Source organism: Brachyhypopomus gauderio, chromosome 9 (assembly GCF_052324685.1).
Source record: "Brachyhypopomus gauderio isolate BG-103 chromosome 9, BGAUD_0.2, whole genome shotgun sequence".
NCBI lineage: Eukaryota > Metazoa > Chordata > Actinopteri > Gymnotiformes > Hypopomidae > Brachyhypopomus > Brachyhypopomus gauderio.
This window is the reverse complement of record NC_135219.1, coordinates 25,548,627-25,689,397: the sequence shown is the minus strand read 5'-3', so window position 1 is coordinate 25,689,397 and position 140,771 is coordinate 25,548,627. Positions and strand designations below refer to the sequence as shown.

Below are 140,771 nucleotides of genomic sequence, written 5' to 3'. Positions count from 1 at the left end.
TACTGATAAGGGGTCATATGTGTCAGCCATCACTGAAGATCATCAAATTGGTGGTCGTGATGTCACAGATGACATCAGCTACCGCATTAAAGAGCCAGTTACAACATAATGACAGGGTGGACACTGATTTGAGGCACATGTATTAAATACTTAATATTTATATTAAATATCTGTTGGAAACTACTAGAATTACCCATTTATGAAAGTTCTTGTCAATAATAATAAGACCACAAAAAAATAATTTTAATTTTGTTTAATTTAATGACTTATTATACTCATAGTTGCTCCCACTATTTGTCACGGAACAGCTCCGGACCCCTCCCTGTGGGCGTGTGTCTACGTCGTCTGCGTCTTGCCGTCTGCGTCTGTGGCTCCTCGTGGGTGTGGTTGTGTCTGCGTGTGTTCATTCGTCCCACCTGTGGCCCGTCTCGTAATCACTCGGGGCTCATGTAGTTTGTCTATTTAATGTGCGTTCGCGCAGTGTCGTGTGCTTGTCGTTGTCTTTAGTTTGCACGTTGCATGTGTGTGAGTTTTCAGTGTTTTCTGTGCGCGTATTGCGCAACCCAAACGTTAATAAAGCAGTGACGTTGGCTGCGTATGCAAGGATCCGTGTCTCGTCCTTCACACTGCACCCCAGCGTTACAGAACGACAAGCCTCGTTGAGACACCAGGACAATGCCCGGCTATAAGCCCAAGTCCAAGAAGGGGAAGAAGAAACCCAGCAAGCGGCATCACCGCACTTCGCCCTCGTCTTCACGAGGAAGCTCGCCCATACGGGTCGGCGTCCTCGAGTGGCACGAGTCGGGTACGCCACCAGAGGGTGACCGTGGAGTGGAGGAACACCAGCCCCCGCGGGACAAGAGCACGCCTACGCTGGCGCAGCTGGAGGGGGACCCGGTATGTGCGTCCCTGCTGCGTCATGCTCGGAAGCACCTGAACCCCGAGGCGGCGGAGGGGCTCCGCCAGGAGGCGGTGCGAATATGGAGGGTGTATCACCCCTCGTCCTCCAGGGAGCCCTCACCCCTGCGGGTCCACGCCGTTGAACTCTGCGGGTTGATGAGGGACCCCGAGAGCGAGCTGGAGGAGGGGGACTCCTCGGGCGGGGAGTCGGAGCCGGACTACGGTGGAGGGGACTACCCTCCGTCGTTGGACGGTGTCTCCACCGTGGACTACGGTGGAGGGGACTACCCTCCGTCATTAGACGACGTCTCCACCGTGGACTACGGTGGAGAGGACTACCCTCCGTCATTAGACGACGTCTCCACCGTGGACTACGGTGGAGAGGACTATCCTCCGTCATTGGACGACGCCTCCACCGTGGACTACGATGGAGACTACCCTCCGTCCGAGGGCTCCGGTAGCGTAGAGGACGAGGAGAGCCTCCCCCCCTCTGAACTTTCGGTCGAGACCACGAAGGGGAAGTGGACCCCCTCTTCCGATCGCTCCAGTTACAGCGAGATGGACTGTGCCCGGGGTGACAGCCCGGAGCGACCCATGGACTGGAGCCAAGGAGAAGAGGGGGAGGATATGGAGACCGAGGGGGACCGTCCGCACAGCCCGTTCGGCACGACCGCCAGCAGCGCTGCGTCCGACGCGTCCTTCAGCCGCGCAGCACCCGGCACGTCAGCCGACCGCGCAGCACCCGGCACGTCAGCCGACCGCGCAGCACCCGGCACGTCAGCCGGCCGCGCAGCACCCGGCACGTCAGCCGGCCGCGCAGCACCCGGCACGTCAGCCGGCCGCGCAGCACCCGGCACGTCAGCCGGCCGCGCAGCACCCAGTGGAGGAGCTGCAGCTACGGCTGGAGGCGGAAAGGTGCCCGCAGCTCCCGATCTCTCGCTCCTCTGGGCTCTCGTCTTGGCGCGTAGGTGGGCGCCTGTTTCATGTTTGTGTGTGCCTGTGTTCGTAAGTCTTCCCGTATGTGTGCCCAATCCGTTATTCCCTTTCGTGCCTCTGTGTGTCAGTGTGCCAGTCTGTGTGTTGGTGAACGTCCCGTTGAGTGTGTCTAACGTGTTTTCCCCCGTCTTCCCAGGGAGAGTGTTTTAGGGGGTTCGTGGCGGTCCTGCCGTCGGGGGTGACGGCTCTCGGAGGCTCGTAGACCAGCGGCTCCGGACCTGCCCGTCGGTGTAGGTTCGGGGCATTCCTGCTGCGCCGGACGCTCCGGGAGTAGCGAGCCCCTGGTGGCGGGTTCTGTCACGGAACAGCTCCGGACCCCTCCCTGTGGGCGTGTGTCTACGTCGTCTGCGTCTTGCCGTCTGCGTCTGTGGCTCCTCGTGGGTGTGGTTGTGTCTGCGTGTGTTCATTCGTCCCACCTGTGGCCCGTCTCGTAATCATTCGGGGCTCATGTAGTTTGTCTATTTAATGTGCGTTCGCGCAGTGTCGTGTGCTTGTCGTTGTCTTTAGTTTGCACATTGCATGTGTGTGAGTTTTCAGTGTTTTCTGTGCGCGTATTGCGCAACCCAAACGTTAATAAAGCAGTGACGTTGGCTGCGTATGCAAGGATCCGTGTCTCGTCCTTCACACTGCACCCCAGCGTTACACTATTGTGAGAGGGACATGGCAAAATCGCCTACACACACTTAAAGAAAATAGTACAAATTAATAAAAAATAACTCCAAGATGGTAAATATAGTATAGATATATGTGTTAATGATTATACATTCGTAATAAAAACTCAAAACATCATTATTTTACATTAAATTGAAAATAAATGTGTGATTCTGACTGGGACCTTGAAAGGCACTTTATAATGATAATGACCCGCTTGTGTTTTTCAGATTTCATATGAGAATCCAGTGCTTTACAGCCCATTGTACCAAGTTTGAATGTTTTTCGGCAAGTTCACATCGCGCCTCATACGAATCACTGGAAGGTTTCAGTCAGCCACAATATTTTTCATCCTCCAGCCACTTCACTGAATGGACATTTACCCATGTCTGTATCGGAACCTTGTATTGTTGTTCCCGCCGCAGCCCTCAAATAAGAAAAGCAGCTTGTGCAGCTAAAGCATCGTCTGCTGTTTCCACCTGTTAGATGACGTACTACTGCCATCTACCAGGCGGAGTATACGGCCGTGGCGGGAATGATAATTATTGTGGAATATACATCGGTAAAATAAAACAGAAAAACTGAGCAACACTTATTTAATGCCTCTCCTCCTAAAATTCCAGACATTTAAAGACATTTTTAGACCTTGAATATGTAAAACTAAATTTAAGACATTTTAATGGGTACCCTGACTAATGGTGCGCACGTACAAAAACATTGCGTACGCTATGTTTCACGTAAACGGTCAGATGTACTAAATGTGATTTGAACGTGAGAAAGTGCGTACACCCACGACACTTTCACTTCAGGCGTACGCATGTTTCTAAGGTGTTTTCGTCAATTAGCGACACTTAGAGGTGATGCATTGAAATTACAACTATTCAGATATCTTTTATGCACACATTGTAGTAAGCCCTTATTGTGTAAAATAAAGTTAAATAATCAGACAATTAAACAGTAAATTAATCAGACAATTTCGTTGCCTTACTGAAATAATAATTCAGCATTTAGCCTAGATTATATAAATATGATGCATTAAATGTTTCGCTGGAGTTCTTGGGAGATGGCAGCGTTGGCATTACTGGAAGATATCGCTAATGGCTGAATTCGCCGAGAGCGCATTTTCACTTTTCAAAGATCATTATGATTTTTTGGCCCATGATGATGACTGGCTTATAAGCCGTTTCAGATTTCTAAGAACTGTCCTCTTGTGCTGAGTTGGGTCCAGTTTTGGAGAGAGAAACGCGAGGAGTTGCGCATCACCAGTTCCTTTACAGCAGGGATGGGCAACTTCCATGATAAAGAGGGCCAAATTTTTTTCAGCACTATTATTGGAGGGCCACATGACCACACACTTCAAATAATTGGATATGAAAGACACTACAAATTATTCTCAATAAGAACATATTTTAAATGAATTCAGATCTGTATGCTTATTACACCAACATACATCTATTGTCTGCATATAAATGCATTAACATGTCCTTAATAAGCAACAAAGACAAAACATTTGCTTAATAAAAAAGTGCAAAAAGGAATTTGAACTCCTTCATATCAAAGAAGTGTAACGCGTAGCGCGCTGCGGAGCGATGAGGCGGACACAAACGCTGAGAAGAGCGAGATTTAATAAGGGGAATTCCATAGGCGAAGTCGTTAGTACAGGCACGGGTCAAAACGGGAGAGCCGTCCAAGTGGTCAACAGGACTGTCACGTCCAGCCCCTCCCTCCTCCCTGGTCCCGGCTAGCTCCCGCTCCCATTCGTCCCTCCGTCTGTCTGTCACGCCCTCGTCGTTAGTCTCGCACACCTGAGTCTTGTTTCACCGTCCCGTCTCTGAGTATATATTCCCCGTGGTGTTTCACTTCCGTGTCGGTCCTTGTGTGTGTGGTTGTTTCGTGAGTACTCGTTGCCATCTCTCTCCTTGCCTTCACCCTTCGTGTTTCTCTGTTCATGAACGTCCTAGTTGTTATTGTCTCTGCTTGTAGCCTCCTTGGTTTTTGCCCTCTAGTTCCGTCGTTTCCCTCGGTTTTGTTACCTTGTTCATTCTAGATTGTGTATGTCATGAGTAGTTGCTGTTGGTAGCCCTACGGTTTTGTTCTTGTGTTGCCGCTATTCCCGTTGTTACCCTGAGCCTTATGCTCATATAGTCCACCTTAGTTTCATGTCCTGTCTTACAGTATTTTGTGTATGCGTTCCCCACGTCATTGTTGCCATCCCGGTACTAGTTTAGCGTTTATGGTTTTCTCCCCAGTTCATGTTGGTTCCGTTTCCTTGTCATTCTGTCAGCCGTTTAGTTATCATGTTTCCCTTTCCTACTTACCGTTTCAATTGTCATCTCTCCTGCGTTTAGTGTTTTGGTTCCGTTTCTGTAATAAATCATTTGATATCTGCATTTGCATCACACCCGCCCCTCTATTCGTTACAAGGACAGGCAGGAGTCGTAACAGGAGAGCCATTCACAACGGAGAAACACAATGGAGACGGAAAATACCAGAACAGCGATGACAGAGATAATCCACAAAACCGAACAAACCACAAATAACCAACAACGGGCGAAACACAGAGATACAAGTACACAGGACTAAACTAGACACAACTGAACACAATGACGACACGTGCGTGGCAGACAGAAGGAAACCAGGACACGCAGACACGCAAAACAGACACGCAGGGCGGGATAACCGGGCAAGGAACAACACCGACACGGGAGAGGGGGGCGTAGCCCTACGTGACGAGAACAAAAAAGTTTTTTTTTCTTTTAATTATTACATTATTATTAATCTATTTGCGGGTCGCACTGAGTGAGGACGAGGGCCGTGTGCGGCCCGCGGGCCGCCAGTTGCCCATCCCTGCTTTACAAGTACTGACAACGCTCGGCTTCCTGGCAACTGGCTCATTTCAAAGAGAACTGGCAGCCCGGTTGGGGATATCCCAGTCATCTTTGAGCCGGGCCATGCCAGCTGTTTTGGATGGGGTCATCTGCATGTCAGCTAGGTATATAAAGTTCCCATATGAAGCGGTTGACCAGGCAAACATTAAAGCGCAATTTGCAGTGATAGTCGGTTTCTCTAATGTAATCAGAGATCGACTGCACACACATTTCTATAAAGGCACCATCTGAGTAGGAATTTGCTGATGTGAATATAAAGCACTTTCATTTCATAAACGTGCAAATAATCTGTGATGTAAAAATGTGCCTTACTAATGTAGTGGCACGTTGGCCTGGATCAACCCAATGATTCGTACATTCTTACAAACAGCATGGTTGGGATAAGATTACAAGCTAGCAGAGTGTGTGATGGGTGGCTTCTTGGTAAGCAACAATTTAAAGCATTTAAATAAAAGCATTTGACATTTCCAGCTTAAAATAATGGGTACATACACACACACACACACACACACACACACACACACTCAATAATCGTACAACATAACCATAACGTAATACAGGGGTGGGTTTCCCGATAACGAACGATCTTAGAAAGTTACAAACAACTTTAAGAACGATGTAACTTTAAGAACGCCAAATTTACGAGTGTTTCCCAAAAGCCTTCGTAGTCTCCAAATTTACGAACGAGTTCTAAGTAGTTCTTAGTTGACTCCGCCTCTGCAGCTGCACTGGAAAATCTCCGCTAGTCGAAAACCGAACCACCGATTTACATACATTTTTTCATAATTACGCCGCAAAAGCATCATTGGCAAAATGACAATCATAAAAACTAACAACTAATAAGTGTTGACATTTCAAGTATAAGGAAAAAATGAGTAGAACATATTATTGCCTTTGCAATTCTGACCAATCGTAGGCTTTTATCAAGGCTATAAATAGGGCACACAATTAACCTTTCACACGTTATTCAAAACCATGGCAAACAAGCAGAGAAAATGAAACTTTCTGTCGAGTGAACTGAGCCAAAAACAAAGGTATAGCCTACTGTTTTCAATAGCTCGAGGAAATTCATCAAATTCAGAAAAAAACAAAAAAAACTGTAGTCAAGTCAAAAATAAGGGGGCAGGACTCAGAAAGGAGAGGGCTAAGACTGGTGGAGGTCAAATGTCCACAAGTGCCTTCACTGTTGAGGAGGAGAAGGCACTGGGGATACCAGGGGATTTGATACAAGCTTCAGAGTGGATACCCACTGTCAGCTAGTGTGTATATATATATATATATATATATATATATATATATATATATATATATATATATATATATATATATAATCTTTTTGCTGAATGCACACATTTATGAAATGAAATGTGCCATATTTTGTCAATTGTGATTTTTACGCCCCAATCGAAATTTGTCCTCCGCTTTTAACCCATCTGTGCAGTCAGAACACACAAACACACACACTAGTGATTACTAGGGGGCTGTGGATCACACGTGCCCAGAGCGGTGGGCAGCCCTAGCCGGGGGAGCAGTTGGGGTTAGGTGCCTTGCTCAAGGGCACCTCAGTCATGGCCTGTCTGGGAATTGAACACACGACCCTCCGGTCACAAGACCAGTTCCCTAACCGCCAGGCCATGACTGCCCCTATGTCAGCTTTGCTTAGTCCGTGGGCATCATCAACAGTCTGCAGAACAGTCTGTGGCATAAAATCGGAGGGCGGTCAGTAACTGCGTCGTGGAGCTAAGGGCAAAATTCTGTATTCAGGCGAACTACATGGCTTCGTGGATTACGTCGTCTTCTTAAATTATGTCTTCTATTCAAAGCCAGTACTCTGAAGAGCTGCTATGTTCATCACACAAGCACAATTGCTAGCCTTAATCCAAGTTACTTATATGTGCTACCGATAAATCAATCCATTTTATTGGTTAAGTTAAAACAAGCTTAATAGGCCAACTTGTATCCATTTCTTTGCAAAGAATACATTAATTTTGAGTCTGAAACGCTGTTGACTGCACAATGACGAACGGAGAGATTTAATTAAATATTGGGAATATATAAACTAATGCTAAATAATTCAAAGTAGTACATTTGATTTCTGTTGACATATTGTGGTATGCGATGTAAATACTTCAAAAGAAAATAGGCTACTAGGCTAATTATACACATAAACGCAAATGTAGTAATGCCGTGATTAAAACCCGCGCGAGTGAAATTAGCGCCTCTATCATTTTTGAAGTAGAACTGCACGGGAGCTTCGAGTTAAGAAGTACTTAGTGAGTTACAAATGGGTCCGGAGATTCTTAACTTACGAACGACTATAAGAACGACGTAAGTTACGAAGAGTTTCGGGAAACACTCGTAAATTTAAGAATATTCGTAAGTACGAGGTTACGAAGTACTTAGAGTTACGAACGTTTCGGGAAACCCACCCCAGATCAATACCGGAGCCGCGGGGGCTCATGGGTAAGTAGTGCTGTCCCCCATTGGACCGACACTATGGCTGTGTTCGAAATAGTCTACTACATACTACTGGAGTACTGATTGAGCCCCAAATCAGTATGTCGTATGCAGTATGTGACCAAAATGAAAATTTCCAGTACGCGAAACATACCCGGATGACCTACTACTTCCGCAAAATATTCCAGTACGCGAACAGAGCTATCTTCGTTGTGTACTGCATCCCATCATGCAACGCTACGTTCACGTGACCCCGTAGTGTGCTTTGCTTTTGTCGCATACTGGAAACTGTACTGCATACTACTACGAGGACCAGTATGCAGTATCCAGTATATACTGAGTCCAGTATGCAGTATCCAGTATGTAGTAGTCTATTTCGAACACAGCCTATAATATAAACAACCACTGATGCCTATACTCACTGAATATTTCAACAAAATGTGGTCGAAAGTGAAGAGGTAATTTTTTCCATAATATAGATTTAGTTCACTAGATCAATCCAGTTATCAATTAAAGGAGGATTAGGGGTACACCAAAAAATTTTTTACACGCAGTTATCAGAACCCCAAACAAATATTTATCTGGCCCACATCCAATTCCCCAGATACAAAACCTCAAATTAAAAAAATATTTCCATACTGAATATTTCCACCAATGCCCTATGAACCGCTAGCCAGTAGCCTTGTATCATCGCTGCACATTCCCATAATATTGTTACGTCCAGCCCCTCCCTCGTCCCTGGTCCCGCATAGCTTCCCGCTCCCAATTTGTTCCTCCCCCTGTCTGTCACACCCTCGTCGTTTGTCACACACACCTGAGCCTCGTTTCACCGTCTTGTTTCCAGTGTATAAAAACCTCCTAGTGTTTTGCTCCCATGTCGGTCATTGTTTGTTCTGTTTCCCTTTCGCCCTACCCCGCGCTCTCCTTTATCTACTTGCTGTGTGGTTCTCGTTTGTAGTTTAAGTTACCCAGTGTTCTTAGCGTGTGTTGCTGTCCGGTCCAGGTTAGTCTTCGGCTCGTGTTCTACGTCTGTCTTTGTCACAAAAGTTCACTTTGTTCTCATCTGCTTTTACTCTCCGTTCTTCCCCTCCCTACGTGTTTAGTAGTGTGTGTCTAGATCGCTGTCTCTCTGTTTGGATTTCTTATAGTAGCGTTTGTGTTTAGTTCGCTGTCTCTCTGTTTAGATTATGGTTTACGCCTGTGCTGTTAGTGTCGCTGTTGGTTTTCCTGTTTTTGTATTCTTTGGTTGGTTGATGTTTCATTGCTTGTGTATGTGCGTGCTTCATTGACCCTCTTAATTATTGCTGGTAGTGTATACCCCATGTCATTGTTTGAGTCCTCCTTCCATTGTTCACTTCTCCTTATGCCTGGTTGTTCTGCTTCTGTTTGGTTTTGTTGCGTATCTTTTATTAAATATTCAAAACCCGCTATTGCGTCACCCCTTCCCTGTTAAATCGTTACAAATATATGCCAATGATGAGCCATCTGATTCACCCCCAGACATTCATGAAAGGATCGCCACTGTATCCCCACACAATGGCTTTGAATAAAGATCGATTTAGAAGATGTGAAAAGATCACATCTATGAATTAACGATGAGTTCATGCTAGTTGGTAAGCCAGGAGTGGCCAACCTGCAGCTCGCGAGCCGCATGTGGCTCTTTGCCTGGTTTTGTGCGGCTCCCCAGCCGGTCCGCACTCACCTGCACTAACGATCTGTGTCGTAGCCCGGTTACCTCATCAGCTCTGAGGGCGACACACTGCTACATCTTCGTGCTGCGCGGTTTGTTTACAAGCCTAGCGAGCCGCTAATACTTTTAAAACCAGTGTAGTGAGAAACACGCATTTGACTGTCTTCACACGCTCACGACTTACTAATTCACCAACTACTGGCGATCAATCGATCGCGATATAATACTTATTTTTTGTCGTCCCCCCGTCACGGCACGTTGATAGTCATGTTTTTGAAGCCAGAAATATATTTCTTATTCTTAATTAATATATATAATTTGTGAATGATGACAGCTAAACTATTGGCTTAAAGTTACGTATTAGGTAAAGAAATAAAAATGCATGTTTTCAAACTTAAACTTAAAACCCAATGATAAAAAAATACATGTTGATTATGTAAATGGAGAAAAAAGATTATCTAATTGTATTTCATTTCAATACGCCCCCTAAATTAAATTGCCATTACTAATATAACAACTCTATTTCTTGAAAGGCTTTAATACAAATTTAAGTCAAAGCTGACAAATGTATCTACACACAGACTAAGAATATTCAAATGTGGAAATAGGAATGAGTGAGAATATTATTATTATTGGGAAATTAAAATATAAAGAAAACAAAAGAATACAAATTCTGTAAAAAAAAGGGGGGGGGTTATTCGTCACATTTCTATTTTGAAAAAGAAAAAAATATGAAAGTACATAAAATAAGGAAAATGTTCCTATCTACTGCACTTTAATGGTAAAAAATCTGGTAAAGTATTGAAGTTTTTATTGATGTTATGAAACGTACTGGTACAATGCGGTATTTATGCACAGTATAACAATACTGGCTGTGATGGCGAGGAATCGTATAAACCAGGGGTCGGCAACCTATGGCACGCGTGCCACCGTTGGCACGTCGAGGCATAATCACTGGCACGTGACACGCATCAGCAAAAAAATTTAAATTAATATAAATTATTATATTAACGGATTATACTTTCGTCAGTGACCTTTTTACCCATCTGTGCAGTTAGAACACACACACACACACTAGGGGGCTGTGGTTCACACATGCCCAGAGCAGTGGGCAGCCCTAGCCCGGCACCCGGGGAGCAGTTGGGGTTAGGTGCCTTGCTCAAGGGCACCTCAGTCATGGCCTCAGGTCTGGGAATCAAACCCACGGCCTTCTGGTCACAAGACCGGTTCCCTAACCACCAGACCATAACTGCCCCATTTGATACAGGGGATTTGTCCAGAGCCCATTGATGAATTTGTGATATGGACTCCAAAAGCACCCTTACAAGGTTGCATTAAGTCTGACTTGTATCAAGTATACCCAGGTGAGTATTTTTGTGAGAAATAGTTAATAGTATGCTTTTCGACATGGAAACAACTCGGAGATAAACATTTGACTATTTTTGAACTATAGATCCATAGTGCTCACCAGTGAGTGCAGCAAAGTCCTAAACAGGGTGTGATTGCTGCAGACAACATTCTGCAACAATCACATCATCATGGCTACGTAGGAGAAGGATCCGGGTACTGAAATGGCCAGCCTGCAGTCCAGATCTTTCACCTATAGAGAATGATTTGGTGCATCATAAAGAGGAAGGTGCTACAAAGAAGGCCCAAGATGATTGAACAGTTAGAGGCCTGTATTAGACATGGACGGGAGAGCATTCCTATTTCTAAACTTGAGAAACTGGTCTCCTCTGTCCCCACATGTCTGTTGAGTGGTGTAAGAAGAAGAGGGGATGTCACACAGTGGTAAAAATGGCCATGTCCCAACTTTTTTGGGATTTGTTAACACTGTGAAATTTTGAATCACCATATTTTTCCTTTAAATATTACATTTATTCAGATTAAACTTTTGATGTGTCATCTATGTTCTATTACGAATGAAATATTGCCATTTTCCATCTCCACATCATTGCAGGGGCGGACTGCTACCGGATTTCCCCGGTGGGCCGATGGGTTAGTGGGCCGGTGGGCCGCTGGCCGCCGGTGGTTTAACTCAGCCCGTGGAGGAGCCACTGCCGCGCACTGCGGCCCCGGCCCGTAGTTACGCTGCTGTTTAACCCTCAATGGGTCCTTGGGGTGCAATCTGCACCCCACGGCAGTTTCTATGGCCACTACCATGTTGTTAATAAAACTGCAATATTGATCCTCTGTGACATTGTTAAGGAACCATTTTTAAATATTGTTGCATATAAAATATTTTAATAACTGTTGACATAAATTTTTACCGGCACATTTTCATCGGGGGTGCGATATGCACCCCCAAAAACGTTATTTACTACCTTGTTATTACATTGATATTAACATATATTAATTCTAATTATTAATATAAATTTTGATGTACATATATTTTGGCACATGTTGGGTTTTAGTTGGACCTTTTTAAAAGTCAATCATTTAGTTTTTTTTTTACCTTTCAACTGTTACATAATAAATAACAAAATGGCCAGTGATGCCGGTAACGCATTACTTAGTAACGCGTTACTGTAGTCGGACTACTTTTTTCAGTAACGAGTAGTCTAACGCAACTACTATTTAAAAACTAGTAGTCAGATTAAAGTTACTTATCTAAAACATCGTGCGTTACTATTTCTGCATTTCGGGGGAACGTAGGTTATATTTATTCATTCTTATTTTTTGGCTACACGTTTCTTACGCGGTTACGTCATCTCTGCTCTGCGGCGCCAAAGTCAGATGGAAGGAGAGGTTCGCCTTTAGCAGCTGGAAATACAGGCATTATTTTGATTTTATTTCGGCTAAGGAAGACAACATTAAGGTCCGTTGTACACTCTGTCCTGGCGACAGAGTGCTGTCTACTTTCAAAAACACAACGTCAAACCTGAAAAAATAACCGGGGCTTGGCGGCGAACGTAAATTGTTACCGGGCGGGGTGTAAAATGGACTAAATTCAGTATTATATCGCGATCGATCGATCACCGGTGGTTGGCGCCAGATCGAACTAGTAACTCACTGAATCATAGATGTGGATCAGAGGTAAATAAACTGGATTTTTTTTTCGGCGTGAGATATCGGAAGTGTGGCGTAAGCGTGTGAAGACAGTCAAATGCGTGTGTCTCAATGCGTGACAGTTGGCAACCCTGTAAGTGGGCGGAGTTGAACAGAAAGACTGTCTTATTTATTTATTTAAAAAACATGTAAGCCTATTTCAAGAAAAAGTTTACAAATGCCAGTGTCATTTTTGATGTTCCGGTTAAAATACATGTCAATAAAGTGAGTATTGGCAGAACTGGTAGTCATTTTCATGTTATAGGGGCGGGGGATCAGCCTCTGCTGAAAGTAACTAAAAGTAATCTAACTTAGTTACTTTTAAAAGCAAGTAGTCAGTAACTTAACTGAGTTACTTTTTAAAGAAGTAGTCAGTAGTCAGTAGTCGGATTACTGTTTCAAAGTAACTATGGCAACACTGAAAATGGCTATGTGTCCGACAGCTCAAGCTCTTAGACTGATTATGCAAGCAGATACACACAGTGATGAAGATAGTGTTATTGAAGAAGATGCCAATAGTGAAGATGGCGATTATTTGCCTGGAGCTGGTCCTGACTCAGATACAGAAGATCATGTGTCTGAGGAATCTGATGAGTCAGAAGATGCCACCTCGTCTGAGGAGCACCAGCTAAATGAACCTACTACTACACTGACTGAAAGAAGAAGAGGTATCTCAAGAGGAGTTAGAGGAGGTAGGACCAGATCACGCCGTGGTTTTTGCCCGGGATGGGGCACACACAATACACCTAATGCAGCACAACCCACGGCTGTAGAGCTACCCTTTGGTGATACCAGTACGCTTACTAGTACCAGTACACCTCAGAAGACCAATGATGGATCCAATCCAACTTCTAGAGCTGGAGAAACAGGAAGCAAGAGACCAGCTAAAGTGAAGAGGACACAAGAACGTTGTTACCTGTGCCTGCGCGAGTGTGACAGGAAGACACGCAAGTTCTGTGATAAGTGCTCTAGGCCTGCTTGTCCAGCACACTCAGTCAACACTTCAAATGTACTGTGTGAAAAATGCTTATAATTTGGATATGTAATTTGATTAATCATTGAACAACATGTGCATTTGATTCGTTTTGCAATTTAATTTCGATAATGGAATTAAAATTATACTTACTTGGACTTTGTGCAGGGCAGTGGGGATCTCTTCCCACAATCCTGACCCCTTTAAGTGCACTTTCTCAATGCATAGACTGTGCATGTTTCACACAGTTAGTTAATAAACATTGTTTTTCCTTCATTTTAATAAACTTTTGCTTGTTACCATTGATTTATATATGCCAACTAAAAGGGGTGCAATTTGCACCCCAAGGACCGGGAATGCAACTTTCTCACAAGGACCTGTTGAGGGTTAACGGTGTCTATTACCTCTTCCCCGCTCCAGTCAGACTAACCTGCTCAGCGCGGCCGCGGACTGAGCCTGTAAACACACGAACGAGTTGGACCGCGGCCGCGGACTGGCCTCGGACTGGGCCAGCTGATGCGGGCTGACGGTATGCAGCGGAGATCAGAAAAAAAAACAACTTGTCCCAGAAAATCCGGGCCGGACTACGAAAACATACAGCAGTTTAAATTGTAGATAACATGTTATTTTAAATGTACTGCTGTCGCCTCTGCAATGTCTAAGGCACCATGTACAAATTACCTTAACACGATTAACACGGATGCAAGTGGCGGTCTTAAAGGTTCCAGAGTACTGCGCACTGTTTTAAAGCTATTGAAATTCTTAGATTAAAACTAACCACCACAAATAGGTAATAGGAGAAATACCCACGTTAGAGTTGTAGGTTGTTCTTTAGGATGCACTTTGCGTAAAACAACTTGTTTGGTGGTCTTATGGTGGACTATTTAAAAGGCTTTGTAATCATATTATTGCTGGAATTAATATTGTCCATATGACAATAAACGCCGTCATATACACTACGTGCCATGTATATATTTATATACAGTACACACACTATATATATATATATAGTGGGCCAGTCTGTCAGGAACTCCCGGGCCACTTTTTCTCCCCAGTCCGCCCCTGCATCATTGCATTCAGTTTTTATTCACAATTTGTTTAGTGTCCCAACTTTTTTGGAATCCAGTTTGTACTTCATGTATGGAATCATTTCTATAATTTCCTATGATTGCTATCATAACCAAAGTGACCTGTTTGTCCTTTGTCCTTCATGCCTTCGGACTGTACAACTCCTCTTTGCAGGGGAGGAGGGGTCACAGGAAAATAGGCTGATCAAAACAATAACCAGACTATATACAATAACTTTAAAGGCTCATTAAAACATCATTGAAATATAACCAGTGCAATAATATTTTAAACAGTTCAATAATTCTTTTTTTTTTTTTTTTGGCCCACCTCCACCCCCCCATCTTTGGAGGACAACTTTGTTTTTATGTACAGATTTAAATGGCAATTATAACAATTCTGTATAATATATAGTATAGTGATAACAATATTGTCCCATTGCCCATTAGAGGTCCCGTGCCACTGGTGTGACGCTGGGCGGCGGTAGACGGACGAGACACAGAATCCGTACTTTAGTGGCAAACGTCACTTTAATCAACATATAATGTTGCGCAATAGCGCACGGAGAACAGAGATACACACACAACGTGTAGACTGTAGACAACGACGAGCACAGGACACTGCGCGAGCGCACATTAAATAGACAAACCACATTAACCCCAGGTGATTACGAGACGATTCACAGGTGAGACGGATTATCACATGACATAGCCATCACCACGAAATATCCACAGACGCAGACGATGCACGTAGACTACGTAAACACACGCCCAAAAGGGAGGGGCCGGGGTCCTCAACGTGACAGACGCCCCCTCCAAGGGCACTACCCGTCCCGGGGTGCCAACAGGACCGAGTGCCCCGAACCCACGACGATGGGCGGATCCGACGCGCTCAGTCCTGCGTCTGGGAGGTGACTGCCCTTGGTGAAGCGTCCGCCACGGACCGCCTAGAACACCCTCCCTGGGAAGACGGGGGAAAAGACGGAAGACACATTAAACGGAACGTTCACAAACACACAAACAGGCACGCTCACACACAGTGGCACAAGAGGGAAAAACGGGTTTGGTACACAAAGGGGAAGACTGACAAACACGGGAACACACACACACGACATGGGCGCCGGGCCTCGCGCCAGGAGGAGAGCGAGCAGGGGAGAGAGGTCCGGAGCTGCTGGTGCTGCAGGCGCTGCGGTAGGCGGTGCTCCTCCTGCCTTTGCTGCGGACTCTCCGCCAGGTGCAGCGCGGCGGGCGGACGTGCCAGGGGCAGCGCGGCGGGCTGACGTGCCAGGGGCAGCGCGGCGGGCTGACGTGCCAGGGGCAGCGCGGCGGGCTGACGTGCCAGGGGCAGCGCGGCGGGCTGACGTGCCAGGGGCAGCGCGGCGGGCGGACTGACCGAACGGGCCGTGTGAGTGGTCCCCTTCGGTCTCCATTTCTTCCTCCTCTCCCTGGCTCCACTCCATGGGCTGCTCCGGGCTGCCACCCCGGGAGCAGTCCATATCACTGTCTCTGGAGCGAGCGGAAGAGGGCGTCCGCTTCCCTCTTACGGTCTCCGCAGACCTCTCTGAGGGGGGAGGGCTCTCTTCTTCCTCCGTAGTGTAGGAGCCCTCCTCCTCCTCACCCTTCTCTGCGGTGCGAGAGGGGCACACGGGCGGAGGGAGGTAATCCTCGTCCTCCGATTCTTCCTCCGACTCCGCCTCCTCCCTACCGTAGTCCACGGTGGAGGCGGAGTCCTCCGACGGAGGGTATTCCTCTCCGTCCCCTCCACCGTAGTCCACGGTGGAGGCGGAGTCCTCTGACGGAGGGTATTCCTCTTCCTCCTCCTCTCCACCGTAGTCCACGGTGGAGGCGTTGCATATAGAGGGGGGGTAGTCCTCTCCTTCCTGCTCCTCCTCGGAGTCCTCCTCCCCGAACTCGCTCTCCGGGGTGGACTCGACCGCCCCGTAGACGCAGGAGTCCACCCTCAGGGGCGAGAGGGCGCGTGCTGGAGAAAGGCGTCGTTGGCGCTCACGCCAAATCCGCACCGCCCCCTCGCGGAGCTCCTTCGCCAACTCGGGGTACTGCGTCCCCCGTGCCGCGGCCAGCTGGAAAGCGCAGACAGGATCCTGCTCCAGCTGCTCCTGCGTAGGCACAGCCTCCTGGCGCGGAGAGGAGCCTTCCTCCTGACCGGGGGTGTCCTCCTCCAGCTCGAGCATGCCCACCCGCAGGGGCGACCGCTCCCGAGATGGAGAGGGAGAAGAGCGGTGATGCCGCTTGCTGGGTTTCTTTCCCTTTTTAGGCTTTGATTTATAGCCCGGCATCTTTCACTTGGTGTCTCAGACGGCTCGTCGTTCTGTGACGCTGGGCGGCGGTAGACGGACGAGACACAGAATCCGTACTTTAGTGGCAAACGTCACTTTAATCAACATATAATGTTGCGCAATAGCGCACGGAGAACAGAGATACACACACAACGTGTAGACTGTAGACAACGACGAGCACAGGACACTGCGCGAGCGCACATTAAATAGACAAACCACATTAACCCCAGGTGATTACGAGACGATTCACAGGTGAGACGGATTATCACATGACATAGCCATCACCACGAAATATCCACAGACGCAGACGATGCACGTAGACTACGTAAACACACGCCCAAAAGGGAGGGGCCGGGGTCCTCAACGTGACAACTGGATGTGGCACGGAGGGCATCTCAGGTGCGTATATGTTATATGTTGTGTTTGTGTTTTTTGTTTTGTTATTCCCCAGAGGGGCCCCCCCTAAATATGTTTTTGGGGGGGAGCTATGGGGTTCCTGAGCCACAGCATGTGGCTCAGAAGGCGCTGCTCCATTGGGAGACCTGTCCTGTTGGGAGGGACCCCTGAGCAGGTAGGAGCCCCTGTACCCCTTTAAGTAGGCAGAGGATGCCTGGGGTGTTAGTGGCAGGGAGTCTCCTCAGGCTAAGAAGGGGTCTCCTCCTCCCTGGGTAAAGGGGGTTTAACAGGCAGGGCAGTGCGTGTTATATGTTGTGTGTCGTCTGTGTGTGTGTGTGTGTGATGTGTTGCAGGTCGCTCCTGGTGGTGGACTGCGGCACTCCCGGACCTAGTGGGGTCTCCAGGCGGAGACCCTCCCCTTCAAGCTCGGGGTGACCAGCGTGTCCCTGATGCGGATTGCCAGGGCCCTGGTCTCTGGCGCTCCTGGGTTGGGTGGAGGAGTCCACCTTGAGATGAGGGGCCCCGGGAGGGGTTCACTCCCCAGGAGTCTGGGGTGACTCCTAGCGAAAAGGGCAGGGGTCAGCTCCGAGCGAGGAGATAGGTTCGGGAGGTAGTCAGTAGAAGCCGTGGCCGCACCCCAGTGTGGTGGCCTGCACACATCCACACCTGTGACGTTTGTTGGGCCATGTGCTCCCGGTCCGCACACAGCGGTGGGGCTTAAGCGGCCTAAATGGCCGGTTAGGGCGCGAGGGCCCTATGACCGACCGGGGCGTGGTTATCGTCTTGTTGATGGCCCAGTCGGTCCAGGGTCCCGCCCAGGAGGTGAGCTAACCTATGTGTTTTATGTTATCAGGACTGCAGGGAACGGGTCCCTGCCTGGTCTGCGTCCTGCGACGAGGAGCTTTTGTGTTTTAGCTCAGGACGGCAGGGAACGGGTCCCTGCCTGGTCTGTGTCCTGTGACGAGGAGCTTTTATGTGTTTTGTGTTTCAGCTCAGGACGGCAGGGAACGGGTCCCTGAATTGTCCCCGCCCTCCCGCCCCTTTGTTGTGTTTTGTGTGCTGCCGCTGTAAGCCGCACATCCGGAGGGGAGTGCGGCTTTGGTGGGGGGGGTCTGTCACGTTGTGGGGGGGCCCCCTACCGGTCGCCCCCGGTTACAGCGGCAGCGGTCCTGTTTTTTGTCACGTGATGTTCGTCCTTCAGGTGGGCGGGACCTGTGATCCATCTCACCTGAGGGTCGTTTGTTCGTCTATATATGTCTTGTCTTTGTACCAGTTGACTGCTGGTTATTATTTCCTTAATCTGGAACCATGCACGGGTTTTTGGTTTGCACACTTTCTATTAAACCATCCTATTTCCCTGAGACTTGGCGTGATCGCTTCCTTTTTAGTTGCTCACACCTGCCCGTCACAAATATATAGTGATAACAATCAGGCCCGTTGACAGTCTTGCTGGGGCCCAGGACAAGAAAGTTTCATGTGCCCCCTCCGCCCGCTTACGTCATTTGAATTTCCTCTGTAGCAGACAATCCTTGTGTTAGGTCATATATAGTATATAATATAGCCACACATCAAAGCTGTTTCTGACAGCTGACTGGTTTATACTTGACGCGGCGCGAGGGTCCGCGCGGCGAAAATGACGTAATCGCAGTGGCACCGCCCGTGCGTGAGGGCCTCACGCGCTGTCGATTCGCGAGGTCGTGCACCTCTCGAATTTTGTAACTTCGCGCGCGCCTCGCTTCAGCGCAATGAACAAAGTCATGTTTGCCGGTTCCATACACCTTTACAAGGTGGAATTAAAGCACTTGTACGTCACTTTAAAGGTCAATTTCAATATTTCCCAGAACGTTAAACCTAATTAAGTTAAATATTTATACATATACTCGAAATAATTCGCTTTTTAAATCACATTATTTAATGGCTGTTCATTTTCAAAACGCCCAAACGTCTTCACGTTCTCTCATGTTTCGTCCTGGAATTACAAGAGGCTCGTATAACGTAATACAGGAGATTTAGTTTTAAAATACAAGTACTTTAGCTTACTTTAGCACTTTTCAAACCTGGAACACAATGCAACATTAAAATTCGTCAGATAAATATTTTTCCTTTCTTTTCTGCGCTACAGATTTCTGTTTACTTTAACTATCCGCCACTGTATTTCCCGCTGTTGGGCGGGTACCAGCCGGCTACGATCGGTGCTGGATCAAACCATTTTTCAGTGGGAGGCGGGGGTGTATGCACTTAATGGAAAATATGCAGATAGGTAAAAAAAACATATATTTTTAGCCATTGAGCTTATTTTAAGTACATAATTTTATATTAATGAAAAATTTCAAGATTATTTAAAATTATAGACTTGAAATAAAAAATAAATTGCTGGGCTCTTTGATGGGCCCCCCTGGCCCTGGGGCCCGGGACAACAGACCCGGTTGTCCCCCCCTGTCGACGGGGCTGATAACAATATGCAAAGTGATAATTATTGGGGTTAGGTGGACCAAGAAAAGAGGGGGAGAGAAATAATAAAAAGGGAAAAGACAAAGAGGCAGGAAAAGAAAGAAGAAGAAAAAGAAAAGAAGAAGAAAAAATAAAAAATAAAATAATAATAATAATAATAATAAAATAAAACACGCAACCAGCTCAAATGACCACTGCAAAGAAGAACAGAAAGTAAACCAAATACATATAGTACAGATGAGTGCGATGTATGGGTGTGTGTGAGTGTGTGTTTATGTGCAACCTAAAAGTGCAACATAGGATAGATGTATGGAATGTACTTACCAGCAAGGGTGGGTAGCTGCGACAACATTCCCCCAGAGGCCAGAGGCGGGCAGAGAGAGACCTGGGAATCCCACCCGCCCACGGCCCCCCAAGGAGCGGTGGAGTACCAGAGCCGCACTTCCCAGAAACCCTCACATGCCCGCCCCCGCAGGCAGGAGAGAGAGACCCCGGACAGCGCCCCACCAGTCAAGGAGCGCAGGTCCAGGGGAACCAGAGGGAACAGAGCGCCCCCCCCACGCCACGGCGCCACGCGCCCGGAAAGCCACCCACCACCTGGCAGGGCCCACCTCCCACCGAGGAGCACCCGGCCGCCACAAACAACCATCACCCAGGGGAGCGGGCCAACCGCCCCTACGCCGGGGGGCCAAGCCGGACCCCGGAGCCCCAAGGCGCCCCCCCTCTGGAGTGGTGCAGTAATCTCAGGGGAGCGTCCGGGAGTGAACCGGGCACGACCATCCCCGACCCAGAACCAGCTGTCCTCACCCATACACTCAAATTCAGATTGCATTCGCCCCTATACACCCCTACCATGCACACACCCACCCCCATACACATATACATACACTCAAATTCACCCTCACACCTCCAAATTTACCCACACCTGGCCATATATCCCCTCCCTCCAACACGTACTCATTCATCCACCTATTCAGAAACAAGAAGAAAACAAGGACAAAGACACACACTTATCCAGACTAGCACACCCTCTGCGGCGGGGGCAAATGGCTGGACCAGCAAGGACCGGCAATGGTCCTAGGAAGCCACCAGCCTAGTCCCGTGCCAGCGACCCCCCCCCCCCCCCCCCGCCCCGGCAGGGAGCAGGAAGCGGGTGAAGGAAGGCCTTCCCACCCCTCCACTCCCAGTGCTGTGTTGTGTGTAGGTGTTGGTGTATATGCATGTGTGGTAGTGTGTGATACTATGGTGCAGTTAAAATTGAGGGGACAGGTGCTAGGACAAACGTGAGTGCATGTCCACACCGTCCCCTCAAAGGCCCTCAATGTCTAAAGTGCAGTAAAAACTGAGGGACAGACAGTGGTGAGGAGACGGGTGAACCATGGCAGCAGGCCCACCTCGTCAACCTCTGGGTACATGCCTGCCCCCAGAATCCTAAATGAACAAGGATGTGTGTGTGTGTGTGTGTGTGTGTGTGTATGTGTGTGTGTGGGTGGGAATGCTTAGGTCCAGAGGAAAGGGTCCTCTGGATGAGGAGAGCCAGCTTGCTAGCTGGCTCATTGAGCACCGAACTTCACTGCCCCCCCAGCTCAAGGCAGGGAGCGGTCGACCCGGGGAGACCAGGGCGGCAACCCTCCCCACCACCACATCCAAGCCCGGATCCACACCACCCCCACCACAGAGAGCAGCCGGTCCGCACATGCACATACACCTAGACACACATTTCCTTCATACACGTATGCACTCACACACATTTAACCCATAAATATATACATATATACACATATACATACATCCATATATATAAATATATACATACACATACATACATATATACATATATATCTACACATACATATACACCCACACACGCTTGTCCCATATACACCACACCCCTGTGTATGCACCCACAATCCTTACCAATCGCACAGTGATCAAACGATGACAGACATCAACAGTATTGAGGACATGCTGGTCGGAGTCCGGAACCCTACCTCCCGGCCCACCCCAGACATCCCCATCATCCACCACCCCACTCCCACCACCCAGGCACCTCGGAGCCCCAAGGCCCAGACCCAACGCGCCGACCCAGGCCGACCGACCCACCCCACCCAGCGGCGCAACCGCAGCGGCGCAGGTCCCCCCGCACGGGCAGGGCCCCAGCTCGGGGTCGGGGGGCCCCAGGCACCGGGCCCTGGGTCCCGCCACCTGGCCCCACAGGGGAGGCCAGCCACCCCGCCGAGGGCCAGCATCTGCTCCCCCCACACCCCGGCCCCACACCCCAGAGCCCAGAGGGAGCGCCACCCAAGCCCCCCCCCCCCACCACCGCCTGCCAGGGCAAGCACATGTCATCCCAGGTCGGCAGCCGCGGCCCCCCCGCCCAGAAAGTGGCCGGCACGAGCAGTCTCCCCGGGGTCGACCCCCAGCCACCAACCGGCCCTCCGGGAGCTGAAGCCCCCGCCAACCACCCCGACTAGCTAATGGAACTGATCAGTGGGAACCAAAGAGAATTAAATTCCTCCAACTGGTCTTTAGAGGAAGCAGACATTCTCTCCAGACAGATGTGATCAAGTAATAAATTTTTGTAATGAGTAATATGCAGGTCCTTTTTCGTTTTCCAATTGATAAGAATGGTTTTCTTGGCGATGCATAGGGCAGTGAGAACTATGTGTGATATGTTTGCCTCTGTATCTAATTCACTGACGTCTCCTAAGATGCACAGTCTGGGGGAAGTTGGGATGCAGCTTTTAAGCCCCGTGGACAATTCTACACATACCTTCTGCCAGAATTCCTTAACAGGCCTACAATCCCATATAGCATGCATATAGTTATCGGCTACATTGCCTGTACAGTGGGTGCATATGTTTGATTGTGCTAGGCCCATTTGGAACATCCTTTGTCCTGTATAGTGTGTTCTATGAAGGACTTTGTATTGTATAAGTTGTAAGTTGGGGCTTTTACTTATTTTGAAGATATTTGTACATATATCGGTCCAGAAATGTTGATCTGGATTAATAAATAGATTTCGTTCCCATTTGGCTATCGGAAGGGAGATTGAGTCATCAAATTTTAACAATAATTTATATAGTTTTGATAATAATTTAGGAGTATATAGATTTAAAAATTCAGTTATCCATGCTGATATTTCTAAATTCAGTAACAGTTCAATAATTCAATAATTATTGAACTGTTACTGAATTTAGAAATATCAGCATGGATAACTGATATTTCAATAATTCAATAATTATGTGCAATACTTCTTCTGCTGGACACGTTGGCTTGTATATTCTATTGTTTCTTATTATTTAGTATTATTAGTATTAACTTTTTAATCTCTTTAATCTGTATATATCCATTCTTTTTCTCCTACTGTAATTATGCTGCCCTGAGAGAAACCTCCCAAAGGGATCAATAAAGACCCATCCATCCATCCATCCATCCATCCACCCATCCATTCTGTTTTTTTATTAAGGCAAAAATGTTCAATGCTATTATATCAAACATAAACAGTCGATGATGAAAGTGAAAAATAATGTGGATGTTCATTCAATTTAAGGTTGTTGCAGAAGCCTGCACACACTGAGCCCTCACATTTGCTGACTGAACGTATGAAGTCGCTAAAAACAGGTCTGGTCTAATAAACCATATGCCAATTGAAACAGGTAGATAACAAAATATGGGGTTCCCAAAATAGAGGGATTGTGGCTCACTTTGCCCTATGTTATGGGTAAATTGAACCAACTGGTAGGATATTTTGAACCAATGTGACAACAGTTATTACTTTTGAATAGGCCTACAACAAATGTTAACCTATAATTACAAATATTGTTAACGAATAAATCCCCAAGGTACTTATAGTATAAAAACGAATGTCTCTACAGTTCTGAAAACATAATTGTTTTTGGGTACTTTGAAAGGCGCTATATAAGTGGAAATTATTATTATTATTATTATTATTATTAAAACTAATAATGGCCAAGAAAAAGACAAGGCCGTTTTAATGATTCGTCATAAGAATAAACCAAGAAAAGGTTACATAAGCTTTACAACCTTGCAGTATTAGCGTCTAACCTTTTGTTCAATTTCTTTAATTCATAAAAATATAATAAAAGCATGAACGAAATCGCGCGATGGGGGTAAACGGACGCCAATTCGCGTTTAAAATCAGACATAGCGACTGACGTCGTGCACTGCTTCATAGGACGCTAGTGTGCGGATTTGTGTTTCGGTGCATCAGGAATTCTGTATGTTGTATGTTGATAGTGGATATCTGTGAATGCGGTTTCCTATTTTTGACTGCCTCTCTATTGTTTCAAATTTTTAGTCTTATCAACCTGCACGAGGCGCACGAGGCGGCGCCGGTGCCTCCGCGGTGACACCAGTGCAGAAAGCAAATGCCATGATGACAGCATCTAAACACGCCACCTTGATGGTGAAGACTAGGACGGATATCTAGTGACCACGCCAGGTTTTGAAAGAGACGTCTGATATCACGTAATATCAGGAGATTCGAGACGGAGAGGTAAGCGAACATAAATGGTGTCATTACTTTCTGCTCGGCTAGGGCGTTTATGTAGGTTGGAGCATTTAACATCGCTGGATATATTGGATAATATATTATTCGCTTTAAACGTCATATTGTTATACATTATGCAGTATTAACTATTGTTATAGATAGTACTTCAAGTGCCGTATAAGCAATGTTCAAATTATGGTATTACTTTAAAAACTCTCCGTTAAAATCTTAAGCAACACTTCATTTTGTCGTACATTTTAACAATATAATTCAAACATGATGTCCTGTTTCCGAACGGACTAGTTGTGCTACATGATTGGACTCCATTAAATCACATCCGCTAAGAATCTCGCTGTAGTGAGAGCAACGCCTCGAGTATTAATAGGCCGCGATGAACGCTTTCATTTACGAGTTTGTAAATATTACTGTTAAGGTAGCCATCGACTATAATACGTGTTTCTGCTGCGCTTTGATATCTGCGTGCTGAATCACTGCACCACACTGCACCATAACAGAACTGCCTTTTACGTTAATTTTTCGCCTATAAATATTTGAATATTTATTTAGAAACCAATATATCCACTGTACCGTATGCAATCATTCATTTGGGTTAGCTACTTAAATCTAAGGATTTTAAAAGTATAAGCCGACTTAATTATCGTTGTAATTATGTTCCAATCATTATATAGGCATAGCTTGTTATATTTCCATTGTTAAAATGTAATTGTGTCTTTCGAAATGGCCCTTTACCGTTTGGTCGCCATTAAACAATGTGGTTTATATATTATAAATAATAAGCAATGAAATATTGCAAACCTACAGTAAGCAGTGATCCTGCTTCATATATTATTATGAAATCAATAAGGAGTATAGTCTATAACCTTGACCCTATATCCCTAACCCTAAGATAATTGTAGTGAAGAGTAGATTTGAAAATGACATATCAAGTTATTGGTCTACATAGCTGAAACCAAACATCCTTGTATAGACAATGAAGCATTATGTGCGGTGTTATTATTAATATTTAGTTTAGGGATTATATGCACTATATTGTCAAAAGTATTCATTCACTCATACAAATAATTGGAATCAGGTGTTCCAGTCACTTCCATGACCACAGATGGCCTTGCTTCCATTAAGCACCTGGGCATGCAAATGTCAAGTCAAGTCAAGAGGCTTTTTATTGTCATTACGTCTGTGTAATATAAACGACATAAAGTGCGGCAGGGTAACAGTACAATGTGAAAAATGTGCAGCATGAGACAATTTCACAACAAAACACTACAATAAATACAACAGATCAGAGACAATTGTCAGACATGACAGTGTAGTGCTGGTACAGTGCAATGTAGTGTGAGTGGTGTCAGAGATGAGTGACATACTGTGACATATCAGAGTTAGTAGATCCTGTGGAAGAGCAGCAAATATTTCTGGTGGGGATGGAGACATTTCAGTTACCACAGCCCTGGGGGGCACCGGTGCTTAGTGTGGTGGTGCTGGAGGTGTGGTTTCCAATCCTGACTGATTGTGATCTCTCAGTCAGGAAGTCCAGTACCCAGTTGCAGAGGGAGGAGTTCATGCCCAGCAGTCTCAGTTTTTTGATCAGATGCTGAGGGATGATGGTGTTGAATGCTGAACTGAAGTCGATGAACAGCATTTGTTGTCCAGGTGGGTGAGAGCCAGGTGTAGTGTGGTTGAGATGGCATCATTCGTTGATCGGTTTGGATGATACGCAAACTGCAGTAGGTCCAGTGAAGGAGGGAGCTGGTTTTTGATGTGCCTCATGACCAGCCTCTCAAGGCACTTCATGATAATGGGAGTAAGTGAAATGGGACAGTAGTCATTGAGGCAGGACACTTGGGACTTCTTCAGCACAGGAACGATGGTGGACGTCTTGAAGTACATAGACAGGACCGCAGTGCTCAGAGAGATGTTGAAAATGTCTGTGAGAACATCTGTGAGCTGTTCTGTACATCCTCTGAGCACTCTGCCAGGTATGCTGTCTGGTCCACCTCTGGAGTCATCCACGGGTTCTGGTTGGGGAGTGTTGTGATGGTTTTGGAGACAGTAACATCATCAATGCACTTGCTGATGTAGCCAGTCACTCTGTACTCCTCCAGGTTGATGGAGGCATCAGATGTAGCAGCTTCTCTGAACATGTCCCAGTCAGTGCGCTCAAAACAGTCCTGAAGAGCAGAGATGGCTCCTGGAGGCCAGGTTGTTACTTGCTTCTGTTCCGATTTGGCAGATCTGATGAGCTGTCTGTATGCTGGGATGAGCATAACAGAGATGTGGTCGGAGTAGCCGTAGTGGGGGCGGGACTCTGCTCTGTATGCTCCAGGGATGTTTGTGTAGACAAGATCCAGCATGTTAACCCCCCTGGATTGGAAAGTCCACATGCTGGTGGAAGTTGGGCAGCAGAGCCTTCAGGTTACTGTGGTTGAAGTCTCCAGCAACAATAAACAGTCCGTCATGGTGTGAGTTCTGGAGTGTGCTGATAGTGCTATACATCTCACTCAGAGCAGCATTGGCCTATGCGTTTGCACGAGGCGCTACATACACCGCTACGATGTAAACAGTGTTCAGTTCCCTCAGCAGATAAAACAGTCTGGCTCTAACAACAGCAAACTCCACCAGCGGAGAACAGTAGCTGGAAACCAGCGTAGCGTTTTTACACCATTCAGTATTGATGTAGACACACAGGCCCCTCCGCTGGTCTTACTGGACAGCTCCGCGCCGTGGTCGGCACGAAAGGAGTTCAAGCCATCCATCTGAATGGCGGAGTCCGGAATGGAGTTCGTTAGCCACGTCTCCGTGAAAACGAACACGCAGCAGTCTCTGAACTCACGCTGGGTGGTTCACAGAATCCGGAGATAGTCCAGTTTGTTTTCCAGGGAGCAGACGTTCGCGAGGAGAATATACGGCATGGCAGGACGGCTGGAGTTAGCCAATAGCTTAGCGTGGACTCCGGTTCTTTTTCCACGCTTCCAGCTCCTCGTGCACCACTTGCGAGGAGCTCTCTTCTGTAAAGCAGGCTTCGGAAACACCGTGGACCTTAGCAGGCCTGATGCTAACAGCCTCGCTCGCAGATCGACCAAACTTGCGTGTTTACTTAGTGTTTCCAGGTTTAGTAGGGTCTGTCAGTTGCAGAAGTGGGTACTGGTCATTTCTTGTAGCGAACTGATGCATGGTTGAGAGTTCAGCTCGGGTTTATGTCGACGACCAAACAAAAAAACACCGTGTTCTGTTTCCAGAGTGGCCGCTGCGACTGCTCACGCCATCATCTTACAGGATTGTTTGTAATGTTTGTTTTTACAAACATTAGTGAAAGAATGTGGGTCACTCTCAGGAGTAGGGCTGGGTATCGATTCAAATTCCAAGAATCGATCCGATTCCGATTCTGAAGATTAAGAATCGATTTATCTCGATTTAATACGATTTAATCAATTTGATCAAATTCGGGGTTTAGTGTTATTAAAAATGTATTTGAGCTGTTTCCTGACTATGTACAGAAGCAACATGTTAAAACTAGTATTATATCGATATTAATCAGCAAATAGTTACTGGTAGTTGGTAGTTACTGATGGCTAGAAGACTGGTGAAAAGGGTAATCATAAATCTACCTTCAAGAAAGGTAATCCAGGACAATAAACAGAGGACATCTCTGAGGTGTCTATGTCTGCAACAGTGGACTCCTACTGGGACACGAACCAGTGCATTATTATTATGATTGAAATAATTAAGAATTCACTCAAAAGCTGTTGCTACCAAATGCATTTTTATTTTAAAAGTGCTCACACTTAATAAACTGAAAGTATAAAATGTAAACGTGTATTTTTCTTTACAGTGAGAATATAAGAACAGAACTGTCACGTTACGGTCCCCGACCCCTCCCTGTTGGGCGTGTCTTTACGATGTCTGCGTCTGTGGATCTCCGTGGGTGCGGGTGCGTCTTGTGATAATCCGTCTCACCTGTGGCTCTCGTCATCACGTGGAGTTTATGTGGTTTGTCTACTTAATGTGCGTTCGCGCAGCGTCCTGTGCTCGTCGTTGTTTGAGTCACACATGTTCTATGTAAACGTGTTTTATGTGCGCTGTCTGCGCTTCGGTAAATGTAATGAACGTAACGATTTGGAAAGTGCAAAGGATTCTGTCTCGTCCATCGCCTTGCGCCCAACGTTTCAAGAACATTTTTAACTTTTTTAAACTGTAAAAACACTGGGTAAACTGTCAGTGACATGGACTAACTGTAAATAGTCACTGACACTGGATAAACTGTCCTTCTGTTTTTAGATTGCCAATTTGACTATCGTCGTTACCGGCACTGTCCGACGCCATGTTGTTTTACAGTTAGTTAGACCGAGCACGCCTGCGTGAATTCAGTGACGAGGCCGGGGTAAAAGTTCACAAAAAAATCGATCTTTGGACGTACGAATCGATTATCAGATCGTCATATGCGAATCGATTCTGAATCGGAAATCGATTTTTTCAACACAGGCCTACTCAGGAGCTCAGTGAGTTCCAGCATGGAACGGTGATAGGGTGCCACCTGTGCAACAAATCCAGTCGTTTCCTCAGTCCTAAATATTCCACAGTCAATAAGAAAATGTTTGGGAATGACAGCAACTCAGCCACGAAGTGGTAGGCCATGTAAACAGACGGAGCAGGGTCACTTTCACTACAGACATCCAAACTTCATGTGGCCTTCAGATTAGCTCAAGAACAGTGTGCAAAGAGCTTCATGGAATGGGTTTCCATGGTTAATCAGCTGCATCCATGCCATACATCACCAAGTGCAATGCAAAGCATCGGATGCAGTGGTGTAAAGCATGCCGTCATTGGACTCTAGAGCAGTGGAGATGCGTTTTCTGGAGTGACGAATCGCACTTCTCCATCTGGCAATCTGATGAGTCTGGGTTTGGTGGTTGTCAGTAGAACAGTACTTGTCTGACTGCATTGTGCCAAGTGTAAAGTTTGGTGGAGGGGGAATTATGGTGTGGGGTTGTTTTCAGGAGCTGGGCTTGGCCCCTTAGTAAAAGGAACTCTGAATGCTTCAGCATACCAAGACATTTTGGACAATTCTTAGTCATTAGTCAAATTTATTATTCCAAGCTCCCAACTTTGTGGAAACAGTTTGGAGCTGGTCCCTTCTTCTTCCAACATGACTGCACCAGTGCATAAAGCAAGGTCCATAAAGACATGGATGGCAGAGTCTGGTGTGGATGAACTTGACTGGCCTGCACAGAGTCCTGACCTCAACCCGATAGAATACCTTTGGGTTGAATTAGAGCAGAGACTGAGAGCCAGGCCTTCTCGTCCAACATCAGTATGTGACCTCACAAATACGCTTCTGGAAGAATGGTCAAAAATCCCCATAAACACACTCCTAAATCTTGTGGACAGTCTTCTCAGAAGAGTTGAAGATGTTCTAGCAGCACAGGTGTGGTGTTTTAATACTCCGGTGACTGAGACTGAGGGAGTGGTGTAGCGGGGGTGTGTCTGGGAGTGGGCATCTCCCCTGAGCCCAGGTCCTGGCCTACCGTGACCAGTGTTGGGAATAACACCGTTAAAAATAACGGCGTTAGGTAACTGAATTACGCGGTGCGTTACTATATATTGATATACTAACAGTAATCCGAGCAGACCCCTGCCCAGGCTAGTGAGGAGTAACAGATCTCGATAGGTCACAGTTCTCTGTGTAACACCTGTTTAACTTAACAAGTCAGTAAGCGATTGGCTAAGGCAGCATTATGGTAGCCAATCAGGTCCAGTGTTTTTACACGCGCGCCAAAGCACACCAGTGACACACGACACAAACGGAGAAGAGGCAGAAAAGCCGAAGAACAATTTGCATTTTCAAGGTGGCGATTATTTAAGAAAATAGTTGAAGTTCCTGAATGTCTAACAGACTGGGTATTTGATTTATTTAGTTAAGAATAGAGGTTTTATTGTTAAGTTTACTTCTGTTGCGAACAAACCAGTTGTCTTAGGTTGAGAGAATTTAATTAAATTTGATAGATGTAAATGCACATTATATAGTGTAACTGTTTACATTTGCTTTTTTTAAATTAATTTATTATTTTTTTACAAAGATTTGGGATTTTAAAGGATTTTATCCTGCACTGGTCTGTTGATTTGCAATAAATATCAAAAAACATCTATGATTCAATTAGTTACTAGTTCGCTCTGGCGATCGATAGATTTGTGTCCATTTTACGTTGCCACCCCCACCCCCTCAATAACTTGCGTTCAGCCCCCCCCCCCCCCTTGTGACTGTGAAAACTGCTTTTTCAAAAAATCCTTATTCATTGGCATATAACTTTTTCTTTACTGTAATGCAAATTGTTACTTTCCCTGGTAGAGTTACTTTTCTTACAGAGTAATTCAATTACTAACTCAGTTACTTTTTTGAACAAGTAGTAACTATAATGAATTACTTTTTAAAAGTAACGTTCCCAACACTGACCGTGACGGAGTTGAGACAGAGAACACATGGCATAGCTGTATGACCGCATCAACATTTCAGATTACTAGAAGACTCGATGACTGGGGGGGGGGGGGGGGGGGGGGGGGGTGCTGAGCTCCACACCTTTATATGAAATATATTAACTGAAGACTTGATTAAATAGCTGAGTCATAAGAAAGATTGGAACTGTGCCAGAATCTAGGATTGGAGCTGGAAGACTGTTCCATAGCTTAAAGGCTCTGCCTCTGGCTGTAGTCTAATTTTTGGAGAGAAATCTTGCATTTTGAGAGTGCAGCAAATATTTTACCTTGATTACAGTATTTTTAATTTCATACATTTCATCTTCTTAAATTACATTATGAAATATGACTAATTCAGATATTTAAAAGTTAGTATGTTAGTACCATTTTGAATCATCGTTCTTTCTAATATTAATAAGTTCTGAAAAGAGCCAATTAATAATTCAGTTAATCTTACAAACAAGCTCAATAGTTTGCTATGACCTTGCAATTTGCCATATTCATTTACATAGGGTAACTGTCCCAGCTGAACACAAGATATAACTTGCCTCCCTGGCCATTTCTCACCTTAGTAGCTAACTATTATGTTAACCCCCTTTAAAGCCTGTCAGCCTCTTCCAACATTTAAAAAAATGGAGATTCCTTTATCACCTTTATAGATTTTGAGGGTTTTGGGTGGCTTTGTCATCCTCTCCGAATTCTTCTTGGATTGGAAGGGAGTATCCACTACAGGTTCCTCACTGATAAAATACGACGTTGTCCAGATGTATTGGAAAAGTCCTTCTGGTTATGAAGTCCAAGAATGCAAGTCTCGTCCACCAGTGGTGGTTTTGGAAGTGTAACTGCATGAACTGGTATTGGATTAGGGTCAGATTGTTTGAGAGTTATGGGTCCACAACTTTATCCTTAATTTTTCAATTCTCCTGTTTCTCAGGATGCAAAGTGTCTTCTCAGAGGAGCAAACATGAGTGTGACATCATGGTTTCTGGTTAGCAGCTCTGGCACCCGCCACCGACTGCCACGAGAGATGATCTTTGTTGGGAGGGAAGATTGTGAGCTCATGCTACAGGTAGGCTGGTTTCTCTTATAAGTACTTATATTTATCAGGTTTGAGAAAGGCTTCATTCCAAGTGTTGTCAGAAGTGTTTGGTGTTAGGCCATCAGGAAGCTCCCATGCCTGCCACACCATGGCCCAGTGGTGAGGGGATGTTGTGAAGCCCAGCAGGACCTCCTGCTGATGGGTATGGGTGTAACTCTGAATGAAAAGTGTTTGTGTGATGGACACATGGAATGTGTGAAGTGCAAGGATACACTACTGAAAGGTATTGTGCTAAGATATTTTACAGAAACTCCAATTTGGTCTAAAAGAGAGATGGTTATGTTTTCTGGTGCCAGACTTTCCTCTGTGAGGTTTTATAGATTCCAGAGGGCACCTCCTATTGAGAAGCAGAGAGCAGATCTATAATTTACAGTTGTGTATGGGTCTATAGCTACCATAAGATATGGAAAGCACATTGATCTCTTTAAAAATGTCTTCTCCAAGTTTACATTGGGGAATGCAGGCAGTCAAGTGGAAGGGAGATGGAAGAAATGGAAGGGAACACGTATTTCAGTTCTGAATATTCTGAAATTAGTTCTGAAATGAATATACTTATTCAATGCCTAATGTATGATGATTTGCAGGCTGCAACCTTTCTCTTAGATGTGGGGGTAGGTATTGTGCCACTGATGGTCATCTTAGTCTCTCCATTTCTCTCTCCTTCTCTGGCACTAGTCTCGCAGTGTGGATAAACAACATGCAGTCATTAACTTCAACCCTGCCACAGATGAACACCTACTTAAAGACCTGGGCAGTCTGAATGGGGTAACGTCAAACTCATGCTCAGTTATCATGAAGTTTGTATACAATATAGAGAGAGTTAATTTACTTTTGCATCTTATTCCAAAAAACATAACCACTCATACATAACCCATAACATGACATATTGAAGTATATTACACATTATTTTGTTTTAGTAAATATATAAATATGGAAAATTTAACAGGCATTACCCAAAACTGCTGTTAGTGAAATACATTCAAGGGAATCTACACAGGGGATTACCAGCAAAAATGTTTTATTGGCTGTGTCTATCTGCCTGTGAGAGAACCTTGCACCGACACTGCGGCTCCAGTGTGACATAATTAGCAAAGACAAGGCTGCACACCCGTACGCCATGGCCGGTGATTTCAACCGCTGCAACCTATGGGCTGTGCACCAAAGTACCATCAGTGCATGAGCTTTCTGAAGAGGCAGAGCAACATCTTTGACCTTGTCTACAGCAACGTGAATGGTGCATATAGAGCAGTCCCCCGGCTACACATCAGACGGTCAGACAACATCTCCGTGTTCCTCTCCATCCCTCCATCCTATAGACAAGTCCTCAAACAAGATCCCCCAGCAAGTAAAATTCTTAAAGTTTGGAATGAAGTTGCTGATATGGTGCTTCAAGACTGCTTTGTAACTACAAACTCGGATGTGTTCAGAGTTGCCGCTATAAGAGAGGACTCCTCAGTTGATATAAAGGGGGATACTTCTGGAGAAACTGCCTACCTTAGTGGCTGCACCAGAACTATTCCAATAGGAAACCCTGGGAAAACTGTCAAGTTTGTTCCATACTGTGGACTCTCTCCACTGCCTTCGTCTTCTGGCAATGCTGAAGACTAAAAAAGGGACAGATATCACCTGCATAGATCTTAGAAGCCAAAAGACAAGACAGGCTAAAGCTAGATACCATACCTCCTGAGGGCTGTGGAAAGGACTGCAACACATCACTGAATACCAGCAGAGGAGCAGGCCATACTGCCTGATGAAGTCCTGAGCACACCTACTTTGAAGTCTTCAACACCAAAGAATAGAGAGTTGCTCAGGCCACAGTGTGTGCACAGGCTGCAACATACACTGTGTCATCAGCAGAAGTGCACAAGGCTTTGAGGAGAACACATGGAAGGAAGCAGGCCTAGACAACATCCATGGGTTCAATCTCTGGGTCTGCTCACTAGAGTTGGCCGCTATGTTTGCAGACATTTGCAGTCCATCATAGTTGCACTGCCATATCATATAGTGATGCAGATGGGTAGGAGAAGTTGTAGAAGTTGCTGAATATGTTGGGAGACATCCCAAATTTCCTCAGTCTCCTCCGGATGTACAGCTACTGTTGAGCCTTTGCTGGTTTGACCAGCTGCATGGTATTCAATGACCATGTAAAGTCCTCACTGATGTGAACACCCAAGTATTTAAAACTTCTTGCCTCCCTCCTGTAGGCCACTTCATCTCCGTCAGTGAGATAACCCAAGGAGGAAGTAGGAATTGCTCTACATAGATGAGACAAGTGGAGAGAGTGAAGACTTTCAAGTTCCTTGTAGTGCACATCAGGAATGATCTCGCCTGGTCCTACAACACGTAACAAACAGATCATCAAGAAGTCCCAGCAGAGACTGTACTTTCTGAGAAGGCTAAGGAAATTTGTCATGCCTGCCAAGATTCTCAGCAACTTCTACAGGTGTATGGTCGAGAGTGTCCTTACCAGCTCCATCACAATCTGGTACAGTATCTCCACTGTTCTGGACAGGAATGCCCTTCAGCGAGTGATCACAACTGCACGGTCCATCGTAGACTTCCCCTCACTACAGGACATTTACCACATCAGGACCATCAAGAGGGCACTCAACATCATACATCAATACACATCCCCAACACAGGCTTTTCACACTCCTGACATCAGGGAGACGTTATAGAAGTGTGAAGTCCAGGACGACCAGGCTCACAAACTTTTTACCCACAAGCCATCAGACTTGTGAACGACTCAATCACCACACTTCTGTCTCTCAATTCTCTCAACACTTCTCCCAACACTCTGGTTGGACCTTGGCCCACACACAGACACCACCACACTTTACTCAATATACATGCACTCATTTTTCTTCATTATTTAATTTATTGCTACTGTCATAATACTGTTTGAAACAATGCACAGTGCACATCTACAATGCCCATTTTCAATAAAACATTGGTGTCATTACAGCGGTAGCTTAATCTCTAGTTTTTCATTACACCTATAGTTTATTTTCATTACAGCTCTAGTTTAACCTCATTTATAGGTTTATAGTTGTTTGTTTGTATCTATGTAGTCTCTGCTTTAATAGTATGGACGTTTTTCTGTTTCAATTTTAGAATAAAAATGTAATATGCATTTGCATTTACATAATGCTATATACATATATTTATGTATTTACATAATGCTATATACATATATTTATGTATATGCTATTTACATAATGCTATATACATATACATAAAATGCTATATTAAGCGAATAGCATTTTAATTACAATTTTGACACAACCGTTGCATGATCACATGAACTTGATAATTCAAATCGGGAAATACATTTTCATTTCAATAAAGGCACAAATAAATCATCAAAATGTATGTGTAAATGAAATATGAATAGACGTCTACCACATTGCAAATGTATATGGGACTATTACATTTGAATTTGAATTTTGAGCTTGTATGAGTGGTATGATATGCAAATGCGTATTACATTTTCATTTTAATATTGAGACAGAAAAACTTCCATATGATAGCTTGTTTGTTAGAATTAAAAGACTTAAATAATCCATTTAGTATGGTGGCTCTGAAAGCTCATTACACTGCAAAGGAAAAGCGTGCTGCAAATATGCAAAGCAAATTAATCAAAATGACAGAACGGAAGAGTTTCTGGATTAATTATTTTATACAGGGACTATGTAGGTTTTTAGCCATAAACAACAGTTGTGTTATAGAGTTTCTCATTACGTTGAATGGGATTTCAGTGGTAAAGCTCTTTAAATGTAGCTAGCGACATTTTAAGAACTTTATTAATTAAATCCCCTAGCTAGCTATTTAGATTTAGAAAATAAGTTGTGTTAAATTGTATTTTTATCAGTGTTTTTAAGCCTTAGTTTAGCTACATTTAAAGAACATTTAGCTCTTTACCCATGATATAAGCGACCGGTGACCAATTTACAAGTAAGCAATTTACAAATATACAAAACATAACCTGGCAAGAGATGAAGGGAATAACATTAGAATAAGCTAGAAACAAGAGTTGTGTTAGACTGTATCTCATTACGTCAAACGGGACCGAATTACTGAAGCTCTTTAAATCAAATCAAATTTGATATCTATAGCATTTTTTACAACAGTTGTTGTCACAAAGCAGCTTTACAAGTGTCCCAGTCCTAGCCCCCAGTGAGCAAGCTAAGGGTGACAGTGGCAAGGAAAAACTCCCTAAGGGCATGAGGAAGAAACCTTGAGAGGAACCAAGACTCAGGGGGGGAAACCATCCTCCTCTGGCCAACGCCAGTCACCATGACAACAATTTAAAAAGAGAGAAAAAAGGAAAATATATGAGGGATAAATAAAGTCCATCTTGGTGTGTATTTATAAACATGAGTTCTTCTATGTAATAATAATAATAATAATAATCTTTATTTGTATAGCACCTTTCATACATACATGTACATACATACATACATGTAATTCCTGTTCAGTCCAAAACATCTTGATGGTTGGTAATGTTAGTCATAGCAGGGGAGAATTCAGGGCAGTGAGAGGGCCCAGGGTAGTGGGTTTATCCTTCATACACACTGGTTAGTCAGGGTAGTGGGTTGATCCTCCATCATATCTGGTTAGTCAGGGCAGTGGGTTGATCCTCCATCATATCTGGTTAGGCAGGAGGTGGCCGGCCCAGGATGGATCTCTGGAAAGGCTGTCTCTCCTCATCTCAGTGTTCCTTGAGTAGGCAGCAGCCATGTGGAGAAAATAAAACGGAAAATTAGCTCTGTATGAAGACATACGGGACAGATGAAATTATAAAAATTTCTGGCAGCAACTCTGGCATTAAATTAAATTATTACAGCCTAGCTAAAAAGGCAGAACCAGAAGGTAACATAGACTTGGGGGCATTCTGAGACATTGGCATCCATCCACTACACCGTCAACAAACTTGAGTGATCACGTGCATTGACAGGATGACAGCACCAGCGCTCCAGTCTACCATAAAACCCTTCGCCTATGAACCCCTGGATCTGTACCTTTATCTAAGGGGGTTTTGTGCCGTATTTTTTGTCAACTGTGATTTTTACACCGCAATCGAAATTTGTCCTCCGCTTTTAACCCATCTGTGCAGTTAGAACACACACACACACACACACACACACACACACACACACACACACACACACTAGTGATTACTAGGGGGCTGTGTATCACACGTGCCCAGAGCGGTGGGTAGCCCTAGCCCGGCGCCCGGGGAGCAGTTGGGTTTAGGTGCCTTGCTCAAGGGCACCTCAGTCATGGCCTCAGATCTGGGAATCGAACCCACGATCCTCCGGTCACAAGACCAGTTCCCTACCACCAGGCCATGACTGCCCCACTGGGTTTTCAACCTAGTCTTAAAGATTGAGACTGTCTGATTGTGTCAGAGTCCCGAATACATTCTGGAAGGTTATTCCAAAGCTGGGGGGTCTTATAAGAAAAGGCTCTTCCCCCTGCTGTTACCTTATTAATTGTTGGAACTAATAGGGAGGCCAGCACCCTGTGATCTTAGTGGACGTGGGGGTTCATAATAGGAAATAAGTTTCTGGAGGTAATCAGGTGCAAGCCCGTGCAGTGCTTTCTTTATAAGTCAATAGAAGAATTTTTTAATCAATAGGACTGGTTCTGATAGGACTGGTCTGATATGATCAAATTTTCTAGTTCTAGTCAGAACTCTGGCTGTGGCATTTTTAACTATTTGAAATTTATTTAGATTCCTATTTGAGCATCCTGACAGTCAGTGGTAATTTTGACAGCAATTTTTGATTTAGGGCGTACTCACACTAGGCTCTGTGATCCGGGCCCGGGCACGGTTGCCTGCCGAAGCACGGTTCGTTTGGCTAGTGTGAGCGCTCCAACCGTGCCCAGGCCCGGATCAGTTAACCGTGCTCGGGCCCGCTTGAAGAGGTGGGCCAGGGCACGATTCATGTGGACTCGGGCACGGTTCGCTTCTAGTGTGAGCGCTATCCGTGCCCGGGCCCGCTTGGTGCCTCATGTGATTGGTTCATTTCGCTGGAACTCGAACATGACGTCAGTGATGCGATGCTCACGTTAAACAGTCATAGCGGCAAAGCGTTTAGCAGACAATCGTTGTGTTAAATTATCGATAACTCTGTGCTTGCACCGTGTTTCTGCACTCCCAAAACGACTCCAAAAATACAATAAAAAGAGAATTGTGAACTCCATAGTTTTGTGCGAGCGCGCATTTTTCCAAATAAAGCGGCGTTGTGATGACGTAAGCGTGCTCGGGCCGGGTTGCTGAAGCCAGTGTGAGTGCAGGCCAGCGGGGGAGTGGGGAGGGGGGATAACCGGGCCCCAGCACGGAACCAGCAAACCGTGCCTAGTGTGAGTACACCCTTAGTTTTAGTCTTAGTCTTTTGATTAAATGTCATTTAGTTTTAGTCATAATTTAGTCATTGGAGTGGTTTTTAGTTTTAGTCTAGTTTTAGTTGACTAATTATCATTAGAATTTAGTTGACTAAAATATAAATGGTGTAATAATCATTATATGCACTTGCACAAAATGAAACATTTATTAACCAGTTACAGAATATTATTGTTTGTATGAGCAATATACACAAAAACAGATTTCCAAACAACTTTATTGACCAGGGGGGTGTTCCAAGAAGCGGGTTAAGCGAGAAAACCTTATAAAGAAAGTTTTCTTTATAGTGTAGGTGTAGGAGATGCTGAATCTGTCAGCAAAGCTACTGTATGTCAGTCTGTCCGAAAACTATGTCCGGCATTAAAATGACCCGGTTTTGTGGTGTTTCCTGGGCTTAAACCAGTTATGGACAACAAAGAGGAATTCCACAGCATCATTGGTTTGTCTTTAATTCACACAAACAATAAAGAAATTAAGCAAAGGAGAAGCAATATATAACGAACTACATTCCATTTACATTTTAAGGATTCCCTAGAGTGATTGGCTGCATTGATGTAACCTACATATGCTACCTATTACAGCACCATTAGAACATGAAAATTCATCCATAGCATTAATGTACAGGTACTAACCTTTATAATCCTTAATGAATAAAGTACTTATCTTTAATGGTAACAAAAAATAACGTAGCTATTGTAACTGACCGTTCTCCCCATTAAGATCATATGTGATGCTTCCCACCTCATCACAAATGTTGAAGCCAGATGGCCAGGATCCGTGTATGATTCCACACTGTACAACAAATCTGAACAGAGTAGGCCTGCGGTAGTTTTGCTAGTTGTTCACATGCAGTGTAATAGTTAAATCATTGCAAACCCTAGTGTGATTATAGGACACTATAACGGCCTCCTTCATGGAGACAGAGGGTATCCCTGCCTGTCCTATAGGCCTACCTTATGACTCCCTATTCAGATCCTGCACCTGGACCACAATCCCGCTACAATCAGGCCCACAGCAAAATCAGGGCAAGAATTTAAATGACCCTAGGAATCCTCCAGGCCAGGTTCCAGTGCCTGAAGGGGCTCAGAGTAACCCCTGATAGGGCGAGCCACATAATAATGGCATATGTGGTATTACCCAACATTGCAACCATCCAGGAAGAGCGACAGCCTACCATCTCTGACATGCCCACAGACGAGGAACCTTACATGCATGTGGGTGACAACAGAGATGGTGGAATTGTCAGAGACTTCATCTGCAATCACTGCTTTCCACATTAAATCATGCACCACCACCCACCCCACCCCACCATCCACCCTGTAACCTTTTAATATACATTACAGTCAAATTCACTGTTATGTTTCATTATTTCATTTTTCCTGTAAATAAATATATTTTATAATGTATTTTAAGAATAAGATATAGTTATGTACAGCCATACCACTTTGTACAATATTCTTATACTTCATTTTTATCTGATGCCATGTGTGTTTTACACCACTCGGATTAGACCTGGAATTAGTAAGTGTTCAATAAAAAATATTTTAAAACTCAATACAGTATTATAAAGGTGGAGAAAATAATATAATCGCACCCTTCTGCTAAATATAAAAATATCATTTTCACTCACGCATTAACTCTGTTGGCAATTTTTTGACATGCTGACTGCCTTTCTCTAGCAGCTACCGCAGTATTACATTTACGTTTAATAGTATCTAAATATTCTGCATACACAGTCATTAATACTTCAAGCTACAGTGGTGTGAAATACGATGTTCGGCTGATTTTCGCGTTTAAGTCCATGATAAATCCTATTTATCTGAGTTCCATTAAGAATGCCTTTTATAGTTACACGTGAATGCGCTTCTGTCTGGGTCAACCTACTCAGAGTTGAGCGACCCTGATTACTTTAACTCCGATCAGCCGTTTTGGAACCGAAAACTGAGTATGTCAAATCGGGGTAAGACAACTCTGAGTTCAGGGTTAAGTTTAGAGTTTGTTAAACCCGCTTCTTGGAATACCCCCCTGAACTTAGGTAGTGAGCATAACAATAACAAAACATTGATGACCAGTAGGCCCGCTCTACCTGAAAAACATGGAGTTTATGAAAAATACATATTACATTCTATATAAAACTGGGAGCCCTAAAAACAGCAATGCCATAGCCTACAGATGTCGTTTTATTTGGTGTATTTTTCCCGACATCATCGTCTAGAATGGTTTACACACCGTCTTGTTTTTCTCAAATTCAAAGTAGAAATGTGGCCATATATTGCCTCTTATTTGTCTCCCTGCTGATATTGTCGAGTTAACTTCGAGTTGAATTTCACGAGTGACCACAGTTCACAGGCTGGTATGGTCTTCCCGGGTTTTGTGCGATGTGAATACATCAGTACTGATTGGACGGTTACCTGGTTTGTCCCACCTCTCCGTGTACGCTAAAGTAGTTACGGTTGGATCTCTTCTTAACTTATCCCTACCTTTCTCAAAACTAAATCGGGTCTGATTGGATGTCATCACTGGCCAATATTTTCATCTCATTTTTATTAGTTGACAAAAATGTATTAATTTCATCATCGTTTTTATCCCTTCATATAGTTTTTATTTAGTTATCGTCTCTTATTCGTCATGAGAAAAGGTTAATTGACGAAAACTATGACAAATTATTCGGCAACGAAATTAACACTGCTGACAGTAATGAGTTACAGTAGTCTAATCTGGAGCTAAAAAAAGGCGTACACCAATTTTTCTGCATCATGCTGTGATAATGCATTTCTTAACTTGGCAATGTTGCATTGATGTAAAAAAGCTATCCTAATAGTATTATCTATGTATTTATCAAATGATAGGTCAGAGTTGAGTGTGACACCTAGATTTTTGGCTATTGTGCCAGGTGTAATATGGTAGTCTGCGAGATTAAGCATTAGATATGGAATTTTCTGTCTTACGGCCTTTGGACCCAGAAGGAGAACTTCTGTTTTGTCACCATTAAGTTTAGAGACATCCAGCATTTAACATCTCTTACGCAGGCTTCAGTTTTTCCTAAACTGAGTTTGTCATCAGGTTTGGCTGGTATGTAAATTTGAGTGTCATCTGCAAGCTCCACAATTGTGGAATAATCTTCCTGCCTCTATTCGGGACTCAGACAGTCTCAATGTTTAAAACTCGATTAAAGACTCATCTGTTTAGTTTGGCCTTTGATTAATCTGTTACATATTTACTACATCTCGTATATTTTCTCCGAGGTTCACCTGGAGAGTAACATTGCAGTCGGAGCCTACAATACCAGCATCGCTGCTCCGACATGGAATGAAAGCCTGGCGTTCATCAACAGACATTTACAGTGACAATATCAAAACCCAGAACTTTCATTTTTACCTTTACTTAGTCAGATTGTGTGATTTGTGTGTGACTTGTGTATTTGTCTGTATTTTGTGTAATTTGTGTGTTAACGGGCCAGCCAATGGAGGATGGGTTCCCTTTTGAGTCTTGGTTCTCCCGAGGTTTCTTCCTAATCCCCACCATCATAGGGAGTTTTTCCTCGCCAATGTCGCCTTTGACTTGCTCATTAGGGTTCTGGACCCATAGTATTGTTAACCTTTTAAATCCTGTAAAGCGCTTTGTGACAACATGTGTTGTGAAAAGCGCTATACAAATAAACTTTGATTGATTGATTTGATTGATTGATTGATTGATCTGCATAGCAGTGAAAATTGACAATAGTAGCATATATAATGTAAATAATAGCGGTCCTAAGATGGACCACTATTTCACTTTTGTACGTTTGGCCGGAATATTATTGAGGTCTACAAACTTATAGCGATTGGAGTAAAGAGTAAAACAATGAAAGGTCTGCACCTGAGATTCTAACCCAGTGTTCTAACCGTTCTAGCAAGATCTATTATGTGGAAAGCTGCACTACGATCAAGCAGCACTAGCAGAGATACATAGCCTTGATCTGAGGCAAGGAGGAGATCATTTGTTATTTTGACTAGGGCTGTTTCAGTACTGTGGTGGGGCCTAAATCCAGATTGGAACTTTTCAAATATGTGATTCCTATGCAGATGTAAGCATAATTGGTGGGCTACAGCTTTTTCTAAGATCTTGGATATAAATGATGTGTTCGAAATGGGTCCATAATTAGACAGTACAGTCGGATCAAGATTTGGTTTCTTGATCAGAGGTTTAACACTAGTCCCCCGACAGCTACAGAAAATTTTGTAAGGTTTCGTAAGGTCCATGTAGCCCACTCCTCTACTGTGAAGCGATTAACGCCCATTGTCTTGGTAATGATATGGAATGCGGTGGAAGTGGCTCAACCCCCATGCTCACCCCCAAGCTCAGACGACTCCCAAAGCACCTAACATGATACAACTTCACGATAAACTTGAAGTTACAAGCAGACTGTATATGTTACCGATCCTACAACAAACAGCAGAAAATTTGTAGACTCGTGTTCCAAAAGTTAAAATTCAAGCGCACATAGCAGCAGACATAGAGACGACTGTTTCTCTGAGTCCAGCTAAACAATAAAAATAAATAAATAAAATAGTTTGAATCTTGCTCTTTGTATATTTCCTTTACTATACTATATAATATTTGTTGTAATCGAACACTTTCTGTTTCTGCGTTTGAATCCAACAACAATAGTAAAGCTATTCTTGATTCACGGGGCGATGGACAATTAGCTTGATGCTAATGTTATATTGGAAATCCCATAGGATTGCTAGCTGAAATTAGCATTATGATCGCGGTGCTAATTGGCTTTCTAAAACATCACGTACAACATACTTTCTCATGTAGAAGCATCAAAGCACTGATAAAAGTTTGTCATCTAAACAGCAGGCTAGAGCTACTCATTCTATATTGTGTTATAGACTGCTGATGTGATTAGCTAAGAAATTATATAACACAATTAGCTTGATGCTAATGTTGATGCTGGTATGAGTTAACTACTGTTAGAAGAGGTTCAGTCACAACTGGTAATACATCTTTTAATTATTTTGAAGGAACCGAATCTAGTGTGCAAGTAGTACAATTTAATGATGAAATTATTTTCTCTAATACTGATTGTGGGAGTGGATGAAAAGCATCAAGCTTTTCTCCTAATGTAAAATTTGAATCAATATCGACCAAACCAGATGAGATACCAGTTGGACTACCAATAAAAGGTTTTATATTTGTCTAATATTTTCTATTTCATTATCAAAGAAATCAATAAATACATTACTAGTGAGGTTTACTGGAATCTGAGGTTCTGTGCCTGCTTGATTTTTTGTAAGTTTAGAAATATTATTAAAAAGAAATCTAGGATTGTTTTTATTATTCTCAATCAGTGAGGCTAAGTATTCTGAGCGTGCTTTAGTGAGTGCCCGTTTGTAGTCAATAATGCTATCCTTCCAGGCACAGTGGAATGCTTCTAGCTTAGTGGATCAGAGTGTGGTCAGTGTACCACGGGGCGAGCTTTTTACATCTGTAAATGTAGCTAGCTAGGTAATTAAGCCTGAAAAAGTTTGTTTTCTCATAGTTTTCATTAAAGTAGCTAGCTACATTTAAAGAGCTTTACTCATTCAAACTAATGAAATGCTGTACAACACAACTTTTGTTTCTGGCTAAAGACCTGCAGATTGTCATTCACAAGAGTTGTTATACAGTGTAAAGGTTTTGATATCTTCTTCAGACATAGATCATAGCCACCAGGGTTCATAAACAGCATTATCAATGTGTTCAGCACGCAGTGTGTTAAGTAGCTGACGCCAGGAGAACAGATTCAGAACACACGGGAGTCAGGAAGGAGCTCCAAAGTTTAATAAGAAGACAGTAGTTTTTATTTAGGGGCAGACATAGATAAATGAATGAACAAAATGTCAGAGTGCTCTGATTGAGCGTCACGGACAGTGAATCATAAATCCCCTTACATATAGTCCCATTATGGTGAATGGCACTGTTCTGAATTCTGACGCCCCTTGTTTACACGCACATAAAGACATTGTTTCTATGAATAAATAAGGGCTAAAACTTTATTATCCATCACTGCCAATGGCACAGCATTATCTATATCCAAAGAAATACAAATTGTTTTTAATAAAATATAATTTACCAAAGGTTGGTTGTTGCTGTATTAGTCTTAGTAATAATTAGTATTAGTATAGACTGGATTTCATGCTGAGAATTACGAGAACACTTATATATTAAAATTCTCAGGCCTGGAGCAGTAACAAACTTGCTATACTGAAGTTCACCTCTGACCACGGGATTTTGCAGTATTAATTTGTTCCTCATCATTACCGACAACCTTGCATCTTATACATCTTACGTACAACAAATTATTTCCTTTTTAATCAGATTTTTGCCAAATCAGCTAGCTACATTAAAAAAAGTTTTTCTAATTCAATCCTGTTCACTGTAATGATATACTAACACAACTCTTGTTTCTAGCTTAAAAACTAGTGTTATTCCTTTCATCTCTTACCAGGTTATGATTTTTCTAGTTTGATAAAGCGCTTTGAGACATACCAACCCGGTCTCATTCCCTATGCATTGGACATACTTCATCATTTATCTTACCCATGATTAAATCACTTACTTATCACTAAGTAGTCTCTGCTTATATTACAAGCTATCTAGCTAGGTATGTAGACTAAAACTAAGGCTTAAAAACCCTTAGTTTCTATCTAAATAGCTAGCTAGGGCACTTAATTAATAAAGCGCTTAAAATGTCACTAGCTAGCTACATTTAACCATTTTGGCCATATTGAACCAATTTTTAAACAATTTTTTAAAAACAATTTTACAGGTTTTACAGGCAAAAAGTTTACAAATAGCAAAATTATCATTCAGAGCTCAAACTGAAGTAGACAGTTAGGCCAACATATTGATTTACCTCCAGGTCTATAGTTCCATAATTTTGGTTCTATTTGAGAGCCTCTAATACAGAGGAAAATGTCAAAAAAACAAAAAAATGATTTTTATTTTGGGGATTGTCAACAGAGTGTTGTCTGACAAAATAAACAATATTGAGCATGTACATGGAAGTTTTGAAGACCTCCATAGTATTGTTCGCTAGGTGTCCAAGGCCTCTCAGAAGTGCCATGCACTTATCCAAGACGTTGGCCACTATACTATATAGTGGTATAGTATAAGAGCATGCAACATTTTTTTTACTAACCCAAAATAACATTGGACATCTTACAGCAAGTTCATTACCAATAGCTTCATTATTAACTGGCCAAAACATGATATAGCTTCCAAGAAAAAAATAGCTTCTAAGCTAACCATGCCAAGAGGGTAAACATTGCAGAGAAAAATACTACAGTACTTAAATGTTCTAATACTGCTTATATTCTAAAATTTAGTAGGCATTTTCTTATTCACAACTCACAAACGCAACTGTGTCCTTCGTAGCCCCTTTTCCAGTTTAGCATTCTACCCAAACTATTCGACATAAACTCCAGCTTCAATGATGTCCAAAAGCATATGCAATCAAAATATTCACTAACAAAATAATCTACGACCGCTTCAGTTTCACCAAACGGAGTCAATTGCGTGTGCTCTGGAGAGCTTATCTTAGTTTAACTTCGCTTAGCTTAGGTTAGCATGTTTAAAACTGATATGGCTTGTTGTGTTGCCCATGTCATTCCCAAAAACAAGCAATCACGAATCACGGCAAATGAGGTGTTAATGTTTTCAGCCTCGAATGAGCTATTGGCTAGAACAGCCATCAATCACTTCAAAGGCGTTAGCTTGTTGCTTTTGCAGTTACTTTATACCTCGCCAGGCAGAGAAAGCTGTCATTCAAAACCACCACCCCCCTTCAGACCAATAAAAACTACGGAATTCAAAAGTTATCAGATGCAGCCTTGCAATTCGAGAACAGATTACATAAAACATATGCTGCCATGTCGCTGATGGGTCAAGAATTGTTTGTCGATCTCAGCAAAGGAAAGGATTACGCCTTGTTAAAAACTGTGAGCAAGCAAATAAAGGTATTTACCAACATTCCATATGCTGTTTGAAAGTGTGATACTGATGCTTTGATAGTAAATGAATTTTAGGTACAAAACATGGTCATCATAGACTTTTTAAAAGGACAATTTAAAGGGCGAGTCCATGTAAACCACATGGTGTAAACACGGTGTGTTCAGAATGGGATTTCTCACTAACAGTTCGTGTAGATGGCTGAAAATCAGTATACAGGAAGTTATACTAGTTCTAAAAATTAATTTAGTGTGATGGGCTTGTGTTTAAAGAATTTTCTATATTATTTGTTATTTTTTATGCAGAAAAACAGATTTGTACCGGTGACGGGACCACTAAGGGGCACAACTGCACGGAGGTTAAAGAGCTTTACTACTTAAATCCAATTTAGTGTAATAAGAAACTATATAACATAACTGTTGTTTATGGCTAAAACCCACTGAGTCCCTGCGTAAAATAATTTGTCCAGAAACACTTCCAACACACTGTGTTGTGGGCCACTTCCATTGTGTGGTGACTGGATTTCCAGCGTTTTTGATTTTGCAGCGCGTTTCTGAAATGTAGCACATGCGTTGTTATTTTGATGAATTTGCTTTGTGTATTTGCAGTGCGTTTTTCCTTTGCAGCACGATGGGATTTCAGGGCCACTGTAATTTAGGGAGTTGACATTGTTATTCATAATGAGTTCTAATGCATTTTTGCTGTTTTGTTCTCCCCAGACATTTGTCAATGATCTGAGAATCCCAGATCAGACCTACATCACTCTGAAGGTGTCTGACAGCATTCGCTTCGGATACGATATCCTTTTTTGCTAGAAATAGTGACTAGCTTTAATATCTCCATGTGTGGCTAATATAGTCATTCCAGGATTTTGGTACATTTCAGGGGTGCTCTCTCCTAAAATTTGATCTTTAGCCACAGGTTATAGACTATCAAAAAGTTTGATTCTTTAAGCTCAGGTGTGGAAGCAGTTTTTTTTTTATTAGATGTAAATTGGTATGCAGTAACAGGGTTGCGACTAACAGGGTTGCAAATTTAGGCCAAGTTGTGGTCTACCCCAGGAACAGATGCTCACTGTAAAATTTAGCTATGTATACAAGATCAAGGACAAATATGGTTATATATGTACACTACCGTTCAAAAGTTTGGGGTCACTTAGAAATGTTCTTATTTTTTAAAGAAAAGTAGTTTTTTTTTATTTAGCTAACATTAAATGCATAAAAAATACACTCTACATTATTAATGTGGTCAATGACTATTCTAGCTGTAAACATCTGGTTTTTAATGCAATATCTACATAGATGTATGGAGACCCATTTCCAACAACCATCACTCCAGTGTTCTAATGGTACATTGTGTTTGCTAACTGTGTAAGGAGGCTATTGGATATTTAGAAAACCCTTGAAAACCCTTGTGCAAGTAGGTTAGCACAGCTGAAAACAGTTTTGCTGATTAGAGAAGCTATAAAACTGACCTTCCTTTGAGCTAGTTGAGAATCTGGAGCATTACAATTGTTGGTTCGATTAAACTCACAAAATGGCCAGAAAAAAACAACTTTCAATTGAAACTCGACAGTCTATTCTTGTTCTGAGAAATGAAGTCTATTCCATGCGAGACATTGCCAAGAAACTGAAGATTTCCTACAATGGTGTGTACTACTCCCTTCAGAGGAGAGCACAGACAGGCTCTAACCAGAGTAGAAGGAGAAGTGGAAGGCCCTGCTGCACAACTGAGCAAGAAGACAAGTACATTAGAGTCTCCAGTTTGAGAAATCGACGCCTCACAGGTCCTCAACTGGCAGCTTCATTAAATAGTACCCGCAAAACGCCAGTGTCAACGTCTACAGTGAAGAGGCGACTCCGGGATGCAGGCCTTCAGGGCAGAGTGGCAAAGAAAAAGCCATATCTGGCTAATAAAAGAAAAAGATTAATATGGGCAAAAGAACACAGACATTGGACAGAGGAAGATTGGAAAAAAGTGTTATGGACAGATGAATCAAAGTTTGAGGTGTTTAGATCACACAGACGAACATTTGTGAGACGCAGAACAACTGAAAAGATGCTGGAAGAGTGCCTGACACCATCTGTCAAACATGGTGGAGGTAATGTGATGGTCTGGGGTTGCTTTGGTGCTGGTAAAGTGGGAGATTTGAACAAGGTAAAAGGGATTTTGAATAAGGAAGGCTATCACTCCATTTTGCAACGCCATGCCATACCCTGTGGACAGCGCTTGATTGGAGCCAATTTCATCCTGCAACAGGACAATGACCCAAAGGACACCTCCAAATTATGCACAAACTATTTAAAGAAGAAGCAGGCAGCTGGTGTATTATCGGTAATGGAGTGGCCAGCGCAGTCACCAGATCTCAACCCCATTGAGCTGTTGTGGGAGCAGCTTGGCCGTATGGTACGAAAAAATTGCCCATTAACCCAATCAAACTTGTGGGAGCAGCTTCTGAAAGCATGGGGTGACATTTCTCCAGATTACCTAAGTAAATTAACAGCTAGAATACCAAAGGTCTGCAAAGCTGTAATTGCTGCTAAGGGAACATTCTTTGATGAAAGCAAAGTTTAAAGTAGAAAATTATTAAAAAAAAAAAAAAAAAACATTATTTCTACGTTGTCAATGTCTGGACTATATTTCTATTCATTTTGCAACTCATTTGATAAATAAAAGTTTGAGATTTCAGGGAAAACACAAAATTGTCTAGGTGACCCCAAACTTTTGAACGGTAGTGTATATAAAGTAAATTTTGACTCTACTCAATATTAGTCTTGCAATATGAGGAACAGAGTTGCATTCACTGAGTGACACACAACTTGGACAAACATATTTGGAAAAAAACCTTGAAAATTGTTTGAGCACTTACCATTTTTCTTGCCATGTGGGCAGGAAATGTCCTTGTGATGCAAATTCCTTTGTGCCAGTAAACAAATATTTTTAACCCTTTCTCTGCCAGATAAAATTCCTTATGGTAACAGGGCTGCATGCATGTTGTGGGACACAACTTAATAGTGTAAAAACTGTGACATGCAATACAATGTAGACCAAAGAAGTTGTTTTCATAAGTAAAGGAGATGCATTTCAACAATATACAAGAGGAAGTAATTTATTTAGAGCTCATTTTAATTGTTAAATTCGGCAAAGGAGTTGGTCACCCAATGTGTGGGACAAGAGAAAACGGCCATTTTTTGAGGTGGTTCAAAGGTATTCGGTCTTTTGAATAATATCCAAGGAGCTTATTTTTCCACCAAATTTTACAGTTTGTCTTATAACAAGTACATTGTTTAAAAAATTAGATATTTAGATATGGATACATTTGAAATTTAAGTGGTGGGACAGGAAATGTACCGAAATCCTGGAATGACCCAGGACTAAAGTGGTCTTTAAGATTCATAAAATGACATTCTGGTTGCAGTTATATAACATAAGGCTCTGTTCCCAGTTTGCATTAACATGCTCCTTGATCACGAAGGATCAATATATATATATATATATATATATATATATATATATATATATATATATATATATATATATATATATATATATATATATATATAGTATATAGTGCCTGTTTACACCTTGCATTAACATGCATTTTTGGTGGGCAGATTTCACGACTGCTTGAAAAGCCAGGTGTAAGAACTTTCAGGATGCACCATATAATGGAATCACTCACTTACATTTATTACAGGTGTAAATGCATTTCCTGTATCCACATACAATTTACATAAGCAAAAGGTGTCTTCTGTTTGACTGCAGAAATTATAGTAGCTAACAAACAAAGCCTTCTCCTGGACCATAGCAGACATTTAATTACCAGTTGTTGACATTTTCTCACATATTTGACAGCATTTAATATACTAGTAAAAGTCCACAAGGAAACATGCTTATATAAGGTTTCAGGAAGTAAAAGTCATTAGCCATTGTGAGGGTTTGTTTGCTTTTAAAATGGGAAAATAAGATGAGATCTCACATTTAGTGTAAGTGCATGGTGAAAGTAAATGCAGATGCCATCTAAATCTAAAGCACCTTTAAGCACGGTTGTGCACAGTACTAGGTACATGACCAGCCTCTGATTGAGTGGATTACAACACATCTCCAAGACACACTGTTCACTCATGATCTGATCACCCAGGAAGCATGTTAATGCTAGGTGTGAAAATGGATCATGGGAAGTCTGGGCACACATGAAGTCACATATGCAAGCATAAAAATAGCACATTTAATCACATATTTATTCAGTGTCTATCCACTTTCAATCAGCCTTGTAATAGTAGTCTAACTTATCAACCAAACAAATGCTCTTTCTCTTACCATCCCTTACATTGTATTTATTGCTTTGTATTTTTTGTATTTTTACAACTTTGTCACACCCTTGTTCTGGTGTCCCCCAATTCCTTATCTACCTCTGCCACTCTTGTCAGTTATTGTATGGATTAGTGTGCAATTGTATGGTTGTGTTTCGACTTCCCTTTCATTTGAATGTTTTGTGTTTCTTATAATTACCATATTTTTTGGACTATAAGCTGCTACTTTTCCCCCACGCTTTGAACCATGCGGCTTATTATGAGGTTTCTGTAGATTTTTCTTCACCCGTTGGGGCGGAGCAGAAAGTTAATCAGGGGGTAGGTCAAAGTTGTAAATCAAAGGACTGCTCATTTTTATTTAGCACATGCAAGCTGCAGGCACGATGGAGAATTTTTTTCAAACCAACATGTTGTTCCCGAATTCCGACTCCCCTCCTTTGCACACGCATAAAGACGCTACAGATGATATTCGGGAGTTAAAGTGATTATAACTCAGTTCATTGAGCACTCTAGTTTTGTCCTAACTATACTGCTGTAATACTGCGAAGTCATGTGGTCAAGTGAACTTCGGTATAGCCAGTGTGTTTTTTTTTATTTAAAATAATTAACACCCTTGAGCCAGTGTGGTTTTGGAGATAGATAATGCCGTGACGTTTGCTGTGATGGATAATTAAATTCTAGCTCTTATTTATGCATAGAAACATAAATCGACAATATAATCTGTAGCGTCTTTATGCGTGGATAAACAAGGGGAGTCGGAATTCGGCACAACACCGGCTGAAAGCCAAATCTCTCGCACATGAAATGCTACAGGCATCAGTTCAGATAAATGTATTAATTTCAGTAGATATATGGGGCTTTTAGCCCCGTGCAGCTTATACAACATTTTCCATTTTTTTTTACTTTGTAGGTGCGGCTTAAATTGAGGTGCACTCTACAGTCTAGAAAATATGGTATTTGTTGTACTTCGCTTTGTTTCCTTGTTTCATTAAATAATGAAACCTCCCTCCATATCTTCCCATAGCACTGTCACACTGAAAAAAAATTTGCATGCTTAGTTTGAGTTTCATATTTTCAAATTAATAGCAGATATTATAGCAAATGTTAACTTAACTCAAAAATAACATTCCCATGTGTATATTCTCGAGAGGAGTCAACACAAAGTTCCAGAGGAGGCCCTCAAGGTAGGTTACACTTTGACCATAATAATTTTTGGAGCATAATTAATTCTTAAACATGCAATATGTCATGTGTTAGAATGGAGATTTATAGTTTGCCTGTTAAATTGCCATTTGTGGCATTTTTACAAATTAACCTGAGATAAACATTTGAACATCAAGACAGTGTTATGTGACTGTTCACTTTTGGCATACAGCTTTATGTCATCCATGTAGAGGAGGTGGTTGATTGGTTCTGTGTGGTATCCATAGCCACTCTCGCTGAGGGGGTTCAGGCCTATGCAGAACAGCAGAGGAGACCATGGATCTACTTGATAAATCCTGCCCTTGATGGTGAATTGTGTTATTGGCCTGAAGTTGGCCTCATGGTTATCTTCCAGAGCCTCATTGATTTCTTGATGAAGGCTTACAGTCCTGTTGATGCTATACTGCCTCAAGCATGCTATAATCTATGTGTGGGACACTGAATCATAGGCTTTCTTGTAGTCAATCCACAAGTTGGTGCTTGGCTCCTGTAGTGTTTAGCTTTGTAGGTTATTTCAGGTATTATATAACAACAGATCAAAGTTATCTATTATTAACACTGCACTACCTGAAAATGGAGACAATTGAAATATCAGTCTCATTCCCAAAGGGTGAAGTTCTCAGTCTGTGACCTCATACATTTATAATAATAATAATAATAATAATAATAATAATCTTTATTTGTATAGCACCTTTCATACATACATGCAACTCAAAGTGTTTTACAGAATAAATAAAAAGAAACATTAAAAGGAAGCAAAGATAAGACAAAAAAAAATTAAAAGCAGGGTTCCCACAGGTCCTTGAAATCCTTGAAAGGTTGTGAATCTGAAAAAATAAGTTCAAGGCCCTGGAAAGTTTTTGAAAACGGGCATAAAAGACACCCTTCCTTGAAGGTCCTTGAATATTTTAGCGGGTTTGAAATTTCACATGGATGAAGACCGCGGTCAAGGAATAATAGGGCACAGTTGGTAGGAAGTCAATATTTACAAAAGATTGCTATGAAAAAGATTGTCAGGATGTTTTAAATTTCTCATCCTTTGTTGAAACATATGATAGTTGTTAATAAAGATTTTAAGAAAGTCTACAAAGTGATTCATTTAGCATTGATTCAATTAATGAAAAATGTCATTTTATATTCAGAGTTGACTATTTCGATGCCCTTGTTAAAAGTGAATACTGTAACTTAGTTGACTTCAAGTGTCATAAGATTATCACTGATGGTATGAGACAAAAGATATAACGGAGATTATTTTATATCAAGAATACAAATAATACAAATTATAAAACCACAAAGGCTTGTCAAATGGCCCATATCTTCTAAAGTAAACTCATTTCAAAATAAGATATATCCTGTAGCCATGTTTCTTGAAAGAAGAGTTAAACTTGATGTGGAGTCATGCACCTTTTGTAAGTCAGAAGATAAATCCCAGGAGCATTTGGTTTTTTCATGTCAATATTCACAGAGTTGTTGCATGGACACTAGAAACTGGATTAATGTCAAATTTAACATTCATTCTTTTGATACCATTTTACTTTATGCGGAAAACTTATGTTCGGATTTCTCTGATGCCATAAATATAGTCGTTCTTTTAGCAAAATACCACATTGACTACAGTAAGTGGAGTGGTTAAAAGCCTTCTTTTCTCTTTATGAATGAATTAAATTCATATCATTCTTCATTAAGTAGATTAAAAACTTGGAAAATGCTAGAATCATCTCACACCAGATTTGTTTTTCCTAGTGTTTCCTGTATGTAGTTAACGTATGTGTAGCCGCTTTACGTGAATGTTACCTTCTCACAGGTGCATTGCTAAATTGCCAGTCTTGTTGAGTGTGAGAAGTTTTTGTTTTGTTGAATTTGCATTGTATTAACATCTGCCAGGTGCAGTTCTTGAATTTGAGGAAGTTGGTCCTGGAAAGTCACTTAAAAGTTCTTGAATTTGATGTTAACCAAGGTGTGGGAACCCTGTAAAAGAAATTAAAGATAAAAAGGAAACAAACATAATAAAATAATGACAAATTACTACTGGAAAACTATTAAAATAATTAGAACACAGTTAAGAGATTCTTAACTAAACGCAGATCTAAACAGGAAGGTTTTGAGACTCTTCTTGAAGCTATGCAGGGATGAAATGCCTCTGAGCGCTTCAGGAAGAGAATTCCAGAGCTTTGGGCCATAGTGGCTAAAAGCACCCTCGCCAATCTTTAATTGGCTTTTAGGAATCACCAGTAGATTACTGTTTGAAGACCTGAGAGACCTGACTGGAACATATCTAACCATCATTTCACTGAGGTAAAGAGGAGCAAGACCATGAAGACATTTAAAAACCATGACTAGAACCTTAAAATCTATTCTAAAGCTGACAGGTAACCAGTGCAGTGAGTGGAGTACAGGTGTAATATGATCTCTCTTTCTCCTGCGGGTCAGAACCTTGCAGCCGCGTTCTGAACTCCCTGTAGTTGTGAAATGGAGCTCTTTGGAAGAGCAGATAGAACAGCGTTACAATAATCTAGTAACATTTGGATGGATAACAACATTTTTTAGCTGTGCGTTTAGTGCTTAGCAACAATGAGACAAAGACACAACAGAGAGTCTAACAAAGACAAACTGGGTATTGTACAGCTCGCCACATCTGGCCCTCTGACTATATCTGTCCAGCCCATGTGAGATTGTTGATAAGTTAGAAGTCAAATGTGTGACGAGGACACCTATTATACAGTGATAAGTGCATGAAATAAAACTTCACTGTGTTTATTTTGAAGGTGTCACGTTGAAGACCCCGGCCCCTCCCTTTTGGGCGTGTGTATACGTAGTCCACATGCTTTGTCTGCGTCTGTGAAACTCCGTGGTGAGGGCTATGTCGCGTGATAATCTGTCTCACCTGTGAATCGTCTCGTAATCACATAGGGCTAATGTGGTCTGTCTATTTAATGTGCGCTCGCGCAGTGTCCTGTGCTCGTCGTTGTCTAATGTTGCACGTCTTTAAGTGTGTTCCTGTTGCTCGTGCGCTATTGCGCAACACCTGTCCGAGAATAAAAGTGACGTCTGTTGCAAAAAAGGAGGATATTGTGTCTCGTCCTTCGTATCACGCCAAACGTCACAGAAGGCACCTGTTTTTGTTTTTAAATTTGTCTGTCCGGTCACTCAAATGTGTCGGCGAATGTGTTGGACAGCTCTTAGCTCTATATATGAACTAACCGTTAAAAAGAACGATTGATACAGAATGCAGTTTTTAAAAAGGAATGGACTTCTATATATTAATTTACTGAAGTGAAATGCAAAGTTGTGTACTTAGTTTGCGAGAACAATTAGCTATTTGTAAGGATTACAATTTGTATTACAAGAGTAAACACACAGAGAAATACAAGAACTTGAGTGATGCATAACCGGCACAGGCGTCTGAAAATGTGCTAGCGAAACTGCAAAGGCAGCAAGGATTTTTTACAGAGTGCACTCGTCCAAGGATGTTGCAGTCAAAACCAGCTGTCACAACCCTCACATGTCCATCATGTTCATGAGTTCATGTGACCCCTCCTCTGTTTGTCGTGCTGGTCTTTATTTTGTTTTTAGCTTGATTAATCTAGCCATGCCCCTATTTCCTGATTACAACTCTTTTGTGTTTGCCTTGATTATCCTTTGTATTTAGTGACTGTGTTACTTGTTTTTAGTGACAATGAATGTTACAAGGTTAGGTTTTGTTTTGGTTTCACGTCTAGGTTAGGTTTCCTGTTTCTTTATTCCCTAGTCTCTTCCCTATATATGTTTGTCTGTTTTGTTTCCCATCATAATCATTTTCTGCATTCGTACCCTGTGTAACGGTAATTGTAATGTCCATACTTATTTTACGTGACAAAAGGAGATGACATCCCATGTTAGCTTAACATTGCAAGTTTCTTCCAGTTTCCCCCAATCCCAGAAAGTGACAGTATTCCATTCTGTTGTATGCTGTACATTACATCTCCCCTTCTTAAAAAAGAACAGCTATATAAATGTGAAAAGCATATATAATTTTGAACCATCCCTATTAACATTTCATTTTGTTCCAAAATTTTTGACTACCCCAATGGTAACTGAAATCATTTCCTATAATCAAAGTCAAATTTCAAATTTATCTATATAGCACTTTTCACAACACACGTTGTCACAAAGCAGCTTTACAATCATATGGGTCCAGATTTCTAATGAGCAAGCCAAAGGTGACAGTGGCGAGGAAAAACTCCCTATAGGGTGGGGATTAGGAAGAAACCTCGGGAGGACCAAGACTCAAAAGGGAACCCATCCTCCATTGGGCAGCCCGTTAGCACAAGTCCGTGGTCGCAGGGTGGTTCCACAGTTCCACAGCAACAGTCTAGGCTCCTGTTCCCCGGCCAAACAGCTTCAGTCCCCTCGGTGCAGGCGGTGGGCCTCAGGCAAGAACCAGCATGCCCCCCCACCCCCCCGTGGCAACGGCACATCCAACCCCGACATCAGCACATCCACCGGCAAGCCAGACCATCCTCCAGGTGCCTGCAGGTGCCTGTATCCAATCGTCTTGGGTAGAGGCATGCAAAAAACATAGACAATACAGACTGAGTGGACATGAATTTAAACCACCATTGATTTAAACGTACATAGCTCACATGCCAGTGATCAGCATGTGGCTCCGGCAGACTAATCTATAGCAGCATAACTAAAGGGAGGGGTTCAGAGGTGAGCACAGGCATGAGGGCTCACTGAGACATTGCTTTCTAGTAAAGTCATTGTTACAACTAGAGTGATGCCACAACACAGCTGGATGACAGCATCAACATCTCAGTTTACCAGAAATCTCAACGTCTGGGGGCCCCCGAGCCCCTACTCATTACAAGGGGAATATTAGCTGAAGGCTTGATTAAATAGGTGAGTCTTAAGTCTAGATTTAAAGATTGGAACTGTGTCAGAATCTTGGATTGGAGCTGGAAGTCTATTCCATAATTGAGGGGCTTTAAAGTAGAAAGCTCTTTCTTTCAAATTTTTGGAACTAGGAGAAATCCAGCATTTTGGGAGCACAAAGGGTGACATGGGTTGTAGTAAGCAATGTGTTCACTCAGATATTGTGGGGCAAGACCATTTAACGCCTTATAGGTTAACAGAAGAATTTTAAATTCAATGCGATATTTAATCGGAAGCGAGTGTAATGCCGCGAGAGTGGGACTAATATGATCGAATTTCCTAGCCTTAGGTTAGGACTCTAGCTGCAGCATTTTGTCCAAGTTGTAGCTTCTTTATGGACTGTTTAGAGCATCCAGTTAGAAGACTATTACAGTAGTCCAATCTCGACGAGACAAAGCATGGACCAGCTTCTCTGCATCAGCTAATGAAAGTGTCTCAGCTTGGCAATATTACGTAAATGGAAAAAGGCAGCCTTAGTGACATTGCATATATGTGTGTCAAATGAAAGATCCGAATCAATAGTGACACCTAAGCTTTTTGTGGTTGATTTAGGTGTTACTGAAAAACCATCTAGGGTAAGGGGAATATCAGCCCAATTGCTTCTAGCAGCTTTAGGCCCAAGAATCAGCACCTCAGTCTTGTCAGAATTTAGTTGAAGAAAATTAGACACCATCCAGTTTTTAATGTCCTGGACGCAGTTCTCAATCTTGAGAGTAGTAGTGAGATCATCTGGATTAGAAGATGTATACAACTGAGTATCATCTGCATAGCAATGGAAGCTGCAATAATGACAGACGCCTTCAAGCACTGGACATTTAAGAAGCATTTGTTTTGTTTTCGTGTTGTCAATAAACCATGTTGTGAACCATGTGCCACCATCGGCAACTATTTGTGATTATGCCAAGCCTTTGTGTAAATTTCGGAGTTTGGAGGTTTATTTCCGATCAGAAGGCAACCACTATTGAGGTTGTAAGCGAGCTAACAGCAAGGTATGCTGACCGTCACACTGTGGTTTCCACAGTTAGCTACCTGCTAGGCTAGCTACTACCATTCACTTGAATTTGTTTGTCCTTTAGCATGCTAGCTTGATTTACAGGCTAACCAAATTAGCTGTTTAAAGTCCTAAACAGGTATTCGCTGGAATCATACATGACTATTAGAGACAATGACAGACAGTATCAAATGAATATTTATGACTTTTTGGTGTTGGAAAAACGTTTGTCGATGTCTGTCTATGACACAACCTAGCCTACCCAATTGGTATCATTGGACCTATCTTAGACCTACCATTCGACAAGCAATACATTTGAATTAAATTTGTATGAAGTAATGAAATGCAGTTTGGTATCTAATCAAGTGCAACACGTTCAGATTGCATAGAATGCAGTATTTAGAGATAAAATGCAGTTAGTTACAGCTAGTGTAAGTACAGATGGTTAATAGATATGTGCAGAGTAGATAAATTACCTAGGGAAATGCATGTGTGTGTGATGTAGATATGGCAGTACAATGCACAGGGCAAATAAAAATATATGGTATAAATAAATTGTGATAAATACAGATGGAATCATACAGATAATATACAGATTATCCTATACCACTGTAGATAGGGCTATATAGATGTTAATTGAAGAGGAACACTGTACAGATGTTGTGTGGATGGTAAGGTATGGATAGAGGGGAAGGAAAGAATGGTCTTTGGGAAGAGTTCAATAAGGTGACCGCTGTGGGAAAGAAGTGGTTTCTGAACCTGCTTGTGTTATTCTGCAAACTGTGAAAATGGTAGAGCCTGGGGGAGGAGCAGAAGAGAGTATGGCCCGATGACTGTAGTCTGAGAATCTTACATGCCTGGTGCAGGCATCTCTTCTTGTGGACCACCTGTGATTGTCTGTCAGCAATTCCCTCTCAGCATAGTACTCTTAAGTTTCACACTGTCAGTTCTCAAAAGTTAAATGTTGATCATGGGTCAATACTCATTTAAACCTTAAAGTAATCAAAAAGTAATCCAAAAGTAATTAGTTACATTACTTTTCAAAAGTAATCAGAAAAGTTACACTACAATTACATTTTAAACAAGGTAACTTGTAACTGTAACAAATTACTTTTTAAAAGTAACTTACCCAACACTGGTCAGCATAGTGTCCAGAGGCTGGAGGCGCTACCAGGAGACAGGCCAGTACACCAGGAGACGTGGAGGAGGCCATAGGAGGGCAACAACCCAGCAGCAGGACCGCTACCTCCGCCTTTGTGCAAGAAGGAACAGGAGGAGCAATGCCAGAGCCCCGCAAAATGACCTCCAGCAGGCCACAAATGTGCATGTGTCTGCACAAACGGTTAGAAACCGACTCCATGAGGATGGTATGAGGGCCCGACGTCCACAGATGGGGGTTGTGCTCACAGCCCAACACCATGCAGGACGCTTGGCATTTGCCAGAGAACACCAGGATTGGCAAATTCGCCACTTGCGCCTTGTGCTCTTCACAGATGAATGCAGGTTCACACTGAGCACATGTGACAGACGTGACAGAGTCTGGAGACGCCGTGGAGAGCGATCTGCTGCCTGCAACATCCTTCAGCATGACCGGTTTGGCAGTGGGTCAGTAATGGTGTGGGGTGGCATTTCTTTGGAGGGCCGCATAGCCCTCCATGTGCTCACCAGAGGTAGCCTGACTGCCATTAGGTACTGAGATGAGATCCTCAGACCCCTTGTGAGACCATATGCTGGTACGGTTGGCCCTGGGTTCCTCCTAATGCAGGACAATGCTAGACCTCATGTGGCTGGAGTGTGTCAGCAGTTCCTACAAGATGAAGGCATTTAAGCTATGGACTGGCCCGCCCGTTCCCCAGACCTGAATTCGATTGAGCACATCTGGGACATCATGTCTTGCTCCATCCACCAACGTCACTTTGCACCACAGACTGTCCAGGAGTTGGCGTATGCTTTAGTCCAGGTCTGGGAGGAGATCCCTCAGGAGACCATCCGCCACCTCATCAGGAGCATGCCCAGGCGTTGTAGGGAGGTCACACAGGCACGTGGAGGCCACACACAATACTGAGCCTCATTTTGACTTGTTTTAAGGACATTACATCAAAGTTGGATCAGCCTGTAGTGTGTTTTTCCACTTTAATTTTGTGTGTGGCTCCAAATCCAGGCCTCCATTGGTTAATACATTTGATTTCCACTGATGATTTTTGTGTGATTTTGTTGTCAGCACATTCAACTTTATACAGAACAAAGTATTCAATGAGAATATTTCATTCATTCAGATCTAGGATGTGTTATTTGAGTGTTCCCCTTATTTTTTGAGCAGTGTATATTAGAAGATTTTTCCAGTGATTGATGTTTGTTATTTTTTGTTTTCCAGTTCATGAGGATGACTTTTTTGGCAATGACATTAGGATTAGGGCTTGAGATAGATGAGTAGTGACTTCATTCCAAAACTGCTTAACTGGAGTGCAGTGCCACATAGCATGGATATAATTATCAACAGTGTTCTGATTGCAGTGTGTACAGTTTGGTTAGTTTGTGAATCCCATTTTATACATTTTGTATGTGGTATAGTGTACTCGGTGGATAACTTTATACTGGATTAGTTGTAAATAGGCCTGTCGCGATAATTACATTATCGTACGATAATTTTTTTAACCGCGATCATTTTTGCTGATGTCGATAATTGACCATTGGGTTTCCGCTCAAATTTGTTTACATGAGAATAAACCGCAACTACGTTAGATTTCAATAACGTCAATAACAGTGCCTCCACGCACACAGGTAGAGATGTGTTAGCTCGTGAACGTATTTGAGGCTAATAGGACTCGAAATAATTCGCTTTTTATCACATTATTTAATGGTTGTTTATTGTAGTGACCGTAGCGCGCGACTCCGCTCACCTCCCGCGAACGGTGAAAGCGTTGTTGTTCGAAACGATATGTGGTAGTATAAAGGAAATCCCCTCAAAAACAGTGGAAGGAACATTTACCTGACGAATGCTTTGTGTTTCAGGTTTGAAAAGTGCTGGAATTTAGGCTAAACTACTAACTACTAAACTACTTCGTTTCACAATAAATATCTGACTGACTGAACAGTTAACAAATACGAGCCTCTTGTAATTCCAGGATGAAACATGAGAGAACGTGAAGACGTTCTAAGATTGGGCGTTTTGAAAATAAACAACCCTTAAATGATGTGATAAAAAGCGAATTATTTCGAGTATATGTATAAATATTTAACTTAATTAAGTTTAACGTGCTGGGAAATATTGAAATGGACCTTTAAAGTGACGTACAAATGCTTTATGAATTAAACTCCGCATAGCCCGAATATGAACTCCGCAAACATGACTTTGTTCATTGCGCTGCGGCGCGCGAGCGCGAAGTTACAAAATTCAAGAGGTGCACGACCTCGCGAATCGACAGTGCGCGAGGCCACTGCGATTACGTAATTTTCACCGCGCAGACCCTCGCTCGGCTCGCGATGCGTCAAGTTTAAACCAGGCTTAAACCAGACTTAACTCGCTATATAGCCAAAGAGATGCTGCCATTAAATACAGTCAGAAAACATTTATAAACATGCTGCAAAGATTTAACATGCAGTATGAACTGCCAAAGAAAACCTTTATCTCCCAAACTGCCATTCCAACCTTATATAATGAAGTCACGTGTTCTGAAGGAGATTAGACATCTCATTTTACTCTGCCACTACAGATATGTGGTCAAGCTCAAATATGAACCCATACATGAGCTTTACAATACATTACTGCCAACTGGTGTAATTGTATTATTATGCTACTATATTATTATTGTGGCACATTGTCTTAAAGCTCCTTTGGGGAGCCCAGAAGCAAGAAAAAAATTTATAATGGCACTTTAAAATGACAATATTATCGTTTATCGCAATAATTTCTGGGACAATATATCGTTCTGAAAATTTTGTAAATTAGTATTTGTGATAATTCTATAGTTATTATTACATATCTGTATCCAGAAGTTGGCATTAAGAGTAATTGATAAATCTTCCCATTGCTTGTACAGTAAGCTAATGTTAAGATTTAATTGAGATATAATTCTATATATTTTGGATAATGTTTTATTTGCTGTAGTAATGTTAAGAAGTTCTGAGATTGGTGTAGGGAGGGCTAAAGTAGTTAGACAGATTTTTGAACTGATGAGTGATTTTAACTGGTGATATTGTAAGAACTGAGTTCTTTCGATGCCGTATTTCTAGGTTATTTGTGGTAGTGACATTAATGTGGTATTGTTATACAGATGTTTGAGGTGCGTGATTCCCTTATTAATCCATGATAGATAGTTTAATGTTTTTTTGTTAATTGTAAAGTACGGGTTATTCCAGATGGGTGAATGAATAGTTGGTGTTAGTGCTGAGTTTGTTAGTTTGTGAAAATTCCACCAGGCTGTCAGAGTTGTAGCCACAGTTGTATTATAGAAACATGGGTGATGTTTAATTGTTTGGCTGATAAATGGTAAATTGGATATTTGTATATCTTTACATAATGCTTGTTCTAAATCAGTCCATGATCTATTTGTACTATTAGGTTTTATCCATTTTAATATATATTGTAATTGATTTGCAAGGTAATAATGGTGGAAATTTGGTGCCTCTAGACCGCCGTATGATTTTGAATTCTGTAACGTTGTGAGTCTGATTCTAGATGGTTTATTTTTCCAATAATAATCAGTTATTGTGGTATTTAAAGTCTGAAACCAAGTGAGTAGGGGCTGAATGGGAATCATTGAAAATAAATAATTGATTTTTGGTAATATTGTCATTTTAATCATAGCAATTCTGCCAGCAAGTGAAAGAGGAAGTGTAGTCCAGCGGCGAAGATAGTCACTTATTGTTTTAGTTAACGGGTTGTAATTGAGCCTGAACAATTCTGACAGCTGGGGAGATATCTTTATACCCAGATATGTGATGTAATTACTACATATTGGTATAGGTAATGTTTTCAGCTTATCACATTTATTTATATTTACTGGGAGAATTGCAGATTTTGACCAGTTAATTGAGTACTCTGATATTATTGAATAGGTTTCAATTGTTTGAATTGTTTTTGTTATTGAGATGTGGTTTTTGTAGAAATAGTAGGATATCGTCTGCATGTAAACTGATTTTATGTTCCATGTTAGGTGTTTGGATTCCTTTAATGTCTGTGTTTTGTCGTATGGCTGCTGCTAGTGGTTCTATGAAGATAGAGAATAGATAAGGAGAGAGTGAGCATCCTTGTCTGGTCCCCCGGTGTAATGTGAAAGGTTGTGATATTACCCCGTTGGTGTTGACTGTAGCCTTAGGTGCAGTGTATAAGATCTGTATCCAGTTAATAAATGATTCTCCAAATCCGAGTTTATATAGTGTGGTAAATAAGAATTTCCAGTTTACTCTGTCAAAGGTTTTTTCTGCATCTAGGGTTACAATTGCTGTTGGTATGTTTTGGTGTGAGGTGTAGTCTATTATGTTCACTAATCTGCGCATATTTGTGGATGAGTGTCGACCTTTGAGTAAACCTGTTTGATCAGGATTTATTAAATTATGAATTACTGTTTCTACTCTGTTGGCTAGTGCCTTGCTGATTATTTTTGAGTCTGTATTCATTAATGATAATGGTCTGTAGCTAGATGTTTGGGTAGGGTCTTTGTTTGGTTTAAGGTGAAGGGAGATGATTGCAGTATTCATGTTTGTTGGAAGTTTTGCATTTTGTTTGATTTCTGTTATTGTTCTGTGAAACAGTTGAGATAAGGATGACCAAAAGTGTTTATAAAACTCAGCAGGGAATCCATCAGGTCCTGGGGCTTTATGGATAGTTATTAATACATATTCAGATGTACATTCTTCGTATCAGTATAGCCAGGGAGTGATTTCTTGATCTCTGTATAGCTGGCCATCCACGTATAGTTTATCCATGGAGAGAACTGCCCGTTTTCCGTTTTGAATTAGCTGTTTTCTCGCGGTGAGTAATTTTTCCTGACTGTCAAGTATTTCACGGGGGTCCTGGTCATTTATGCCGTAGTTTGTTCCTTTCAGTTCTCTTCCTTTGCCGAGCATGAGTTCTTTGTGTTTATAGTGTTCTACTTTTGCCACAATGGGTCTGGGGCGTTTGTTTTGCGTGTTTATTCCTCCCAGGCGGTATGCGTTATGGTGTTGGCCGTTTCAGGTGGGATGTATGGTTCTTTTCATTCCCTTATCTTCTTTAGTAATGGATGATAATTGGGTTGTGAGGGTGTTTATATTGTACTGTAAGGTTTTGTTTTCTTTTGCCAATGATGTGACCTGTTCCTGGCTGAACTCTAGGCTTTCACGCAGCGCCTGGAATTCTTTAAGCAGGATCTCAACTAGTGAGATTCTCGCGTCCAGGGACGCTAGTTTGGAGTCGATGGAGATGAGGATTTCACTAACCTCTGTGTGGGTTGGGGAAACCTTTTCCTCTGAGTCTCCGGTCGAGCTGGTCGGATGTGGTCTTTTGGAGATAGTTGACTTCATTTTTCCTTCTCCTTTGTCCGAGCTCATGCTGCAATGCAGACGGTAGTACTCATCGATGAAGTCTTCTAACGCTTCCAGGGCATTGTATTTTGTTTGCTGTCGTCTTCTCTTGTTTGTTTTTTTAGTTAGATAGTGTGAGCTGCCATCTTGCTGATTGCACTCTGTCTCGCAAGGAGTAGCGTTACAGCGTCATCCCAGTCAGCCGAAACAGCAAGACATTCTCTGATGGGGAGTTTGTCCAAAGATGTTTGGTGGTCTTTGCAGTACTAATTTGATCTGAGAAAAAGGAAGCGTTTGCAAATGTGTCCCTCTTCAGGTGGACCACAACAAAATGGATTGAGGGGAATTTGGACACTGAGTTGCAAAACAAAGCAGATATTTACTTTTTTGTTTTTGTTTTTGCTCTGGACGAGAGCTGTGATGCAGTCCAGTTAGGTGACCAGAGTTTAGATAAAGGGCATTCTCCACTACAAAAGTATTTTAAAAAATCAATATGAAATTTAACTGGGTGACAATGTAATGTAACCAAGATAGTAGTATTGTGTTCAAACTTTCTAGTTCAAGTAATAACTGGCTACTGCTTTTAAATCTAGCTGGAGCTTGTTTAGGCACTTAGACGTGCTAAAGCCAGTAAAGCGTTACAGTAGTCCAATCTGGCAGTGAGAAATTAATGAACTGCATTCTGTGAAGACAGCTTGTTCCTAATCCTTGTATTGTTCATGAGGTAGAACATTTGCAATGTTCCAGGATGGATGCTCTCCTAGAAATATTATTTACACAAGCTTTGGACAAGAGATTGGGATGCATTATTACACCAAGATTTCTATCTGTTAAAGGTGTGACTGGGAATCCATTAAGATTTATTATATAGTTAGAGCTCATACTCCTGGCTGCCTCTGGATCTAATAGAAGGACTTGTTTTGCCACTTTCTGATTACCGCTAATTTCAATGACTTACCTACAGTATTTTCCGGACTATAAGCAACTACTTTTTTCCCCACGATTTGAACCATGCAGCTTATATTGAGGTGCTGCTTTTCTGTAGACTTCACCCGTCAGGGGGCGGAGCAGAAAGTGAATCAGGTGGTAGTTCAAAGTTGTAAATCAAAGAAGAAAGTGCTCATTTTCATTTAGTACATGCAACCAGTAGGCACGACGGAGAAATTTTTTCAAACCAACATGTGTTGTGCCAAATTCAGTCCCCTCCTTTGCACATGCATGAAGACGCTACAGATTATATTCAGGAGTTAAAGTGATTATAACTCAGTTCATTGAGCACTCTAGTTTTGTCCTAACTAGCTATTTAGACATAATACTGCTGTAATACTGCGAAGTCATGTGGTCAGAGCCAAACTTTGGTATAGCCAGTGTGTATTTTATTTAAAATAATTAACATGCTTGAGCCAGTGTGGCTTTTGACATAGATAATGCCGTGCCGTTTGCTGTGATGGATAATTAAATTCTAGCTCTTATTTATGCATAGAAACATAAATCGACAATATAATCTGTAGCGTCTTTATGCGTGGATCAACGAGGGTAGTCTGAATTCGACACAACACCAGCTGAAAGCCAAAACTGTCGTACATGAAATGCTACAGGCACCGTTCAGAAACTGATCAGTTCAGTAAAATGTACAGTGAGTCCACGCGACGGGGTTATACGACGGGGTTAAGGGCAAGAGCATGATATGGCAATCCAATGCCTGAAGACTGGCAAGGCACCAGGCATAGATGGCAATCACCCTGAGTACATAAAACACCAAGGCAAGAAGGTGACTGATTGGCTCTGTTCCTTCTTCTCTGCATGCCTTCAGTACTTAAAGGTGCCCAAGATCTGGCGTTGCACGAAGGTAATAGCCCTGCTGAAGCCAAACAAGCCAAGTGACGACCCTAAGGGATACCGGCCCATCTCATTGCTGTGTGTACCTTACAAGCTCCTCGAACGTCTCATCCTGGCGCGCCCCAGTGATTGACCCCCAGCTGCCTAAAGAACAAGCTGGCTTTCGAAGTGGGAGATCAACAACAGACCAGGTGACCCTCCTGGGCCAAGACATAGAGGATAGCTTTCAGGCAGGGGAGAAAGCTGGCGCCATCTTCCTGGACCTCACAGCTGCCTACGGCACTGTCTGGCTGTGTGGGCTACATATGAAGCTCCTGGATACCATCCCAGACAAGCACATGGTGAGCTTCATTATGGAGATGCCGAGCAACTGCAGCTTCAGGCTACACACCAGCAATGGCCAAAGTAGCAGGGTGAGAAAGCTCAGGAACGATGTCCCACAGGGCTCAAGTGCTGGCACCAATGTTGTTCAACATCTATATTTACGATCTACCTGTAACAACATCCCGGAAGTACTGCTACGCAGACGACCTGGCCATTTTACTCAGTAAGCCATCCTGGGAAGCAGTAGAGCAGGGGTGGCCAACCCGCGGCTCGCGGGCCGCATGCGGCTCTTTGCCTGGTTTCATGCGGCTCCCCAGCCGGTCCGCGGGCTCACCTGCACAAACGGGGCGACACACTGCTACATTTTCGTGGTGCGCGGTTAGTTTACAAGCCTAGCGAGCCGCTAATACTTTTAAAACTGGCGTAGTGGAAAACACGCATTTGACTGTCTTAACAGCTAATAATTTACACTCGCCGCCACCCCCCCCCCCCCCCCCACCTCCCCCGCTCAACAGATTACACTCGCCCATGTACGATGTGACTCTTTGCCGTAACACAGTAAGAAAAGTGGCTCTTGGTCTATGACGGGTTGGCCACCCCTGCAGTAGAGGAAGGCCTCTTCACAGCATCATGGACATCCTGTCATCTTATTTGAAGAACTGGCGTCTCAAGCTCAGTGTTGATAAAAATGTAACAATGTTTCACCTTTATAACAAGGAAGCAACCCGCAAGATTAACATCATGGTCGATAATGTACGGATACAAGCCCAGCACTCCCCGACGTACCTAGGAGTGAAGCTAGATCGAACACTGTCTTTTAAACAACATCTGGACAGCGTCAAGGCAAAAACCACTGCCCGCGTTGCATTGATACGCTATTTCGCTGGTACAGTATGGGGAGCCAGCACAGAGACACTTCGCATCTCCACTGAGGCCTTGGTGTTCCCCGCGGCTGAGTACTGTGCCATAGCCCCCATGTGAAGAAGCTGGACGCAACTCTCAACACCGCCTTGTGGACTATCTCCGGATGCCTACCTTCCACTCCAACCTATCAACTGCCTGCCCTCACTGGAATTGCTCCAGCAGAGGTCAGATGAGAAGCAGCTATGCTGGCCATCGCCCGGAAGGCACAGGTGTGTGAATCACACCTTCTTCATAAGATTGTTACAGAGACACCACAGCACATGCGCCTCAAGTCCCGATGCCCCTTTGCTACACACGCCCAGGAATTGCTCTGCACAACATCAGCCGACACGTCCAAGGCTTCCTGGGTGAAGGCAAGATGGAGGGACCAGTGGAAGGTAGCAGGGCCATCTATGCTTCACCACTACATCAAAGACCCAACAAATGTCCCTTGCCAGCACCTCATCCGTAAGGAGTGGACAACCCTTAATCGCCTGAGGACAGGGGTGGGACATTTTGGTGCATTTATGCAGAAGTGGGGTCTTGTAGACAGTGCTCACTGTGAATGTGGGGACCCATTACAGACAGTGGAACATGTGATGACTAACTGCCCCAAATTCCGGCCACCGAATGGTGTTCGTGGTATAATGGACCTGGATGATAAAACACTGGAATGGCTTGCAGCAACAGAGCTTAAGGTTTAAGGACATATGCCAGAGTGAGAGAGACGGGGTTAGAGACTGAAAAGTCCGTCATAAAGCAGTTTTTGTCGTCAAGTGTAACCCTAGATTTAGATACACTTTGATCATAAATACAGTATAGAAAAAAACTAACAATGTTCTCATGCGTACAGCATGAGAAAGAGCGATCGTGTTGCCGAGATGGGCTGCGGTGGAGGCTGCGCTGCCTCAGCTTATCGTACACAACACTCCACTGTGCTGCCAATGCTCCAAAATTTTAAAAAGTCGGTCGTAACTCCGATCCATCGTTAACCAGACCCGTCGTTAAGCGGGGATTCACTGTATTCAGTTCAGTAGATATATGTGGCTTATAGCCCGGTGCGGCTTATACAACATTTTCCTTTTTTTATTTTTATTTGTAGGTGCGGATTATATTGAGGTGCACTCTATAGTCCAGAAAATACGGTACATAGTAAATGTTCAGGGAGCCGTTTATTACATTTATTAACAGATCTGTTACTGCAGAGAGGATTTATTTGAGAAAGTGTGTGGGCAGCGATTAAGCATGCTGACCATTCTGAGTATAAGATCATAGATGCTAGTTCAAGGGCTTGGATAGGAGTACATGATTCTCATGCCTTTATTGGGATAGTTGTTTTTAATTCCTTGTAACTGCCCAATTCTAAAGAAATACTCTGAATCTCCAACATGCTATATGTGACAGTAAGCAGTTTGAGCTGTAATATGTGTCTTTCTATAATTTCTAGTTAAGAAGGTTCTCCTTCCATATATATTTTAAGTGTTTAAAATTTGTGAATGTGATTATTTTTGTTTTTGCAGCATGAGAAATACACAAGTCAGCTACATATCGGTTCGAAAGCCAGTGAGGAAAAAAGGCAGGACCTGCAGGAGGAGAGGTCTAAATTAGAAAGATTTGAACGCAAGGGTCTCACAGGTAAGACAATGAAATTAAAAAAATAAATATGGGGGCACTTTTCTGCACAATGGAGACATATTACCAGTTGCATTGTGTGACTTTCAGACACAGGTGCACTAGTGATTCATTATATCATTAGTTTTCAGTTTTACGTGTCTCCATCTCCACATGCCATGATGTATTCTAGAGATATATATATATATATTTTATGAATTGTTGAACTTTATTATTCATGTGTGTGTGTGTGTATGTGCTTTATGAATGCTCCTCTAAAGAGGCTCCTATACCTCGTCCCACACCACTATATGGCCAGCCATCCTGGTGGGGAGAGGAGGACTTGGGAAGTAAGGGTCCGCATAGTGAAGCATGCAAAATAGACAACAAACATTCTGGTAAGTTTTTTTTCTCCAAAACCCATCCAAATAAACTTCTCCTTCAACAACTGTTTGCCTAAACATTATAAGACAATATCATAATGATTAGCACTGCTGCCTCAGAGATCCAGAGAACCAGGTTTCATTCCTGGTCTGGCTGAAAAAATAGCAATTTTGTTACATTTAATGTGTATTTAAACATATTAAGCTGTGCTTTTTTCATATTATTTAAGTTGCACTGATACACAGTTCAGTGCAACTTAAATCGGGGCTCTGATACACAGTTCAGTGCTGCTTTATTTGTTATAATTAATTTATAATTAATTTACACATTTTAAATATTCCAATGTCACTAAATGCTTTTATTTAAATATACTTAAATATTTAAATATAAAGTATGCATTAAGTAGAAACCTATTTAAATTATATTTACTTATTGTTTACTGTTCTAAAATGGAATAATGCATTGCAGTTGTTCAAAAACATATTCATTGGTAACACATCTACTACACTACTTTAATTATACTTTTGGGTGTACTGATATATATTATAAACAATAAAATAACTATTTGCTTTAGAGTTAGAATTCAGATAAACTACACTGAAATGGTGTGATAAGTTACATATGTATAGGCTACTTGTTACGGTGGGACGAGGAAGGCACAACGAGTAGGCACGGTGACATAAAACGCTTCTTTTAATTTCGAAAGTGAAAGTGCTGCACTAATAGCGCGAGCACTTGTACAAGTAACACTCACACTGACACGAGCTTTAGACAAAGACGAGCACAATCAATCAAAGTTTATTTGTATAGCGCTTTTAACAACTCAAGTTGTCGCAAAGCAGCTTTACAGGGTTTACAAGGTTAACAATACTATGGGTCCAGAACCCTAATGAGCAAGCCAAAGGCGACAGTGGCGAGGAAAAACTCCCTATGACAAGACACTGCGCGAACGCACATTAAATAGGTGTTTACCTCATACCCTCGTGATCTCGAGACAAGGCACAGGTGCGACTACGAACACGCTCACAAACAACCCACACCCACGGAACTACGAATATGGACATAACAGCACGCAGACGACATAACGGCACACCCACAGGGAAGGGTCCGGAGCTGTGACCGTGACACTACTACAATAACAGGATATTTTTAAGCTAGATTTTATATAGAAATAAGTTTAGATCTATGAATGTCCACAAAATTTTAATTAATTTACTGATTAATTTTAACAGAATCAATTACAGCTGTATAAATATCCCATGAGGTAAGAAAAAACATTTAAAAAAGAGAGATTATAAAGTGCTCTCAAATTTTGAAATTTACGGTCTCCTTTGCTCGTTGGTAATTTTAATTTAGTAATTTTACTATTATCCCTGTCTGTCTGCCTTCCCCTTTATGTCAGATCAACTTGTTTTTCTGTCATCTCCTCTGTAAGTCACCCCCTTTTTTATCTGTCATTAACTGTGTGTCAGTCACCCATCTCTGTTTGTGCATTAACATTTATGGGGTCCAAGGGGTTCTTGTGGCCTGAGTCTCACGTCTGAAAATCACAACTGCCAACTCTTGGACATTTTTGTTTTGGAAAGGCGACATTTGGAAATGTTACAAAAGATACATTTGTGCTTACATATAAAAGCAATGGTAGCTAACCAACTACATATAAAGGTACCACAGCTGTTTCATTAGCCAACATAATGAAATTCACTGATAATCCAAAATAAACATTCAAAACTTTGTATCACTAACCTTGATATTTTAAGATTTGCTAGACATATAAATTTACTGAAGCTAACAGTTGTAAACTAACTAGCTGTTATGTTTTGGCTACACTGGCTGGCTAACATTTTCATTGGGTGTTTCATTAGTTTCCCATCCACAAACAAAAAAAACTGTTAGCTAGCTAAATGCTGCTAGCTAGCTAATCTAGCTCGTAACTACGACCAACATTATCTACAACGGCTTCAGAGCGCCACGTAACTGTATTCCTCAATAGCTGGAGAGCTTTAATTGAAGATAATATTTCCAATTTGTTTTTAAAGTCTCGGAACAAGGAATTAGCGGATTCAACAAATGTCTCTTATCATCTCTCCGTCTTGGAAGGACCTCTTGTGTTTAACAATTAAGTGACTCACCCAAAATGATGCTTCGGTGGCTGCCTTTGCTTTTGTGGTCAGTTGTGGGTAAAATTACTGTTTGGACAACTGGGATTTTAGTTCTTTCACCTATCTCCTTCTCAGCTCACTTTTCGGAGGAAAGTCAATGTCATAGTTTTTATGAACAGTCTGAAAATGCCGCTCCACTTTTCCCTTGTTTGAAATAGCAACGGCACATTGACAGATGAGGCAAACGTTTTAGGCGTCTTACTCGGACCAGCTATGGCACTCATTTTTATACCCGTTGTTGTTTTTAGTTTAAATAAATTGGAGGCTAGATACGGCAAGGTAACTGAATAAGTTAGCACGGTTTAATGCGCATACATAGGGTGTCAGAATTTCAGACATCAGATTGGCTACCCTGTATGTCAATCAAAATACAACCATCAGTGCAGATGGACGATAGTCTGTCATTCATCCCCTACTTTGTAATGTCATGCGATCTACCCACACATCCTTCGCGATCGACCAGTAGATCGCGATTGATGTATTGCGCACCCCTGCATTATCAGATGAATGAATGAATGAATGAATGTTCAATTTATATAGCGCCTTTCAGGATACCCAAGGCGCTTTACAGATGTTCTATTCCAAAAATATATAAAATATGAGACATAAGAGTGCTTACCCAACTTCCACCTGCAAGTTTCCTTCAAAGCGCCGCTGAATATGAGACTCCGTATGATTGGCTGATTTGTATTCAAAAAGGCTGTGTGTGTGTGTGTGTGTGTGTGTGCATCACCTGGACTTACTTACTTACTAATAATAAGGTAATAAAATAAACTATAATAAAGTGCAATTCAAAATACAATACACACCTGTGCAGAACTTTCTTTTTTAACACGTATTTAGAATTGACTCTATGTAACTTTTACTGCAATGTTTAAATATTGTTTTGAAATGCTATTGTATGATACCTAAAGTACCTAAAAGAAATACATTCATTGAGGTGTACTAAGTTGTAATAAAGAAAACTTTTTAAAAATCAGGGGTGAGTTTCCCGAAATGTTCGTAGCGCTAAGTACTTCTTAACCTCATACGTTTCATACGAGGTTACGAAGTACTTAGCGCTACGAACGTTTCGGGAAACCCACCCCAGATTTGTAATGCACTTCAAATAATAAACTGACATGAAAATTTTATAAATGTACTATGCTATGCTTTACTATGCTTTTGTATTTAAAGAAATGCATTTATTTCACTGTATTTCCTTATAGTTTACTGAAGCATTTTTTTTACAAACATTTAGTTTTTAACACAATTTTTAATTAATGGACTTTATTTGAAATGACAATAAAGTATACTTTTGGCAAAACAACATGTTTAATTATGTTTATATATTTTTTTATTACAGCATACTAAAATACAACTTAGAATGTATTACATTATTTTTGGAAAAGTATATTTGAAGTGTATTTTCAAAAAGTATAAAATGAAAAATATACAAAATATTTTTTGTATTCTGTATGCACTTCAAAAATACTTTTAATGCATAAGGGTCATTACATCTTTGATAACATTAGTTGGTACATGTTTTAGTCTATGGAGTATTGAGTGACGTTTTACTAGTTCATATCATTTTGTTCTGCTGTCTCTATACAGAGTTCCAAGAGGAGGACCCTGAAGCTGAAGTAGAGGTCAATGGCTCTCTTCAGGATTTTCGTGATAGCCAAAGCAAATCAGCCTTTCTCTATCATCGGGAGCCCAGCTATTTTGAAATTCCCACCAAGGAGTTCCCAACACATCCAGTGATCCCAGCAGTCGAGCTGAACGATATTCCAACCAAAGATACTAGTGCTCCCCTGACGCCCACACCAACAATTGTTCAGAGCCATGCCTCTTTCACCATTGAGTTTGATGAATGCACACCAGGAAAGATCAAAATCAAGGACCATGTGACTAAGTTCTCTTCTCACCAACGTAGCAAACAGCAGAACAGGAAATCACTGGCTACTGCACCTGTGGACGTTCTGTCAGCCAAGAGTAAGGTTGCAGATTGGTTGGTGCAGAGTGACGTCGGCATGATGCATAGGCGGCCTCCATGTGAAGATGTCTGTAGCACTAAGAGTGACCTTGCTATGCACATTAGGACACTCAAAGGTTAAATATTGATTTACTGACCTATTTTGTTTTGTTCATCTACTTTTATAATCAAGCACTTTGTTTCTTGACGCATGTTTGCTCTATGACTTTTTGGTGTGTTTGTTTTAAACTTTGCAAACCTCGGTGTAAAATGTTTACATTTACTTTGTAGGCCATCATCATGAAGACGGTACTCAAAGTGATTCAGAAGATCCAGTAATTAAAGAAAAGAGAAGCAATTCACATTGTTCTGTCCAGTTACACCAATCAACCATTTCAAAAATAACTGAACCATCTGATTCATTGCCACTCCAACAGTCATCCAATGAGTCTTTCCAGCCTGAGCCACTGTTACAATGCACACAAGTTCAGGACTTCTGCATGCATCCAGAGAAAAGAGATGTTATGCATATGGAGGAGACCAACTCTCTTTCTGAATGTCAAGTGAAGTCTGGACATCGGGAGACCCTTTCCCAGCAGGCTTTCATCATTGAGTTCCTTGATGATAATCCCAGAAAGAAGCGTTCACAGTCATTCACCCACAATCCAGCACAAGCTGAAACTTATTCTGCCCTAAAGGCCAAATTAGAGAGGCGTAAAGGTGGGACTCACGCTGAAAGACCCGCCTCTGTGCATGGGCATATTCCTCCTACACAGCAAATCACAGTTCCTCTTAAAGGCTCCAATCATAGTGGTCTCCAAAGATCCAGTTCACTAAAGAGGGAGAAAACAGACGAATCGGTGAACCGCAGCAGTACCTCCCCCTCCTCTTCTGGCCCTTCCTCTCGCTCTTCTCCAGCTGTTACCATCAAGCCTTTTGGCAGTATTGGAAAGAAGTCTAAGTTGGCTCAAGATTTTCCAGCTGAGTTACATAAGGACTCAGAACAGATATCTCCATCACCCATGTCTGCACCACCAGTGATGGTATCTCCATCTCACACTCTCCTCACACCTTCCCCACCAAATACATATGGGCTTTCTTCTATCTCTAACACAACATCTCCATCTCATCTACCGGCACTATCCCAGCCGATTCTTCCACCCTCTTCCCCTGTTCCTTCTCACTCACCAAGCTTGGGGGTAGTCACCAGTACCTCCCTTGTAAGCTCATCCTTCCCCCAGTTTTCTTCAGTAGGAGTGATTGGAGTAGATTCAAAGTCATCTAGGACAGTGCACACAGAGGAGGAGGATAGTTTAAGTGATGCGGGGACCTACACCATTGAGACAGAATCTCAGGATAAAGAAGTGGAAGAGGCTCGGAGTATGATTGATCAGGTGGAAAATCTGTTAGGCACTTTTAGCTCATGTTAAAACATTCTACACACACTTATGTGCATGTGTATAGCATTCCCCTAATATTGTAACATTCCCTTAACATATATTTTTATGTTTTCTATAGGTTTTTGGTGTGCTTGATGCCCCAGAATACAGTGGTCAGACCTTTGTGGTTTATAGACCTGTCATCAACGAACAAGCAATTTTTAGTCATGCTCAGAGTGGATCTGTTAATATACCAACAGCAGATCTTGGTGGCAATCTCAGTGGGGACCTAGCTGGTTTGGTGCAGGTAGTTTTCACATTAGAGCTACAATGAGTCCCCGCTTAATGACAGGGTTAATGACAGAGACTGAAAAATCTGTTGTAAAGCAGTTTTTTGTTAAGCATGACCCTAGATTTAGATACACTTTGATCGTAAATACAGTATAGAAGAAACTAACAATGTTCTCGTGCGTGCATACAGCGTGAGAAAGAGTGATCGTGTTGCCGAGATGGGCTGCGGTGGAGGCTGCGCTGCCTCAGCTTATCGTACACAACACCCCACAACACTCCACAACACACCACAACACTACACAACACTCCACAACACCCCACAACACTCAATTGTGCTGCCACTACTCCTCCTTGCTCCACGCGGGATTAAAAAAATGTTGGTCGTAACTCCGGTCCATCCTTATCCAGACCCTTCGTTATGTGGGGACTCACTGTATATTTTCTTATTCGTGAACTTGTTATTTTAGGGCCACCAATAATAACGTGAAACATATGATATTCTTTTTTAATGCAGAGACATGGTGACCAGGCGGGACAACCCAAATGGGTGTCTCGGTGGGCAAGTCTAGCAGACACTTACAGTGAAGCTGATACCACACAGGCACCTTCAGGAACTCCAACCCAAGGAGAACTTGCAATCAGAGGTGAAGTATTTAAAGTGATCAATCGGAGACATTTATTTGAATAGGACCATTAACAACTTTGCAATCAATTTGAATTGCTAAACTGTTTTGCTATTGCAGATGGCAGAGTGGCACTGATGGTTAGCCAAAGTTTAGAGAATTCAGAATCAGAGTCCAGTCAGAGCTCCAGAACTAAGAGACTTCTTCCTCAAGTGCCCCCTGCAGGAGAGAAGCAGGAGATTTCCACATCAAACATTCTGATCCAGCACAACCCCAAACTGGATAATGAGCAAATAGAAAGAAGCTCCAAGACCTCACAGCTGCTGGACGCTAGCCAGAGGTTGCAGGTCCAGGATGATGTAGATCCTGATAGCTTGAGTGACACAAGTCGTTCAGATGACAGCTCCATCCTTGACAGAAGCACAAGGACTCAGGGGCATCGCAGACATACTACACCCTCACCTTCTGAAAATGTTCCCTATTCCATTGGTCACAAGGTGCCAGCAAACACACCTAAATCCACTTCATTCTACATTGGTTCTGAGGATGGGCCATATAAATCAGATACTTCCCAGAGTCCTGCTCAATCTCAATCTGACAGAGATCCCTCTTTAAAGACATCTCCAACTACTATCTTGATAAGACACTTAAGTTGCCATGAACCAAGGCGGCCAGTCAAACCTAACTCTTCAGCACCAAACCTCCAGAATCAAGAAATAGATGCAGTGATTGCCAACGAGTCCTTCTTATCATCTTTTGTCCGTCAGGAGAGTTTCACCAAAGATCGACCCAGTGACAACATTCAGGTTAAAAGGTTGCCACACATATCTAGTCACCCTGCCTTAAGGGACTTAGGAACAGGAGGGAGTGACCTTAATACTTTTTCTGATGATCGGAGAAATGTGGTGTCCCAAGAATCCAAGCAATCAACATCTGCTCAGCAATGTAAAAATGGGGGATCCCCTGGACAAGGAGATGATTCCTTTTCTGGTGAATCAGATGTGGACACTGCCAGTTCTGTGAGTGTAGTCAGCAGTAAAAATGCTCCCATGAATGCACCCACCAAGCGGACAGCTTCTAATGGACTCTGTAAAGATAAGTCTGCTTCTAGTCAGTCTGCGCAGCCATCAGCTCGTGATCGACTTTCAGAGAAACGGCGCAACCATGCCACTGCAGAAACTACTGTTTCTGACCATGAGTCATCGTCAAGACCTGCCAACCACAAAAAAATCACAGGAACCCTGCAGAAGGAAGACATCAGGAAGTCAAACAAAGCAGGTCATCAAGTGCTGACTCGATCTAACAGTCTTTCAGCCCCCAGACCCACCCGAGCCTCCATGCTGCGTCGTGCCCGGCTGGGAGATGCTTCTGACAATGAGGGAGCAGAAACAGACCGGGGCTCTCAGAGCTCAGAGCACACAAAAATTCCTGGTGATGTGAAGAAACTATCTAGGTTGGACATTCTGGCCATGCCCCGGAAGCGCACAGGGTCTTTCACTGCTCCCAGTGATAATGAATCAACTAGTGGCAAACCTGGGACACCCAGCCGTGCAGCTGAAACAAGCATCAGTGGGCGTAAACTTTCTTCAGGAGAAGCAAAACAGACAACAATTAAAGGGGCTTCAGCAGTAGAGAAACATTCCTCCACGCGCATACGCACTAGCCAGACAAAACACAACAGCACAAACAGTGAGTATGAGTACATTCTTATCAGATATCCTCTAGCACTCCACCTGCTCATGAAAATTTGTTATATAATTACCTTTGTCCCTCTTTTCCATGGAGGTTGGAGACAAAAGGGTTTTGACTATTCTTCTACCTCAGAGGAGGAGTTGGAAACCAGCTCCAATTCTAAAAACAAACGTGCTCATGCTTCAGCCTCGACGCAGACGCAGACGCCGCAGAAGACAACACAGACTCGGCTGAAACCAGGCGCCCTGGAGACTGAGGATGATGAGGCTCAGAATAAACACTATCAAAACTGGTCCACTCACAGTGCAGAAATTGCCAGGTCATTTGCCCAGAGATTTCATGAACACTGAAAGACCAATTATTGTGGTTTTCATATTCACCAATAGTACTTGGTGAATAGGACTAAGTAATAGAACTAAGTAGTTAATGCATCATAATGGAATTATAATACTTTCTACATTCATGTTTATAAAAATCCTCACTGTCAATTACTAGCGGTGTTGCATAGAGTGACGGAAGTATCTCTGATTTAGTATATATAATAAAACAAAAATCAGAAAAATCATCTGCAAATGTTTTTATTTTCAGACATTTCAGTCACTCTGAAACTTTAAAACTATAAAACATACACATGTTGGCATTCTACCTTGAACCCCTCATTACAACACATTAATATGTGGTTATTTCTTTTCTGCATTTGATGCAGGCTAAGTCAAGATCTGGCCAAAGATCTCGCCATCCTTGCACGTGAAATCCATGATGTAGCTGGAGATGGTGATGCCCAAACATCTTCAGTGGTGGTAACCACTATATCTCCAGGCTCTATGCCCAGCACCCCTGCATCCACTATCTCTGCCAGAGAAGAGGTGTGCCTAATAACAGAATTTTCTCCAATTTCGTTTCTGTTTCTCATAGTTTACAGTTACAGAGACTAATAATTGAAAATTTTGCATTTTTTATAACATTTACACATTATACACTGAGTAAAACTGAGTCTATGTATCCTTGCTCTGTATGATTTTCAACCCCTGATAGAGATTTGTAGTGATCTCTACTGTTTTCTTTCCCTCCCCCTCTCTCTATCTAATAGACTTCTGATTAATCATATTTTTATCCACATATAAGTTTGCACGATAAACACTACAATAACACTCCAAAAAGTTCAAAATGCATTACCCACATACTACAAAAATGAACTCTTTACGCCGCACATGTTGAGATCTGAGATGCAAGTCAACTGAACATGCAAGCCAGTCTAGCAAAATGTTAGCCCAAGTTCTCCAAGTTCCCCAATTTTACATACAACCAACATTTACATAGTAGCATAGTTTAGATCTTCAGTCTAAACATTTATTTATCTTCAGTCTAAATAAAACATAAACAAAAAATAAAACAAAAGAAAATAAATAGACTAACCAAATAAGCAAGAATAACCAAAAACAACATCAAAAGCCTCATTGCGATCCTTATTTAGACTCTTCTCCCCTTGCTGGCAATTGCACTCATCCACACTCCACCTCCAAATGTTCCCTAAGAAAACAATGACTCTAAAGCAAAATAACTATTCATCATTACCCATAGGGTCATAACCACAAAACAGTTATTTGGTACAGAAACCTGATTCACTGATGTTGCAGTGAAAAATAGATCAATTCTGCAAAAAAGCTGCACTTTATGGGTTTTCTGACTCTTGTACTCTAAACTGTCTTCCTGCCCCTGTGCCAATTACAGCCATCACAGATACATTATTAAAGGTAACACAAAAACACCCAAAATGTTTGTTCTGCAACAGAAGGCATCTTGGAGATTTAGGCAGTGTCTCTAAGCTGTGTTTCAAGATTCCACTATGTTATGCATTTGTGTGGCAAGAAATCTAAGTATCTATTTTTTTTTTTTTTTGCAATTGATTGGATTGTACATGTTGGACATTGTATCACTGATCGTAATGTACATCAGTTTTACATTCTCCTGAGGCCACTTGTTCTGCAGAAATGGGATCACTGTGAACTAAAATGAAAGGATATTAATGAATGCTCAGAAATTGCTTGTGGCCCAGAGCATTAAATAATTTTTGTACATCCACAAACAACTGAATGAGACTTCAGTAAAAAAAAAAAAACAAAAAAAAACACACTATTAGAACTAGTTACCTCTCACCACAACACACATGTAAAGCAACAGTCCAAGCTTTGAAAGCAATACACCATGGTCTTCCAATGTCATAACGAAATAAACAGTGCAGTTGTATTGCTATAGCTAAAAATACTGTGCAAAGAAATGTTTGTTGCACTTTTTAGTTTGGTAAATGGTACCAGATTCCACCACATACTCGTGACATCTGGCACCTCACAAAATGTTTGTACTATTATATTGTACACATTTGTTAAATTGTTTCATCAAAATTGTTGGAAATTATTGAGTAACAATCAGGTAGCATTATCCATCTGTTATTGCAATAGCTGTTTTTTTTATAGTCTTAATAATTACTTAATTGTATATGTAATTAATTTGTAATTATTCATTTAATTATTAATACTAATTATTAACTAAATATTAACTAACCTAGCCACCAGGGTGCACACACCAGTATATTTTAGTGCCGGTCCCAAACCCGGATAAATAGGGAGGGTTGTGTCAGGAAAGGCATCCGGTGTAAAAACTGCACCAAATCAAATGATGCGGATCAAAAATAGGAATTCCATACCGGATCGGTCGAGGCCCTGGTTAACAACGACCGCCACTGGTGCTGTTGTCCAACAGGGCATTAGCAGAAATTGGACTACTGTTGGGACAAGGAGGAGGAGGAGAGGGGGGAAGAGGGTTCTGAAGCTGAAGGAGAGGAGGCAGAGCAGGAAGGTGGAGGTTAGAGTTGGTATGTTGAATGTGGGCTCTATGACAGGTAAAGGGAGAGAGCTAGCTGATGCGATGGAGAGAAGGAAGATAGATATACTGTGTGTACAGGAGACCAAGTGGAAGGGGAACAAGGCCAGGAGCATTGGTGGTGGCTTCAAACTATTATATCATGGTGTAGACAGAAAGAGTAATGGAGTAGGGGTAATCCTGAAGGATGAGTTTAGTAAGAGTGTAGTGGAGGTAAATAGAGAGTAAGTGACAGGGTGATCTGTGTAAAGTTAGAGATTGATGGGGTGATGTGTGAATGTCATCAGTGCTTATGCTCCTCAGGTAGGTTGTGATTTGGAGGAGAAAGAAGAATTCTGGAGAGAATTAGATGAAGTTGTTTTGCAGGTTCCTAAAGAAGAGAGAGTGGTTATCGGAGCAGATTTAAATGGACATGTTGGTGGAGGGAACAGTGGTGATGAGGAGGTGTTGGGTAGATATGGTGTTAATGAAAGGAATACGGAAGGACAAATGGTGGTAGATTTTGCTAAAAGGATAAAGATGGCTGTAGTTAACACTTACTTTAAGAAAAAGGAAGAGCACAGGGTAACGTATAAGAGTGGGGAAAGATGCACACAGGTCGACTATAGCCTCTGTAGGAGACGAAACCTGAAAGAGGTTAGTGATTGCAACGTGTTACCAGGGGAGAGTGTAGCTAAACAGCATAGGATGGTGATATGTAGGATGGTTTTGGAGGTTAAGAAGAGAAAGAGAGTGAGAGTGGAACCTAAGATCATGTGGTGGAAGTTAAAGGATGAGGACTGTGGTGTAAAATTCAGGGATGAGATGAGGCAGGTACTTGGTAATGGTGGTGGTGTTCTGGATACCTGGGATGAGACTTCAAATGCAGTGAGGGTTGTGGCTAGGAAGGTACTTGGTATGACCTCAGGACAGAGGAAGATAGACAAGGAGTTGTGGTGGAATGAGGAAGTTCAGGAAAGTTTGAGAGGAAAGCGACCTAAAAGAATTGGGATTTTCAACGAGATGAAAAAAGTAGAGAGAGGTACAAGGAGATGTGTCGTAAGTAGGGGTGGGCATAGATTAATTTTTTTAATCTAGATTAATCTCACTGAAATCATGAAATTAATCTAGATTAATCTAGATTAATCTATATTAAAATGGCTCATATGCGTGCTACCCAAGTAATGACTAAAAGTCAGTTTTTGAGATAGGGTTTCTTAATACAGAGGGTGCATTAGACCAGGGGCTCATCTCCTGTTTCCAAAATGCATCAATGACTGCTTGAGGAAGCTGTTCTACTTTGATACTTGAAAAAAAAAAACATGCTCAATAAAATGTAGGCTACTCGTGTTCAACGGTTTATTCAGTTAAACATGAATTTGTAAGCCTACATACTGTACATTAAATAACATGTTTATTCAGCTAAACATGATATTTGAAATGTAAGCCAACATTTAGTACATTTAACCTCACGGACGTAATTTTCAAAAGTCAGTTTTGGTCCTCTGTAGTTTTAACGGTTAAAAAGAAATATTTAAATAGCGACGAATCTAGAGCTATGACCATGCAGAAAACGACCGCTCCGAGCTTCGCTCCGGTAACACTTGACGTTCCTAAAAATGAATTTTCCATGAAGCAAACCTGGTGACTTTGTGGCTGCATCCATGTAAAAACATGTACGATTTGTAATTCACAGGTTTAAAAACTCGTTCTCGCCCCTACTGTGCAATTTGGTTAGGAATACAGCCGAGCTAAACTATCAAGTTGAAAGTCATCCTAGTTTGTTTACCCATTTTGACCCAGTTCCCAACCCAACTTTAAAAATAGATTTAACGGTGATAATTTTTATGTCGCCCGATAAGAGTATCAAATTACCGACCGCCGTTAACGCCTTTAACGGCCCACCACTAGTCGTAAGGCAAAGAGAGCAGAGGCAGAATCTAAAGAGAAGGCATATAGCAAGCTGTATGAGAAGTTGGACACTAAGGAAGGAAAAAGGATCCGTACAGATTGGCCAGACAGAGAAACCGTGATGGGCAGGATGTGCAGCAGGTTAGGATGATAAAGGATAAAGGTGGTAATGTGTTGTCTGGTGAGGAGATTGTCTTGGGCAGGTGGAAGGAGTATTTTGAGCAACTGTTGAATTAAGAGAATGAAAGGGAAAGAAGGTTAGAAGAGGTAGAGGTTGTGAATCAGGAAGTGCCCCAGGTGAGCAAGGAGGAAGTACAGTGGGGAAAATAAGTATTTAGTCAGCCACCAATTGTGCAAGTTCTCCCACTTAAAAAGATGAGAGGCCTGTAATTGACATCATAGGTAGACCTCAACTATGAGAGACAAAATGTGAAAAAAAATTGATAAAATCATTTTGTCTGACTTTTAAAGAATTTATTTGCAAAATAATGGTGGAAAATAAGTATTTGGTCACCTACAAACAAGCAAGATTTCTGGCTGTCACAGACCTGTAACTTCTTTTTTAAGAGGCTCCTCTTTCCCCCACTCATTACCTGTATTAATGGCACCTGTTTGAAGTCGTTAACAGTATAAAAGACACCTGCCCACAACCTCAAACAGTCATACTCCAAACTCCACTATGGTGAAGACGAAAGAGGTGTCGGAGGACACCAGAAACCGAATTGTAGACCTGCGCCAGGCTGGGAAGACTGAATCTGCAATAGGCAAGCAGCTTGGTGTGAAAAAATCTACTGTGGGAGCAATAATCAGAAAATGGAAGACCTACAAGACCACTACTAATCTCCCTCGATCTGGGGCTCCACGCAAGATCTCAGCCTGTGGGGTCAAAATGATCACAAGAACGGTGAGGAAAAATCCCAGAACCACAAGGGGGGATCTAGTGAATGACCTGCAGAAAGCTGGGACCAACGTTACAAATTCTACCATCAGCCACACACTACGACGCCAGGGACTCAGATCTTGCAGGGCCAGAAGTGTCCCCCTGCTTAAGCCAGTCCATATCCAGGCACGTCTGAAGTTTGCTAGAGAGCATTTGGATGTTCCAGAAGAGTATTGGGAGAATGTCATATGGTCAGATGAAACCAAAGTAGAACTATTTGGTAAAAACACAACTCGTTGTGTTTGGAGGACAGTGAATGCTGAGTTGCATCCAAAGGACACCATACCAACTGTCAAGCATGGGGGTGGCAACATCATGCTTTGGGGCTGTTTCTCTGCAAAGGGACCAGGACGACTGGTCCGTGTACATGAAAGAATGAATGGGGCCATGTATTGTGAGATTTTGGGTGCAAGCCTCCTTCCATCAGCAAGGGCAATGAAGATGAAACGTGGCTGGATCTTTCAGCATGATAATGATCCCAAGCACACTGCCAGGGCAACAAAGGAGTGGCTTCGTAAGAAACGTTTCAAAGTCCTGGAGTGGCCTAGCCAGTCTCCCGATCTCAACCCCATCGAAAACCTTTGGAGGGAGTTAAAAGTCTGTGTTGCCCGCCGACAGCCCCAAAACATCACTGCTCTAGAGGAGATCTGCATGGAGGAATGGGCCAACATACCAGCAACAGTGTGTGCCAACCTTGTGAAGACTTACAGAAAACGTTTGACCTCTGTCATTGCCAACAGAGGATATACAACAAAGTATTGAGATGAACTTTTGTTATTGACCAAATACTTATTTTCCACCATTATTTGCAAATAAATTCTTTAAAAGTCAGACAAAATGATTTTCTCAATTTTTTTTTCACATTTTGTCTCTCATAGTTGAGGTCTACCTATGATGTCAATTACCGGCCTCTCTCATCTTTTTAAGTGGGAGAACTTGCACAATTGGTGACTGACTTAATACTTATTTTCCCCATTGTAAGGGCTGCAATTCAGAGAATGAAGTGTGGTAAGGCAGTTGGACCAGATGATATTCCAGTGGAGGCATGGAAATGTTTGGGAGAGACAGCAGTGGAGTTTTTGACTGGGTTATTTAACAGAATCTTGGAATGTCAGAAGATGCCTGAGGAGTGTAGACGAAGCATAATGGTGCCGATTTTCAAGAATAAGGGCGACATTCAGAGCTGTAGCAATTACAGGGGAATAAAGCTGATCAATCACAGCCTGAAAATCTGGGAAAGAGTAGTGGAAGCTAGGCTTAGAGGAGAGGTAGAGATCTGTGAGCAGCAGTATGGTTTCATGCCAGCTAAGTGCACCACAGATGCTGTTTACTTTGAGAGTGTTAATGGAGAAGTATAGGGAAGGACAGAAGGAGTTACATTGTGTGTTTGTTGACTTAGAGAAAGCTTATGATAGAGTACAGAGACAGGAGCTGTGTTATTGTATGAGGAAGTCAGGAGTAGCAGAAAAGTATGTGAGGGTGGTGCAAGATATGTATGAGAACAGTGTGACAGTAGTGAGATGAGCAGTAGGAATGACATCAGGGATCAGCCCTGAGTCCCTTCATGTTCACAATTGTCATGGACAGACTGACGGACGAGGTTAGGCAGGAGTCCCCTTGGACTATGATGTTTGCTAATGATATTGTGATCTGTAGTGAGAGTAGGGAGCAGGTGGAGGTGAGCTTGGAAAGATGGAGATATGCTTTAGAGAGCAGGGGAATGAAGGTGAGCAGGAGTAAAACAGAGTACATGTGTGTGAATGAGAGGGCAGACGGTGGACAGGTCCAGTTACAAGGAGTTGATTTGGTGAAGGTTGACGAGTTTACCTACTTAGGGTCGAGAGTACAGAGTAATGGGGGAAGTGAAAGAGAGGTAAAGAAGAGAGTGCAGGCAGGCTGGGGTGGATGGCATAAAGTGTCTGGGGTGATCTGTGATAGAAGGGTGTCTGCTAGAATGAAAGGAAAGATCTATAGGACAGTAGTGAGACCTCCTATGTTGTATGGACTGGAGACAGTGGCACTGACAAAGAGACAGGTGAGGGAGATGGAGGTGTCTGAGATGAAGATGTTGAGATTCTCATTTGGAGTGACGAGGAAGGATAGGATCAGAAATGAGTTTATTAGAGGATCAGCACATGTAGCATGTTTTGGAGATAAAGTTAGAGAAGTGAGATTGAGATGGTTTGGACATGTACAGAGGGAGGAGAGGTATATTGGTAGGAGGGTCTTGAAGATGGAACTTCCAGGCCAGAGGAGGAGAGGTAGACCTAAGAGGCGGTTTATGGATGCAGTGGTAGAGGATATAAGAGTGGCTGGTGTGTCAGTGGAGGACACTCAGGACAGGGCCAGATGGAGGAGTTTGATCCGCTGTGGCGACCCCTAAACGGGAATAGCCGAAAGAAGAAGATTAACTAACTATTAATATTAATCTTATGTACTTTAAATCTATGTGTAGTTCATTTTTCTAAATAGCACTAAATCTAAATGACCTAAAACTAATAAAATGTAAATAAGTATTGATATTGACCTTACTTACATTTTGATGCCATAATTCTTCAGAAATAACTATACTTTTTAACACATATACTACTCACTAAACGTTTGGCTTTCGGGTGAAATTCTGGAGATGTAGTCTGGAAGGAAAGCAGAGGTCAGTAATCAGGCAGGGAAAACAGTTAGGAGGGGGTGGTGGTGGTTCACGATGCCACTTTCCATTCTTCTTTCCCGGTTTACCTCCCTTTGTGCTGCACTTGTAACCAGGCATCCTTTTAGACGCGTCTTTCTGTATCATGCAATGTGAGACAGGATGCGCAGACGAGCATACACAAAAACATTGAAGTACTTTATTGAAGTACTTAACGCAGCGAAAGGCTTGCATGAACACAAAACACATATGGGACTCACACGTCTGACAAAGACAAGCACAGACACTGTAAATGCACATTAAATACACTAACTACACAAGACCCCATTGATGACGAGATGAGCCACAGGTGAGACAGATGAACATACAACCACACCCACAGAGATATACATATCAGGGTTGCCAACTCTCACGCATTGAGCGTGAGACACACGCATTTGATCATTTTCACTCGCTCTCACGCCACACTTCCGATTTCTCACGCAGAAAAAAAAATTCTAGTTTATTTACCTCTGATCCACATCTATGATTCAATGAGTTACTAGTTTGCTCTGGCACTAACCACCGGTGATTGATAGATCTCGATATAACACTTAATAATGTCTCCCCCCATCCCCCCGTCGACAACTTGCGTCGTCTCCTCCCCCCCAATTGCCACATCCTCCAGGTTCAAATCTCACTCCAAGCGATTCAAAAGTTGGCAACCCTGACATATGGACATAACATTTCTTACAGAAACTTGGCAAAAACCAGGTGATAACAGCACTTTCTCTGAGCTATTCCTACCTGGGTATTCCTTTCAGAATACGCCACGTGAGACCAGCTGTGGAGGCGGTCTAGCCTCTGTCTTCAAACAGAGTTTTAATTGCCGTCTACTTACAGCTAAACATTACAACAGCTTTGAGATACAACTACTCCTGGTACAGTTTACATGTCCTGTGCTGTGGTATATCGACCACCAAAGTTCAATAAAGAATTTATCATGGAGTTCTCTGATCTACTTGCTGATCTAATGCCCAGATATGATAGTCTGCTGATCTGTGACTTTAACATCCATGTCTGTTGTCCATCTAATCAACTGGTCGATGAATTCCAAAACCTTTTGTCATCTTTTAACTTGACTCAGTCTGTAATTATGCCCACTCATCAAAATGGGCATACTTTGGATCTTGTTATTTCACATGGACTTCCAGTATCCATCACAGAAATATGTGACATTTGTATATCAGATCATCTTCCCACTATATTTGAGTTTACTGCTCCTGCTCCTATAAACACTTTTGTAAGTCGCTCTGGATAAGAGCGTCTGCTAAATGCCATAAATGTAAATGTAAATGTAAACAAATGTCTCACTCCAGCCTTATAACGTCGCACTATCACCTCCACCACGGCCGGAGAGTTTGCTGTTGCTTTCATGAACACACATTTCTACATAACCCTCCTTCTCTGTGCCCAGAGACATTTATTTCCACTTTCCATTCCACTTGTTCAGAAATGTTGGACACTATTGCTCCATTCAGGTTTGTCACAATCAAATCTAAGCCAGATCCCTGGTTGAATGATTCAACCCGTGCCCTTAGACGTCGCTGTAGACGAGCCGAGCGAAGGTGGAAAAAGGACAAGCTACAAGTTTCATTGGGAATCCTGAGAATAGTCTTGATGACTATCAAAAAGCTGTTAAAAAGGCAAAATGTCAATACCTATCAAATGTCATCTCAACTAGCTGTAATCGTCCCCAAGTGTTATTTAGAACAATCCAATCTGTTACAAATCCATCTAGCAATGTTTTCAGAAATGTATCAGAGGCTACCTGCAATGAATTTTTACAATATTTCATAGACAAGGTGGCCTCTGTTAGACAGAGCATTGGTACTGTAGCTGTTGGTTTTGATATGTTTGAGCCAGTATCTCTATCCATGCTGTCTGAGGTGGTTCAAGGAATGCGACCTACCAGTTGTCCACTGGATATTATTTCTTCTAGGGTGTTTAAACAGGTCTTTAGCAGTGGGACCAAGCCTCCTTCCATTCATTAACAGCTGTCTCAGTTCAGGATCTGTTCCAACTGTGTTCAAGCATGCTGTGGTCAAGCCTCTTCTGAAAAAACCCAATCTGGATCTGACAGTGCTGTCAAATTTCAGACCCGTGTCCCATCTAATGTTTCTGTCAAAGGTTTTGGAAAGAGTGGTATTCCAACAGTTGCAGCCATTTTTGGAGAATAATCTAATTTTTGAGAAATTTCAGTCTGGTATCAGAACATGTCACAGCATTGAATCTGCACTTCTGAAAGTTCAAAATGACATTCTCCTATCTCCTGATGCAAAAAAACCTGTACTGTTCGTAATGTTGGACCTTACTGCAGCGTTTGATACCGTGGACCAATCAATCCTCCTGGCACGTCTGGCTCATCATGTGGGCTTCTAAGGATGTGTACTACGGTGTTTCAAATCATATCTCACCGATATAACTTTTTCTGTGATGAATAATGATTTCTCCTCCTCATCAGCCTCTCTGACCTCAGGTGTCCCACAGGGGTCCATCCTGGGCCCAGTTCTGTTTAGTTTGTACTTGCTTCCATGCTCCATGTAGTTGCCATGGAGTCCGTCCAAAGGTGTATGAGCGACATCAAACTCTGGCTGTCTCAGAATTTCCTCTGTCTAAATTAGAGCAATACTGAATGTATTCTGTTTGGCGCAACACTCCTGCTTGATGCAGTCACACCTAGTCTGGGTGCTTTACATCCCCACTGCAGTCAAGTGGTTACAAATCTGGGTTAAAGTTGGACTCAAGTCTGAAATTTGACCTTCAGATAAATTCTGTTGTGAGGGAAGTTTCTTTTAACTGCGCCTCCTTACCAAAGTAAAACCTTTTCTGAACAATAATGACCTTGAAAAAGCAATATATGCCTTTGTTAGTTCACATCTGGATTATTGCAGTGCACTGTACATTGGACTAAGTCAAGCATCACTCCATCACCTGCAACTGGTTCCGAATGCAGCTGCCCGGTTTCTTATCAACACTAGCAAGCATGATCATATTACTCCTGTTCTTTACTCTCTTCACTGGCTCCCAGTAAAATTTAGAATTCAGTTTAAAATCCTGTTGTTTGTTTTCTGTGGAGTCCATGGACTTGCACCTCCCTACATATGTGACATTATAAAGTTACATCAGCCTGGCAGAGATCTTCGTTCAGGTGGACAATATCTACTGGAGGTTCCACGGTCTAGGTGTAAGCAGTGGGGTGATCGGTCTTTTGCGGTAGCAGGTCCTAAATTGTGGAATGCCTTGCCTACTGTTCTACGTTCCATCACTGATCTACCAATATTTAAAGCCAAACTTAAAACATACTTATTTAGGATGAGTTTCAACATCTAATTATTTGCAAATGGAACTTTAAAGTACACAGACGAAATCTTTAAGACCATACTAATTTATTGTTGATTCTATTGTGTATAGCGCTTTGGTCAACTTTGATGGTGTAAGATGCTATATAAATTACTGATGATTGATGGATTGATTGATAACTAGACATAGACGACACAAACAAATGCCCAAAGGGAGGGGTCTGGGGCTATATCGTGACACATGTGTATTCAAATGTTTAGAGAAGTTCACCTATATAGGTTAGAGTGCATTTTTAGGTTCATCCTGAAATTTCACCTGAAAGCCAAATATGCCTAACTTTTAGTGAGTAGTGAGTTTTTAGTGAGTTTATCTGGAGTTATACTCTTCAAATATTGGTAAATATATTGTACATGTGCCAGCTGTACAGTTGCCTCTGCTTCATTGGGAACGTTTTTTTTTTATAAATATGTTCAAAAGCTTTAACATTTCTTTCAGCTGAGGGTGGTTGGATTGAAAACCACTGAGGGGATTATTTTTTCACAATATGATTTCACAGTAATCTGAGATATGCTTTCTCTGAATTATGGATGTTGTATTTAATGTCACTGATCATCCGGCAGCTGGTTCATCACATACCTGAGGCAAGTCTTAACTACCAGAAAGTTCCTCCAGGCTCCACCAGTCCAGTTGACTCAAATATGAATGACTCCAAACGGCGTCCCTGGAATCGTGAAGAGGTCAAATTTGACTACATTAACTAAACTTTATTCATATAGTTTTTAGTTGTTTTTAAAGGGTTCTAAAATAATCCGCTTTATTTAATGCAGGTCTTGTTGGACAACCTAATGCTCAACCCCGTTTCTCAGCTGTCTCAGGCAATTAGAGAAAACACGGAGCAGTTGGCTGAGAAAATGAAGTAATGCATCACAGTTCCTAACACACTGCTTCCTTCATTCCATTTCTACCACCACTACAAAGCCAAAATTCCTTACAAAGGCTCTGTTTACATTAGATGTAAAAGTATAACATCAAGACAATATGTATGTTTGCACAGTATGTTATCTGTTATTTGTTCTGCAATTGTTTTGTTCTTAGGGTAACCCTCATGTTTTTTTTTTTGTCTACAGAGCTTTGTTTCATAACAAGACAGAAGTGTGGGAGGAGATTGAAGCAAAGCTCAATGCTGAAAATGAGGTTCCTATCATTAAGACCTCAAACAAAGTAAGGGCAGTTTTGGTTTAAACTAGCGGTATTATGAACACGATCAAGCTGGAATTTACAATTTGCTAGTTTATTTTTATGTAAGTCACCTTTTCTATGCAACAGGAAATCTCCTCTATTCTTCAAGAACTGAGAAGAGTGCAGAGACAGCTAGAGGGTGAGTTTTATGTATTTATATGTATTTAAATATGTAATTTACTTACATTTGTTCTGACATCCATTTGGGTTTTATTGATATTTTTATTGACTTTTTTTTAATAAAATTCCCCAGTGATCAACACAATTGTTGAGCCTGTAGCAACAGGCTCCAAGTTACCCTCTGTGCCTCCAGTGGGAAAGACAAAGCCCAGGTCCAAGGAGTTTACATGCCCCACAGCTCAGAATTCCAATGCAAGTGCTAGAAGAGGTTTCCGTGGAACTGAACGAGAGAGACATGTAGTGTGAGTGAACTGCTTCCTAATTCCTGAAGAGTACCATTAAAACTGTACACATACACTGATTGTAGTTTTATTCATACAATGTCATACTTGTGAAAATACATATATGCTTTCTAAAATGCAACTAGTATGTTGCATAAGGTATGTGGAATAAGGCAAACAATCTGTATTAAATAGAAAATATATTGCTTGTGGGCAAAACTCCATGTGGCTTATTTGCTTGTTAAAGTGTAGATGCAGAAAACCCCAGTTATGTTTTGCTGTCCCAGTACATGTGTTATAGCATTATGGCCTGTGGGGGACTGTAAACCCATATTATTTGTTTTACACACTACTGAAAAGCCAAAAGAGAAAAAAAATGCCCTGTTCAGCTTGATTGTTCACAGCAGCATATGAACAAGGTGGAAAGATCTGGATGGAAAGTTATTAATCCAGGACATCATTTCAAACAGTTGTAATTGTCAGTAATTGTGATTGTGGCCTGATGCTTTTGACCATTGTGACAGATGAATGATATCAATATTATGATTTAGGTGATTTACATCAATGCTTTGAGAATGTATGTCTGTTGTACTCAGCTTTGTCATAACAATGTTAAAATAGCAACTTACTATGTTGTGAAGCTGTTAACTGTGTATTATGATTCTACAGACTGTTTGAAGCCCTGTGAGTGGAATGGATGAGAAATCTAAACTAATGAATATAAAACAATGTGTGTGCAATAGGGAAAGATCATAGTCGTGTAGAAGTGTGATGTGTATCTGATGTATGATGCTGAAGTGTGATGTCATTAGAAGGTAAACACGGGTCATTGTTACAGAATGCAGTGGGACTGTAAAGGCTATAGAATGACAGCTCAGTGCTTCTTTTTCTGCTTTACTAGATCAAACAAAGAACACCTCCCTTTCATAAGCTCACAGTCTTGTTGATTGAGATTTTAGGTCATTTGTTTGTCATTTAATTGCAATTCATGGTTGTCATGTGAATTTTATGCAATGTACATGATTGTGATTTCATTCAAGGTAGCAAGACATGTAGAATGAGTGGGGCTCAGTCAAAATCCACAATCTGATAGACAAGCATTCTGAGAGCTATTACTTGAAGAAGACAACGTTCATGCTGTAGTTCAAGAATATGATAGACTTATTCACTTATTCACTTATGTCTTTATTATTGATCAGACTTTTTGTGTGGTCTGACCCTTTCTAAAAGGATTGAGCCTACGCATTTACTGTAGAATGTTTTTTCCTTTAGTCTAATCAGTTGTGATGAGTTGAAAACACTGAGCATGAATCCATCTTTAGTTAAAAATTTATCAACTTTACAACTCTTCTGTTGTTATGTAAACTAGAATATGTGAATCGCAAAATATCCTGGGCTCTCTTAGTTTCTCTCCAAGGACATTCATGAGGATGAAAATCAACCCAGAATTGTGGAAACACATTCACTTACCCTTATATATTCACCACCTGCTTTAATAGAATCATTTAATAAAGCAAGAACACTGCTGACAAAATATTTTGTGTGATAGACTTTTCTCAATATATCTTTAACAGTGACATGGTATAGCTTATTGCTGTTGTTCTATAGAACAACATTTGTCAGTGTCACAGCTGGGATGAGAATGGTCTTCCACCTACAAATCTGTCAAATACTGATAAGAAATTAAGTAGTTGTGGTATACAAATTGTGTATGGCAAAACAGACTATAATCTTTAACCTTAAATATAGTTTTTTCTACAATTTATCTATTAATGTTTATAAAATTGGTTGTGAGTGTATAAGAACACATGTATTATTTATGTGTGGGACCCTACTAAATTCATGGACCTCAAGTTTCTCAAAAATCACATATGTGATGAATTTTAGAAAATTATACACTTATTGGCATTTATTAACACAAATACATATCTATGATAGTAACATAGCCTGACCAGGGTAGCCTGTCATGCTGAGCTAATTGCTTACTTTAAGGGCTGAGTGGTCTGCACTGGACATCAGCAGTGTTAGGCTTTATTCTTTCTCATTGGGAGGAAACTACTTGTCTAAGGTTTGACATGGCTCTCTCCCTCTCCTGGTCATAGAATCATCGATGGGCAACAACATGCTGATGCTAGATGATCTAAATCTATGTTAGATGATCAGATTTCTAGCTAGCTATTTTTAGGAAATTTTTAGTTTATTATTTGACTAATTTCCATAGGAGCAAGTGAAGGCCTGTAGGCTATTCACTTTTTCTCACAGTTTTCCTGTATGTCACAGAAAATCTGATCATTCATGGGAAAAGGCTGATTTCATAGTCTGTGACAATTTTCATGGCTATGAATTTGGTAGCAACCTATTTATGTATGTGTTATTTTTGTGTTATATTGAGTCCCAATGTAAAGTTTAAAAGGTAAAACGGTGTAAAGGCACTAGTAAAAGGTATGTGTACGAGTTGTGTTTTAAAAATGCTATACTTATTTTAAATTTATGAATTTATGTTGAGAAACATCTTGCACCATAATGTAGCTGGGCTGAGACTAATAAATTCATAAATTAGAAACTTGGGTCTATAATTGGATCTCTAGACTTGGGACTTTTTATTTGAGAATCAAAAGCATATTTGCTTTTACTGAACCTGCTACTTGTCACAGTACAAAGGCCGGCTGCCTCCATCTGCAGTGGAATTGTTTCATGTTGTCCTCTGGTATGGAAGGACTTCAGTGAGGCCATGGAAAGGTTCCTAACCAACAATGTATACAGTGATGCTGGGTAGCTGCTGACCTTGACTGGGGATATCATTAGACAATTGAAGGAATACTTCAAGGATCTTCTCAATCCCACCAGCACACCTTCCATAGAGGAAGAAGAACTGGGGAACTTGGGTGAGAGTTCACCCATCACTTGGGCTGAGGTGACCAAGGTAATTCAGAAACTCCTTGTTGGGAATGCTCTGGAGGTCAAAGTCAAATTTATTTATATAGTGCTTTTCACAACACAGGGGTCCAGATCCCTAATGAGCATGCCAAAGCTGACAGTGGCAAGTGGAGGTGGATAAGGTCCGCACTAAATTCCTTAGGGCTCTGGATGTTGTGGAATTGTCCTGGTGGACATTTCTTTTCAGCAATGTGTGGACATCGGGGGCAGTGCCTCTGGACTGGGAAACAGGGTTGGTGGTTCAACCTTTTAAGAAAGAGGACCAGAAGGTGTGTTCCAATACTGGGGGAATCACACTTCTCAGGCTCTCCGGTATGCAGGGGTGCTGAGTCCAGTCGAATCTTGGTTACAAGAAGAACAATGCGAGTTCCGTCCTGGTCATGAAACACTGGACCAGCTTTTTACCCTTGCTAAGGTCCTAGAGGATGCATGAGAGTTTGCTTAACCAGTCCACAAAATTGGACCTCCTTGCTGAGGCTACTACCCTGCAAATTGGACACAGATAAGTGGAAGTTAATGGATGAATGGATTTTTTTATTTAGTACATTGAAACATAGAAATATATCATTTTTGAAGTAGACAACAAATAAACATTTGTAGACCAGTGAAATCAAGACTGGCCTATATCAGCAAAGCAATCAGTCCATATACACAAATTGTCTGTAAGAGCTAATTGTTCCTATCATCTGTTGGTCTCTACTCATTGGGTAGATGAAGTTATAAGAGCAGACGTGGTGGCCATGTGAGGACAGCTCTGTTGTGTAAATAGATAATAGTCAATTCTTTATAGGAAAATGTAACCATTACTAAATTATGTAGAACAAAAAAACCCCACAGTCACTATAAATAAAATGAAACAATATAAATATAAAATATTTGACCTTAATATTATTTCAAATGCATTTTCATACATACAGGGAGAGATAAAATAAAGTTTTGCATGCTTGAAGAAAAAAATGGCCATGAATTTACAGTATTATTTATCCCCTTACCCTGCTTCTTGTGGGAACACATTTTTTTCCATGAGAAACACATAATTTTGTACTTTGAACATGTAATGCTCTCACACATGATGAGCAAAAAATGTGTCATTTTGTCACGGTGTCTTCGGCAACCCCTCTGGTTGTGATTTTTTTTCTTGGATTTTGAAAGAAATTTCATATATGAATAATCCATCCATCCATCCATTTTCATCCGCTTTATGCGGGTTCTGGTCGCGGGGGCAGTAGCCTAAACAAAGAGGCCCAGGTTTCCCTCTCCCCAGCCACCTGTTCTAGCACTTCTGGGAGTATACTGAGGCGTTCCCTGGACAGCCGAGATATAATCTCTCCAGTGTGTCCTGGGTCTTCCCTGGGGTCTCCTCCCTGTTGGACGTGCCCAGTGGCATCCAGACCAGATGCCCGAACCACCTCAACAGGCTCCTCTCTACATGGAGGAGCAGCGACTCTACTCCGAGTCTCCCCGGATGACCATACTCCGTACCTGATCTCTAAGGGTGAGCCCAGACACCCTGCGGAGAAAACTCATTTTGGCCACTTGTATTCACTATTTCATTCTTTCAGTCACTACCCAGAGCTCGTGACCATAGGTGAGAGTCAGAAGGTCTATTGACCAGTAAATTGAGAGCTTTGCCTTTTGGCTCAGCTCTCTCTTCACTACAACGGTCTGGTACAGTGTCTGCAATATTGCAACCGCAGCCCCAATCCACCAGTCAATCTCTCATTCCATCCTTCCCTCACTCGTGAACAAGGACCCGAGATACTTGAACTCCTCCACTTGAGGCAAGGATTCCTTCCCGACCCAGAGAAGGCATTGCTCCCTTGTCCGACTGACTACCATGGTCTCAGTTTTAGAGGTGCTGATTCTTTTTGGATTTATCCAAAGTAAACACGCATTCGTATGTGTTGCTAACACGATGTTCAATAGGCTATATCAGGGGTACTCAACTGGCGGTCCGGATCCGGACCCGAACGCAGTCCTGTCCAGACCCAATCTCATTCCTGATTAACTGGATACGGACCAAAACAAAACCGCAGCATATATTTCAGGGCTATTGGGCTATTTTCAGCCTATTCAGGGCTATTGAAAAAACACTCCGTCACGAGTGTTATGTTCGCCACCCCGCTCAACAACTTACAACTTACGTTCGCCACCCCCGCCGCACCGGACCTCAGGTCACAGGTATCTGCCAAAATTGGACCACGGACAAATTTAGTTGAGTACGCCTGGGCTATATGGAATCAGAGGAAAACACTAACCCTACAATATAAAAAACATGTACAGAAAGTAATCTTACCTTGCATTTTTGCTTCAGATTTTCTCATTTTCTGGTAACTTTAATGGGGTCCATTTTGTCATGAAAAAAAGATGAATGAAATAAAACACATTGCTTATGTAGTGCATGTAGTTTGTTTTAGTATTGAAAAAATATGATTCAGAACCTGGATCTAAAACAAAAAAGCTCAAATGCTTTTTGTGCATCGTTGTGTATCCGCGTAAACAAAGCCTTGTGAGAGGTTCCCCAGTCTACAAGGGCTATAGTGTCATGGTCTGTCCCTACCTGTCACGTTGTGGGGGGGCCCCCTGCCGGTCGCCCCCGGTTACAGCGACAGCGGTCCTGTTTTTGGTCACGTGATGTTCGTCCCTCAGGTGGGCGGGACCCGTGATCCGTCTCACCTGAGGGTCATTTGTTCGTCTATATATGTCTTGTCTTTGTACCAGTTGACTGCTGGTTATTATTTCCTTAATCTGGAACAATGCACGGGTTTTTGGTTTGCACACTTTCTATTAAACCATCCTATGAGACTTGGCGTGATCGCTTCCTTTTTAGTTGCTCACCCCTGCCCGTCACAGAATAACCAGCCACCCTTTGCAAGCCGCCAGTCTCCTTTACTTTCTCCTTCATTTGTGGTCATGTCTCGTGGTAAGTGTTTGTCTACGTGCTGTGTGTTTGTCGTGTTTGTCCGAGAGTGTGATGAGTCTGTCCCCACTCGTGACTAGAGCTGGGGACCAGTAGACTCCGCTCTCACCCAGCGAAACTACCGGTACCACACATTGCGCTCGTTCGTTGTCCGTTATCGTCTGTATATGTGTGTGTGTGTGTGTACGTTGTAGTGTTTTGTTTTAATAACGACGCGGACGTGAGCGAGTGTGTGAGTGTGCCGTGGTGTGTGTGTTTTGCTGGTGGTGTTCGTGTGTGTATGTAGACGGGTCCACCGGTGCGTGCCGCACGCTAGACCGCGTTAAACGCGAGAGTCTCTCGGCTCTTTTCGCCTCGCTCACCCGATATCCCGTGGTGACAGGGGTGAGCGACTGCGAGCCCGAGAGACGCGTCGCTGTGGGCGTGACGCATAGCCGCTCGCGTATAGCTCTCTCTCTCCAAAGATCTTCGGATCCCATTGCGAAAATGGTGAGGGAGAGAGAGAGCTGGAGTAGGCACGTCACGCTCTACAGAGCGCGCGCATCGGTGGGTCCTGTCCGTTTGTTTGTATTCTGTCTTTGCGTGTTCGTTTTGTCCTAGCAGGTAGCATGATTTTGTTTTGTGTAATTCCTCTCTTGCGCCCCTCTTCACTGTGTGTGGGGAGGGGTCCATTTGAGGTCCCGTGCCACTGGGTGTGGTACGGAGGGCATCGTAGGTGCGTATATGTTTTATGTTGTGTCTGTGTTTTTTTGTTTTGTTATTCCCCAGAGGGGCCCCCCCTAAATATGTTTTTGGGGGGGAGCTAGTGGGTTCCTGAGCCACGGCATGTGGCTCAGAAGGCGCAACTCCATCAGGAGACCTGACCTTTGGGAGGGACCCCTGAGCAGGGAAGAGCCCCTGTACCCCTTTATGTAGGCAGAGGATGCCTGGGGTGTATGGGCAGGGTGTCTCCTCATGCCAAGAGGGGGTCCCCTCCCCCCTGGGAAAAGGGGGACCAAAGGTCAGGGCAGTGCGTGTTATATGTTGTGTGTCGTCTGTGTGCGTGTGTGTGTTGCAGGTCGTTCCTGGTGGTGGACTGAGGCACTCCCGGACCTAGTGGGGTCTCCAGATGGAGACCCTCCCCTTCGAGCTCGGGGTGACCAGCGTGTCCCTGATGCGCATTGCCAGGGCCCTGGTCTCTGGCGCTCCTGGGTTGGGTGGAGGAGTCCACCTTGAGATGATGGGCCCCGGGAGGGGTTCACTCCCCAGGAGTCTGAGGTGACCCCTAACGAAAAGGGCAGGGGTCAGCTCCGAGCGAAGAGGTAGGTTCGGGAGGTTGTCGGTGGAAGCCGTGGCCGCACCCCAGTGTGGCGGCCTGCACACATCCACACCTGTGACGTTTGTTGGGCCATGTGCTCCCGGTCCGCGCACAGCGGTGGGGCTTGAGCGGCCTAAGGCCGGTTAGGGCTTGAGGGCCCTGTGACCGACCGGGGCGTGGTTATTGTCTTGTTGACGGCCCAGTCGGTCCAGGGTCCCGCCCAGGAGGCGAGCTAACCTGTATGTGTTTTTATGTTTCAGCTCCAGGACTGCAGGGAACGGGTCCCTGCCTGGTCTGCATCCTGTGACGAGGAGATGGTGTTTTGTGTTTCAGCTCAGGACGGCAGGGAACGGGTCCCTGTCTTGTCCCCGCCCTCCCGCCCCTTTGTTGTGTTTTGTGTGCTGCCGCTGTAAGTTGCACATCCGGAGGGGAGTGCGGCTTTGGTGGGGGGGTCTGTCACGTTGTGGGGGGGCCCCCTGCCGGTCGCCCCCGGTTACAGCGGCAGCGGTCCTGTTTTGGGTCACGTGATGTTCGTCCCTCAGGTGGGCGGGACCCGTGATCCGTCTCACCTGAGGGTCGTTTGTTCGTCTATATTTGTCTTGTCTTTGTACCAGTTGACTGCTGGTTATTATTTCCTTAATCTGGAACAATGCACGGGTTTTTGGTTTGCACACTTTCTATTAAACCATCCTATTTCCCTGAGACTTGGCGTGATCGCTTCCTTTTTAGTTGCTCACCCCTGCCCATCACACTACCAAAGCAAAAGCCGATAACGTAATTTACTGCAGTAATACACAATTAATATGTTTATAATGTAAAATAATATTGATATAATATGTTTACAATAGGAAAATTAATACAGATTATTATTTTTACAGTAGCTTCTGATAGGGATTTTATTTAACAGGTTTTGAAGCAATAGTTAGAGGCTGCTAAGATAACACAAACTAGTTAGCTAAATAATGTTTGATTATTAGCTAGCTGTTTAGTGGATTTTCTTATTTAAAAACAGTGAGCAGTACAAAATATATTTTTATTCTCTAGTAATTTTTATGAAAAATATACTTACATTTATGCTCGCACTCTTGCTCCACCTTGTCCTAGTTTTTTCTTTGTTGTTTTTTTTTTTTTTTTTTTTTTTATAAAAGTGAACGCATTGCATGATGGGATACAGTACATCACGAAGATAGCTCTGTTCATGTACTGGAATATTGTAAGGAAGTAGTATGTCATCCGGGGATGTTTCACATACTGGAAAAAATCATTTTGGTCATATACTGCATACTGATTTGAGGGCCAAGCAGTACACCAGTAGCATGTAGTAGGCTATTTCGAACAGTATTTAAGTCTTGTGTTTAGTCTCTTGTTTGGTCGGTTATTGTAAGTACTTTATGCTTCTTGTAATCTTGTTGTTCCATGTCCTTAATGTTAACCTTTATGTCTCCCCTGTTTTGTATATTAGTGTTTGCCTTTAGTGTTAGTTGGTGTCTTTGGTTAATGTTTGGTTTGTCTTTGTTTTACGTCAGTGTACTGTTTGTAGTTTAGTTTTGTTAATAAACTACTATAGCGTCCACTTGCATTCAGCCTACCCTACAGGAACGTTACACGTATACTTTTATAAGGGAATTTGTGATTTACTGTCTGCGACCCTCAGGCAGAACATTATGACATTTCGTTCATTACTTTATCTGTGAAGGGCAAATAACACAGAGGCTTCTGAGCGTGCGTCACTCTTCCCGAAGCGGAGAGCTTGTATCAAAACACTAGTGTCACGTGACCAATGACATTCCAAGCTTTGAACGTTATCACTGATTTGCTTAGCACTTCATTGCTTCAAAATGCTCTGAAGCTTTTCATTGACTTATAGTCTTTCAGTGTGTGGCATTGGCTCACTGCATTTTAGTGTATTCTCAGCCAATGACCGCTTGAGAGGTTTGAGAGATTTGAGTTGTTTTGTGCCATACCAACTATATAAGATGTATCATCACACATCACTCTTAATTTAACCCTTAATATAATTTTCATTTGTTTGATGAGTTACTATCGAATGTGTATGGGGAGAGAGCATCTGCATATTTTATTATAATGACAATATAATCATTATTTGGTATGAACTATCAAAACACTTGAATGACCACTCAGACCTTTCTGAACTTTTATTGCTGTCATAGGATTGAAACAGTACTCAGTGATGCTCTTTAGAGGTTGCTATGGCTTCAGTTGTCCATCAGATATCACCGTCACCGAAGCCTTGAAGCTTCAAATCTTTTTCAGCACAATTGTTAGGAAAGGCTCAGTGCTTCATGAGGCTTCACTTGCAAATCACTACTGCTCCAAGTTAGAACCTCTCTCTCTTTCTCTCTCTCTCTCCGTCTCCCTGTACTTTCCCACTACCAGTCTACCTCCTCTCCTGATAAGAACACCAATCATACATATGTTTTATTATTCTTACCCAATTTTGTCAAGAAACATTCTTTGTCCTGTATTTAGAGTGTATTCTTATTCATCTGTTCTCCTGGTACCAGCTATGGAACACCTGAACAGGCTGAACAAATTTTTAAACCTGTTTATTAACCTTGATGGTTTTGATCTACATCTAAAGGATCATTAAAAAAAACCCTTAACATCTGTATCATACACTTCAAAAGAATATTTTTAATGCCATTCTGGCATGAAATGGGTAATGGTTGTGTTGTCATCTTTCTATAAAAGGCACAGCACATGTCAACGCTTCTGATTCTCTCTCTGCTGAAATCAAGAGCATAAATACAAGATGTATAAGAGGAACATGATCAGATCATAATGGAAGCAAAGAAAATGTAAAAAATATAACTCTGATCATGATGAGTCAGCTTCAGATGTGAAATAAGTCACTGTAGATTACCAAGCAATCCAGAATGTGTGGGTTGTCTATACAATCAAAGGCCGGAAGTGACAGTGGATGACCAACTGGTTTCATTCAGGGGTAATTGTTTTAGAATATATTACATATTTTCCTTTTAGTTGTATATTTTGCTGATTTGACACATACATAATCATACACAGAGAAATACAGACAAACCAGAGGGAGGAGTCAGGATCGGACTGGCATACATTGCCAGGATTTCCCCGGTGGGCCGCTGGGTTAGTGGGCCGCTGGCCGCCGGTGTTTTAACTCGGCCCGTGGAGGAGCCACTGCCACACACTGCGGCCCCGGCCCGTAGTCACGCTGCTGTTTAACGGTGTTATTACCTCCCCCGCTCCAGTCACACTAACCTGCTCAGCGCGGCCACGGACTGGGCCTGTAAACACATGAACGAGTTGGACCGGGCCGCGGACTGGGCCAGCTGATGCGGGCTGACGGTATGCAGCGGAGATCAGAAAAAAAAACTTGTCCCAGAAAATCCGGGCCGGACTACGAAAACATACAGCAGTTTAAATTGTAGATAACGTTATTTTAAATGTACTGCTGTCGCCTCTGCAACGTCTAAGGCACCATCTACAAATTACCTTAACACGGTTAACACGGACGCAAGTGGTGGTCTTAAAGGTTCCAGAGCACTGCGCACTGTTTTTTTTTAAGCTATTGAAATTCTTAGATTAAAACTAACCACCACAAATAGGTAAGAGGAAGAAATACCCACGTTAGAGTTGTAGGTTGTTCTTTAGGATGCACTTTGCGTAAAACAACTTGTTTGGTGGTCTTATGATGGACTATTTAAAAGCCACTATGTGGCTTTGTAATCATATTATTGCTGGAATTAATATTGTCCATATGACAATAAACGCCGTCATATACACTACGTGCCATGTAATGATTCATATACAGTATACACACACACACATACATATATACACATACACACACACACACACATATATATATATATATATATATATATATATATATATATATATATATATATATATATATATATATATATTTTAGTGGGCCACTCCCGGGCCACTTTTTCTCCCCAGTCTGCCCCTGGGATCGGCCAAAATGACAGTAGCCCCAACCAAAGAGTAATAGTCTTGGAGGGCCCAGCACCAGAAGGCCAACCCTAGAACCATACTGACCAGAACAATTTCAAGAGCTCCTCCCCCTGGGAGAGCATGCCAGGGTGCCACCCTAAGATGCCTCCTTGGTAAGGGGGAGACACAAACAGAAACAGTCACAGGGTCACAGGCATAGTGAGGGGAAGGGGCACAAAAAGATAACACTGAGATAAACACAAAGTCAATTACTGCCACAAACACAATGGGGTTTCCCAGTCATCATGCCGGAACCCAGACACAGACGCTGGGAGAGTCTCCTTAAGCTGTTTTTGTTCACTGTTTATTGAACTTTATGCACGTATGTGTGGAGAGAAATAATTAAAAATCCTTCAGCTGGAACACTATGCCATCTTTGTTGGTTCATTGCAGAATCACCTTTCCAAACAGCTACCTCACCACAGTTAATTTTACATGAAGTGTTTTCTAAATTGTTTTATTTCATGTACTCTTATGTATCTTCACCATAAAATGTCCCAATATGTGGAGTAGGATAATAGTGTCACGTTGAGGACCCCGGCCCCTCCCTTTTGGGCGTGTGTTTACGTTGTCCACGTGCATTGTCTGCGTCAGTGGATCTCCGTGGTTATGGTTATGTCGTGTGATAATCTGTCTCACCTGTGAATCATCTCGTAATCACGAGGGGCTAATGTGGTCTGTCTATTTAATGTGCGCTCGCGCAGTGTCCTGTGCTCGTCGTTGTCTAGAGTTTACACATTGCTGTGTGCATGTTGTGTGTTCTTCGTGCACTGTCTTGCGCAATCATCGTAAATATTAAAAGTGACGTAAGAAAAAGGAGGATTTGTGTCTCATCCTTCCCTGCTCCGCCGCGCGTCACAAATAGGATAATACAACAAATGGCTAACATTAATTATATTCTACTCTCAATTCTGAAACCAATTTCTTTTAAATATTTCCAAGTGTCTAATTTGCTTTATGTATATGGTTGTATATAAGAAAAGGTTGTCCTCACAGAATGTGCTAGAACAGGGGTGGCCAACCCGTCATAGACCAAGAGCCACTTTTCTTACTGTGTTACGGCAAAGAGCCACATCGTACATGGGCGAGTGTAATCTGTTGAGCGGGGGGGGGGGGGGGGGGGGGGGGGGTGGCGAGTGTAAATTATTAGCTGTGAAGACAGTCAAATGCGTGTTTTCCACTACGCCGGTTTTAAAAGTATTAGCGGCTCGCTAGGCTTGTAAACTAACCGCGCACCACGAAAATGTAGCAGTGTGTCGCCCCGTTTGTGCAGGTGAGCCCGCGGACCGGCTGGGGAGCCGCATGAAACCAGGCAAAGAGCCGCATGCGGCCCGCGAGCCGCGGGTTGGCCACCCCTGTGCTAGAAGGAGAGTGAGATAGAAAGATGTGAAAATGTACAGATGTGTGTGGAAGTTTGTTTTACTTAGACAGAATACCATATTCATATATTTCTCATCACTGAAATATAAAGAGTTTGTGTGAAGTTGAAGTTTAACTTTGAAGCTTAGCAAATTAATGCAGTTCATGATGGAGCTTTTTATTATCATTTGAATTTGTGTTTCAATAATTTTCAGGGTTTGAAATAACATGTTTCATGAAATTGTATATGCTACCAGTTATGCTACCTGGCAACAGACATGTTAACAGGTTTTGTTCTTCTAGTGGTTGTTTACATTTTGGTGGTTGTGGATAAATTTAGCCAATGGGTAGAAAAATTTCTATAAAGAAAATTGACCCCCAGATTTAGCATTAAAAGTTCAGACAATGGAAAACACTTTGTGAATTAAGTAATTCAGGAAATGGTGCAAATACATAAAAAACAGACTGTGATTTTTGTATCTCCCCAAACCTAAGGGGTGGTTGAGAGACAGAATAAAGTGCTAAAAATAAAATTGCAAATATCTGTGCAAAAAGTAAGATGAACTGGCTAAGTACAATAATTAGTGCTGATGATTAGGATGTCTACTAATCATAATACAACTCAATCTATACCCAATACTCATCCATAAAAAAACTCTTAAATTAAAGAAGCCTGTCTGACTTCTCATGTTTGTTTTTCAGGCATCAAAAATGTAAAATACACTTTTGGACTATTTTATTAAACTTTTTAAAAATAGATGCACTAATAAAGTATGCAATTGTCAAATGCAATTGTTAAAATCCTGACTAAGATCTTGACAGTGCTTTTGATGTTTGACATAATACAACATACTCGAGCTGTTCTTGGAAGTCTGAGTCTCTGTTGTAGGTTTAGTCAAAGTCTCTAGGTTGAGAGGGCCTCCACAAATTTAGCTGAACTGTCATCAGAATATCTATAGAACTATTTCAGTCTGTAAACTGTGAATTGTTATTGCCTAAAAGCAGGGAAAGTTGTTGTATCAACAATCTGTTCTAATACTTTAGCATAGAGAGACAGAAGAGCAAATGCCTTAAAGAGTGGCAGTTGGATATTAGTACAAGAGGTTAAAGCTATGAGTAATGTTAAGTGCTGACACCTCCCCCAGAAGCAGATGCTTTGATCTCATTGACAGTGGCTGAAATATGAGGTGTGATGATGATAGAGACTGTCACACTATGTTCTGTGTCTGGTGGTGCGTCTGAAGCTGTGTTTGGGAACACTGAGTTAATTAACCTTTAGCTGGGAAAGTCATAGCAGATGTTGCTGGGGATTAGCAGTCACTCTCTCAGACTCTCTCTCTTTGTCTTTCTGTTCTTTGATGCCCCTTCCTTCTAGTGGGAATTTGTTCATTTTGATTTTGAAGACAGAAGTACATAGACAAATGAAACCATACACATGGACATACATGAAGGGAGGATTCACAGGCCGCACTGTGACACTTTCATCCTTCTGAGTGGGTTTAAAAAAATAAAAAATAAATAAATAAAATAACCAGACTACAGACCGTGGCCAGCTTCCTTCTTTACATTTGTAGTGACTTAAACACTTTAAAAAATATTTCTTGGGACTGTTACGGTGGGTCCGCCCAGACGCCGCCAGAGGACGCACACACACACACCTGCCTCTACCTACACGCCCACTCTAACGCTGCACACACCTCCTCACGCACGGTCACACCCTCGCTCCCAATCGCCCGAGTATTGACACCTGTTACTAATCAGCCTCGGGCTCTTTATATTCCAACAGGTCGCGCCGTCCAGTGCTGCGCATACTGCTTGCACCCCTCGCCTCGCTATGTGAGAGTCTCCCGTCGCCTCGCTGGTCTCTGCTCTACACTTCGTTCTTGCCTTTCTTACTTTCGTTAAACCTGTCGTTTTGTACTGCCTAGTGGCCTGAGTTCTTCTGTTTTAATATGGAGAATAAAACCCTCGAACCTCAGCCTCTGCCTCCTGCTGCCTCCAACCCCGCGTTACAGAATGCGCAGCCTATGGCAGCTGGGGCTGAGGAGCCGTCGCCACTAGAGATCCTTGCCATGCAGGGCAGGACCATCGGGAAACAGCAACAGGAAATACAGGAGCTGAAGAACCTAATGCAGGCCATGTCCAGCTGTTTGCAGGTCCTCTCCTCACAGGCGAGTGCAGACATTGACTCTGTCGGAGACAGACATTGTCTCCGACAGAGGTCCTCAGTTCACGTCGAGGGTGTGGAGAGAATTCCTGGCGAAGCTCAGCGTCACCGTCAGCCTTACATCCGGGTACCACCCGCAAGCAAACGGACAGGTGGAACGTGCTAACCAAGAGCTGGGGAGATTCCTAAGGGCGTTCTGTAGCGAATACCCCGATACCTGGTGTTCTCTGCTCACCTGGGCGGAGTACGCACAGAACTCCTTAGTACAGGCAAGCACCGGAAAGACGCCGTTTGAGTGTGTGCTAGGTAGACAGCCACCCTTGTATCCCTGGAATCCTGCCGCATCTGACCAGCCCGTGGTGGAGGACTGGTGTAGGCAAAGCGAACGTGTGTGGGCAGACACACATCGCAAGCTGCGAGCGGCTGTGAAGCGATTCAAGGCTAAGGCGGACCGCAGAAGGAGTGAGGCTCCCGCCTACGAGGTGGGCGACAAGGTGTGGGTGTCTACCGGCGACGGTCGGCTGGGACCCAGGGGTAAGCTGGCGGATCGCTACACGGGTCCCTACGTCATCCAGCGGCGCGTTAACCCGGTGACGTATCGTTTGTGCCTGCTGGGGAACCGCAGGATCTCGAGGTCCTTCCACGTCTCGGCTCTAAAGCCGGTCCGAAAGGGGCCTCTGAGTGAAGTGACTGGGTCCAGTCCGCCCCCCCCCCCCTGCAGCTGGGTGACGGTCCTGCATACATAGTGCGGAGGCTGCTGGATTCGAGGCGCAGGGGCAGGCTCCTGCAGTACTTGGTCGACTGGGAGGGCTACGGTCCAGAGGAGCGGTCGTGGGTTCCGGCTTCCCGGGTGCTGAACCCCTCCTTGATCGCCTCCTTCCATCGGGAACATCCGCATCGTCCGGCTCCTCGCCGCCCGGGTCGTCCGAGGAAGCTTAGGCTGGAGGGGTCCTTGGGGGGGGGCTCTGTTACGGTGGGTCCGCCCAGACGCCGCCAGAGGACGCACACACACACACCTGCCTCTACCTACACGCCCACTCTAACGCTGCACACACCTCCTCACGCACGGTCACACCCTCGCTCCCAATCGCCCGAGTATTGACACCTGTTACTAATCAGCCTCGGGCTCTTTATATTCCAACAGGTCGCGCCGTCCAGTGCTGCGCATACTGCTTGCACCCCTCGCCTCGCTACGTGAGAGTCTCCCGTCGCCTCGCTGGTCTCTGCTCTACACTTCGTTCTTGCCTTTCTTACTTTCGTTAAACCTGTCGTTTTGTACTGCCTAGTGGCCTGAGTTCTTCTGTTTTAATATGGAGAATAAAACCCTCGAACCTCAGCCTCTGCCTCCTGCTGCCTCCAACCCCGCATTACAGGGACACCACCCTGATTAACAGGCAAGTTAATTAATTTGTAACTTGTGCCAAAAATATAGAATATCAATCAATCAATCAATCAAATTTTATTTATATAGCGCTTTTTACAACAGTTGTTGTCACAAAGCAGCTTTACAAGTGCCGAGTCCTAGCCCCCAATGAGCAAGCCAAGGGCGACAGTGGCAAGGAAAAACTCCCTAGTTTTTGCATGAGGAAGAAACCTTGAGAGGAACCAAGACTCAGGGGGGGAGCCCATCCTCCTCTGGCCGACACCGGTCACCATGACAACAACAACAATATAGACAGAATGTAAAAGATGCAATAATGTCCATTTAGACCGAAAAAGATGTAATAATGTCCATCATGGTGTAGGCATCCGGTTAGGCAGGAGGTGGCCGGCCAGGATGGATCGCTTGTCTCTCCTCATCTCATTATACCTCAAGCAGGCGGGCAGCCATGTGGAGAAATGAAACAGGGAAAATTTGCTCTGTATGAGGACATATACAGGACAGGTAAAATTATAAACATTTCTGGAGTGTGGCAGCAACTCCGGCACTAAGTTAAATTATTACAGCCTAGCTAAAAAAAAAAAAGAGGCAGAACCAGAAGGTAACATAGGCTTGGGGGCATTCTGAGACAATGGCATCCGTCCACTGCACTGTCAACAAACTTGAGTGACCACGAGCAGTGACAGGATGACAGCACCAGCACCCCAGTCTACCATAAAACCCTTCGTCTATGAACCCCTGGATCTGTACCTTTATCTAAGGGGGATATTAATTATCAAACGCTAGACTAAATAAGTGGGTTTTCAACCTAGATTTAAAGATTGTGACTGTGTCAGAGTCCTGGACACATTTAGGAAGATTATTCCAAAGCTGGGGGGCCTTATAAGAAAAGGCTCTTCCCCCTGCTGTTACCTTGTTAATTTGTGGAACTAATAACAGACCAGCACCCTGTGATCTTAGTTGACGTGGGGGTTCATAGTAGGAAATAAGTTCCTGGAGGTATTCAGGAGCAAGCCCGTGTAGTGCTTTATATGCTAATAATAGAATTTTAAAATCAATACGAAATTTAACTGGGAGCCAATGCAGGGCTGATAGGACTGGTCTAATATGCTGAAATTTTCTAGTTCTGGTCAGAACTCTAGCTGAGGCATTTTGAACTACTTGAAGTTTATTTAGATTCCTATTTGAACATCCTGACAGTAGTGAATTGCAGTAGTCTAGTCTAGAGCTAACAAAGGCGTGCACCAATTTTTCTGCATCATCCTGTGATAATGCATTTCTTAATTTGGCAATGTTGCGGAGATGTAGAAAAGCTATCCTAGTAGTATTATCTATATATTTATCAAATGATAGGTCGGAGTCGAGTATGACGCCTAGGTTTTTGGCTACTGTGCCAGGTGTAATGGGATAGTCTGCAAGATTAAGCATTAAATTTGGAATTTTCTGTCTTGTGGCCTTAGGGCCCACAAGGAGAACTTCTGTTTTGTCCTCATTTAATTGTAGGAAGTTTAGAGACATCCAGCATTTAATATCTCTTACACAGGCCTCAATTTTTCCTAAACTGAGTTTGTCATCGGGTTTGGCTGATATGTAAAGTTGAGTGTCATCCGCATAGCAGTGAAAGTTGACACCATGTTTGTTTATAACTGTGCCCAATGGTAGCATATATAATGTAAATAATAGTGGTCCTAAGATGGAGCCTTGCGGGACCCCATATTTAACCATTGTACGTTTGGATGAAATATTATTGAGCTCTACAAACTGATAGCGATTTGTTAAGTAAGACTGAAACCATGAAAGGGCTGTGCCTGAGACTCCAACCCAGCGTTCTAACCTTTCTAGCAAGATCCTATGATCAATTGTGTCGAAAGCTGCACTAAGATCAAGAAGCACTAACAGTGATACATAGCCTTGATCTGATGCAAGGAGGAGATAATTTGTTACTTTAACTAATGCTGTTTCAGTACTGTGATGGGGCCTAAAACCAGATTGGAACTTTTCAAATGTGTTATTCCTATGCAGATATAGGCATAATTGCTGGGCAACAGCTTTTTCTATGATCTTAGATATAAATGATGTGTTTGAAATGGGTCTATAATTAGATAGCACAGTCGGATCAAGATTTGGTTTCTTGATCAGAGGTTTGATAATTGCTAATTTACATGATTTGGGCATGTGACCTATTGTAATGGATGAGTTAACTACTAGAATAGAATATCACTCTTGCCTCACACACGTTATCACTAAGAGTTTGCTTATGGGAATACTCAAAGATAGAAAACCTTCAAGGATTCAAGGAGGTTTATTTTTCAATTGCACTGTATGTCCATGACATATAATATAATCGAGATACTGTTTCTCTCTCACCTAACACTTAACACGTAACACACAACATTTAATTTAAAGAATAAAAAGTAGAGTAAGTAATTTTCATAAAATAATGATGATAATAGTAATAATAGTGCTGAGGTACTACAGTGTTCACTGTGCAAAATAGCAGTAGTGCAAGTATTATTTTAAGGGATGAGAATAGTTGTAGTGCAATTTAGCCTGTAGCAGCATGATTGAGGTAGGGTTCTGGTGTGCAAAAGGTTCTTATGTGGATATATGTAGAACCAGTCTGTTGATTGCATTTAAAGTTCAGAAGTATGAGATAGATGGTGGATAGAGTTCAGCTTCCTGACAGCCTGATGGACGAAGCTGTTCAGCAGTCTTGTGGTGTGGACCCGAGGGCTCCGGTACCTTTTCCCTGAGGGCAAGGGACTGAAAGAAAAGTGAAAAGTGCAAGGGGTGGGAGGGGTCTCCAGCGATGCTGATGGCTCTACAGGTGAGACGGGAGTGGTAGATGTCTCTGAGGGAGGGCTGAGGGGTACCGATGATCTTACTGGCAGCATTTACAATGCTTTGTAGTGTTTTCCGGCAGGACACACTGCAGCCTCCAAACCAAGCAGAGATGCAGCCAGTAAGTGTGCTCTCAATTGTACCCCTGTAGAATGAGGACATGATGGGGGGGGGGGGACTTGTGCACTCCTCAGTTTGCGTAGGAAGTACAGGCATGTTTGTGCTTTCTTGGCCAACAACGCAGTGTTCTTGGACCAGGAGAGGTCTTCAGTGATGTTCATCCCCAGAAATTTGGTGCTGCTCACTCTCTCCACTGCAACTCTGTCAATAATCAGGGGGGAATGCTGTATGTGGCCTCTCCTGTAGTCAACAACTATTTCTTTGGTCTTCCCCACATTCAAGAGCAGATTGTGTTTTTTGCTCCACTGTACCAGTTGGCTCACCTCATTCCTGTAGTTGGCTTTGTCGTTGTTAGAGATGAGACCTACCACTGTTGTGTTCATCTGCAAATTTGATTATATGGTGCATATGGTGCAAAACATGCATATATATCGTGGACTAAACAATGTAGCAACAATACATACAAACATAATAATAATAAACAATACCTAGATTCGTAGTGGGCCAAGTAGCTACTAAGAAGAAAGGCAAGACAAGGCAAGTTTATTTACGAAACACCTGTAACGATGGGTGCAGGCGGAATGACAAGGCACGAAGTCCGAATGCAACACTGTCGTTACTTTTATTTTTAGTGAAGTTGCGCACATATAACAGACACACTAAAGTGTGAGACTCAGACAAAGAGGAGCACAGGACACTGCGTGAATGCACAATAAATAGACAAACCACATAAGCCCCGAGCAGGGTTGCAACTACATACTTTTTGAGGTGTATGCAAACATACTATCAGCGCCCCCCGCACCCCCCAACTCGGCAAATAATTTTCTGGCATCGATTTGGCGCCCCCTCTAGTGCGGCGCCCCTATGCGTCGCATACGCTGAATACCCCCTTTTTGCGCCACTGGCCCCGAGTGATCACGAGACGAGCCACGGGTGAGACCAATGAACAGTGATGGCTTAGTTACCTTGAAAATGGAATCCGATTACTGATTACTCCTTTTAAAAGTAACTTAGTTACGTTACTGATTACTTGATTTTAAAAGTAACTACGTTAGATTACAAGTTACTTTAGTAGTTACATTCAGCAGCAACATAAATTTTTCCAATGCACACTTTATTGGAAGTGCAGTTTTAACAGTAACAATGTATTGAAGCAGGTTCGGTAACCAAGATTCCTTGAGTGGCCAAGTGCCTGTCTGTTAGGGAATTCGCCGTGAGGAGTAGTAGTTGCTACAGTATCTCCTGACATTACGTTTGTGTAGCTGCGCGGTATTATTTGTAAATTTAATTGTAAACGTAATACAAGCGAACTGTTCAGTCAGACAGCTATTCGTTGTGAAACGAAATACCATTACAATTTCAAGCATTTTAAAATAGGCTACGTTAGTCAAAATTCCAGCACTTTTCAAACGTGGAACACAATGCAACATTAAAATTGGTCAGGAAAATGTTCCTTCCCCTGTTTTTGAGGGTGTTTCTTTATACTACCACATATCGTTACGGACAATACTGCAAAAAATGACGTGTAAAACTCGCTCTCGCTCTCACAGGGTCGCGCGCAGCGTGCGGAGTCGAGCGCTACTGTCGGACGCAAAAGTAGAACTGAGCCAAGAAGAAAGCAAAAATATATATTTTTACTAGGGAAAATAAAAATAGTAACGCACAGTTACTTGGATAAGTAACTTTAATCTGATTACTGGACTGGAAATAGTAGCGCGTTATATTACTTGTTACCGAAAAAAGTGGTAAGATTAGAGTGACATCATTGCCAATGAACACATACACACAACCACACCCATGGAACTACATAGACGGACTGAACCAGACGTAGACGACATGAATACACGCCCCAAGGGGAGGGGTCCGGGGCTGTAGCTTGACAGCACCTTTCATACACACAAAGTGTTTTACACAAGAAAAGAAGTTTATTATGACCTGAGGTCTATCACCTTGGGAAGGCCAATGCCCACAAAATATTATACTGAAATTTTTTAAACAAGTTTTTAAAGGAATGAAAATAGAAATTAAAATTAATTAATTAACTGAAGAGGAAAAAGAACAGACCAAATCAGAGAAACCAAAAACGGTATATCGAAAGAAAAAATAAACTGTTTTAGCCATCTGTGAGAATGGTAAATCAGGCAGTATCAAACAAAACTACAAACAACAAAGGAAATTTATTTCACATGACTTGGACTTGGAATCGGAATTGAGCTTTAAGACTTGAAAAGACTTGAAATCCTTAATTTAACATAATGAATTAGTAATATAGATATTGAATATAGTAATACAGAAACACCTGTAACGATGGGTGCAGGCGGAATGACAAGGCACGAAGTCCGAATGCAACACTGTCGTTACTTTTATTTTTAGTGAAGTTGCGCACATATAACAGACACACTAAAGTGTGAGACTCAGACAAAGAGGAGCACAGGACACTGCGTGAATGCACAATAAATAGACAAACCACATAAGCCCCGAGCAGGGTTGCAACTACATACTTTTTGAGGTGTATGCAAACATACTATCAGCGCCCCCCGCACCCCCCAACTCGGCAAATAATTTTCTGGCATCGATTTGGCGCCCCCTCTAGTGCGGCGCCCCTATGCGTCGCATACGCTGAATACCCCCTTTTTGCGCCACTGGCCCCGAGTGATCACGAGACGAGCCACGGGTGAGACCAATGAACAGTGATTCAGAAATTCATCAGAAATACTTAGATATCTCAAACTCATTTGAGATGCAGTCTATTAATGTTATTAGTCCATCGGAAAATAAAAGTACATTCTCCCTAACTAATGTATACAGACCACCAGGGCCTTACTCAGATTTCTTAAACGATTTCACCGATTTTGCAGCAAATTTAGCAGTATGTAGTGACAAAATAATAATGGTAGGAGACTTTAACATACACTTTGATAATGCGGAGGATCCACTGACAAGGGCTTTTACTTCTATATTGAACTCTGTCGGCATTAAACAAAACGTAGTAGGACCTACACATTATCGAAATCATACCCTAGATCTAATATTAACGCTGGGTATCGACGTAGATAATATAAACATACTCCCGCAAACCGTAGCAATCTCCGATCATTATTTAGTAAAATTCGATTTTCACCTTAACATAAATACCCGCCCGTCTCCTCGGCAGTGTATAAAGCGCTCAATAAATTCATCAACAGCAGCACGGTTTATTGAAACCCTCCCTGACTTAACTGCTTTAGCCCACTCGCCATCCGATCCAGGAGAGTTAGATAGTCTAACCGACTACTTAGAGAATACCTGCAGATCAGCTCTAGATATAGTAGCTCCACTAAAATATAAAAAAGCTAGATCCAAAAAGCTCGCCCCATGGTACACCGACCAAACTAGAAACTTAAAACAAATAGCACGTAAATTAGAGCGGAAATGGCGATCTACTAAATTGGAAGTATTCCACTGTGCCTGGAAGGATAGCATTATTGACTACAAACGGGCACTCACTAAAGCACGCTCAGCATACTTAGCCTCACTGATAGAGAAAAATAAAAACAATCCTAGATTTCTTTTTAATACTATTTCTAAACTTACAAAAAATCAAGCAGGCACAGAACCTCAGATTCCAGTAAACCTCACTAGTAATGTATTTATAGATTTCTTTGATAATAAAATAGAGAATATTAGACAAAATATAAAACCCTTTATTAGCAATACAACTGGTATGTCATCTGGTTTGGTTGATATTGATTTAAATTACATACCGGGAGAAAAACTTGATGCTTTTCATCCACTCCCAAAATCAGAATTAGAGAAAATAATTTCTTCCTTAAATTGTACTACCTGCACATTAGACTCGGTTCCCTCAAAGTTATTAAAAGAGGTATTACCAGCTGTAACTGAACCTCTTCTAACTATAGTTAACTCATCCATTACAATAGGTCACATGCCCAAATCATGTAAATTAGCAATTATCAAACCTCTGATCAAGAAACCAAATCTTGATCCGACTGTGCTATCTAATTATAGACCCATTTCAAACACATCATTTATATCTAAGATCATAGAAAAAGCTGTTGCCCAGCAATTATGCCTATATCTGCATAGGAACAACACATTTGAAAAGTTCCAATCTGGTTTTAGGCCCCATCACAGTACTGAAACAGCATTAGTTAAAGTAACAAATGATCTCCTCCTTGCATCAGATCAAGGCTATGTATCACTGTTAGTGCTTCTTGATCTTAGTGCAGCTTTCGACACAATTGATCATAGGATCTTGCTAGAAAGGTTAGAACGCTGGGTTGGAGTCTCAGGCACAGCCCTTTCATGGTTTCAGTCTTACTTAACAAATCGCTATCAGTTTGTAGAACTCAATAATATTTCATCCAAACGTACAATGGTTAAATATGGGGTCCCGCAAGGCTCCATCTTAGGACCACTATTATTTACATTATATATGCTACCATTGGGCACAGTTATAAACAAACATGGTGTCAATTTTCACTGCTATGCGGATGACACTCAACTTTACATATCAGCCAAACCCGATGACAAACTCAGTTTAGGAAAAATTGAGGCCTGTGTAAGAGATATTAAATGCTGGATGTCTCTAAACTTCCTACAATTAAATGAGGACAAAACAGAAGTTCTCCTTGTGGGCCCTAAGGCCGCAAGACAGAAAATTCCAAATTTAATGCTTAATCTTGCAGACTATCCCATTACACCTGGCACAGTAGCCAAAAACCTAGGCATCATACTCGACTCTGACCTATCATTTGATAAATATATAGATAATACTACTAGGATAGCTTTTCTACATCTCCGCAACATTGCCAAATTAAGAAATGCATTATCACAGGATGATGCAGAAAAATTGGTGCACGCATTTGTTAGCTCTAGACTAGACTACTGCAATTCACTACTGTCAGGATGTTCAAATAGGAATCTAAATAAACTTCAAGTAGTTCAAAATGCCGCAGCTAGAGTTCTGACCAGAACTAGAAAATTTCAGCATATTAGACCAGTCCTATCAGCCCTGCATTGGCTCCCAGTTAAATTTCGTATTGATTTTAAAATTCTATTATTAGCATATAAAGCACTACACGGGCTTGCTCCTGAATACCTCCAGGAACTTATTTCCTACTATGAACCCCCACGTCAACTAAGATCACAGGGTGCTGGTCTGTTATTAGTTCCACAAATTAACAAGGTAACAGCAGGGGGAAGAGCCTTTTCTTATAAGGCCCCCCAGCTTTGGAATAATCTTCCTAAATGTGTCCGGGACTCTGACACAGTCACAATCTTTAAATCTAGGTTGAAAACCCACTTATTTAGTCTAGCGTTTGATAATTAATATCCCCCTTAGATAAAGGTACAGATCCAGGGGTTCATAGACGAAGGGTTTTATGGTAGACTGGGGTACTGGTGCTGTCATCCTGTCACTGCTCGTGGTCACTCAAGTTTGTTGACAGTGCAGTGGACGGATGCCATTGTCTCAGAATGCCCCCAAGCCTATGTTACCTTCTGGTTCTGCCTTTTTTTAGCTAGGCTGTAATAATTTAACTTAGTGCCGGAGTTGCTGCCACACTCCAGAAATGTTTATAATTTTACCTGTCCTGTATATGTCCTCATACAGAGCTAATTTTCCCTGTTTCATTTCTCCACATGGCTGCCCGCCTGCTTGAGGAATAATGAGATGAGGAGAGACAAGCGATCCATCCTGGCCGGCCACCTCCTGCCTAACCGGATGCCTACACCATGATGGACATTATTACATATTTTTCGGTCTAAATTGACATTATTGCATCTTCTACATTCTGTCTATATTGTTGTTGTTGTCATGGTGACCGGTGTCGGCCAGAGGAGGATGGGTTCCCCCCCTGAGTCTTGGTTCCTCTCAAGGTTTCTTCCTCATGCAAAAAACTAGGGAGTTTTTCCTTGCCACTGTCGCCTTTGGCTTGCTCACTGGGGGCTAGGACTCGGCACTTGTAAAGCTGCTTTGTGACAACAACTGTTGTAAAAAGCGCTATATAAATAAAATTTGATTGATTGATTGATGGCTTAGTTACCTTGAAAATGGAATCCAATTACTGATTACTCCTTTTAAAAGTAACTTAGTTACGTTACTGATTACTTGATTTTAAAAGTAACTACGTTAGATTACAAGTTACTTTAGTAGTTACATTCAGCAGCAACATAAATTTTTCCAATGCACACTTTATTGGAAGTGCAGTTTTAACAGTAACAATGTATTGAAGCAGGTTCGGTAACCAAGATTCCTTGAGTGGCCAAGTGCCTGTCTGTTAGGGAATTCGCCGTGAGGAGTAGTAGTTGCTACAGTATCTCCTGACATTACGTTTGTGTAGCTGCGCGGTATTATTTGTAAATTTAATTGTAAACGTAATACAAGCGAACTGTTCAGTCAGACAGCTATTCGTTGTGAAACGAAATACCATTACAATTTCAAGCATTTTAAAATAGGCTACGTTAGTCAAAATTCCAGCACTTTTCAAACGTGGAACACAATGCAACATTAAAATTGGTCAGGAAAATGTTCCTTCCCCTGTTTTTGAGGGTGTTTCTTTATACTACCACATATCGTTACGGACAATACTGCAAAAAATGACGTGTAAAACGCGCTCTCACAGGGTCGTGCGGAGTCTAGCGCTACTGTCGGACGCAAAAGTAGAACTGAGCCAAGAAGAAAGCAAAAATATATATTTTTACTAGGGAAAATAAAAATAGTAACGCACAGTTACTTGGATAAGTAACTTTAATCTGATTACTGGACTGGAAATAGTAGCGCGTTATATTACTCGTTACCGAAAAAAGTGGTAAGATTAGAGTGACATCATTGCCAATGAACACATACACACAACCACACCCATGGAACTACATAGACGGACCGAACCAGACGTAGACGACATGAATACACGCCCCAAGGGGAGGGGTCCGGGGCTGTAGCTTGACAGCACCTTTCATACACACAAAGTGTTTTACACAAGAAAAGAAGTTTATTATGACCTGAGGTCTATCACCTTGGGAAGGCCAATGCCCACAAAATATTATACTGAAATTTTTTTAACAAGTTTTTAAAGGAATGAAAATAGAAATTAAAATTAATTAATTAACTGAAGAGGAAAAAGAACAGACCAAATCAGAGAAACCAAAAACGGTATATCGAAAGAAAAAATAAACTGTTTTAGCCATCTGTGAGAATGGTAAATCAGGCAGTATCAAACAAAACTACAAACAACAAAGGAAATTTATTTCACATGACTTGGACTTGGAATCGGAATTGAGCTTTAAGACTTGAAAAGACTTGAAATCCTTAATTTAACATAATGAATTAGTAATATAGATATTGAATATAGTAATACAGAAACACCTGTAACGATGGGCGCAGGCGGAATGACAAGGCACGAAGTCCGAATGCAACACTGTCGTTACTTTTATTTTTAGTGAAGTTGCGCACATATAACAGACACACTAAAGTGTGAGACTCAGACAAAGAGGAGCACAGGACACTGCGTGAATGCACAATAAATAGACAAACCACATAAGCCCCGAGCAGGGTTGCAACTACATACTTTTTGAGGTGTATGCAAACATACTATCCGCGCCCCCCGCACCCCCCAACTCGGCAAATAATTTTCTGGCATCGATTTGGCGCCCCCTCTAGTGCGGCGCCCCTATGCGTCGCATACGCTGCATACCCCCTTTTTGCGCCACTGGCCCCGAGTGATCACGAGACGAGCCACGGGTGAGACCAATGAACAGTGATGGCTTAGTTACCTTGAAAATGGAATCCGATTACTGATTACTCCTTTTAAAAGTAACTTAGTTACGTTACTGATTACTTGATTTTAAAAGTAACTACGTTAGATTACAAGTTACTTTAGTAGTTACATTCAGCAGCAACATAAATTTTTCCAATGCACACTTTATTGGAAGTGCAGTTTTAACAGTAACAATGTATTGAAGCAGGTTCGGTAACCAAGATTCCTTGAGTGGCCAAGTGCCTGTCTGTTAGGGAATTCGCCGTGAGGAGTAGTAGTTGCTACAGTATCTCCTGACATTACGTTTGTGTAGCTGCGCGGTATTATTTGTAAATTTAATTGTAAACGTAATACAAGCGAACTGTTCAGTCAGACAGCTATTCGTTGTGAAACGAAATACCATTACAATTTCAAGCATTTTAAAATAGGCTACGTTAGTCAAAATTCCAGCACTTTTCAAACGTGGAACACAATGCAACATTAAAATTGGTCAGGAAAATGTTCCTTCCCCTGTTTTTGAGGGTGTTTCTTTATACTACCACATATCGTTACGGACAATACTGCAAAAAATGACGTGTAAAACTCGCTCTCACAGGGTCGTGCGGAGTCTAGCGCTACTGTCGGACGCAAAAGTAGAACTGAGCCAAGAAGAAAGCAAAAATATATATTTTTACTAGGGAAAATAAAAATAGTAACGCACAGTTACTTGGATAAGTAACTTTAATCTGATTACTGGACTGGAAATAGTAGCGCGTTATATTACTCGTTACCGAAAAAAGTGGTAAGATTAGAGTGACATCATTGCCAATGAACACATACACACAACCACACCCATGGAACTACATAGACGGACCGAACCAGACGTAGACGACATGAATACACGCCCCAAGGGGAGGGGTCCAGGGCTGTAGCTTGACAGCACCTTTCATACACACAAAGTGTTTTACACAAGAAAAGAAGTTTATTATGACCTGAGGTCTATCACCTTGGGAAGGCCAATGCCCACAAAATATTATACTGAAATTTTTTTAACAAGTTTTTAAAGGAATGAAAATAGAAATTAAAATTAATTAATTAACTGAAGAGGAAAAAGAACAGACCAAATCAGAGAAACCAAAAACGGTATATCGAAAGAAAAAATAAACTGTTTTAGCCAGCTGTGAGAATGGTAAATCAGGCAGTATCAAACAAAACTACAAACAACAAAGGAAATTTATTTCACATGACTTGGACTTGGAATCGGAATTGAGCTTTAAGACTTGAAAAGACTTGAAATCCTTAATTTAACATAATGAATTAGTAATATAGATATTGAATATAGTAATACAGAAACACCTGTAACGATGGGCGCAGGCGGAATGACAAGGCACGAAGTCCGAATGCAACACTGTCGTTACTTTTATTTTTAGTGAAGTTGCGCACATATAACAGACACACTAAAGTGTGAGACTCAGACAAAGAGGAGCACAGGACACTGCGTGAATGCACAATAAATAGACAAACCACATAAGCCCCGAGCAGGGTTGCAACTACATACTTTTTGAGGTGTATGCAAACATACTATCAGCGCCCCCCACACCCCCCAACTCGGCAAATAATTTTCTGGCATCGATTTGGCGCCCCCTCTAGTGCGGCGCCCCTATGTGTCGCATACGCTGCATACCCCCTTTTTGCGCCACTGGCCCCGAGTGATCACGAGACGAGCCACGGGTGAGACCAATGAACAGTGATGGCTTAGTTACCTTGAAAATGGAATCCGATTACTGATTACTCCTTTTAAAAGTAACTTAGTTACGTTACTGATTACTTGATTTTAAAAGTAACTACGTTAGATTACAAGTTACTTTAGTAGTTACATTCAGCAGCAACATAAATTTTTCCAATGCACACTTTATTGGAAGTGCAGTTTTAACAGTAACAATGTATTGAAGCAGGTTTGGTAACCAAGATTCCTTGAGTGGCCAAGTGCCTGTCTGTTAGGGAATTCGCCGTGAGGAGTAGTAGTTGCTACAGTATCTCCTGACATTACGTTTGTGTAGCTGCGCGGTATTATTTGTAAATTTAATTGTAAACGTAATACAAGCGAACTGTTCAGTCAGACAGCTATTCGTTGTGAAACGAAATACCATTACAATTTCAAGCATTTTAAAATAGGCTACGTTAGTCAAAATTCCAGCACTTCAAACGTGGAACACAATGCAACATTAAAATTGGTCAGGAAAATGTTCCTTCCCCTGTTTTTGAGGGTGTTTCTTTATACTACCACATATCGTTACGGACAATACTGCAAAAAATGATGTGTAAAACGCGCTCTCGCTCTCGCAGGGTCGCGCGCAGCGTGCGGAGTCGAGCGCTACTGTCGGACGCAAAAGTAGAACTGAGCCAAGAAGAAAGCAAAAATATATATTTTTACTAGGGAAAATAAAAATAGTAACGCACAGTTACTTGGATAAGTAACTTTAATCTGATTACTGGACTGGAAATAGTAGCGCGTTATATTACTCGTTACCGAAAAAAGTGGTAAGATTAGAGTGACATCATTGCCAATGAACACATACACACAACCACACCCATGGAACTACATAGACGGACCGAACCAGACGTAGACGACATGAATACACGCCCCAAGGGGAGGGGTCCGGGGCTGTAGCTTGACAGCACCTTTCATACACACAAAGTGTTTTACACAAGAAAAGAAGTTTATTATGACCTGAGGTCTATCACCTTGGGAAGGCCAATGCCCACAAAATATTATACTGAAATTTTTTTAACAAGTTTTCAAAGGAATGAAAATAGAAATTAAAATTAATTAATTAACTGAAGAGGAAAAAGAACAGACCAAATTAGAGAAACCAAAAACGGTATATCGAAAGAAAAAATAAACTGTTTTAGCCATCTGTGAGAATGGTAAATCAGGCAGTATCAAACAAAACTACAAACAACAAAGGAAATTTATTTCACATGACTTGGACTTGGAATCGGAATTGAGCTTTAAGACTTGAAAAGACTTGAAATCCTTAATTTAACATAATGAATTAGTAATATAGATATTGAATATAGTAATACAGAAACACCTGTAACGATGGGTGCAGGCGGAATGACAAGGCACGAAGTCCGAATGCAACACTGTCGTTACTTTTATTTTTAGTGAAGTTGCGCACATATAACAGACACACTAAAGTGTGAGACTCAGACAAAGAGGAGCACAGGACACTGCGTGAATGCACAATAAATAGACAAACCACATAAGCCCCGAGCAGGGTTGCAACTACATACTTTTTGAGGTGTATGCAAACATACTATCAGCGCCCCCCACACCCCCCAACTCGGCAAATAATTTTCTGGCATCGATTTGGCGCCCCCTCTAGTGCGGCGCCCCTATGTGTCGCATACGCTGCATACCCCCTTTTTGCGCCACTGGCCCCGAGTGATCACGAGACGAGCCACGGGTGAGACCAATGAACAGTGATGGCTTAGTTACCTTGAAAATGGAATCCGATTACTGATTACTCCTTTTAAAAGTAACTTAGTTACGTTACTGATTACTTGATTTTAAAAGTAACTACGTTAGATTACAAGTTACTTTAGTAGTTACATTCAGCAGCAACATAAATTTTTCCAATGCACACTTTATTGGAAGTGCAGTTTTAACAGTAACAATGTATTGAAGCAGGTTCGGTAACCAAGATTCCTTGAGTGGCCAAGTGCCTGTCTGTTAGGGAATTCGCCGTGAGGAGTAGTAGTTGCTACAGTATCTCCTGACATTACGTTTGTGTAGCTGCGCGGTATTATTTGTAAATTTAATTGTAAACGTAATACAAGCGAACTGTTCAGTCAGACAGCTATTCGTTGTGAAACGAAATACCATTACAATTTCAAGCATTTTAAAATAGGCTACGTTAGTCAAAATTCCAGCACTTTTCAAACGTGGAACACAATGCAACATTAAAATTGGTCAGGAAAATGTTCCTTCCCCTGTTTTTGAGGGTGTTTCTTTATACTACCACATATCGTTACGGACAATACTGCAAAAAATGACGTGTAAAACGCGCTCTCGCTCTCGCAGGGTCGCGCGCAGCGTGCGGAGTCGAGCGCTACTGTCGGACGCAAAAGTAGAACTGAGCCAAGAAGAAAGCAAAAATATATATTTTTACTAGGGAAAATAAAAATAGTAACGCACAGTTACTTGGATAAGTAACTTTAATCTGATTACTGGACTGGAAATAGTAGCGCGTTATATTACTCGTTACCGAAAAAAGTGGTAAGATTAGAGTGACATCATTGCCAATGAACACATACACACAACCACACCCATGGAACTACATAGACGGACCGAACCAGACGTAGACGACATGAATACACGCCCCAAGGGGAGGGGTCCGGGGCTGTAGCTTGACAGCACCTTTCATACACACAAAGTGTTTTACACAAGAAAAGAAGTTTATTATGACCTGAGGTCTATCACCTTGGGAAGGCCAATGCCCACAAAATATTATACTGAAATTTTTTTAACAAGTTTTCAAAGGAATGAAAATAGAAATTAAAATTAATTAATTAACTGAAGAGGAAAAAGAACAGACCAAATCAGAGAAACCAAAAACGGTATATCGAAAGAAAAAATAAACTGTTTTAGCCATCTGTGAGAATGGTAAATCAGGCAGTATCAAACAAAACTACAAACAACAAAGGAAATTTATTTCACATGACTTGGACTTGGAATCGGAATTGAGCTTTAAGACTTGAAAAGACTTGAAATCCTTAATTTAACATAATGAATTAGTAATATAGATATTGAATATAGTAATACAGAAACACCTGTAACGATGGGTGCAGGCGGAATGACAAGGCACGAAGTCCGAATGCAACACTGTCGTTACTTTTATTTTTAGTGAAGTTGCGCACATATAACAGACACACTAAAGTGTGAGACTCAGACAAAGAGGAGCACAGGACACTGCGTGAATGCACAATAAATAGACAAACCACATAAGCCCCGAGCAGGGTTGCAACTACATACTTTTTGAGGTGTATGCAAACATACTATCAGCGCACCCCCCAACTCGGCAAATAATTTTCTGGCATCAATTTGGCGCCCCCTCTAGTGCGGCGCCCCTATGCGTCGCATACGCTGCATACCCCCTTTTTGCGCCACTGGCCTCGAGTGATCACGAGACGAGCCACGGGTGAGACCAATGAACAGTGATGGCTTAGTTACCTTGAAAATGGAATCCGATTACTGATTACTCCTTTTAAAAGTAACTTAGTTACGTTACTGATTACTTGATTTTAAAAGTAACTACGTTAGATTACAAGTTACTTTAGTAGTTACATTCAGCAGCAACATTAATTTTTCCAATGCACACTTTATTGGAAGTGTAGTTTTAACAGTAACAATGTATTGAAGCAGGTTCGGTAACCAAGATTCCTTGAGTGGCCAAGTGCCTGTCTGTTAGGGAATTCGCCGTGAGGAGTAGTAGTTGCTACAGTATCTCCTGACATTACGTTTGTGTAGCTGCGCGGTATTATTTGTAAATTTAATTGTAAACGTAATACAAGCGAACTGTTCAGTCAGACAGCTATTCGTTGTGAAACGAAATACCATTACAATTTCAAGCATTTTAAAATAGGCTACGTTAGTCAAAATTCCAGCACTTTTCAAACGTGGAACACAATGCAACATTAAAATTGGTCAGGAAAATGTTCCTTCCCCTGTTTTTGAGGGTGTTTCTTTATACTACCACATATCGTTACGGACAATACTGCAAAAAATGACGTGTAAAACGCGCTCTCGCTCTCACAGGGTCGCGCGCAGCGTGCGGAGTCGAGCGCTACTGTCAGACGCAAAAGTAGAACTGAGCCAAGAAGAAAGCAAAAATATATATTTTTACTAGGGAAAATAAAAATAGTAACGCACAGTTACTTGGATAAGTAACTTTAATCTGATTACTGGACTGGAAATAGTAGCGCGTTATATTACTCGTTACCGAAAAAAGTGGTAAGATTAGAGTGACATCATTGCCAATGAACACATACACACAACCACACCCATGGAACTACATAGACGGACCGAACCAGACGTAGACGACATGAATACACGCCCCAAGGGGAGGGGTCCGGGGCTGTAGCTTGACAGCACCTTTCATACACACAAAGTGTTTTACACAAGAAAAGAAGTTTATTATGACCTGAGGTCTATCACCTTGGGAAGGCCAATGCCCACAAAATATTATACTGAAATTTTTTTAACAAGTTTTTAAAGGAATGAAAATAGAAATTAAAATTAATTAATTAACTGAAGAGGAAAAAGAACAGACCAAATCAGAGAAACCAAAAACAGTATATCGAAAGAAAAAATAAACTGTTTTAGCCATCTGTGAGAATGGTAAAGCAGGCAGTATCAAACAAAACTACAAACAACAAAGGAAATTTATTTCACATGACTTGGACTTGGAATCGGAATTGAGCTTTAAGACTTGAAAAGACTTGAAATCCTTAATTTAACATAATGAATTAGTAATATAGAATCACATAACTGGATCATTTTGTATTAAATGGTGCTGTAAAATGTGAACTCCTCAGCTCAGTTTATCCGTAATCTACAGGTGAAGTTCTGCAGCTGATCGGGGGAGGGGGGCAGCAGCGTTGAATTTGTGCAGAGAGGACAAGCAACATGCTCCCAAAAATTATCCTGTTCAGTTATAAAGATTATTGTAACGACGGGGTGAAGGAGGCAGGCACCACGACGTTGAAGGTGAACATACGATTTATTAATACTGACGTGAAGCTCCAGGCGGAGCGCGAGCAGCACGCAGTTCACACTCACGCAGACACGAAACTTTAAACAAAGACGAGCACAAGACACTGCGCGAACGCACATTATATAGGTGATTAACACAGACCCTCGTGATCTCGAGACAAGGCACAGGTGATACTACGAACACGCTCACGGACAACCCACACCCACAGAACTACTTATATGGACATAACAGCACGCAGACAACATAGCGGCACGCCCACAGGGAAGGGTCCGGGACTGTCACCGTAACAGAACCCCCCGCCAGGGGCTCGCTACTCCCGGAGCGTCCCGCGCAGCTGGAAAGCCCCGAACCTACACCGACGGGCAGGACCGGAGCCGCCGGGATCACGAGCCTCCGAGAGCCTTCACCCCCGGTGGAGGGAACCGCCACGAACAGCCCTAGTACACCTTTCCTGGGAAGACAGGGGAAAATACATTAAACAACGGCACGTTGACAAACACACACAGAGGTACATGAAACACGAAAGGCACAAGAGGGAAAAGGAGATTAGGGAACAACAACGGGACAGACAAACAGACGGGTACTGGCAGCCATGGGACCGCTAGCAAACTTGCAGCCAGCAGCGCAAATCCCCCTGGGGCAACGGGATAGACCGGAGGCGTGATCCCTCCGGTCGGGACAGTACCCCCAGCGCACGCAGCGCTGGGTGTTGCTCCGGGCGCGCTCGCGCCCTCCTGCGGTGGTCGCGGCGTTTCTGCCGCGCCTCCAGGCGCCACCGGAGGAACCCTCTTTCGCCGCACGCTGACGGCCCTACGAGGCGGCGGTCTTGCAGCTTTTCTGGGCACCACCGGAGGTCTTCCCCGTCGCCTTGTGCTGGCTGCTGCACGAGGCGGCGTTCTGGCCGCTCCTCTGGGCACCACTGGAGGTCCTGTCTTTTGCCGCGAACCGGTGGTGGTTCGAGGAGCCCCTGTCAGAGACCCCAACCTCCACTCCTGGCCGCTGGCAAAGCCAGTCTCCCCTCGTACCTCTCGGGGTAGCGGCTTCTCGTCCCCCGCCATCTCCATCTCCTCTTCCTCGGAGAGCTCCTGGTCCACAGCCATCGGCTCCTCGGAGTCAGGATAGCGCGACCAGCTCATCTCGCTCCCCTCCGAGGGAGCACAAGGGACCTTCTCTCTGTCAGGGCACCCCTTCTCCGACCTAACGGTCTCTTCGGAGCTGACAGAGAGGCTATCTTCCTCCTCGCCGTAGCAGACGGTGGGAACGGAGTACTCAGACGGCGTTGGGCTGCCGCCTTCTTTCCCACCGTAGCAGACGGTGGGAACGGAGTACTCAGACGGCAGAGGGCTGACGTCATCCTCTCTGCCGTCGTAGCAGACGGTAGGAGCGGAGTAGACTGATGGTGGAGGGCTGACGTCATCCTCTCTCCCGTCGTAGCAGACGGTAGGAGCGGAGTAGACTGATGGTGGAGGGCTGACGTCCTCCTCTCTCCCGTCGTAGCAGACGGTAGGAGCGGAGTAGACGGACGGCGGGTAGCGGGCTCCGTCGCCTGTCTCCTCCTCTCCCGACTCTTCACTCTCTGTGTCGAGCTCAGGAGGGGTCGCCGCTACCATACCCGCGTACTCCACCAGAGGGCCCTCTTCGCCCTCATCACCGCTTGCCGGGGGGGAGGACTCCCTTCTCAATGCGCGGAGACCCTCTCGCCACGCAGCTTCAAAGAAGGGGTCCTCTCTCAAATCCTCCTCAGGGTACGCCGGGGGTGGAGAGCAGTGACTCCCCTCCCACACCCTCTGGGCGGCCAGCCGGAAAACTTCGGCCCCTTCCTCGCTTTCGGCCGCCAGAGCCTGACGCAGCAGGTACTCACAAACCGGATCCTGCTGCTTCACCCCTACTGGGACGGGGGTGTCGAGGTGGCGTGCAGGGAAAGAAGAGTGGTGGCGTTTCGCCTTCTTCTTCTTTTTCTTGCGCGCAGATGTGTAACCCGGCATCTTTATGGCTCGTCTTTCTGTAACGACGGGGTGAAGGAGGCAGGCACCACGAAGTTGAAGGTGAACATACAACGATTTATTAATACTGACGTGAAGCTCCGGGCGGAGCGCGAGCAGCACGCAGTTCACACTCACGCAGACACGAAACTTTAGACAAAGACGAGCACAAGACACTGCGCGAACGCACATTATATAGGTGATTAACACAGACCCTCGTGATCTCGAGACAAGGCACAGGTGATACTACGAACACGCTCACGGACAACCCACACCCACGGAACTACTTATATGGACATAACAGCACGCAGACAACATAGCGGCACGCCCACAGGGAAGGGTCCGGGACTGTCACCGTAACAATTATGCTGCTGTGAATACAAGAACTGTGACATGCAAGACATGTGGAGTCAGGATAAGAGATGGAGATGCAGCCACTTTAAACTTTGTTCGACATTTGAGGCTGCACAAACAAAAGTAAGTCTCTGCTATGTATATTTAACATAATGCTATAACAGTTATCCAGCTAGCTGGGATGTGATAACTCAGGGGTTGGAAATTAAATTTTACAAGGGTCCACATGAGCAACTTGACTTGTGTCAGCAATCCGCACCAACGATAATTCGAAAGCGGGTGGGGGGACACGATAATTGCGACATCTCACTCAAGCGAACCGAAAGACTCAAACACCCAATGTTAGTTAGTCTGACTTAATATACTACTAATCAACTGCATCAATTGTGTTAAGTATTGAAAATACATCTGGTGACTTGACTGGGACTTGAAGTTTAAGACTTGGAACTTGACTCGAGACTCACTTGTATTGACTTAGGACTTGACTCGAGACTTGATTGTGAAGACTTGAGACTTACTTGTTACTTGCAACATAGTGACTTGTTAACATGTCTGTTAAGCAAACAGATTTGTGGTGGAAGAATATTAATAAAAGTAGGCTATAACAAAGGCTTATGACAGGATGATAAACCAGGGTGAAATAGCCTGAGGAAGAGTTAAGTATAACATTAGGGAGGATACATCAGCTACAGAGTAGAGTTAATTTATCTAATTTCATGTAAAAAAACAGTGGAGTTACTGCTGATACTAGCTGGTAACTGGTAAAGTAGGGAATTCCCCATGTAGTATTATCTGCATCTCCGCTTTCTTTACTTTGCCTTTCACACTCCACTTTAAAATAAGGGTTCAACCTTTTATCAGGTATATAAACAGGCCTTGTGTGACGGGCGGTGTGAGCAACTGAAAAGGAAGCGATCACGCCAAGTCTCAGGGAAAAAGGATGGTTTAATAGAAAGTGTGCAAACCAAAACCCGTGCAAAAGATCCAAATTAAGGATATAATGACCAGCGGTCAACTGGTACAAAGACAAGACATATATAGGCAAACAAACGACCCTCAGGTGAGACGGATCACGGGCTCCGCCCACCTGAGGGGCGCACATGACGTCACCAAACAACAACAACAACAGCCGCTGTGGACGGAGGCGGCCGGTAGGGGGCCGCCTCACCGTGACACCTTGGTTCAGGCATATTCAATAGACTTTGTTTTCATGATGGGAGAAGAGAATTCATATAAGACATTCTAGAAAGGTCAACCACAAATGAATTAATCAAAGGAAGATAATCACACATTTGCAACCATTTTCTGCCTCATGCAGAAATTGCAAAAATTTAATTAACATTTTAGCCAAAAAACGTTAAGAAGCAGTTTTATTTTTATTGTTACTACATTATGTGAAATTTAAAACTTCCATGTTTAATTTCTGTCTGCATGCATGACAGACATGTGATTTAGGCATATCTCTTAGAATAGGCTTATATTAACTTGGTCCTAAAATACAATAAATGGTTTAGTATCTATGCAGTTATCAGAATGTGACAACACTATACTGTAACAGCACTTTTCTTTCTTTCACACATTTTTGGTGACTACAGATTTTGTTGCAATACCGGCACATACTAGAGGAGGGGTGGCCAACCCGTCAGAGACCAAGAGCCACTTTTTTTTACTGTGTTACGGCAAAGATGGACATGTAAATTGGTGACGGGGGGAGGGGGGGGGAGCATAGATTGTTGATGGGGGGTGTAATGGACAAAAAATAAGTATTATATCGTGATCGATCGATCGCCAGTAGTTGGCGAGTTAGTAACTCGTGTGAGCGTGTGAAGACAGGCAAATGCGTGTTTTCCACTACGCCGGTTTTAAAAGTGTTAGCGGCTCGCTAGGCTTGTAAACAAACCGCGCACCACGAAGATGTAGCAGTGTGTCGCTATCAGAGCTGATGAGGTAACCGGGCCACGGCACAGACTGTTAGTGCAGGTGAGAGCGCGGACCGGCTGGGGAGCCACATGAAACCAGGCAAAGAGCCGCAGGTTGGCCACTCCTGTACTAGAGTAACCACACTCTTCTCTTCTCTGTGGTGGGCTGAGAGTGAGGCAAACCCACTCTGACCAGGTCAGTCTCTCTATTATGAAGGCCCCTTAGGCAAGTGTGATTCTTGACAGGATGTTTTTGAAGATTTCTTATCATTCCATTTCCTTTCATTTATATTTGTAGAGTGCATTTGAAAACAGTTGATCAAAATGCAATACATTTAAATAATAAGTGACAAAGAACATACAAAAATGGTAAAAGAAGCTCTACAACAAAATTACAGTTATAAATAAAGAACAGCAGCTCTCATAAAAATATATAAAAATTCAAATATTTAATGAGATTTAACATGGGAGCTATATGTGTGATGCTGGCGTGTTGGAGGAAGGAGGAGACACGACGAGCGTCTTGCGGTGCACACAGAACGTTTAATAACAAAAGCACGCAAACGCACATTAAATAGGTGAATTACACAGACCCACGTGACCTCGGGACAAGGCACAGGTCATACCACGAACACGCTCACAGACGACCCACGCCCACAGAAGTACAAACATGGACATAACGACACGCAGACAACGTAACGGCACGCCCACAGGGAAGGGTCCGGAGCTGTCACCGTGACAATATGGAAGCCAATCTAACGCATATGGCTCAATGCCACACAAGCTGGTTTTTGAGACTCTGGAGAGGCACCATGTTCCGGCCAGAGTGAGAGATATTATCCTGGAGTACTATGGAGACTTCAGCCTGAGGGTCTCCTCAGGGCCAGTTACATCAGAGTGGCACAGGCTGGAGAAAGGTATCATCACAGGCTGCACCATATCAGTGATCCTGTTTGCCCTGGCTATGAATATGCTTGTGAAAGCTGCAGAGCCAGAGTGCAGAGGTCCCAAGTCCAAGTCTGGAATCCGCCAGCCACCAATTCGTGCCTTCATGGATGACCTGACAGTGACCACGGAGTCAGTGCCTGGAGGCAGGTGGCTCTTAGCAGGACTGGAGAGTTTGATGACATGGGCCAGGATGTCATTCAAACCGTCCAAATCAAGATCTGTGGTCTTGAAGAGAGGCAGAGTGGCAGAGAAGTTTCGCTTCTCTATCGCAGGAACCCCAATCCCGACCATCACTGAGAAGCCAATCAAGAGCTTGGGGAAGTTTTTTGACAGCAGCCTCAGAGATAGGGCCTCTATCAAGACCACCTGTGAAGAGCTAGATGGATGGTTGCTGAGTGTGGATAAGACGGGCCTTCCAGGGAAATTTAAGGCGTGGATTTATCAGCACGGGATTCTGCCAAGGATACTGTGGCCTCTGCTACTCTATGAGTTTCCGATCACCACCATCTCAGAGCTGGAAAGGAGAGTCAGTCGCTACCTGAGGAGATGGTTAGGATTGCCAAGGAGCTTGAGCAGTATCGCCCTCTATGGAAACACCTGCAAACTGACACTCCCCCTGAAATCCATCGAGGAGGAGTTTAAGGTTTTGCGTGCGCGGGAGGTTCTGCAACTTCGAGAGTCAGCAGATCCAAAGGTAGCTGGAGCAGGAGTATCAGTAAAGACCGGCAGGAAGTGGAGAGCAGTGACTGCAGTGGAGCAGGCTGAGTCTTGGTGGGAACAGTATCCAGAGGCAGGGCTGGACTAGGAACCACCCCTTTGGTCCGGTTTGACAAGGCTCAGGGGCCAGAGCGGAGGCAATTAGTCCAGGAGGAGGTGAGAGCAGCGGTGGAGGAGGAAAGATCCAGCAGGGCAGTGGGGATGAGAAAGCAAGGTGCTTGGACTAGATGGGAGCAAGTAGCGGAGAGGAAGATCTCGTGGGCAGAGCTATGGCAGGCAGAGCCACACCGTATCAAGTTCCTGGTTCAAGCGGTCTATGATGTACTTCCCAGTCCATCCAACCTGCACTGCTGGGGCCTGGTGGATTCTCCAGCTTGCCCCCTATGCCAAAGGAGAGGGACCCTCGAGCACATACTCAGTTGCTGCCCAAAAGCTCTAGGGGAAGGCAGATACCGATGGCGGCATGACCAGGTGCTCAAGACAATCGCAGAGAGCATCTGTAGTGCTATTACCATCTGCCGGAGGTCAAAGCCTGTGAAGAACATCATCAACTTCATCAAAGCTGGAGAGAAGCCAGCAACAGCCAAGGAAACACCAGGGCTTCTCAACACCGCACAGGATTGGCAGCTATCAGTGGACTTGGGCAGCCAACTGAAGTTTCCCCAACATATTGCTCAGACCACCCTCAGACCTGACATTGTGCTGGTGTCAGAAGCAACGAAGGCCACCATTATGTTAGAGCTCACTGTGCCATGGGAAGAGCGCATGGAGGAGGCCTTTGAGCGTGAGAGGGGGAAGTATGACAGCCTGATTAGTGACTGCCACAAAAAAGGCTGGAAGGCTAGATGCTTGCCTGTGGAGGTAGGGTGCAGGGGCTTTGCAGGGCAGTCACTGTACAGAGCCTATACTGTACTCGGCATCACAGGAGGGAGAAGGAGGAGAGCCATCTTTAACAGCACAGAGGCAGCAGAAAAATCCTCTAGGTGGCTCTGGATAAGAAGAGGGGAGCCGTGGTCGAGTGCTGCTAGGGCACAAGCCGAGACCTGATCAACCTCGGCTGGGTCGCCTGAGTGAAGGTGTATGATGTTCGAAAGACCCGAAACACCCGAGGACCTCAGGTAACATCACTGATGATGTGCCCTAGCTATGCATCAGAAGATGTATCAGTACAACTAACATGTAGATCAGTGGTGGCCAATCTGTCAGAGACCAAGAGCCACTTTTTTTTAGCAACTCAAAGCAATTCTCTCACATGCGTGTCAGTCAGAACAGATCAATGCTTTGATTTCACATGTTTCAGGGTAGAATACACAGACTTGCAGAAGTATGTTGACCAAAACATTGACAGTATCTTAAGCGCAGCCCGTTTTGGGGTATTTTTCCACTGGCACACTTTTCCAGAACTCTATGGTCCCATTCCTTAAAGCAGGTTTCAGTTGGTCTTTCTCACAAAGATCGATCATCTTAACTTGGGGCTTTCAAACAGTCCGTCTCTGCATTAAATGGGTCGATGAGAAACGTATACTGTGGTCTTTTCAATTGTAGATCACGGAACCGGATCACAAAGCTTTCGTGTAGGTTTTCAATCAGTGATGCATATCTGGCACTTTGCTTATTCAGGGCAGCACTGGTGACCTCCCCGCTGGCTTTTAGCAGAGTGGGAAAATGTGTTAAATCTCCTTTTTGAGTATGCGACTTGAACAGCTTCAGTTTGTTGACAAAAGCAAACACACTTTGCACCAGTTCAGGCAGGATTTTTAACTTACCTTGCAGGGTCAGGTTCAGTCTGTCCAAGTGACCCAGCATGTCAACCAAAAAGGCCAGATCCATAATCCACTTGGGGTCTGAGAGCTCAGGATAGTCCTTGTCCTTCTCTTCCATTAACAGTTTCACAACATCCAAAAGCTCAAAGAAGCGAGAATGTACATTGTCTTTTGACAGCCACCTCACAATGGAGAGCAGCGGCAGGTCACCTGGAAGCCCTTGGTTCAGCTCAGCGATGAGATTCTTGAATTGCCTGTGGTTAAGTGCATGTGTGTGGATGTAGTTGACGATTTCTATCACAGGCTTCATTACGTTGTCTTAAAAAACCGCCAGGCCATGACTGCCCCAACTATCAGGATAAAGGAGAGATGAGAAAAGGGCAAGTGCGCGACTGAGTTTGTTTCACTATGCTTGAAGGAAACACTCAGTCTGGACCAGCTCCCTTTGCTCGACTGGGCACATTGGACACTATGTGAGAGACCAGCCGATGACGGTCTGCCAAGAGCCTTCGTTATTAGATGCCACTACTTCTACGAGAAAGAAGAAATTTTAAGAACAGCTGGCCAAATGAAACAGCTAACCACCGGAGAAGGTGGTAAAATCCGCATCCAACCAGACTACACCCAAGCAGTTACCAAGCTGAGGGCTGGATTCGGTGAGGTGAGGAATATGCTACGACACTTTGAGTGAATTTGGTACAGTTTGTGGGACCCGGCAAATCCGACAATAACACTGAGGAATGGCGAGTGCTCACATAGCCTCTCATTTGGGGAGAGGCCAGCGAGGTGGGATAGTGAACCATATATGTGTGTTTATTGTTTTTTTTTGTTGTTGCTTGCTTTTCCCTTTCTTGTTTCTACCTCATAATCCAGCAGGGATCTGTTAGTATTCAATATACATTACAGTTATGATATTAACAAACTGGAATGTTAAAGGATTTAACCACCCAGTTAAGCAGAACAAGGTGTTCTCACAATTATAAAACTGGAAACTGACATAGCATTCCTGACCAAAACTCATCTGCTCAACAGAGACTACAGTCGACTCAAAAGAGGGGGCTTCCTACAGATATTTCATTCTGAATTGAGTGCTAGATTCAGGGGTATAGCCATTCTCATTCGTAGAAGGATACAATTTGTGCAATATAAGGTCATTTCTGATAAAGACGGTCATTATATTATTGTTCAAGGGCGTCTTTTTAGTTTACCAATGGTACTTGCACATGTTTATGGTCAATGTTTATGGGGGCCCCCCAGAAGTTGAGTCTTCTGGTAATCTGAGATGTTGATGCTGTCATCCAGCCATGTCATGGAATCACTCTAGTTGTGACAATGACTTGGCTGGGAAGCAATGTCTCAGTGATCCCTCATGACTGTGGTCACTTCTGAACCCCTCCCTTTAGTTATGCTGCTATACATTAGCCTGCTAATCACTGGCACGTGAGCTATTAAACTGTTCACATACTCAACCTGTATTTTAAATCTTTTTTGCATGCTTCTACCTAAGACAATTCCATACCACCTAGGAGATGGTCTGGCTTGCCAGCGGATGTGCTGATGCTGGGGTTGAACTTGGCCATTGCTGCAAGAGCACGTGCTGATGCCAACTCCTATCAGAGGCTCACCATTTGCACTGAAGGGACTGTGACTACTTGGCCTGGAATTAGAACTACATTTGGACTACAAATACAGAATTCTGCTAAGGGGCTGCCCAATGGAGCACACATTCCCTTTTGAGTGTTGGTTCTCCTGAGGTTTCTTCCTAATCCCCACCATCATAGGGAGTTTTTCCTTGCCACTCTACTTCCTGCTTTCTTGCTGTTCAGATGCTTTTCTGCTAGCTCTGCTTGTTCTGTTCAGTTATTTCACTTATTTGAGTTATATTTACAAGTTTAAAGTTATTTTTACAAGTTAAAGGGATTCATTACTCATTACTGCACTTGGTAAGCTTTTTAAAATTCATCTATAAAGGATCGTTTTGGCATTTTTGACATTCAAACAGTCCGACACTGCAAGTGAGCTGTTTTTTGTGCCTCAACCTTGTGAGTGAGTGGTTTTTGTGCACTGTTTCTATCAGCGGCTGATATTATTCCCAGCTGTGAAATACCTGCCAGAACTTCTTGGGTGTCAATTTTGCATTTTGGAATTTTTATTTGGATATTTGAGCCTTGTGTGCCCAGTGCTTTTGATATCGTTTGGTTATAGCTCATGCTTCTACGTCATCTATTTGCTCTGAGTGTATCAAACTGTCTCAGGGGGTTGCGGAACTTCAAGAAAGAATCCATACCTTACACTCTATAAGGGAGGATGAAGAATATCTGGACTCGATTCTTGCCACGCAAACTGCTGATAAAACCGTCCCAGCGACTGGCAAAGAAAGAGATGTCTCTTTGCATTGTTGCTGGGATGTACTGGGGGCAAAGCCTAAGCTCATCTTGGCCTCAACTCCTAATCCCGTTAACAACAACAATGATAAGGGCTGGACTCTTGTTTGGGGGAAGGAACGCAGCAGAAACCAGCTCCAGAACAGAACATTCTTTTAGATAACAGATATAAAGCTCTCACCTCAACTGGAGTAGCAGAAATCGAGCAGTCTCACCACAACATACTGCCTCCCTCTCCAGGACATCAAGGACATCAAGCACACCCCAATCAGCATCAGAGAACCAACCCCAGTCTGGCTGCTAATGCCCGGTTCACACTACACAATTTTAGGCTGGTTTTTCAGTCGCCGACTGATCGGCGACAGAAACTGTGGTCGGAGGCTAATCAGCGATCACTCGTCGCTCGCTCAGTCGTGTAGTGTGAACTGCTGAAAGACGCTCGCCGAGCCGTCGCCGACTGGTCACCGACTCATCGCAGACGACCGGCAGATATCTAGCATGTTTAATATCTAGCAGTCGGCGACTGAGAGTCGGCAGCAGCGTCTAGCTACAGCCAATGGAAACAGCGTCTAGCTACAGCCAATGGAAACAGCGTCTAGCTACAGCCAATGGGAACAGCGTCTAGCTACAGCCAATGGGAACGCGGAGAGAGAACCGCGGCACCGCTGAAGATATCTCTGAAGAATGTAAAAAACTTTCAAGAATGCTTTCAAAACAGTAACCCAGCAATTACAAAAAATCCTCACCTTTCTTACAACTTTACTACAACACTGTGTTTAAGTTATTGTGACAGCACTGGAGAAATAGTGCGATTGATTATATCTATGTTCACTGCAACAGAGAGATGAAATAATTCTGGCAACTTGGGACTATGGAGTGTTTAAACGGTAAAAAAAATAATAATGAAAATGTGGAGTACATGTACATTGTTTTTTTTCTTCTACGTGGTGTTGCTGGTTCTCGTGAGAGTTTCGTTTTCATGTTCTCGTGTTTTTGGACGGCAGCCAGATGAGTCGGCGATTCCCCAGTCGTTTAATTCGTGAGCCCGCGTCGCCGATCAGTCATGTACTGTGAAAGCCACAACAACTGAAAGACTCGCGATTACAGCACAACCAGTCGTGTAGTGCGAACGGCACAAAAACCTGACGACTGAAAAGTCGTGTAGTGTGAACCTGGCATAAGCAACAGCATGTAAATAACTCTGGCCACACGCAGACTAACCATCAGGCTGTAAATCGTGCTAGTCGGCAGCATGCTAACAAGCATGCTAAGAATTTTTGCCGTCAGTGCGGCCACACACGTCCCAACCACCAGCTTGCAAACCATGCCAGTCAACGGCTAACTAATAAGCATGCTAATAGGGTTAGCCATCGGGATGCTAACCATGTTAGCCGCTGAGGCATTAAATACACAAATAGTGACAAGAAAAAGAAGAATAAGAAGCAGTGGGATAACAATATAGGGCTTTTCAAGCCCTATAATGACATAGATTACAAAAATGTGAAAATGTTTTTTTGTAATCTAGGCCATGATAACAATTTTTCCACCACGCTACTTTCCCTAGATGAAGACCTTAAACATGTACGAACTCAGTTAAAGGAGAGTTTGACAGAGACTGCAGATAGCAAAATGACATTGATTCAATATTGAATCAACATCAGTCATTATCATTGAATCAACATTGATTTCTGATGTTGATTCACCATTGAAACTGCTCGTTATATCCGACATTGAATAAATGTTGAATAAACAACCAAGGCCAACACAGAATCAACACTCATTCAATATTGAATCAACATTGATTTCTGATGTTGATTCAGCATTGAAACTGCATGTTCTGTCCAACATTCAATAAATGTTGAATAAACAACTTAGGCAAACACAACATCAACTCTATCAATCAAAAGTTAAATGCAGTACAATTGATTACATGTCTTTTAGGTGATTCAATGTTGATTCAAGCCATAAAACAATTTTATATATATAATACCCTCTCCTCCACAAAGTAAAACTCAAAACACAACTCATTTGAATTACATTGCTTTATTTTACTAACCAAACCAAAATTTTATATAACACAAGTAAACAATCTTCACGTGGTGTGGTTCAGAATTTTAGATGAAAACACAAAAAAAAAAAGAAACCTTCAGACGTTCATCATCTGACAGTGTTTCAATTCTTCTTCCTGGGAATGCCACCTTCTCTTTCTGGTGCATAGCGCAGCCACTTCATAACAACATCTGAGAAGGTCAGCAAGGTCAAATCTTTATGTTGTTGGCAGGCTGCAGCTAAAAGCAGACAATAAAAAAAGAACACTTTCAGATTACGTTCAGTCTCTTAGCAATTCATTCAAATAGCAAATGGTTCACTACAATGGGCACTACAAAATATACTATGAAATTGAATAAAACCAATAAGAGTGACAGTATACCAGTGCCAGTAATACTAGTACATTTCCTGTAGTTTATAACACCAATATAATATCCTGATCCTTAGTTATATTTTATATGAATGCCACAAGAGTTGCTGGCTCACATGAGGTGTGGAAGGTAAAAGAATTTACTGTTCACTGTTCTGTTTTTGAAATTTTTTCTCAGCTTGAGCAAACCATTAAACATTATCTCATGTCTGTACACACCACAATGGTTCAAACTCAAATGAATGCACTCTCTCTACTTTGCACTGAAAATAACATTGTTGACAGTCTGGAATTTGATGATGTAATAGATGATTATGCCACTTCTATAGACTACTGACTGAGCAGTACTGACTATGGCTATAAACAATTCATGAGTATGACTTAGATACTGATCAGCAACAATAATATTAATGATTTACTGATTGTGTCTGTCGGTCTGTGAGAAATTTACATTTACTGTACTGTATGAATTTGTTCAGAGGTGTCATTTTCAGGTTCAGAAAGTAAAAGTCCTCACGAGGATTTTGCTCAGGCTTCCTGGATTGTGTTGATTCCACTAATTTTACCTGGATTGCACTAATTAGAAAATCTAGCAAGCTTGAGCAAAGTCCTGGTCAGGACTTTTACTTTCTGAACCTGGAATTGACACCTCTGAATTTGTTTAGTGTTCTGCAGTTCTGAACTCCCGAATATAACCGAACTCAACAATTGTTGGCTTGCATTTTACTTCAGACTGAAAACTGCAGGTGCAAAAGGTTGGGACGACAAAGGGGATGTTGAATTTTTTTTTACCTTGGTGTCACGCTCGAGGGAGGAGGCACGACGAGCGAGGACGGTGCAACATAGAACGTTTATTTTAACAAAAGTTCACAAACAACCCACACCCACGGAAGTACATACATGGACATAACAGCACGCAGACAACGTAGCGGCACGCCCACAGGGAAGGGTCCGGGACTGTCACCGTAACACTTGGACACGTTGCAGCCTAAAGATGTCCCTGCCTGCAAGTGGAAAACTGTGGAGATAAGAGATAACACCTGTAAAGACCTACCAAATATGCAGTCTTTCAAGATGGTGTCTTTGAATGGCATTTTACATCCAGCCCAATTAAACTGACAAGCCAATTCATTTGTCAACGATGACTGCAAAATGCGGCGTATTGTTGTCTCTGGTGTTCCACCACCCACAGCAGCAAATTTGGACACCTACAAAATCAAATATTAAATAAACATTGGTTTCTTTAGTTTCAATTAGCTCTGTTTGTAATTATACGTGGTACATTTTGTAAAAATAACACATACAGTACATACAGTGGGGCCAAAAAGTATTTTGTTGGCCATTGATTGTGTAAGTTTTCCTGCTTAGAGAAATGAGAGAGCAGGCGAGTGGACACCTTTGGCAATGTAGTGCATCTCTGCATATTATGCATTATCTATGCCAACAATTTCCACTTTGAAAATGTGTGTACGTGTTATATTACTATTGAACGTACTAAAAAACGAGGTGCTATACTATGACTGATAAGTACTTACGGTTTTTCGATGGACTGCTTCAGTCTGAAGTTGTCTCTCTGCTTCCTCAAAATCCTCCACAGTCTTCAAGGGCAGACATAAAGCAGCACCCAGTGATTCCACGCTCTCATTCTGTGTTCCAAACCATTGTTTAATTTCTCCAACATCCTTCTGGAGTGTCAGGATCTCCTTTCGAGCTTCTTTTATGTCCTCGCGGATATTAACCAAAATGGTCATCATTTTGTTAACTGCTATGTCCAGGGTTCGTACGGTCATGAAAAACCTGGAAAAGTTATGGAATTTGAAAATAGCAATTTCCAGGCCTGGATAAGTTTTGGAAAAACTAAAAATACTCAAATGTTTTGGAAAAGTCATGGAAATTTGCTTGACACAATAAATATATGTCGTTCCGATAACCGGAAGAAAAAATAAACATATATAATATAGCCATGTTTTTTCTTTGTGCGGACCACTAACGTAACTTCACAGGTTAGTTCGCTGCGTTAACGTTGGACTCCAAGCGGAGCTGTAGATTGTACTTTGATGACGTGTAAATCAGCGTAATGCTGGTAAATGCCGATTCAACTATGGCTGCTTCAGTTGGACAAATACAAGCTATGGCTTGAGAAAGACCAGGACACGGGGCATGCAAAATGTGCACTGTGTGGTTAACCAACTGGTTAACGTTGGGGTTAGAGACTGAAAAGTCCGACGCAAAGCAGTTTTCGTCGTTAAGCGCGAACCTAGATTTAGACACGCCTTGATCGTAAACACAGAATAGAAAAAAACTAACAATGTTCTCGTGCGTACAGCGTGAGAAAGAGCGACCGCGTTGCCGAGATGGGCTGCGGTGGAGGCTGCGCTGCTTCAGCTTATCGTACACAACACTACACAACACAACACTCCACTACACTCCACAACACTCCACAGAGCTGCCACTGCACCTCCACGCACCGCGCAAAATTAAGAAAAGTCGGTCGTAACTCCGTCCGTCGTTAACCAGACCCGTCGGTAAAAGGGAACTCACCGGCTTTTAGCCCGGATACGGCTTATAGCTACAACATTTTCCATTAAAAAAAACTTAGATGCGGCTTATATTGATATTGAAAATACGGTAAATGTTTATTTTTTCAATTAAACCATGTGTCTTTTCATTAATTGATGATATACTGTGGAATTTTAGCCTGGATTTTTTCTTATTTTTCGTGTCTACACATATGTTTAGAGAATGTACAGTCATTGAAATTTGTCTGAAAGTCATGGAAAAGTCATGGAAATTAGTTGTCAAAAAAGTGTATGAACCCTGTATGTCTGAAACAATAACCAAACAAGATTATTATCCTAAATGAACTGTAACTGACCAGGATCATTGGTTTAAATTCACTGGATTTATTGATTTTGGTTTTGTGTGTTGATGTATTTGTGTTCTGTGCATGTTTGTGTGCGTTTTGTATTTATGTGGTTGGATTTGTCCTGCTGGGGATGCCGTGGATTGCACGGGGTGGAATGCCTATAAAGGTAAAGGTGTCACAGGTGGGCGTAATGAGACGTCGCCGTTTGCAAAGGCAGCCTAGTTGTGGTGTATTGCGAGTTTGCATTGTTAAAAGGAATATTGACGCCTGTGTTTAACAACAGAGTAAGACAATCCATGTTTTGCAGTCCTTGGTCAGCGCAGCGAGGTATGTTTGTTTGTATGGCTTATATATGGTTGGTGTGATTTGTATGGAGTGACTGATATCTTGTTTGTATTTTATTCAGTTTTCACGGCGCTATGAGGTGAAATAAATGAACGACGTTTATGCTGTGATTCAAGCAAAATAAAGAAAACTTAAGCGCCTGTCGAGACTCTCTTCTTGAAATCCAAGGGTTGCTACAGTGAAAACTCGTCGTTACATCTGAGTCGTCTGTCCAGCCGGTCTGCGTCGGCGGGCGGAGGCTGCTGTAGTTCGTTCCACGAGAAGTGGGTATGGTTACACAGAGACTGCAGATGCGGTGAGAGAACTTAACTGGACAATCTAATTGAGCTGAACTGTCGTAGTGCGTCCATGGTTGATTCAAGCAGAAGTAACGTTTCATTTGTTTGCGAACAAACTTCCCGAGAAAATGTTTGAAATTGGATTGTTACTTAATATGCTTGAAATGTTTAACGTATGAATGTTTAGTGGTCTTATTTCAAATGTAACTTGTTCATGTTTGAAATGTATATGGTCCAGATAAGCCTTTAACATTTTTTAGTTAAATTAAGCAAACCCGCATAGGCCAAACGTGTTTCAATTGAGTGCAGTTTATTCGCACAAGCTCATTTAAATTTTACTCTGGATTAATGTTTTAACGATCGAAGTAATGCCGCACCTTTACACACTTAATATATGATTTGTTTGATTCCTTAGAGGTAATTACAAACTATATAATAATTAGAAGTTTAAGATGTCAGTGTTGGAAGGAAAAGGTAAACCCACTGATGAGGGAGCCTTTGTTGAAGAGCCTGTAACAGAAGAAAAA

The 140,771-nt window shown here is 42.6% G+C and overlaps 1 protein-coding gene and 1 pseudogene across 7 annotated transcripts; both read left to right on the top strand.

Annotated features, from left to right (window-relative positions):
• The first annotated feature begins 23,417 nt into the window (after nucleotides 1–23,417).
• Nucleotides 23,418–93,258, top strand: cep170bb (centrosomal protein 170Bb). Of its 7 annotated transcripts, none has more exons than XM_077018118.1 (20): nucleotides 23,418–23,435; nucleotides 24,133–24,330; nucleotides 31,745–31,879; nucleotides 32,585–32,674; nucleotides 47,015–47,095; nucleotides 51,736–51,792; nucleotides 68,807–68,921; nucleotides 69,179–69,295; nucleotides 73,037–73,534; nucleotides 73,689–74,791; nucleotides 74,916–75,083; nucleotides 75,582–75,711; nucleotides 75,811–77,379; nucleotides 77,476–77,701; nucleotides 78,089–78,248; nucleotides 89,699–89,815; nucleotides 89,906–89,994; nucleotides 90,206–90,299; nucleotides 90,405–90,456; nucleotides 90,571–93,258. In XM_077018118.1, exons 3-20 carry the CDS (start codon nucleotides 31,775–31,777, stop codon nucleotides 90,741–90,743), a joined length of 4,944 nt encoding a protein of 1,647 aa, XP_076874233.1. In that variant the 5' UTR covers nucleotides 23,418–23,435; nucleotides 24,133–24,330; nucleotides 31,745–31,774; the 3' UTR covers nucleotides 90,744–93,258. The 7 variants fall into 7 exon arrangements, with proteins under 7 accessions (XP_076874233.1, XP_076874232.1, XP_076874235.1 ...); XM_077018117.1 differs by lacking the exon at nucleotides 23,418–23,435 and adding an exon at nucleotides 23,954–24,052; XM_077018120.1 differs by lacking the exon at nucleotides 23,418–23,435 and adding an exon at nucleotides 28,172–28,270 and having other exon boundaries at nucleotides 23,969–24,330.
• A 35,741-nt stretch (nucleotides 93,259–128,999) lies between these two features.
• On the top strand, nucleotides 129,000–131,273 carry LOC143522399 (uncharacterized; annotated as a pseudogene).
• The last annotated feature ends 9,498 nt before the right edge of the window (nucleotides 131,274–140,771 follow it).

Bases quoted from the DNA above. Each gene is read 5' to 3' on its own strand.
- cep170bb (XM_077018118.1), top strand. From the start codon at position 31,775: ATGAGTGTGACATCATGGTTTCTGGTTAGCAGCTCTGGCACCCGCCAC. The intron at 75,712-75,810 runs GTGAAGTATTTA...TTGCTATTGCAG, and splicing joins AGGAGAACTTGCAATCAGAG to ATGGCAGAGTGGCACTGATG. The intron at 90,457-90,570 runs GTGAGTTTTATG...AAAATTCCCCAG, and splicing joins AGTGCAGAGACAGCTAGAGG to TGATCAACACAATTGTTGAG.